Here is a 124,631-nt window from a genome sequence, read left to right as displayed (position 1 = left end):
CTACTTTAAGGATGGCTGTCCTCTTTTTTTAAGAGCTGTCAAAGAACAGTTCTCCATTGGAAGGCATCGTCTATTGGGAGGGCTAGCCAGTCCGGATCCAGGCTAAATAACCTCAAGAAGAGAGAAGAGGCACCTTCACATTGCCCAGCAACCCTGAGCCCTTGGGTAGCAGGCACACCCAGGTTACAGTCTTTCCCGCAATGTCAAATTATAGCCATTTCTAAATTTACAACTATACATATAAATTAGCATATGCAAATAAATGTTACATGTTATGCTCTCTTTTTTTTAGCAACGGCCACCCCATTGGAAGACCTATCTAGCCATATATTGGTTTGTAAATTGAGCCTAATGGTTGCCTAAAGTTTGCTTTCTGGTGTGTTACATTCCCCTTAAAGTAACCAGAATTATAACAAGCGCAAACTATGCCTGTCTTATCCAGTACCGCCAGAGGTTAAAGGCCTTTTATTTTTGTTGCAAATGCTTTCAGACTTTGCCTCTTCCTCAAGCAGCTTTCCGTTTCCACCTGGCCTTTGCTTATAGCAGCGTCGCTCCAATGTTTTGAAGTGGGATCGACTTGTACACTTCCAGAACTCCTCAGAGCCCACTTGTAAAACTAACACCATCTTTTGAGTTCTGCTTTCCCCCCATTGCAACAGAAAATTCAAGACTACCAAATCGGCAGTTAACACTCCAGAAGTTTGCACCCCTCCCCCATTTTTTAATATCTATATTGCTCTCTCTATTCCCAATGCCCAGGCTGCGAGTGTCCCCCTGCCATCTCTGTGCTCACATACTTACTCAGCAGTAACCTTAGGAGTAAGAGAGCATTGACAATCCATCCAGCCAGGTGTACTACTTATACTCCACCAAACTTCTTAGAGGTATACACATCACGTTGCAAGAAAGTTGATTCCAAGTGAACATCAGGAAGAGCTTTTGGGCAGTAAGAGTTGTTTGACAGTGGACCGGTCTCCCTCAGGAGGTTGTGGACTCTCCCTTCCTTGGAGGATTTTAAGCAGAGGTTGGGTGGCCATCTGTCATGGATGCTTTAGCTGTGATTCTAGCATTGCAGGAAGTTGGACTAGGTGGCCCTCCTCAGTGTCCCTTCCAACTATACAAGTCTATGATTCTATCCCCAGAGGTAAACAAATGATTCTTTAAAACATGTTCTTTTTTAGACAGGGATGGGTGACCTGTGGCCCGAAAGATATTGTTGGAGCACAGCTTCCACCATCCCCGACCTTTGAGTACACAAGCTGGTGCCGATAGGCTCAGCAGCCAATCAACTTCTGGAGAGTCAGAGACTCCCCATTGCTGCTTTGAGAGCCCTTCAGGAAGAGAGGCAGCTCTCCTCTATCCACTTACCTTTTTCGCTCTTTGCCAGAGAAGTTCTGTAGCGCATCTCACAGGAAAGCCAGCAAGGGGTAAAAAAAAGACTTGTTCTCCTTGCCTCTCTTGTGTGAAAACAATCCTGTTACAATCGAGTCATGTTTATAGTCCAAAGCCAATTCAACAGGAGACCAAGTCAGGTAGGATTCAAGGCAGAGTAATATTTTTAAAAAGAGCAATAATAATAATAATAAAAAGCTACGAAGGAGAACAACAGAATTCTTAATCAGGAGAACCTTCTAGCCTTGTCTTTCCATGGATCTCCTTCCAACTCAACTGCCCTCTAATCAGCCCAGCCTTGCATGCCCCACCCTCCAGCCTCTTGGCTTTCCTGGCTAGATAATTAACTGGATCACCTGTCTCTGAGTCAAAGGCTCAGTTAACTCTTTGCAATGCCTTTCTGCCATTGAGAAATGTGGCTCGTGCAAACAGGGCTGTCAGCTGGGGTGGCCAGTTTTGAAGGGCTAGCCTAGACCTAAACTGGGTTAACAGGCATCCCCTCTCCCAGGGAATTGTAGTTCCCAACGGGAAGGTCCGTGGTGTAGTGGTCTGGAGTTGCAGTGGGTCGACCACCCTTTACTGTTTCTACAGCTGGGGTCCTCTCTCCAGCATCCTAGACCTGCCCAATTAGCATGAAACGGGAGCTGTTTCAGTCTCTGTATCCTCCAAAGCTAAAGCCAAGGGAAACTGCTTTGCACAACTGTGTATAATAGGCAAATTTGAGTATAAAAATGTGTGTAGCAGGATAAATTGACATTGATGGGTTTTTGTTGTTGTTGTTCAGTCGTGTCTGACTCTTCGTGACCCCATGGACCAGAGCACGCCAGGCACACCTATCCTTCACTGCCTCTCGCAGTTTGGCCAAACTCATGTTAGTAGCTTCGAGAACACTGTCCAACCATCTCATCCTCTGTCGTCCCCTTCTCCTTGTGCCCTCCATCTTTCCCAACATCAGGGTCTTTTCTAGGGAGTCTTCTCTTCTCATGAGGTGGCCAAAGTACTGGAGCCTCAACTTCAGGATCTGTCCTTCTAGTGAGCACTCAGGGCCGATTTCCTTGAGAATGGATAGGTTTGATCTTCTTGCAGTCCATGAGACTCTCAAGAGTCTCCTCCAGCACCATAATTCAAAATGATGGGTTTTTATGAGGGCTTAAAAAAAAAAAAGATTTGCAAACCAAAGTGGAAATGTGAGAATTTAGGATTGGGAAAGTGATAAATTAAAACCGTCATGCAGGGCTGGGCAATATATCAATATATTGTCCTAAACTGGTTTGAAATCCACATCATGATATCAGTTTCATAATTTTTGACCTGGCAATATATCACAAATCGTGATGGTGGTGATGATGTGTGTGTGCTGTGCAAAAATCTGAATGTGGGGGGAAGCTGTGAAGCCAGCCAGTGCTTCTCTCAGTTCCTGCAGACCCTGTTAACTCTGCTGGCTCAGTTCTCCCCTGCCTCATGCAGGGGGCAGCGAATTACAAGAGCAGGCGCCGGCAAAAATCACGATGCAGGGGAAAACATGAAGCTAGCTAATGTCTCTGCATAGCTCTGTTCTTCTTTCAAACATTGTGATGTATCGGTATATTGTGATGTTTACCTGGCGATACATCACAATGTTGAAAACTAGATATTGCCCGGCCCTACCGTCAAGATTCACCCACCCCTAAGTCCCACACATGCCTACTTATAAGCAAGCCCCAATAAGTTCGGTGGGACTTACTCCCAGGAAAGTGTGTATATGCTTGCAGACATAGGCACATGTTGCCCCCTGAAATGGAAAGTTGCTTCTCATGCCAGGGACAGCCTCAAATATTTTGCCGCCTGAGGCAGAGCAGCAGAGTATCTCAATCTGAATCAACCAACACTCAGTTTTCCCCAGTTTGGTTCTGAACTTGCAACTCAGCCAAACCCAGAGTTATGTTTAGGGAAGTTTTTAATGTTTAATGCTGTATTGTGTTTTTAATATTCAATTGGGAGCCGCCCAGAGTGGCTGGGGAAACCTAGCCAGATGGGCGGGGTATAAATATTATTATTATTATTAGCTATTGATGTCACATTATTAGCCAATAGGACTTCTCCAGTCAGAAGTCAAGGGAATAAACAACTACCTGACATTCAGAAAACACCTAAAGGCAGCCCTGTTTAGGGAAGTTTTTAATTTGTGACTCTGTATTGTATTTTGATATTTGTTGGAGGCCGCCCAGAGTGGCTGGGGAGACCCGGCCAGATGGGCGGGGTATAAATAATAAATTATTATTATTATTATTATTATTATTATTATTATTATTATTATTATTATCAAATATTTGCAGAACGCTTCCCCCTGCCGCCCTGAACTTTCACAAGAAAGAAAAGTATGTGTGTTTGGATGACAGTGATGGTGTACAAACTACGTCTACCTCCAGTTTACAAGTGCTTTCACCTAAAGCAGGCATGCCCAACCTTCGGCCCTCCAGATGCTTTGGACTACAATTCCCATCATCCCTGACCACTGGTGCTGTTAGCTAGGGATCATGGGAGTTGTAGGCCAAAACATCTGGAGGGCCGCAGGTTGGGCATGCCTGACCTAAAGTCTGGTTACAATGAATAAGGCTTTGACCCAATGCTTCAACTCTTCCATTAGCATGATAACATATGCAAGATGGCCAGAAGGAAAAAAAAAAAAAAAACTTCTGAAAACTGTGCTTTATTTCAAACCATTTAATTAGGTGTTCACTGAGTGTATAAAAAGCTTAGAAATGCTGCTTAGATTTTGGACCTAATGTCAGTTTAATATGAAAGTTTTCATTGTGAACTTGGATAAGGTTGGAATTTTACCTTCAAAAACACAGAAAACGTTTCACATCTTTTAGCAAACTAAAATGGGAAGTTCAACATTCTCTGTGTGATTGTCTACCATTTTATTCAAAATGTTATATCTCAACAACGACTGTACAGAGTCAGTGTTTACGTAATCACTATCTGCTAAGGTCTTCAGTGCTGATAGAAAGAAGTGTACTAGACACAGTTTAGAAAACTACAAATAAGAAAGTTGTTCTAAGTTGCTTGCCTATTTGGCTACATGATGCTAAATCATTAGTCTTAGTCAGATTTTCATATGTGTATGAAACATTTCTCAGGTGGGATTCCATCACTACCAGCCAATTCAGGTTGCACAGTTAGAACTTATTTGGTGCTCTTGGGCATCAAACTCACTCCCTAACCCACCCAAAATAGGACTTTTTGCAATAAGGAATGTGATGGGGAAATTCACTAGGGATAACATTTGCTTGATTCAGTGTCGTCTAACCACCCCACACACAAATCAGAATGAATGTGCAATAAATAGCCAACAATGTCTGATCTCCCTGCAAACTTTGTGCAAACAAATAAGGATAAATGCCCAATGAAAAGGTCGTCTGGAAGTGACCTGGGCTGTATCCAGTGAATAAACAGAAGAGGCCTCCACTAGTGCAATGGGACTGCATCTTCCTTTCCCTCCCACAACCTCAAACCCCCCCCCCCCCCCGGCACCCTCAAATCTGCTTCAAAGGTTCTGGAGACAAGAAAGAAATAAAGAAAGAAAGAACGAAAGAAAGAAAGAAAGAAAGAAAGAAAGAAAGAAAGAAAGAAAGAAAGAAAGCTGCCAATGGAGGGTTTCCTTCCATGGCTGATAGCAAGCACAAAGAGGAGCAAATTTTTGGCAGGATTGTTGCAGAAAAGATAAGGATGTTAAAGACAATAAAATAGGTGTATATGGCATCACATGAATTGAAACATACTATACATTATTTAGCCTACCCCCGCACCCTTTTACACGGATCCATGTACAGACTGTGTTATATTTGACCTGATTTTGATTTTTCATGCTTGCCGGTGCTGAATCCAGGGTTTTGGTTTGTGGCCCTCTCAAGTTGCATTCTGTGTTGCAAAACTAATGTTATCGTTACTAGTTAATACACAAGCACATGTCATTTACAGCGTGCTCTCAGTCCATCTGGCAAAGACATGCACTGTGCACAAATGATTACAGTGGTACCTCGGGTTACAGGTGCTTCAGGTTACAGACTCCACTAACCCAGAAATCTCAGGTTCAGAACTTTGCTTCAGGATGAGAACAGAAATTGCACGGTGGCGGTGCGGCGGCAGTAGTAGGCACCATTAGCTAAAGTGGTACCTCAGTTTAAGAACAGTTTCAGGTTAAGAACGGAACTCGGGAACGAATTAAGTTCTTAACCCGAGGTACCGCTGTATTTCTCAGGATCAATGGGGGTAATGCCCCCTAACTGGTGCGATGGCACTAGACTTGATCAAACATTAGCAAGGACAACTGAAGGCAGTAAGCATCACCTGTGAGAATATAATCATATCCATATTCTTAATTCTACCAGTACTATGAACTTCAAAAGAGGTGTGAAATTGGCTGGTTGAAAGCTGCATCTGGTTTAGTCATTCATATATATATATATATATATATATATATACACACAAAACCAGAAGTTTCAGATTTGAGGAGGACTTCTTTACCATTCTAAAGAAGCCCGTTATAATCACACACACACATCTTTTACAGTTACAGGTGGGTAGCCGTGTTGGTCTGCCATAGTCAAAACAAAATCGAAAATTCTTTCTAGTAGCACCTTAGAGACCAACTGAGTTTGTTCCTGGTATGAGCTTTCGTGTGCATGCACACTGTGTATCTGAAGAAGTGTGCATGCACACGAAAGCTCATACCAGGAACAAACTCAGTTGGTCTCTAAGGTGCTACTAGAAAGAATTTTCGATTTTGTTTTGACATCTTTTACAGCAAGGCTTATTTCAGTTTTCTAGAGTCCATCTTGGAGTACATCAAAAACTATCATTGGTCAAGGTACACTGTTCAAATCAAACTTTTTAAAAAATGAGCCTGTGTACCTTGATGACTAACAGCTCTGCAGTACCACTTCAACATCTGCAAATAGCTATTGCCTCTACACAGCCAGCATTTAGGGATTGCGTATGCATTCAGACAGATGCATCTCTAGGAGTCTTTCTTCAAGGACCGGATGCTCTCGTGTCCATCTGCATGGCAGATGAGGACAATATCAGGATGCACACGGGGTGTTTCTTGCACAGTCAAAGGTGTGACTCATCTACACAGGGTTTCCTGCGCCTTTGATTTTTCAGGAACTCTCCATCTGGTATGAAGAAGATGCTCCAATGCAGGCATGCTCCGAGTTGTGAGGGTGGCAATTAATATAAGCTAGGAGAAGTCACCGCAAAATCAGAGCTTTGAAGTTCAGGCTTCTGGTTCACCCCTCCAGCTCTTGTTATGCTTCTCAGTAAGTCCTGATTTCTTGTTGCACCACCTTCAAGAGGATCTGAAGCTTCAGTGTAAGAGAATCTGTAATAGTAAGAGGTTAGATGTATAAGGGCAAGAGTATTTCATGTTCTGGTGTTTCTAAAGTACGAATTATGTGTCTTCCAAAACTGCAAAAATTTATGTGGAAACAGAATGGGATGGAATTAGGGTTACAAAAGAAGAAGAAGCAAAAATGGCACAAATTAAATATGGGCAGATATGAACACCTTCCTCAGCCCCCTATCTGCAACATGTGGATACTACAGTACCGGTAATACTGACTTATCTTAAGAAAAAACAAAATTAAAAATTAAAAAATTCCTTCCAGTAGCACAATTTTTTTATTTTTTTATTTTGTTTTGACTATGGCAGACCAACATGGCTACCTACCTGTAACTGGAACTTATTTTAAGAAGTTATTGTAAGGATTACAAGGACATAATACATGTAACTCTCAGAAGTACTTTATGGATGCTAATCATCATTATTAATATAATATAATTATAATATAATTAATATAATTATAATTATATTAATTATATTATAATTATATTATATTAATAATTATTAATATAATTAATATAATTATTTGATTGCTCAAAACAGGGCTATGTGGAAATGCCCCCATAATATTGGACGGTAAGTTCGCAATTTCATTTCTCCCTCTCTAGAAGTCGCCATAGGGCTTGTAGCTTGAGTCTCAATTGCTTGGACAGGGTGCTCCTCTTTGTTTTTCCTCATCCCTCTCCCAAGTATGCCTGGCGTGCTCTGGTCCATGGGGTCACGAAGAGTCGGACACGACTGAACGACTGAACAACAACACTCCCAAGTAACATTTCCCTTTGGGCTTCTTTTAATTCCCCTTTGATCAAAGGAACTCAAAATATTGATTTCATTGTAAAAAACAAAAACAAAAAAACCCCCAAAAGTAGAGCATTTTCTAGGTAATTTGAGAAAGCTCAAAGATATAATTAATGAAGCTGCAAATTAAACACACCAGGGCAGCCATGCCTTCCCCACTGACATTTTTTTAAAGCATTGGATTTTCCCATTCCATAATAAGCAACTGGAAACACAACGGGAGCTGTTAGGGGTACCCCATAATACTCATTTCGCATTTGTAAGGACACATCTTTCAGTGTGTCAGTACCCACACATTGGAACTCCCTGCCGATTGACATTTTTTGTTTAGACAAGACCCAGATATAGAATGCTGATGTGTGTTTTCATCTGCTTTTAGCTTATCGTTGTTTTAAATTATTTTTGAATGTTTTAAATATCTGTTCGTAACTGTTTTTACTGATCGTTTTATTCTTTCCTGTATGCTGCTTTGCGGGTTCCTCCCCGACACAAACAACCAAGAAGCATCGATAACCAGTCAATAATAAATCTCCCCCTGACTCCTGAGGGAATACAGCCCTCGACAGCCGGATCAAGCTCTGGCTATGCAGCGATCTTTAAAGAATACCGGTACTGAATATGATCATTCAAAATTACCCAGCAGATTCTACTCACAGAATGTGGCGCCGCAACACTTTGGCATTGGCCTGTTGACGAGCAAATAGTAAACGGGAAACCCACTTAAAACCATGGCACAGCCAATGCTGATATTTACTGGGTCCGAGTAGAAAGACATCGCCACAGTGAAAAGGCATATGATTGTAAAGGAAACAGGAACGAAGAGAGGAACCTGGATAGGGAAAAAGAGTTCCAAAAGTGGAGTTAACTTTTTACAAGTGGGCCCTGAAAGGCTGAGGAAGTTTGCAGGTGGATCTCACTTCAAAACATTTGAGAAGCTAAAGGACTGGAGGAAAATGAAAGCTCCTAGAGAAAGACGCATATATACCTGGAGGTATTTGAAACGCAAATAAAAGGCCTTTGACCCATGACAAAGGACTGAATGTAATTGTTAGAACTCTAATTAAAATGTGTCTTTGGGTGGGTGGAGGGAAATCTAACACACCGAATGAGAGCTTTCCCTACACACTGTGTGGTTCAAGCCCTGAGTTCGACAGGGATATATCCTTGAGATAAAATAAGGCAATTGGGAGTTTAAGTTTACAATTCCTCTCCTCTGCCATGCACATCCTCGGATCCCACATAAGGATTCTTATTATTTCCAGATGGGCACAGGAGCTGCATGTACTTAATCTGTGCACCCAAGTCTTGAGAAGAAAAGCTCCATATGGTAAGGTTACCAGACGTCCCCGTTTCCCGGGGACAGTCCCCGGATTTACAAATCAGTCCCCTGACAAAATCCATCTATTTAGCAGGAAGTTGAAAAGTGTCCCCGGATTCACTGAGAAAAAAATCTGGTAACCTTACATATGAATGAGACACGCAAGCATTCTTTTGCTTTAAAAGATGTGGAAATAAGGATTCTGGCTTATGTCCACAAGGCGGCAGTAGATGTACATATTATAAGCACTGGTCTTCTTGAATTTAATTTGTATTGTTTCTTCTTGGTATTCTTTTCCTTTCAAGTTTTGTGAGCGGCTAAAAAACAACAGCAAAGCATTACCCCCGCATTTCCGAAGTGCTTTTGGTAGTGGCTATGAAGACATACCAAGAGCATGTTATTCCTGAATATGGAAAATAAGGTAGCCGGGTGAAGAAAGGAATCCTGGGCTCTTGCGCCTTTAATAGTGATGTAGAAGATGGAACTTCAGCTGGTGTGAATTCTCTTCTTGCAAGCGACACCTGCTGACATTTCTTTTTCTATACAGCTATTAAAGGTACAGGAGTCCTGTTCTCTTTTCGCATCTGGCCACCCAAAGAATGATCATGAAAAGCCAACCTGGAACACCTTGGAAGAAGGGTGAATATTTCTTCTCTAAGCAAACAAGCAATTCATGTTTGATGTTTATTTGTATCCCACCACCATTCCTTCAAGGAACACAGGGCAGCATACATAGCATACATCTCCTCCCTAGGGGCGGAGGAGAAATTCAGTTCGGTATGCATTTAAAGCAGAATATCTCAAATTCACACTTTCTCCGAACAATGTGTACAAAAATGGACATATTGGGGGGAGTGTGCGCATTAAATGAAGACAATGGGGGAAATGACATACAAAAATCCATTATATTATGGGAAATAGCTTGCAACAATGTGCATCTAAAAATGGGCTTCTTAGGAGAAAATTGCCCTAAAATGCTAAGGATTTTCATGAGGCTTTGTTGTTGATTTTTTAATGCAAATTACTGCAGAACATAGAAAACTAAATTTAATAATGGATGAATGAGAAACCGGGAGACGCAAAATTGGCAGATCCTTCCATCCCTACTCTGGCCCACCATTTGATCCTCACTACAACCCCCAGCCAGGCTGAGAGGGAGTGTGCCTGGCTTGAGATCACAAGATGCTGTAAACAGCTCAGAGACGCCCTATGATGCTCTAAACTGCTCAGAGGTTTCTTTGAAATACGGAGCGCTATATGAATTCATAGCTGTCAACTTTCCCATTTTTTTGCAGGAAATTCCCTTATTCCAGTGCCGTTTCCCACTGCAAAAAAAAAAATGGGAAAGTTGACAGCTATGGCCATTTCCCAATGCAAAAAAAAGGAAGGTTGACAGCTCTGATATGAATTACCTTTTAAAATGTCTGAGTGGGGGGCTGAACATAGGTCTTCAGGGCCCTAGTCCAACACCCTTAACCACTTAACACTGTTTCTGATCAGTTGGTGGGTGTTATATTTGTTAGGCATACTCTGAGGTGGAATCTGAACCACTTGGCTCACAGCTCCAGCTCTTAACTACCAGTACTTACTCTTACTTATTAGCACAGACAGAGAGATGGGTCTAAGTACATACCTGGTCTAAAATAAAGAGCAACAGAGGGAGAATCGTGGGAGAAAACAGGCTAGCAAGCCCTTACCTTGAATGGGCTTGTTATCTCAGGATGACGGCAGCGGTGAACTATCAGCCCAAGGGTGGCTAATCCTATGAAGAGCCACCGGGAGAAGCTGAAGAAGTTCAGCAGGTGGTAGATATCTCCCACACAGATCATGGCTGTGACCAAAGGGAACTGAGGGGGTGTAAAAGCAGGTGAAATGGATTTAGTAAACCACCATCTCAGATTTAACACACAGACGTAGCTGAAAACCTAGAACATGGATGGGGAACTTGTGGCCTTTCAGATGTTGCTGGACTGCAAGTTTTTTGTATACACTCCCATTTTCTGCGCACCCAGTGTGCTTCCACTCCTGGTTTGGGAAGCAGTGTGCACAAAATGTTAGCCAGAATCCATATCCTGTAGTTTCTTAGGAAATACTGTGCCCTGCCCCCGAAAACCAGCTTCAATCTGAATTGAGAAAAAGAATGACCTAGCTGCATTTTAAGCCAGCAATGTGTACACAGCCTTTTAGAGTAGGCCCATTGAGACTGACAGTTCTTAAAGTACTTGTGGCTATCTTAAACATTTCGGTGGGTCTACTCTAAGAATGACTAGGATGGAGTCAACCCATATTCTTACCATCAACATGACTGCTGGTAGGGGTGTATGTCTTTGAATATGGATCATGGAGAAGAGGGGGGGCCATTGCCCTTCTCTTGAAGCCACAAACAAGGTCCTAGAAGGAGAAAATAAATAAGCAGTGAAAGGGAACCTCTAGTAGAGATGCTCAGTGCTGGGGTTCTCTTCCTCAGTTTCATGCTTTGGCTCTCCAGATGTTATTGGACTACAACTCCCATCAGCCCCAGCCAGAACAGCAAATGGTCGGGAGTGGGAGCTATAGTCCAGTACCAACTGGAGGGTCACATGTCCCCCAGCCCTGATATGTAGCATGTAGTTCACCCCTCAACAATATTTTTAAAAAGAGGTCACTGACCTTGAAAATGTAAAGATTCCTCCATTCATGGTCCCAAAGCAAGACAAAGAAACTAGGATAGGCACCATTGAGATAACACTCCGGCAAGCTTTATGCGCAAAGCTCTGGAAGAAAAGGAATGTTTGTGTTCAGAAATGTGAGGTTTATAATTACTGGTGAAGTAAAACCACTGAGTGGCCTTCAGTGAAAGCAGGGGTGATATGCTACAGAGCTCTGTTTCATTCTGGTTTCTTATTTACTTGTTCTCCATACCTCCCAAATCCCTGATTTTCTTGTCTTATTCGTTTTACAGAAGGCTTAGAGACATTATTACAAGGCCCTATCAGCACTATGGGTTTCCCAAACTTGGGTCTCCAGCTCCCATCATAGCAGTGGTCAGGGATGATGGAAATTGTAGTCCCAAAACAGCTGGCGACATACATTTAAAGCATTGTTGTGCCACTTTAAATAGTCATGGCTTTCCCCAAAGAGTCCTGGGAACTGTAGTTTGTAAAGGGCAATGAAAGTTGATGGGAGACCCTAATTCCATTCACAGAGCTATAATTCCCAGAGCTCCCTGGGAAGAGGGGTTGACTCTTAAATCTCTCAGAGAACTGTAGATCTGTGAGGGGACTTGCATCAGCACCACCAATAGGCAAGGCTGCTGGGAGCTGAAGCCCAACAACATCTGGAGGGCCACAGATTCCCTTCTCCCAGTTTATGAAGGACTGAACTAGGGATGGGTGAATCTGTCCATTTCAGTTTCTCAAATTTTCAGTCTTATTCAGCTCTCCACATTTACACATTTCTTTGAGAATTCTTTTATAGAAATATATATAGAAGTCCTCCTGGAAATTCACCAGCATTTTAATGCAAATTTATCCAAATAGATGTGTTCCTTGCAGTTTTGCCTAATATATACATTTCTGCAAAGCAATTCCCCCTAAAATAATGCCTGTTTGTATGTTGGGCTGTTAATGCTGTGAGCTGCTCCATCATAGTCTCAGGTTGTCTATATGTGTAAATAAACTCTATATCATAAAGACACCACAGTCTCTGCTGACCCTCAATCCAAGGAAACTGAACCCTGGAACCCCCGGAATCTCACACTGCTCAGAGACTGGGGTGGCACACATACAATGGTTTGCTCTTCTGAGACTTCTCGATGACCAAACAACTCCTCATTCTGCAGAGGCTGAATTTAATTGCCACTCTTATATTCCAGTCCTCTCCCCTCCATCTTCTGAAAACTGAACTCTCTTGGGGAAGAAGGGGAATTAATCTGATATTAACTACAACATTGGCTTTCGACTCACCACAGCTACTGCCTGGGAAGCCAGAACATCTGCTGCTGTCAGCACCGTGTAATAGGAAACATTAGTAAGCATATAACCCACAATCACAGTGATCACAGACACAATCACTGCCAGAGGGATATTTCTACAAACAAAATGGGGGGGTGGAGAGAGAAAAGGATCGTCAGTACAACTGTTCCCATGTAAATGCAAAATTTCATTGTATTGTTATTATATATATGGAGCCTGAAGCTAGTGCCTTGTTAGCCTATGTAATAACCCACCCCTGTTCAAAACAGCTTTGATTTCTGCCCTGAGAAAAACATTAAGCAGGGTCAAATACAGATATTTTTTACTGGTCTTATGACTCACCGCTCTGGCTTCACTAGTTCTTCTCGCACAAAACTAGTTTGAAACCTGCAAAGTGGGAGGGAAAGGAACAGATTTCAGTGGCCCTGACAGTTTATAAGTGAATATCTTTAAAATGTATGTCACCTATGCATACCATCCTGAATAGGCAAACATCCCTGCATAAAAAGCCAAAGGGAGCTTGTCCAAAGCGAGGGTCTGAGTATTGAAAGCATCCTGGAAATTTTCTGTATGGCCTAAAGAAAACCATACAGTTAGAAAGCAAAGTATGATAAAAATAGGCACGTTCTTAAGATAGTTAGATGAGCATGTAAACGGGCTTCATTTTACCATATACATCTTTGTGATGTGGTTCAGGAATAGAGCATATACTTTGGATGCAGAAAAGTCTCCAAGTTCAACCCATGCCATTTCCACTTTAAAAGATCAGTTAGGATGTAATACAGGGCGCAGGAAACATTCTGCCTGAGCTCTTAGCAGACTTCCTTAGGGATGACATCCTGCAAAGCAGGTGCCACAAATGGAAAGGCCCTGTTTCTTAAAGCCACCCACCCAACTTCAGGCTTTGACCACTGTTGTCACTGAAGTGTGTGGGGAGGCAGCCCTCAGGGCAGAATATAAGGAGGCTGTAATATTTTCTAGGGGCAAGTCCTTGTATTTTGAACAATGAGAATAATGCCTTACCTTGAGCTAAAAGTATCATTCCTGGGACGATGATGAGAGTGAGAGCTACCAACTTGACGATGGACAAGAAGGTCAGAAGCCTGGCACTCCAGCTGACACTCCAAGAGTTCAGGATTAGGACAATGTCTGGATTGGAGAGGGTAAAAAAGGCATTTGATCTGCACGCTGGGACTATCTAGTTCAGCCGATGAATTCAGAATATGAAATTAATAATAAGACTCCCATTGATTTGACTGAATCGCATCCCAAGGAAATAAATGGGGCACAGTTCCTGCTTCGTACTTACAGTAACCAAGAAGAGCAACAAGTTTCACAGCCAGAAGTGGAGCACCACAGGGTGCAAAAAAAGGGTCCAGGATGTAGCGTCCAAACGCCAGTGCTACAACTGCACTGTTGGCTGGCCTGGAAGGGAAAAGTGGCTTATGCATTCTGTGACAAGACCTCAAGAAAACTCTTGTTTTTTTTTCATTGCAAAAATGCCACATTCCTGCTAAGTCAAGGAAACTGGGCAGTTGGCTTCTTTAAACTGTTTTCCGTGTCCCCTGGAAATCGCTCAGGAGGGAATATGTCCCTAGGGCTGAATATGTCCCCTGGCGTAGCTCATTTGGGCTGCTATTCCTGATGGGCCAAGCTGACACAACTCAGAGAAAGGCAGGACACAAACTTCAGCTAGTTATGAACAGCTGCCATTCACCCAGAAATATTAGGCAGCCATTTGCCTGGACTGCCTTTAATGCCTGCTTCTTACATGCGCAGTTTCTCTCACTGACATTTAAAGGCATAGATTATATACACAACTGTGCCACATGGTTCGGAGCATTCCGACCTCACCTTTAAGTTTATAGAGCAGGTTGCAGATGGAAAAGCTTACCTTATAGCAAAGTATTCTGCCCATAGGAACAAGAACCCTGGCAGAGGGCCCAGGGTCTCCAAGATATAGATGTAATGGGCTCCAGACTTTGTGATCCGGGTGCCAAGTTCAGCATAACACAGAGCACCTGGAAGCGTTCAGGTAGGAAAGAGCGTAAGCAAACCACCCTAAAGAGTTTTCCTTCACTTCACACATTGACGGGATATTGGTATCCTGTGATGTTGTGTCCATGATAGGACCGTTGTGAAAATCCTCACTTAAAGTCACCCAGATTGCAAAGCCTTCTGTAGTGGATAAGGATACTAGGCTTTAAGCAGGGGGTTCAAGTCCCTGCTTCATTTGTGACCATTAATGTTAAAAATCCAGCAAATGGCAATGGAAGGCAAACAAACAAACAAACCCCAGACTGTGACCATTCTGCAAATGTATGCAGAATGACTCTTCACTACTGCATTAATTAGATATGACTAGGGAGCAAGCTCCTTTGAACTCCTTTTATTCAGAACTTACTTCTGAATAAAAGCAGGGTTCAGGGGCACTTGAAGTGAAACCTCAGAACGACAGCTCTCTCTGATAATCTTCTACTGATACAGAGATATCGTAGGAACACAGGAAGTGGTCTTAAGCTGAGTCATACCATTGGCCCATCTCAGGGCTAGATTAACCATTAAGCAAAATAAGTCTGTGCTTAGGGCAACAAGGGAAGGGGGCAACACAGAAATCTTCTATTTAACACCAACCTTTCCATTCCCCTGCCCTTGTTGTCACTCCTGCACATGCATATACTTGACCACTGGTCTGATGAAGTAGGCCCTAGTCTTTTAAAATGTGTTGAAGCGTGTTATTGGGTGGCTTTTGTTCTTATTTTGATTGTGTATTTTGCGTTTTTATATTGTGATTTTATCTTGTGAACTGCTCTGAGACCTGCAGGTGTAGGGCAGTATATAAATTATAAAATAATAATAATAATAATAATAATAATAATAATAATAATAATAAATAGTTGCAGTTACAGGTGGGTAGCCGTGTTGGTCTGCCATAGTCAAAACAAAATCGAAAATTCTTTCTAGTAGCACCTTAGAGACCAACTGAGTTTGTTCCTGGTATGAGCTTTCGTGTGCATGCACACTTCTTCAGATACACTGAAACAGTTTCAGTGTATCTGAAGAACTGTTTCAGTGTATCTGAAGAAGTGTGCATGCACACGAAAGCTCATACCAGGAACAAACTCAGTTGGTCTCTAAGGTGCTACTAGAAAGAATTTTCGATTTTGTTTTGAATAAATAGTTGGCAAAGGCAATCATAACAACCCGTTCGTCTTCAAGGTGCCACAAGATTCTTTGGCATTTTTGCTCCCTGGTACATCTGCTAAGGATTGCAGCCTTCAGAGTGTCAGAGAGCTACTGAAACTAGGGAAACCAGAATGACCCATATTCAGCATGAAGTGTCTGTGCAACCATTTCACCCACCCATGGAAATTATGACATTAGGAATGATCCATATTGACAAACTGAACTTGAACCTGGAGGCTGTGAATAATCCATGACGACTCCATATGTGCACCCACAATGGAACCATATGGTCAAAAAACAGCTTTCTTAGATTTTAGCCTGGGTTATTTTTATCCCAAACTTCAGCTGGCAAACTTTCATGTTTTGAGGCCATTCAGATAGAATCACAACCCCCCGCATTTATCCTTGGAGAACACTTCCATTGAAAGTTGATTTTATTAAAAAAAAAAAAAAAACACACACAGGGCAATTCTATACATGTCTATTGAAAAGTAAGCCCCATTGAGACCCTGGAAATTAAGTACCGTATATACCCGAATATAAGCCGACCCGAATATAAACCGAGGCACCTAATTTTCCCACAAAAACCTGGGAAAGCTTATTGACTTGAGTATAAGCCGGTTCACCTTTGCCACTGTGGAGGAGGAACGAGGAGCCCGAAAGCAGCCCTTTGGGCTGCTCCTTCCTCTTCCTCCTTTGCCAAGTTTGCATTTATGCGAGCAGTTCAGGAATGGATCAAGCTGCCTGGGGAGAGTAAAGAACCACTGTTCTTGTACGCTTCTTAAGGAATGGTTGGCTGGGGAGAGCGGGCGGCGGTGGCACAAGCGGAGAGAAAGGGCTTCTTTCTCGCTGCCCCCACCGCCCGCCTCACTCAAGTATAAGCCGAAGGCAGCTTTTTCAGCACAAAAAATGTGCTGAAAAACTAGGCTTATACTCAAGTATATACAGTATATGATTGTAGCCTTCGCTTCCAATCTCTTGTGGGGCAGGTGGGAGGAGGGCTCCATTTTGGCTCTCATGGTTTACTCTCAGTTCTCTTTGATGAAAAGGTGCTGTTAAAAAGCCACTGGGTAAGGTGTTTTTGTTTGTTTGTTTGTTTGTTTTTGCAAAACATCAGCATGACTAGCAATCTATCTACTCTTTTTTTTGTGTGGGGGCAATTTTCCACACAGGTTGTGTGTGATGCCGTGGTTAGTGTGTTGGACTAGAACCGGCTTTACCAGAAGCTTGCTGGGTGACTTGGTGCAATCACTCTCCGTCTCAGGTCAAACTACCTCGCAGAATCGTTGTGAGGATCAAATGGGCAGGATAAGAACCATATGCATATGTTATTTGGGAAGGTTTGGGTGAAAATGTAAAATAAAGATGTTATGTTCCCTTTTGTAGAAAAGGGGCCACGGCTGTGTACAAATAATATATTTAAAGCACATCAACCCAATCCCCTCCCCACAAAAATCCTCGGAACTGTTGTTTATCCCCTCACAAAACGATAGTTCCCATGATTTTTTTGGGGGGGGGGAGAAGCCATGTGATTTAAATATGCTTTAAACGTGTGGTATGTACAGAGGCACACGTTCTGAAGAGAGAGGTCCTGTGTTCAATCCTTGGCATCTTCAGTTAAGAAAGGATGAGGTGGCAGATACTAGGGACATTTGAGCTGACTGGTGTGGTTATGTAATTAAAAGATCCCACAGAAACCACATCGCTCTGTAGCAGGAATGGGGGACCCGTGGCCCTCCAGGTGTTGTGGCACTAAAACTCCTCTCAGCGCAGCCAGCATGGCCAAAGGTCCAGAGCTGATGGGAGTTGTCATCAGTCAATAGGTGGAGAATCACAGGTTCCCTTGCTGTGTAAGTATCACATGGGTTCTGGGACCTGCAGGGGGAGAGGGTACATGCCCCTCTTAGACTTCCCAGATGGGATAGTTACGCTGAAATACATAAGATTCATAGAATGGAAGGGACCACGAGGGTCATCTAGTTCAACCCCCTGCAATGCTGGAATCTTTTGCCCAACATGGGGCTCGAACCCACGACCGTGAGATGAAGAGTCTCATGCTCTACCGACTGAGCTATCCAGGATGTGTGAGCCTGAGATACAAGAGCCTGTTAGGAAGGCTGCTGTTTGGGAATCTTATGGGTCAAGGCCTTCTGAGTTTCATTATGCAATGGGGGGGTGCCTCTTTCACATGGTTCTTCTGATAAGATCCTAATTCAGATTAGTTACACATTAACTCCATGTGGCTTTGTGAGTGTAGCTCAAGTTCAAGGCAGAAACAAAGGCTCGTAGCATCGCAGGTGCAATGGAAGTGTCACAGGACCAGGGGCTGTTCAGTTACATCAGGTGCCCGAGTACATCTCAGAAAACAAATATGGCAGGATTGGAGTGTGTACAGAAAAGGGCACAGCTCAGGGGCAGAGCAATTGCCCTGCCAACAGAAGGTCCCAGGTTCAGCCCCTGGCAGCTCCAGGTAGGGTTGGGAGAGACCCCTGCCTGAATTCCTGGAGAGCTGCTGCCAGTCAGTGTGGACAATAGTGAGCTGGATGGACTAGTGGTCTCGCTCAGTATGAGGCAGCTTCTTATGTTATTGTCTCTCCTTCTTTAACCATGAGTCAGGATGCAACTGAGCAACGAAAGTGGATTCTGTGGGCAAGAGACTGGTACTGATGAACTGGAACAGAGCTTCCCAAACTTGGGTCTGTGGGCTGTTTTTGAACTACAACTCCCATCATCCCTGACCACTGTTTTTGCTAGCTAGGGATGATGGGAGTTGTAGTTCAAAAACAGTCCAGAGACCCAAGTTTGGGAAACACTGAACTGAAAGAATAAAGATATGGTCCTCTTTAATCAATGAGCTGATGACAAGACAACACTCGCAACATATGAACGAATTGCTTACAGATGCAGACCTTCTTTGGACAAATAATATTGACATTTGGAACGAGCTTATACTGCATATAGTATTTTACTGATAATCATATATGTATTATGACAATATTATTATTATTTATATTACATATACAGTGGAACCTCGGCTCCCGAACGCCTTGGGAGCGGAACGTTCTGGCATCCGAACGAACGAAAACCGGAAGTAATTGTTCCGGTTTTCGAACATTCTTTGGAAACCGAACACCCGGCGTGGATTCTGATTGGCTGCAGGAAGCTGCTGCAGCCAATCACAAGCCATGCCTTGGTTCCCGAACTGTTTCAGGAATCGAACAGACTCCCGGAACGGATTAAGTTCAGGAACCAAGGTTCCACTGTATAATAAAGTATGGAAATGTTACTGATTATATATAACGTACAATACTATGTTGTTGTTCAGTCGTTCAGTCGTGTCCGACTCTTCGTGACCCCATGGACCAGAGCACGCCAGGCACACCTATCCTTCACTGCCTCTCGCAGTTTGGCCAAACTCATGCTAGTCGCTTTGAGAACACTGTCCAACCATCTCATCCTTTGTCACCCCCTTCTCCTTGTGCCCTCCATCTTTCCTAACATCAGGGTCTTTTCTAGGGAGTCTTCTCTTCTCATGAGGTGGCCAAAGTACTGGAGCTTCAAAGTACTATACTATATCCTTTTATCCTTTGTGCACTTTCTCTCTCTTTTTCTTTTGCTCCTTTATTTTTTATAATGGAAATTCATATATACAGTATATGAATTTAACGAATTGGTAGCTGCAATAATGAAATCCGTATTGGCCCAGGATCCAGAACTGAGACAGCATTCTGACTCATGGTTGCAGAATGCTGTCTCAGTACTGGATCCTGGGCCAATACGGATTTCATTACTGCAGCTACCAATTCGTTAAATGATGGGGTGAAACACAGTCCCAATAGGGTTTCTCATCCTCCGAGAGCTGAAAACGGAGAGGAAAGGAACTCACCACGCACCAAACATAGAGAGGATCCCACAGGCAAACCAGACGACTAAGGAGAGGCCCACGTTGCCAGAGTTCTTCAGCACCCCTTGGGGAGAGATGAATATTCCGCTGCCTACCATGCTCCCTATGAGGAGCGAGAAAGCTCTCAAGAGGGTGATCTTCTTCCTCAGAAAGACAGCCTCCTCGTTCTTCTCCGATTTCCCCATGGCCTGTGTGGTCCTCTGGAAGAGCCTTCAGGTGTCAAAGGTTTGTGGTGCGTAGGTGTGACTTGAATCACCGTAGAGGTTCTTCCTGATCCCTCAAATCAGCCTGTCTTTAAAAAGAAAGAAGAGCATTTTCAAAGAGACCCTTAGAGGTTGGGACGGGATGTAAGCACACAGCTCTCAAACCTATATTTGCATTAATGTGGGAGCACAGCGCCACTTTCAGGGGGATTATCTGCCACGGAGGATGCTTAACCCTTTCCCCAACACAGTTCTAAAAAAATGTGTGGATTATGAGCCTCCCTAGTTCGGTATTGTCTACATTAACTGGCAGCATACTGTATCTGTGCTTGGTTTGCCAGTTGCATAGTCACTGACAGGAAAATGCTCCAGAAGGTCATAACCACAGCCCGAAAGATTATCAGTCATCCTCTCCCATCTTTGGACGAACTATATAGCTCCCGTTGTCTCAAAATAAGCAAACAACATTTTACAGGATTCATCTCATCCTGGATATAGTCTGTTTGCATGGTTGCCTTCGGGCAAGAGATACAGAACAATTAAATCAAGAACGAATAGACTAAAAAACAGTTTTTATCCAAGAGCTATTTTAAATGCTGTAACCAAATGATATGATCTTTGGGGAGTCGTGATGGATGGTATGTATGTCTTATGTGTGGTTGTAAATGTATAAATGCTTATATGTGGCTGTAAATGTGGGATGGCATTCAATTTTGTTGTACTACGTATGATGACAATAAAGTATCTATATCTATCTATCTATCTATCTATCTATCTATCTATCTATCTATCTATCTATCTAGCATCTCTCAGGTGTGAGACTGTCCTAGCCCTTCCCCTCCAGTTATCCATCTTTCTTCCTCACCTGGAAACAAATTGTATCCTCCGGGTGTTTTAAACACAAGTGTTCCTTCCCCGCCTGCCCCATTTCCCTTTAAACATGTGTTTAAACACATGCATATGCTTTTTAAATTATTGCACATTAAGCACTGCAAACATTTTTATGGTGCTTTGCACCAGGTGGCTGGGGAGACCATTGCACACATAAAGTATTTGTTTCTAGCTTTTTGCTGGTTGAAATGTTACAGCTCACATCTTGTGTGTGCCAATTCTTTTTTAAAAACAAAAACAAAACAAAAAACACCAAGACATTAACACATTTAAATGCAATATTTATACATCAAATTATCAGCCAGTAATTCATTCTCATTATGTACCACTATGAATAGGAAAGGACACAGCCAATACATCCATTCATCAAAGCTGAATGGATGTCACAGTTAATAAGAAGTATTGCTTCCTCTTACAGTCTCTCTGTATATAGAACACCGGAAAGTAATAAAGGAAGCCCATTTATCTTTCTTTTTTTTTAAAGTTGATTTTCTGCTCCCCTTCATTTATAATGAAGTAACTTGTAAGATTAGGCATGATAGCTGTAGTCAATAAATTGATGAGTGCCATTCTGGAGACACAGTCCAGCCCATAGAAATCAGCTCTGTGCTGGGTTAGGACTCAAGTTTCCTAATGCTTGCAACTGTTGCAGCAATAAAACAAAATGAAATAATCATGGCATTGTAGAGTTGGGAGGGACCCCAGGAGTCATCTAGTCCAACCCCCTGGAAGTAGAAAATAATAATTGATACTACCGTATTAACCCCTCAATGCTCATTGCTATTTTCATGATCTAATCGTACTCGTAATAGGAGGAAGGAGCTTGGTTCCCTGAGACAAGAGGAAGACCCTTCTGACTCCAGCTCTATATGGGCTCTGATATAGGGTCGCTATATTGCAAGAAGTAAAAATCCAGACACAAAAGGAAAGTTGTTGAGTTTTGTTGTTGACACTAATTCCGTCATTGTGTAGATCCCGGGGCCTCTTGGCAGAGGGCACTCCCAGACTATCCTAACTGTGTGCTCCTCAATCTGTGGATCGATCGTGCCCTTTGGCCCAGACAGCAAAATGACTCGGACTGGCCCTGGTTAGTCTCGACATCACTCATCCAAAAATGTTTGGAAATCAGTAAGTAATCCAAAGAGTTTTCCTGGGTCACACAACATGGTAAGCGGAACTATGGTTCGCCAAGACTGTAGGCTATGAATGCTAAGGAATCGTTTGGTGTTGTGCGAAACAGCCTTGTGTCTTAGGGGAAAATATTACCTCTCCTCAAGTCACAGCACGGTCCACTGGGAAGGTAAAGCATCTTGGCTTTGAAGCTGAGTTGCTCTACGTAACAGATTAAAGTGCAAGTATGTTAATCCTCGCAGCTGCTCTCTGCATGTGTTTGGAATAAAGGAAATATTTACAAAGCTCGTTTTTGTTTCCTACACTGTGTTGATTGTTGACTCAAATCTCTTTCATTCTACAAAATTGCCCTTTTTGTTGAAGAGTCAGAGGGAATTTTAAAGGGCAAAAAAAAAGTGGTATGAAGAAATCTTACACTACACATCATTCCCGTTTCTGAGCATTTTACAGAACAAAAAAAGGGGGTGCTATCCATCTTTATGCAGTGGATCCTGAAGGTGGATAGGACAAAAACAGAGAGTGTACCAAACTCAAACAGCAAATTATTTTTATTTTTATTAATAATAATAATAATAATAATAATAATAATATGTTGCCACAATCCAGCCAAAATGATGCAATTGATGTTAATGGCAGACCCTCCAGGGACAGTCCCAGATTTACAAAGCTGTCCTGGTTTCTGATTTGATCCTGGAACGTCCCACTTTTCCTTAAAGGTAAAGGTACCCCTGACTGTTAGGTCCAGTCACGGACGACTCTGGGGTTGCGGTGCTCATCTCACTCTATAGGCCGAGGGAGCCGGCGTTTGTCCACACACAGTTTTTCTGGGTCATGTGGCCAACATGACTAAGCCACTTCTGGTGAAAAAGAGCAGCGCACGGAAACGTCGTTTACCTTCCCGCCAGAGCGATACCTATTTATCTACTTGCACTTTGAGGTGCTTTCAAACTGCTAGGTTGGTAGGAGCTGGGACTGAGCAACGGGAGCTCACCCCATCGCGGGGATTTGAACTGCCAACCTTCCAATCAGCAAGCCCTAGGCTCTGTGGTTTAGACCACAGCACCACCACCCGCGTCCCTACCACTTTTCCTTAGGATGTCTCTATTTTCATCAGAGAAATGTTGGATGGTATAGAGTTATGCGACCCCTGAGCCAAGGAGATAAGTAACTATATAACCTTTAGAAAACATCTAAAGACAGCCACGTATAGTGGCTGGGGCAACCCTGTCAGATGAACGGTATATAATTAGAATTATATTATTATTAAATAGGGCATCCCTATTTTCATTTCATTTTCATCCCTATTTCATTTTGTTGTTGTTCAGTCGTGTCCGGTCACGAAGAGTCGGACACGACTGAATGACCACAAAATTTTCATTGAAGAAATGTTGGAGGGTATGCAATGGGAAAAGGGACGCGGGTGGCACTCCTGCCCACCTAGCAGTTCGAAAGCACATCAAAGTGCAAGTAGATAAATAGGTACCGCTCCAGCGGGAAGGTAAATGGCATTTCCGTGCGCTGCTCTGGTTCACCAGAAGCGGCTTAGTCATGCTGGCCACATGACCTGGAAGCTGTATGCCGGCTCCCTCGACCAGTAACGCTAGATGAGTGCTGCAACCCCAGAGTCGGACATGACTGGACCTAATGGTCAGGGGTCCCTTTACCTTTACCTTTATGCAATGGGAAAGATTAAGCACAGGCTTTACTAGAAGTTATATCCAACATGGCGCAAAGGGTGATCAGCTCATGCAATGGGACTCCCCCTATGCTGCCCCCCAAACCTGATCCGAAAGGACCCCCTAGCCCCCTGGAGCACATTTTGAGATTGTGGGGGGGGAGCTATAGTGGAGAAGGAGGAGACATTCCATTGCCCAAGCAGAAGTCTGAAGCATAAGCAAAAAGGCAGAATTTGATAGAACTCTAGGTCACTGACATAAACAGAACCGAAAATATGTCAGTTTTGACCTCTGTGAGCAGAGCCATTAAATACACACGCAGTCACAGGCAGGGCCAGCTCCAGGTGAGGAGGGGCCCTCAGGAAAGGAAACTGCTGTTAATAGCTGCAAAAACAAATATCTGCAATAAAAATACAGGTCTGGGTAGGCTTGCCGAGACCAAACAGGTTTTAGCAGGCATCGAAAGGCAGTTCAACAAAGGCATCTGCCTGATATCAATAGGCAGGGAGTTCCAGAGAATTGGTAGTGTAGCACTGAAATGTCTATTTCTCACAAGTATGTGGCACTTGTGAAATAAATGCTATTTTTCTAGAAAAAGAGGTGTCGGAACTCACCATGAACCCCTCCCTTGTTTTCTTATAATGGCAATGGCGCCCATCTGAGAGGTTCCAGAACAGAGTTCCAGTGAGTTCTGGCTGGAAAAAAGCCATGTGAAAAAGTGCCCGTTCCACAGATATTGTGATCTGATATCTGTCAGTCATGTGAAAGAGGCTTCTATTGGTTCGTTGACACCTCACGAACATCTACTATTTGTGTCAAACACTTGCCAAACATGGCAACAGCCAGGAGCAATGGTATGTACTTAAAAAAACTGTGACACAAATCTGCATAAAGTTTAAATAGTGTGCTTTATGTGAATTTTAGGTGGCTTTCAGAGGGACGGGAGTGAGGGACTTTGGCTCTCCGCTGTATCTGGATTGGGCCTCCACAAATCAAGATGGCAGGTGGCTGGAGTCTTACCAGCGCTGTGCTTTGCAGCAGACCCAGCTGGCTGTGAAAAGCTTTGAGAAAGTTCTTTGTTGTTGCTTTTTAAGGGGAGAGGAAAAGGCAAGAGATCTATGTCCCAGTGCAAAAGACATAGTATGGCTTGAGCCCCTCAAAGCACCCCAAAGTTAAAGGAGCCCCATAATAAAGCGTTGATGCAGCAGGATTGGGCCCATGGTATGATACTAAAAATATATCCTCCTTTAAACCAAATGCGTGTTGGTGAAAATAGGCAGAACACTAAGTTGCAGTTGACCCTTCTTTAAACTTAGCAAGGAACCGAAGTGGGGGGGGGGGGAACCTCTCCTAGAAAAGCAAGTGAGGAATCCAAGAGCTTTAGGCACCGCAGATAAGTCGGATTCCAGAGCTGTTGAACGGTAAGAGTAGCTGAGAACAGACGCGCTAACAATAATTGAGCAGCTCAGTTGGTAGAGCATGAGATCTCAAGGTTGGGCGTTCAAGTCCCACGTTGGGCAAAAAGATTCCTGCATTTGCAGGGGGTTGGACTAGATGATCCTTGTGGTCCCTGCCAACTCTACAGTTCTGTGACTAGCTAGATAGTGTAGTGGTTTCTATGTTTGGGGTTACCTTGAAGATTATCCGGAGTTTCTCAGTTCAGATTGTAATTAATGGTGGACAAGTGTTCCTTAAAGACAAAGAAAGCCTCTCAGGAAACATACTGGGAGGTCTAGAAAAGAGAGTGACCACTGGGATGCCTCATATAAGTACAGAAGAAAGGCCATAACTCAGTGGTAGAGCATCTGCCTTGCATGCATTTGGAATATTGTGTAGAGCTCTGGTCTCCTCGCTTCAAAAAGGGGTTGGGAAAGGTTCAGAAAAGGGCAACCAAAATGATCAAGGGGATATGCTGCCATGCCCCAACTCTCCTTTGGGAGAGGGGTTGCAATGAGAATATTTTGCCCACAGCACCAGTCTCCCAACAGCAGGAGTAACCAACAGGGTGCCTTCCAGATGTGGTTGAACCCAACCCCCCATCCATTCCAGCCAACACATGACCAATGGTCAGGCATGGTGTGAGTTCTAGTCCAACAACATCTAGAGGGCCCCCACATTGGCTACCCCTGCCATACAGGGTTTCTACCAGCATTATGGAGCCAGAAGGCTCAAAGAGGTTATTAAAGCTCTGAACTGTGGCAACCTGCTCCCTCTTTCTAGGAACAAAACAGCCTAACCCAAGGTACTGTGGAATCCCAAGGTCCTGGGCTTTCATACTCCAAATATCTGACAGTCACTCCTTGAAGTTTGCAGAAGTCTGCAAAACTTGGGCATTCTGCTAGCTTAGCACTTGGGCATTCTGCTAGCTTAGCACCGTCACTTCTTCAATAAGCTACAGGCAGATGTTCCAGAAGAGCTGTCCCTTTCCCTGATGAACCTCATGACCTTCCTCTTTGTTGGTGACCTGGTGAGGGTGGGGAGCGAGTTCTTTTCACTCGCAAGGACAAGCCCCGGGGTCAAAACGAGAGACTTTGCCCCATCGCACAAACTGTTTTTTTAGCTGGATCGGAGAAAACAAAAATAAAGCCGAAGCGTTCCCCCTGCAGGGTTCCAAAGTTTGAGCAGGCAACAGCTTTCCCAGAAATTCTTGTCCCTTTAACCATTTCAGCTCTAGTGATAGGACGCAGGAGCCCTCGGGGCTCAGGATGGGGATGAATTCGAGGCGGTTCACATTGAAAGGCAAATCTACCTAATCCGCACCGAAACACAAAGACCCTTTGAAATTTGCACTTCTCTGAATTTTGTGGGAAGGTGCCATTCGTGAATTCTGGATGGGCAGGATTGCCCCCCCCCCCCCGCGGCTGCGCCCATGCTTCCCTGGACTCCGCAAGGGCAGCCCTTAAAACACCCCTCTGTGGTTGTTTTGGGGAGCTGTGATCCCCCTGAGCTCCCAGGGATGAGCAAGCAGGTCACGTACCTGCCATTCACAATGGGGTTGTTTGTTGCGGAAAACACAAGTGTGTGAAAGCAATTGCTGGGTGTGGAGTTCCTCTAAAAGGCAGTCATGGGAGCACCCTGCCAGCCATATTCAAGGCCAAGTTTGTATAGCATTTGCAAACACTATTTTGCAGTCTCCATTTGAACCCTACCATCTAGACAAGCAAGCTCTGCGCACTTCACCAGCTGTCTACCTTTCCCTTTAAAGTGCATTTCTTTACCAGGGGCGGGGCAGTTATTGGGTTGTTGTTTTTTTATTTTGATTATATATTTTGTGGTTTTACAATTTGATTTTGTTCTGTGAACTGCCCTTAGACCTCTGGGTATAGGGCGGTATACAAATACAATAAACAAACAAATAAATAAATAAATGAGTAAATAAATAAAATTTATTATCCCGATTTCAGCATAGATAAGCACTTGTGCTCATTTTTAACATTTGTTCTATTAACTCTCTCATTCCTGGATTGTGAAAGATGTGGAAATACTGAAATACTGATCAACCATAGCATTTGGTGCCATTATTACATGAGACTCCTCAAACAAAGGGACAAGTCACCATTTAAATATATTAATTAATTAATTAATTATCAACTTGATAACGGATAATAACTCGACTTACTTTGTCTTCTTGACCTTGCTTCGTTTTAAATACTGTATTTCATTCGCTTGATTTCTCGCTTGCACTGGAATGTTCTGTCTGCAGCGACTTTCATGAAGTCTTCACCAAACAACAGCTCAACGGCTTTTGCTTTTCCCACATCTGTAAAGCAAATGAGAAATCTATATTGACTAAAAGCAATGCTTCTTAACAACAACAAAACTCTTCAGCTTCCTTATACAGCATTCGCAGTGTTTTGAGAGGATGTCTTTTTAACTAAGCAAAATTCCATACATTCTGAACTCATGCATGTTTACTCAAAAGTAAAGACTCCACTGAGTACGGAGAGGCTTAATTACAAGTGTACATTCATAACATCGCTTGTGAAAATGTGTGCTGATGAAGGACTTTCCTGGCTAGGGTTGCCAACTGACCAGGAGGGAGGAAAGTAGTTTGCTCCTCAGCTTCCCCCCCCCCAATTCCAAATTTAATAATAAGGCAATTAAATGCATGTTGTCAAACCTGTTCTGTTGGGGTTTTTTTTTTTTTACAGCAGCTTGATTTTCAGAAATCAGCATGTGGAGCTCTTTGTGGTATAAATATAAACATTTATCCCGCTGTAAATTAAAGGCGGAGGAGCAGGAGCCAGTGAGGAAAAGTTGGCAACCCTTGCCCTGGCCTCTTTCCAGCTCTCTATCAACTCCAGCATAGTGGATCCCCTGAACTGCTTTGGACCTGAAGGTATTTATTCAGTAATCTCAGAGATATTTTAAACCACTCACATATTGTTGCAGACCCAGCTCCAAGGTAGGTGTCTGTGATTAACATCCAGTGCAGAGGCACTAACTCACTTGGCTCAGTCCCTTAATTCTCCCTCGGAGCAAAACTCCTCCTCTGAAGAGATCGCTACTGGGTGCCTTTCTGCTGTTGGTCTCTCAGCTCAGCTGCTATTCATTCTTTAGTTTTTATATAAAAAGCCGTAAGCACAAATTGTGTTTGAGGGAACACGTTTTCTTTTGCAACCCTCTGAAAAGTTATGTAACAATTATTATCATTATTTTTTATTTATTTCAGCACCTCCCTGACTGTTGTTATGCGATGCCCAGCTTTGGTCAGCTTGCTGCCTTTTCTCTTCACCAAAGGCATGGCCTCAAATCAGAAAACCTTAAACCAGCAGAAGTAGCAATGATGCATTTTCGATTTGTGGATAAGGCAATTTAGGCACACTGAGCATGTGCAAAGATGCATTTCCATTTCCAAGGGGCTGAAAGGCTTTTTGCAAAGTCCTTTCATTTATTCAGTTTTTATTAAAAGCAGTTTCTATAACAATTGTGGTTTTTTTTAAAAGGACATCCTACTTCAAATATCATGCTTGCCACAATGAATTCATATGCCTACAAGAGGTGTGATGTCCATTCGCATAAATTACCTTCACTGGTGAAATTTACAAAGCAAAGCCCTATAAATGGCGGTTAAAATGTGACAGCTAAATACAGCCTCCATATTCAGAGGCAGTCTATCTCTGATTGCCATGTTCTGGGAACACAGGAAAATAAGAAAAGCCTGCCAGATCAGGCCAACATCTCATCTAGTCCAGCATCCTGTTTTCACAATGGCCCACCAGATGCCTGTGGGAAACCAGGGAGCAGGATTTGATCACAAGAGAACCCTTCCTTCCCCTCCTGTGGTTTCTAGCAACTGGTATTCAGAAGTATTGTTGCCTCTGATCCATGGAGGTAGAGCTAGTAGCCACTGGCAGCCTCATCCTCCCTGAGTTCCATAGTTTAACTATGCACTGTTACACTGTCTCTAACTGCGTCCATGTTGTATTATTCAGAGCAATGGGAAGAGAAACCCCAAAGAAAGCAAGAGGGAAAACAACCTCCACTTACCTGACACCACCAGGTTACAACGAAAGCACCAGTCCCCCCCCCCACACTTCGTTTTTTAAACTAATGAAGTTCTTTGTCCCCGCTGTTTCCAAGAAAACTATCGCTTTTCTGCCCTGCACTGCGGAGCATTCATCCTTCAGAGAACTTCACAAACATTAACGAACGGAGCTTTGTGAAGGATAGATAAATACTATTTTCTCGTTTGATTGATAGGTGATGAAATTGAGGCAAAGAGCCATGAAATTAGTTAGCGACATGCAGCGGCACTGCCAGCTACATGGGTCTAGAATAATTCTCCTCTAGCACCTACCATTTGCCTCTGCTGTCGGCTTGTTTACAATGACTTAACTTTTTCCCCCTGCCTCAATCTCATCTCAAAAGAAAGCTACGATCTCTTTAGTTTTCTGAAGAAAATACCTAGAAAACTGAAGACCAGATCAGTATGAGGGCTGTATTCATTCGTCACCAAAGGTCAGCTATTGTGAATGGCACATGTGAGGTTCCATTTGGGACACCGAATGGAGAGTCTCGGCAGGCTAAATACGGCCCACAGGCTGGAGGGTTTCCAGCCCTGGCTTCGGAAGTGGCTGAGCTGAAAGTCGGTTGCTTGTCAAATTAATGCCCATTTGATTGCTCTCCTCAGCTATGTCTGGCCCTGCCTTGCTGGATTCTGCAATGATTATGGCTCTTAGTACCTGTCGCTTTGACTTCTTAGGACAGCATCTACAGCAATGTTCTTTTCTCTCACTGTGCATGCTTTTATTTGTGAGGAATAGCTCGTGTAAGGTGCACCGTTTTGATATATTTGCTTAGGCCAGTGGCAGAGCCGTCTTTAGCAAAATCCACACAGTGCTCCCTTTTCGGGGGGGAGCAACTCAAAGTTCTTGAGCTTTTTTGGGGAAGGGGGAATCGCTCACCTGTAACAACTGCACAGTGGGGGAAACTGCTTTTGTTTGATGCTACGGAATAACAGAGCGGGGGGGGGGAGGCAGGGTCTTCCACTGCATTGCTTTTCACTGCCACCGATTGAGAGGGACCGGTATGCATTTGGCGCCCCCCAGCGTTTGGCGCCCGGGTACACGGCACCCCTTGCACCCCCGGGTAAAGATGGCCCTGTGCTTTGAACTCCCCTGAGATCTACGGATGATGGGTTGTACACAGACACCAAACTTTAATTAGTTTTTATTAAAGGCTTCCTTGTGTAACAAACAAAAACATAAAAGTTACATATGGTGTCTCCACTTTCAATTCATAGAGCCTTTTCCACAATTCATTTACATTCTGTATGAGACACTGTTGTTACATGCATTATGTGACTGGGGGATAGGAGAGAGGGGGGATTTCATGGTGGAATTCTTGCTGCAGGATTTACCAGTATACATGTATGCCATGGCTATTTCTTGCTACGCACAATTTTGTACGTTTCTGTTGTATGTCTTTTTAAAAAATAAATAAATTGAAAAGCAGCCTCTGAGGCTGCATTGGAAAGGAAAAGAGCAGGAAGTGAGGTCCAGCTTAACCCCTTCCTCTTCTACCATTTGTTTGTGTGTGTTCCCACCACCCAACAGTTTTTCTCTTTGTGAGGGAAAAAGATACAGAGAACCCTGTAACTGTTCCTTGCATGGGGGAAAGCAGCTGGGGGGGGGGGCTGATTTTAAGCAAACAAATGGCAGAAAGGGCAATGGTTTTTTTGTTTTTAAAAAACCTTTCTCCCTCCCCATGGTAGCCTAATAGGCTGCTGTTCAGTTTTTTTAAATGGGGGGTAAGACACACATAACTCTTCAATATGTAGTTGGACTCAATTCCTTTTTTGTTATTATTTGGAGCAGAAGAACCTGACAGATTTATAATTTGCCAATAAACTCTCTGGGGGAAGTCCAGATTCTTTACCAAAAGGCAAACAAAGTTTCAGGCCTTTGGGACATGGACCGAGAAGAGGGGAGGGGAAAATCAATAACACATCTATTTGGAGTATTTGTGTGCAAATGTGAAAGGTCTTTTCAGTTAAATTTTGTTTAAAGAATGCAAGAGTTATCTTTCCCATTCTGGAAACAACCTTCCCCCAGATAACTAGATCGTGACTTTTTTTTTTAAAACCTTTCTATTTAGATTTCAACTCTGGCCTCTTCTCAAATCCTTCACCCCGAGGGTTATAAAATCTGCAAAGCAGAAACATCTTATATAATACTGAACAGCATGAAATGAACTGAAAACACTTCAATGTTTGTTCTATAATCTTGTTTCTGGTATTGGAGGTGGTATGGCTCTGAATATCAGTTGTCGAAAGCACAACTGTATTGGCCTACGTTGCGGATATCGATATTGCAAAGTTTGAAGCAACTGGAAGCATAAGAACTGACTTCTTTTGGAAGAAACCATTTGTTTGGGCCCATAAAAATATTATTCGGACTTTTACTTGCAGAACTCTTTGAAAACAGAACATAAGCATCAAAGATAAAACCAAAATGTATTGTGCTGTCCAGCACAGGCTTGACATCTTAGAAAATATGAAATAATCCAAACAGACCTATAAGCAAAGGTCTCTTTCTCTCCTTATCTACATCCATTTCTCTAGAGATGTTTTCCTTGAAAGCTATGTTTACGTTTTCTGTTCCCTGTAGCGAGGAAGACTTAAAAACACTACAGCTTTCAAGATGGCGAGTTTGCAACTCAGTACCTTTGTCACATGATCTAAGGTTCACTCTCAGCACAGAGTAGGGAAACAATAAACAGCTAATCATTACTGTTAACTAGTTACACCTCAGAGTCCTTTAGAGACCTACTGTGAAAAAACTGCAGTGTTAGCAATACACATTTAGCCATTTTCCACTTTAAACCTTCATTAAGACACATGCATTTTCATTTCAGTGTCAATTAAGCCAATTATACTCAACAGCCTGATCTGCTTCTTGTGGGCTTCCCATAGGCATCTGGTTTACTGCTGTGGGAACAAAATGCTGCCCTTTGGTCTGATCCAGCAGGACTCTTTTTACGTTCTTAACAATATTCTTCCCGTTTCCTTGCCTGGAAAAAAAAATCATTATTTGATTAACCAGATTTGTTTCTGTCTCTGATTCACATGGTCTGAAGTGTTTGTGATATTAAGAAATCTGATACAGACAAAGACAGAAGGTAAAGGAGGAAAGTAATTGAGGGATAATCAGTCTAATTCATGCATGAAGGGGTTAATACAATAGAGTAAACTATCCTGCCAGGCTTAACTATGTCACTTCCCTTACCTTGGGAGGAAATATGTAATCCCTCCAATCTACTTGAGAAGTTCCAGCTCAACTAGGAGTATAGCATCTAGATCAAGGGAAGTAATAGTACCACAGTATTCCGCTCTGGTCAGACCTCACTACTGTGTCCAGTTCTGGGCACCACAGTTCAAGAAGGATACTGACAAGCTGGAACGTGTCCAGAGGAGGGCAACCAAAATGGGCAAAGGCCTGGAAATGATGCCTTATGAGGAACGGTTTAGGGAGCTGGGTATGTTTAGCCTGGAGAAGAGAAGGTTAAGGGGGTGATACGATAGCCATGTTCAAATATATAAAAGGATGTCATATAGAGGAGGGAGAAAGGTTGTTTTCTGCTGCTCCAGAGAAGCGGACACGGAGCAATGGATTCAAACTACAAGAAAGAAGATTCCACCTAAACATTAGGAAGAACTTCCTGACAGTAAGAGCTGTTCGACAGTGGAATTTGCTGCCAAGGAGTGTGGTGGAGTCTCCTTCTTTGGAGGTCTTTAAGCGGAGGCTTGACAGCCATCTGTCAGGAATGCTTTGATGGTGTTTCCTGCTTGGCAGGGGGTTGGACTGGATGGCCCTTGTGGTCTCTTTCAGCTCTATGATTCTATGAACTGCATGGCTCTTGCCAGCAACTCTTGAGCTCCTCTACCAATAATCTAGGAACTAAGTTAAGTTTCACTACCTGTGCAACTTTTTTGCTGAATGCTATATGGCAAACCACATGAATATGACCTTTGGAGAGTTTGTAAGTAAGCCATTTTTAACTTACCAAACATGTGGTCTTGGAACTTGGAAGGGCGTTTTTAAAGGTATAGCGGCCTTTATTTCCATGCTTTGCTTTGCTACATTTTGCTGGGGTTTTCTCACCTAAGAATACTTGCCCCAAATTTGGATCTTGGTATCTGTAAATTCTCTTTCCTTTTTTAATACTGGCCCAAGACAGGGAGATAAGAAGCTGCCTTTTACTGAGTCCATCCAGCTCAGTATTGTCTACCTATGCTGACTGCTGGTATTTTTCCTGAGTTTCAGACAGGGTACCTGGAGATACTGGGGATTGAACCTGGGATCATCAGCACGCCAAGCAGATGCTCTGCTACCAGGTTACAGCCCTTTCCCTGTCTGAGGCAGAACAAATGCATTTCCCACACCCAAAGGCATGGTGCCCAAAGTGTTTGTACATACCACCTTACATCAGCAATGATGCTCACATGCTGCGGTATATGCCTAACGGCTCTTTATGCACCTGTCTGGAACCTTTTGCATGTTTATTTGTCTATCTTTCAAAGTATTATTTGTGTATATTTGTTTATATTTTAAAAATTGCATACCACTGTGTCATAGCGAAGAGGTTTACAGAAATAAATCTTTAAAACCTTACAATAAAACCCATTATAAATAAACAAAAGCAGACATCAGTTAGCCATTGTGGTTAATTAACCATTGTAGAAGGCTGTATTCTGAATTGCCTGCATTCACCTGGTTGGCATAGGAGGCAACAAGAAGGTTTTTTATGATCATAGAATCGTGGCATTGGAAGGGACCCCCGTCATCAAGTCCAACTCCCTGCAATGCAGGAATATTTTGATATTTTGTCTTTTTCTGCTTGATATAAAGTTCATAATATAACAGTAATTATAGTGTTATTTTGGCACCTGAATCAGAGCATTTTGCAAGCACCTCTCTGACTCTCTGGCAGTAAAAACAGGAGTGGTTGCTTACCTTCGTTTCAGTATGTCTATTCTAAGTACAACTAATTTTCACCATGTGATAACAACAAATTGAAAAGCTAATGCTTTTCCACCGTTTTCATGTCACCCAGAGTCAGCTACTTGATGTGACCATCTCACTCTGCCTAATGATAGCGGCGGCCCGTTTAACTCCAGTCGTTTAAAAGGTCTATGAACGCGGCCCTATTAGACTTGATGGGTTTTTTTGTTTTATTGTCTTGCTTTGTACATAAGGCCTGCATTTTATCACTGAGGCAATGGATGAGACAGACATTTTGTCTGCCTTTGCCGCGTTTCAGGAGTCGACTTTGGGAGAGTAAACACTCTCTTGGCAACTAGAACACTGTGTCCCATTTCTCTGAGGGGCTTAGACATCCATATTCCCAGCAGGCCCCTCTCCCTCTCTGTATTTATTTTGGGACTCCTTCTCCGCCTCTGGACTTCGAGCCTTCCTTGTTGCTTTTTTGTTTGTTATCATCACCGACAGATGCCCTTAGAGCAAACAAAAAGGGAAGGGATGTAAGTAGAGGAGCACACGGCGTGGGCATGAAACCTGCATGATATGCAGACGGTGGAATTTGCTGCCACAGGAGGCCACTGATGCTAATTGGGTTTAATAAAGGATTAAATTGCTTGAGGACCAATAACCCCATTAGCGGCTACGCATGCTAAGAGAAAAGTCCTCGCATTGCGTGCCGCAGGAACTAATATGATCTCCGGGAGGGCAGCCGATAAACATCCCCTTCCTTTCTCCATCACTTAGCACAATAGGACAGGTCAGCTTTGCAAAATCCCACTCCTTTGGAGTGAATAATATTTTCCGACATACGGAGAAAACACTGTTTGCTGCTTCCCCACCTCTCCAGAGCCTCCCCTTGCCAGTCATCACTGCAATAATCATTGAATAGGTAGGGTTACCTTGCTACCCTCTCACAATTTTTTACAGACTGTTCAAACTCATGGCGGGAGGCAGGGAGTTTTGTTAATTTCATCATAAAATCAACAAAGACTATCAAATATACTGGGCAGTGACTTTCAGGACACACAGAGCTGCCCACTTTATCAGATGTATGAAGGGATCACTTAAGTATGTATTTGTAGACCCTCCAAGTGTCCCTATTTTCCAGGGACATCCCTCATTTAGAGAAGTTCTCCCGGTTTCTGATTTGACCTGATTTGATTGGAGAAATGTTGGAGGGTATGGAGTTATTCGACTGGCGAGCCGTCTGAAGGCAATCCTGTATAGGGAAGTTTTTTTTTTAATGTTTACTGTTTTATTATGTTTTTATATATGTTGGAATCCGCCCAGAGTGGCTGGGGCAACCCAGTTAGATGTGTGGAGTATAAATAGTAAAATTATCATTATGGAATGGGCCATCCCTATTTTCATCGGAGAAATGTTGGAGGGCATGTATTTACCAGGACGCTTCGGACCATAGGGCGCACCTCGTTTTTAGAGGAGGAAACAAGGGGAAAAATATTTTTCTGGTTTTCCTCCTCTAAAACCCATGGTTTTTTTTGAGAATCAGCTCAAAGTTTTACAGCTTTTTTTGCAAAGGATCAGTTCAGATTTGTGCAGCTTTTGCAAAGGGGGAAAAGCATTGCTTACAAAACAGTAAGCACCAGTACAGACCAGTAAGCACCAGTAGAAGCCAGTACGCACCAGCAAGTAATAGGAAGCAAGAGGAAAGCAAACCAGTACAAACCAGTAAGCACCAGTACAAACCAGTACAGACCAGTAAGCACCAGTACAAACCAGTACGCACCAGCAAGCAATAGGAAGCAAGAGGAACACAAACCAGTACAAACCAGTACAGACCAGTAAGCACCAGTACAAACCAGTATGCACCAGCAAGCAAGAGGAAGCAAGAGGAACGCAAACCAGTACAAACCAGTAAGCACCAGTACAAACCAGTACAGACCAGTAAGCACCAGTACAAACCAGTACGCACCAGCAAGCAATAGGAAGCAAGAGGAACACGAACCAGTATAAACCAGTAAGCACCAGTACAAACCAGTACAGACCAGTAAGCACCAGTAGAAACCAGTACGCACCAGCAAGCAATAGGAAGCAAGAGGAACACAAACCAGTATAAACCAGTAAGCACCAGTACAAACCAGTACAGACCAGTAAGCACCAGTACAAACCAGTACGCACCAGCAAGCAATAGGAAGCAAGAGGAACACAAACCAGTACAAACCAGTAAGCACCAGTACAGACCAGTAAGCACCAGTACAAACCAGTATGCACCAGCAAGCAATAGGAAGCAAGAGGAACACAAACCAGTACAAACCAGTAAGCACCAGTACAAACCAGTACAGACCAGTAAGCACCAGTACAAACCAGTACGCACCAGCAAGCAATAGGAAGCAAGAGGAACACAAACCAGTACAAACCAGTAAGCACCAGTACAAACCAGTACAGACCAGTAAGCACCAGTACAAACCAGTACGCACCAGCAAGCAATAGGAAGCAAGAGGAACACAAACCAGTACAAACCAGTAAGCACCAGTACAAACCAGTACAGACCAGTAAGCACCAGTACAAACCAGTACGCACCAGCAAGCAATAGGAAGCAAGAGGAAAGCGAACCAGTACAAACCAGTAAGCACCAGTACAAACCAGTACAGACCAGTAAGCACCAGTACAAACCAGTACAGACCAGTAAGCACCAGCAGGTAATAGGAAGCAAGAGGAAAGTAAACCAGTACAAACCAGTAAGCACCAGTACAAACCAGTACAGACCAGTAAGCACCAGCAAGTAATACAAAGCAAGAGGAAAGCAAACCAGTACAAACCAGTAAGCACCAGTAGGTAATAGGAAGCAAGAAGAAAGCAAACCAGTAAGCATCAGCAAGTAATAGAAAGCAAGAGGAAAAGTAACAGCCCCAAATGGCTGAAAAACTCAATTTCCCAGGATCCTCAATTTCCCAGGATCCTACTCTGCAAGGGGCCTGGGCGGGGCAGGAAGGGAGCTAGCTCCCTTATCTCCCTCCCCATCTCCTGCAATCAGCTGTTGAGCGGGTTCTTTTCAACACTCTCTTTCCCTCTTGTTAGCCTTTAGCTCTTTCTAAAACAGAAAAAGCAGGATATGCCTTTCCTCCCTGGGCAATTTGGCTCCAGGGACCACACATTCGCTCCATAAGACGCACAGACATTTCCCCTTGCTAAAAAGGAGGAGGAAAAAAGTGCGTCTTATGGAGCAAAAAATACGGTATGTATTGTTGGCATCCATCTTCCTCAAGATACAATGGAGTGCGCTTCCAGGGGTGAAGTCGAACCACAGTGTTAGCAGCACTGAAGTGATTTCCTGGGTGCACAAGCCTGGGCAGTGAGTATGGAGGTCCTGGGCTGCCCAGATAAAAAGACCCACCTCTCAGCCTTGTTGATGTGGTCCAAAGGAAAGCAGAACAATGTGTTTGACACCAGCTTAGCTGCAGGAGTTGCCAGCAGGAGGCCTACAAGGCCCCATCCAACCATCTTAGGGACTCCGCTCTGGATTTGTGTAGGGTTTACTCCTTAGCCTTCTCCCCAAGATATCCTGGAAGGCATCTCCTAGATGGGCCCCCTTCCCAGGTTGACAAGCCCCATCTGCCCCTCGCTTCCCTCTGCAGCACATGCGGAAACCACTTTTTTGGCCATTGGGCCCACCATTGGTTGACATTTCTTCCTTAAAAAGCTCACATCATCCACCAGACATGGAGACAATATCCATGGTTAGGACTGGAGCTTGTACACACTGTGAAACCGAGTGGAGCACATCATGATCAAAAACAAACTGTTTGTGTGAAAAGCCGGGAATTGGACTTGCACCACGCCACGTATCACTAGCTGTGGACAAAGCCCTGCAGCAGACTTCCGTTTTTTGGGGATTTGGGCCCCCATTTCCCCTCCCACCTGATATTTTTGTTTAAATATTTGTTTACTTCATGCTCCTGTTATTCCAAAGTCTTCCCAGACAAACTGTACTCTGCCTGCTAAGCAAAGAGAGAGCGAGAGACTGGCTGAGAGGAGAACTGAGCCGCGACACAGGGGTCCGGAAAGGAACTCAAGTTGTGCTTCATACGGGGACTTCCTGTGGTTCAGCGGGGATACCGAATAAGGCATGGGAGTTTGCAGGAGAAGCAAAGCACCGGGGGAGGTGAAGGAGGCCGTTTTCCTCAGGAGGAAGATCACCCTCACCCGCGTCATTGCCTTGGGGGTAGGCACCATGGTGGGAAGCGGAATCTTCATCTCCCCCAAAGGAGTCTTGCAAAACTCAGGCAACGTGGGGGTCTCCTTACTGGTGTGGCTGGCTTGTGGGATCCTATCACTGTTTGGTGAGTTGTTTGGCTGCTTGGTGGTTTAATTTTCTTTTTCAGCCTGAGGTTATCATAAAGGGGGAAAGCCTCCTCTCCCACCCCAGCATGTGGCAATTGCGGTATAACAACTCAGGGTGTGTCCTCATGGGGATGATGGAATCTCAAATGGGCTTCTGTGGAGGACAGTGGGAGAATCATTCATATGAATATGAATATTTATATATATTCCAATATTAAATTCAGTTCTCCACATTTCCACATCTATTTGTGATTTTTTAATTTTTTTAAAGAGTCCTCATGAAAATTCATCAGCATTTTAGTGTGAATTTTCCTTAATATACACAATTCTGTATGCAATGTTGCGCAATGCACTTTTTTGGGGCAAAGCATATTTTATTATGTATCTTTCCCCTAATACAATGCGCTTTTGTATGCTATCTTCACAAATATATCCATTTTTGTGCACACTTGACCCTAGCATAGGCATATGCAAACTCGGCCCTCCACATGTTTTGGGACTACAATTCCCATCACTCCTGACCACTGGTCCTGCTAGATAGGGATTGTGGGAGTTTTATTCCCAAAACATCTGGAGGGCTGAGTTTGCCTATGCCTGTACTGGTCCAGGTTAGACTACTGCAATGTGTTGTGTGTGGGGCTGCCTTTGAAGATGATTCAGAAACTACAACTAGTGCAAAATGCAGAAGCTCAATTGTTAACTGGCTCAAGACGGCATGAACATATAACACCAGATCTGGCCTGACCAAAAAGGCTGCCAATTTGTACTGGGGTTCAACTCAAAGTGCTGGTTTTGACCTTGAAAGCTTTATATGGCTTGGGACCTATAAAGGACCACCTGTCCACATAGGAACCAAACCCTGAGATCATCATCTGAGGCTCTTCTCTGAGTCACAAGAAGAGAACAAGCTTCTTCTGAAGTAGTTCCCCATCTGTGCAACTCTCTCCCACGGAAGGCCCGACTGGTATGAATGAACTTTGTCGACATTTTGGTACCAAGCAAAGATGTTGATTTTCCCGGGCATTTGGGTGTGTTTACGTTGATTATATTTTTAATATTTTTATGTATTTTCTACTGTATTTTATTCTTACAATTGGTTTGGAACTGTCTGTTGTGGGAAGGGATTCAGAAATTCTGCAAACTAACTACACCCCAGTTACTCACTAGAACTCTTTTACTGGGTTTGCCTTTTCGTATTAATTTTTTCATTCTCATTATATTTTTGTGGGGGTTGGTTAGTTATATTTTATAATCGTTACACTGCTTTTATATTGCTAAGAAACGTGGTTTTTTTGTATTTTAACAGAAAAGTGGGCTAGAAATTTATTGGAGAGAGGCCCATCTGCAGAGGCAGATTTAGGGGAGTGCGAATGGTTCAGTCTTACTGCATGCAGAACCTCGGGGGGGGGGGCTGCAACAAAGCGTGAAAAGTGGGGGGTGCTCAATATTGGTGTTGTCCAGGACGCCACTGAAATTTGAGACTCTGAAGTCCTCCACTGCCATCTGGGGTGGTTTGAATCCCAATTTGGCCATGCAGCCCACTGGGTGACAGTGGGACATTCATCATCTATCAACCCAACCTACATCCCAGGATTATTGTGAAGATAAAATGTGGGAGCTCCTTTGAATGAGAACCGGACAAAAGAATGCATATTACTACTACTACTACTACCACTGCTACTACTGATGATGATGATGATTACACATCTCAGTTCTAAATATCCTTCCATTGGTACCAGTCCAACTTATTTTAGTGCAACTGAATTTCATATCAATGTACGTAGAATATTCATCAGATAAGGGTGATGATGATGACGATGATGATGATGATGATGATGATGATACGAAATGCACACAGGGTTTACATTTTAAATGTTTTCTTTCTAGGAGCCCTGTCCTATGCAGATCTTGGAACATGCATCACCAAGTCCGGCGGTCATTACATTTACCTGCTAGAGACACTTGGGCCACTGCCCGCTTTTCTAAGATTATGGGCGGAATTTGTTATGATCCGGTAAGGGCTTCCCATTGTTGTGCGAGAAGGGGGAGGTTCTCCGGAGAGATGGAGGGGTTTTACTGGGAGTTTTGTGTCTCTTTAAATCTCTCAACAGGGGCACTGTTCCAGCTGTGTTTTTAAAAGCAGCCAGCTGGTGGATGCAGCACCACTGAGATCTAACAAATGGCTGCAGAGACATTGAGAGGGAGGGGAGAGGGAAAGGAATCTAAGAAAGAGATGGAGTGCGGGGGGGGGGGGGGAGAGAGAATGAATGAAATAATAATAGAGAAAGCCCTATGGGAGAATAAAAGCAACACGCGCATGCACACATGCATAGCCTTTCTTTCAGTCATGACATGAGATAGATGAATATTTTCTACCAATAAGAAGACCACCACTGTACTTTTTTTGCAGCAGCCACAACAAAAGGTCTTGTTCTATAGAAATCAGTTTGATATATGATCTGCCCCTCCACCAATACCAGATAGCTACTAGATAAACAGAGCCTTCTGCCACAGAACATCTGGGAGCCGCTTTCCCTGAGGAGAGGGATCTCACCGCTTGCAGCACTAGGAAAGAGCAATGCAAACACATGGGCCCACCACCCTATTTCAGTGCAAATACAAGAACACACACACACACACACACACACACACACACACCACTCATCGACCACCCCACCAAGGTCAGGCCCATCCGTTCAAAGCTTGTTCCCTTTTGTGTTTGTTTTGCGTGTGTTGTCACAAATGCTGCCGAATTTAGAGGAGAAAGTGGGGTTGGGAGCAGGGGAAATCATTCCACCTCACGCCAGAGGGGGAGTTGATGGAGCATATTGTAAAAGACTGGCCAACGGCCATCAAAAGGCTTTGAAATTAATCCTAGCGGGATGTTGGTGAGGCTCTGATAGCCACACATTTTGCTCCATCCCGTGCATTTCCCCTGTCTACCCAGGACTTTTATGAAGAACCGAGCTCCACAATGAATACTTTGGGCCAAATGTAGAACAGAGAAATGAAACCCAACCCCCCAACCACTCGGAGTAGGGCTTCATTTCCTGTCACTTTTCAGAGCAGTGCAAAATCCACTGTCAGGATTGGGGGCAGCACACCATCAACAAAAGCAACAAGTATATTTCCCCCCCCTTATGGGGGGCAGCAGCGCCAGGGCACTTCTTTCATCAGCCTCGTCAGCCTTTTGCTTTTCCATAATACCATGGGGGCATCTCGGGCATATTGAGGAAAAACCTGGGTTCTTATTTTGGCGGTTGGGCCACCATTCTCTCCCCTGGTCTCCAAAGCAACATTAGTTCAACAGTTCAAATGACATGGTGGTGGGCTATTGAAAGAAAATGGTTTTGGTCTATGGTTTGCCCTGAAATCAGAATCCCTAACACTGGCTTGCTTCCATTTGGGGTCCTGGCCTGAGGGCAATCTGTGGCCTGTCTGATTTGGATAAGATTGCAGTTTTTTTGTTTGCTGCAGTTTAGAAATGGAAGACTGTAATTGCCTGCCCTTGCACTTGGCAGCATAGTTGTCAACTTTTCCCTTTTTAAAGGGAAATTCCCTTATTCTGAATAGGATTCCTCGCAAGAAAAGGGAAAAGTTGACAGCTATGCTTGGCAGAAAGAGAGTCTCACAGCTTCTCATTCGGATCCTGGAATTGTAGAGTTGGAGAGGGACCAATGGTCATTTAGTCCAACCTCCTGCAATGCAGGAACCACAGCGAAACAATCCCTGACCAGACGGCTATCCAACCTCTGTTTTAAAACCTTCAATGAAGGAGAGTCCACCACATTCTGGGGTAGTCCTTTCCCCTATCAGACAACTCTTTAACATCAGAAAGTTTGTGAGAAAGTTCTTCCATGCTTCGGAAGAGTGTCCGAATGTCTTCATTTGTGGTTGTTTTAGAAGAGCAGACATCAACAGGAGCAGACAGAAAACATAGGTGAGAAGGAGACAAAGTTGCCAGAGAAAAGACCAAAATAAAATAAATGTTTTTGCCTTTGTTTCATTTCCCAGACCTGCAAATATGGCTGTAGTGTCCTTGGCATTTGGTCGGTACTTAATTGAGCCTTTCTTCGCCCCGTGTAATGTCCCTCCTTTGGCTGTGAAACTGATCACCACCACAGGAATCAGTGAGTACCAAAGAGAACTAAATATCTAAGGTTGCAAGTTAATCCTAAATGTACCTGCCAAATATCAATACATTTCTCACTGCCTCTTGTACACTTGCAGATACTTCCACAGCAAAATATCATAAATATGCTGAGAAAGTTCACAAATAAAGCAAATCTTCATAGCTCATAATACCTGTTGTTATTATGAGTCAAGAACCCTTCTCTAAATGCTTGTACTGATAAGGAGATATATATTTTTAATACCCCACTTTTGCATCTCCGCAATTGGCATTTATCAGGCCGTGCTGCTGAGGCCAGTACCAATAATAATAATAATACAGGTAATTTGATTGATTGTACCCTGCCCATCACTTGGCTGCCCCAGTGCTTCCAACACAATACAGTATTAAAAAACACAACGAAACATCAGACATTAAAACCTTGATTGCTTTAACCCAACAGTAGCCAACACAGTGCCCTCCAGATGCCACTGGACTCCCATCAGCCCCTGCCAGCATGGCCAATACTCAGCGGTGATGGGAGTTGTGGTGCCTTCTAGAAGTTTGAAAGACTACATCGGCTGGCTGCCCCCCCCCCACTTTAGTCTCTTACTTAGCCTGATTGAGAAACTGCCTTTACATTCCCAATAGCTGCATCTCAGTTCGCTTTTAGTAGTCCATATGTTGTTGGACTACAGATCCCATCATCCATTCCCATTAGCCATGCTGGCTAGGATGGCTGGGAATCTGGATCCAGAGCATTTGGAGGGCACCACATTTGCTACTCCTGCCCTATACTAAGAAAAGAGGTTCCCAATGCTGCATGATAACCATATGAGTTCTCAGTTCGTAATGCTAACCTTGTCTACTCAGAAGTCATGCCTACTGAATTTAGTGGGGCTTAAACTCAGGTAAGTGGGCTTAGGATGGCAGTCTTAGTTCTCACACTCCATCCATGAAATGCTGAGGTTTTTCTTCCTGGTGTCTTTAGAAAGTTTGCTAGATATATCCAAGGCAGTTTGTAAATGAACAGAAGCTGGTTTTCTTTTTGTTTGATGCTGTCAGCCAGTTGGCAAAGGAAAGGGCTTTTCAAAACCATGGTTAAAAGCTATTTAAAAGCCTGCTAGTTAAAAAGCAAAACAAAACACCACTCACTGGCAATATTTAGAAACAGCAGTGCTCTTGCATGTTTGAAAGCTTCACGCAAACAGTTGTAAACTCCTTCCTTATAGGGCTCCTCGGCCTTTAAGCTACATGACCAGCAGAAATACAGGTGCAGCTTTGCCAGTGTATTTTTTATTTTTTAAAAATATTGATAGGCTGCCGTCTCATTTTTTTTAAAAAACCAGAGCAGTTTAAAAACAAGAATACCCAAAACCGTACAGTAAAAACATTATATATATATTGTTAAAAACAGGCATTGATTAGCCATTGTGGAAAGATGTATTCTTAATTGCCTGCACAGATCTGGCAGAATATAAGAGTTTTCAGCAGGCATTTAAAAGTTGGCACAGAAGGCACCTGCTGCAGAGATCCGGCAACAGGGTTTTATTGACATTTCTGCCAGTCATGCTGGAGTCCTATCAGAAAGCCCCATCAAGCTTGTGGGTTTTTTCCCCCAAATGATCAGCACTTTTAGTAAGTAATCTTGCTGGAGAAGCAGTATTCCCATCTCCACGGGCTGTTATGACACAGAAGCATTTCTGGTTCTGTTTTTTAATGTCAGCAAGAAGTCAACAGTGGCTAGCTGTTCCAAAAGCACGAGTATCACAGTCGCAGCCATTCCTGGTACAGTTATGGTGATTTCTCACTCCTCCTTTTTCTTTCTTTCTTTTTTCTAAAAAATATTTATGCATTTTCCATTTTTCTATTCACACATCACATCTCTCCCCTCCTTTCCAGCCCTAGTCATAGTCCTCAACTGCTGGAGTGTGAGCTGGTCTGCCAACATACAGACATTCCTCACAGCCCTCAAGATGGTCACGGTTGGTCTGATCATCGTTCCTGGGATGATGGCTCTGGGAAATGGTAAGACTGGCCAGAACCCTCCTACGTGGCGTGAAATGAGAAAGGGGCACCAGAAGGAGCAGAAATCGGCAGTGACAAAGAAATAGGAAAGATGGGGGTGGTGAGAGAGACTTGCCAGGGGACAACAGTAGGTTTTATAACAGAATTCTGTGTGGTAGGGACACGGTTGGCGCTGTGGTCTAAACCACTGAGCCTCTTGGGCTTGCCTATCAGGAGGTCAGTGGTTCAAATCCCCACAACTGTGTGAGCTCCCATTGCTCTGTCTCAGCTTCTGCCAACCTAGCAGTTCAAAAGCAAACCAGTGCAAGTAGATAAATAGGTACCGCTGCGGCAGGAAGGGAAACAGCATTTCCATGCACTCTGGTTTCCATCACGGTGTTCCGCTGTGCCAGAAGTGGTTTAGTCATGACCCGGAAAGCTGTCTGTGGACAAACGCTAGCTCCCTCTGCCTGAAAAGCGAGATGAGCGCCGCAACCCCCATAGTCGCCTTTGACTGGACGACTAGCATGAATTTGGCCAAATTGCGGGAGGCAGTGAAAGATAGGCATGCCTGGCATGCTCTGGTCCATGGGGTCACGAAGAGTCGGACACGACTGAACGACTAAACAACAACAACAAACCATCCAGGGGTCCTTTACCTTTTTTTTGTGCGGGGTACTTTTCCAGACTCATAGAACTGTAGAGTTGGAAGGGACCAGAAGGGTCATCTAGTTCAACCCCCGGCAATGCAGGAATTTCCCCCAATGTGGGGCTCAAACCCACCACCCTGAGATTAAGAGTCTCATGCTCTACCAACTGAGCTATCCCACTTGAGCCCCAGGTAGCTTTTACGCATCCATGGTTCTACTGAGGGCCAAGCCCTACATGCAGCCTACAACATAAGCACTCTGCTCCCTTTCTCATCCCAGGATACAGAAGTGAGGGATCTCAGGCCTAGGTGGCAGAACAAACGTGGTCTTTCAGGCATCTCTAGAACGCCCCTGGGACTCTTCCTAGGCCAAGGGTGGGGAATTGTTTTAACTCTGCAAGCCAACTTTGACAGGTGGGGTAACCCACCTGCCTATTGAGCGACATTCCCTAGGCCTTGCCGCCTGCCCTTGGATGCTTGGGGTGCATCATTCAGACGGTGCCTCTAGCAGGCCTGGCTGGTTTGTTGTGTGCCTGTGCCTCTGGTTTATACTGTTGAAGAATGAGCATCACATCCATTTCTCCACTCCCCACAAGGGTAAGTAACCTTTAGGCTGAAAAAGGGCTCCCTGTTCATGTCAAGGTGTGAAGTTTTATGTGTGCAGAAACTGCCAGTAAAAGCTGGAATATGCTAGAACAGTGGTTTCCAACCATTGTGCTGTGGCACCCTGGGGTGGCTTGAATGATGGTCAGGGGTGCCGCAGACAACACTGGCCTCTGTCCTTCTTTCCTTCCCTCCCTCCTCTGATGCCGTCTCCTGTCTCTTCCTCCCATAGGCTTGCACAGCTGTTTGTTGCAGCAGCTCTGACCACAAACTCCCCAGGCAAATGGTATCCTTGGGGCTGGCCAGGGGGTGCGTTCCAGGCCCCTGTGGGGCAGTGTGAGGAGGCACCTCTCTTTGGGGTGGGGTGGTGCAGCTCAGAGACCAGGGGCAGCAGCTGCGGCTGCCCAGAGGAATCCCAAGGAGAGGAGGCTGAGGGAACACTGCAGAAGGGAGGGTGTTCGAAAAAGAGTGAGAGGCTGCCAGCTCTGCAGGCAAGGGGTGACATAACTGGGCTCCTGAGCCCCACAGGGGTGCTGCAGAAAGAATGTAGTTGGTCAAGGGAACTGTAGACTCAAAAAGGTTGAAAACCTCTCTGCTAGAACATCCTAGCGGGTTTTCAACTTTTTGAAGTGCTCGAAGCACAGCTGTTGTTTTTCATGCTGTGTGTCTTAGCTTAGTTCCAAGGCCATTCAGTGAGCAGTTTCTTTTTCTTCTTCTTCTTTTTCTTTTTCTTCTTCTTCTTTTGACTTCTATGCTTTACTTTCATTTTGCATTTTATATTCGTGTGGTGTAATTTTTCTGCTGAAACTGGTTTTGCTCTAAATGAGCTGAGCTTTGCCTTGCTAGGGAGCTAGCAACAAACTGCACGATTTATGCCTTAGTAAATCTCTCCTTAAAGAATTTTTTCCTGCTGTCTGTGTATTTTATTTTATTTTTTGAATCCATGCACCTGCCAAAGTTCTTCTACTCTGCTAATCAAACAGTGTCCGGGGGTGTTCCCAACAGTTCACCCACAGTAGCCAGTTGAAGCCCAAAGGCAGAGAAGATGCATGCATGGCATGTGTAGATACCTTGTGCACCATTTCTCCCCCACTACAGCTCCATGCTGGGGGAGTCTGCACCTGTTGAACTTTTGCATGTTTTGTACAAACAGAAGCAATGATACATGGCCTGATCCAGCCAGTTCTCCTTATGCTCTTATCTGGCTGGGCACAATGTATATACCTGTTCTCATTGTTTTTCAGGCCACTATGAAAATTTCCAGGACAGCTTTAACACAACAGAGCTGACACTCGACAAACTGCCTCTTGCTTTTTACTCTGGGATGTTTGCCTATGGAGGCTGGTGAGTCTTTTAAAATTGTAATAGAGCTTTCTATTGTTTGCTCAAATGGCAGAAAGAAAATGCAAATTAAGCAATAAATAAATAAATCTGTACTTTACTCCAGAGCTGGCACAATCCTGGATTGCATATACAGTAATATTTATCTATCTAGCCTGCACCAAATATCTGTTGTAGGGTTGGGATATAACTCACAATGTCATCTTCCTTTGTTCATGTCTTTTGTGAATCACTGAGCTGATCGTGCTTCACAGCTCATTCACTTTGGTAATTTTGATGCTCTTTTGTAAGATTCCATAGCTGTTTTCAAAAAGTCTGGTGTGCATTTTTATCTATCTAATTTTATTACAGACATACAATATATGTATACACGGAAAGGAGAATACTCTCACAAAGTCAAGCTAATATAGCAGGATTCGTTATTACTGGGGTCGGAGGGGGGAGGTTTTTTTTTTTTAATAAACACACATATGTTGACCTTGTGACTCTTGATTTCTTATTTCAGGTTCTATATAAGCTTTGTAACAGAGGAAATTGTAAATCCTAAACGGTGAGCAAACGGGGGTGGGGTTCCGTTCTTTTCCAGTGTATGAAACATGTGTTTCCAAAATAATTGAGAGCATCTGAGGGAGAAGCAGACCAACATGTTCAAATATATAAGAGGATGTCATATAGAGGAGGGAGAAAGGTTGTTTTTTAAAATATATATAATAAACTTAAGAGGTGGGAGCAAACACAAAAGGGAACTCCTACTCATTTGAATGGGGAAAGAATGAAGTTGGTTCTCATTAGAGAGTAGTAGTAGTAGTAGTAGTAGTAGTAGTAATAAGTAATAAGTAGTAGTAGTAGTAGTAGTGAGACACTCCCTGCATCTTCCAAACTAACCTCAAGGACAGAGTGACCCACAGTGCGTGAATCACAGTGGCTAAGTATCGCTATCTTGAAAAGGACACATTTTTACATGTTGTTGTTTAAACAAAATAAAAAAATTTTTAAAAATCCTTCCAGTAGCACCTTAGAGACCAACTAAGTTTGTTCTTGCTATGAGCTTTCAGATCTGAAGAAGTGTGCATGCACACGAAAGCTCATACCAAGAACAAACTTAGCTGGTCTCTAAGGTGCTACTGGAAGGAATTTTTTTATTTTTTATTTTGTTCTGGCTATGGCAGACCAACACGGCTTCCCAGCTGTAATTGTTGTTTAGTCGTGTCCGACTCTTCGTGACCCCATGGACCAGAGCACGCCAGGCACTCCTGTCTTCCACTAACATTTTTACATACAGATACGTAAAGAAATATAATGCAAGCAACACATAGCCCTCCAGCATACAATACGGGGTCAGGGAGGTCATCAGTCTCCCAAAAGTAGCCTGTTCTTTGAGAAGAGATAGGAGTATTCAAGTGTCCCTGTTTTCATCTCTGCACCTTTGGCAGGTCTTGTCATATTTGGCGATAGCTTGCAAGTTAGGAAATGTGGGGTGGGAAGAGAGAAGGCACCCTAAAATGTGGACCAAATAAAATGAGAGGCTGCTTTTCCTTTTCAGGAATATCCCACTCGCTGTAATAGTGTCCTTGGCCGTTGTTACAGGGTGTTACATCCTTACCAATGTGTCTTACTTCGCAGTCCTGACACCACATGAGATTCTCAACTCTGACGCAGTAGCTGTGGTGAGTGTGGCAATTTGCGTGCTCTCTGTATTTTTAGACCAGTATTACCAGGGGGGCAGAGGAGAAGGGAGATGGTCTAGAAGGCCTATTGGGCATAAATTTAAGTAACAGATTGTAAATTCCTAGGGCAGACATCTGTTTCCATGGGCAGCGAAGAGGAAACATACCGTATATACCCGAGTATAAGCCGACCCGAATATAAACCGAGGCACCTAATTTTCCTACAAAAACCTGGGAAAGCTTATTGACTCGAGTATAAGCCGGTTCACCTTTGCCGCTGTGGAGGAGGAGGAGGAACGAGCAGCCCGAAAGCAACCCTTTGGGCTGCTCCTTCCTGTTCCTCCTTTGCCAAGTTTGCATTTATGTGAGCAGTTCAGGAATGGAACAAGCTGCCTGGGGAGAGTAAAGAACCGCCGTTCTTGTACACTTCTTAAGGAATGGTTGACTGGGGAGAGCGGGTGGCGGCACGAGTGGAGAGAGGGCTTCTTTCTCGCCACCCCCACCGCCTGTCTCACTTGAGTATAAACCGAGGGCAGCTTTTTCAGCACAAAAAATGTGCTGAAAAACTAGGCTTATACTCAAGTATATATGGTACATGCTTTTCTAAACAACATTTGTTCAAGGAAGAATCTTTAAATTATGCACCTATAAATGAGCAAAACCAGGCAGAATACAGAGTACTCCTAGATTTTTGGTTCACTCCAGATCAATATACCTTTATTCAGCATAAAGCAGCAATTTATGTATTGTCCTTCAGCTGTTTGGACACAAATTTGGATAGGCCTTTTCGGCTGATGTGCTGACCTCTTCTAGTTTTGGCTCATTTTACAGGTGGCCTCTGCTGGCAGCAGGGCTATGGCAGCTTTCAAATGTTTTGCACCGTCTTGTGACATGCACAACTACCTTCCTGTTGGACAGAAGTTGTGTACTCAATGCAATGAGTGCCTGGCTCTCCGAGAACGACTTTTGTCACTTGAGGCCAAATACATATTTCTTTCTCCCACCCTGGGCTGGCCCAGTTTTTACTTTTTTATTTATTTGCTGATGTTGTTGACATCTGTCTGTCTCGGGAGACAATGGAGGAGTGCACCTTTGGGGGGTGAGGTCAAACCGTTGGAGGGTTAAAGCGCCGTCTGCGGCTGCAGAGACTGATATGGGAGAGACATGTTTTGTTGCAGCAGGGGCAGGTGAAGGCATCCAGTTGTGCTGCTGCAGAAGCACCATGGTGTGTGTTTTCTCTGTGCTCCTTCCAGCGGTCATTCCTCCTCTGGTCACTGCTGTGGATACACGACCTGTCTGTCTCCAGGCACTGCAGTCATCTGTAAGGGATTCCCAGTCAATATTCCACCTTTTCCATTTCAGGAGCTCAAGTGGCATAGATTGTTCTCCAGCTCCTTGTTTAACCCCCACAACAACCCTGTGAGGTAGATTAGGGTGAGAGGCAGCGACTGGCTCACAAAGCGAGCTTCATGGCTCGCTGGGAATTTGAACCGTAGTTTCCCAGGTCCTAGTCAGGACACTTTAACCACTACACTACACTGCCTTTGTTTACTGTATGACATAATAGAAAGTTCTACAGAACTCAAAGGTTTGTACCCTATGATATTGTGGTTCACCTTTTAAAGGTATTGCTCTAACGTGGATTTTTTTCTTCAGGGCCCAATATGGCTACTTTTACTTTTTAAAGGGGAAAACAACAGTCTGATAAAGCTCTCTTGGCTTTCTTCCAGAGTTTTGCTGATAAAGCTTTCAAGAGCATTTCCTCTGTGATTCCAGTACTTGTAGCTCTCTCGTGTTTTGGTGCTTTGAATGGAGGAATCTTTGCTGCTTCAAGGTAAGGGCTTGCCCATTTCAAAGCAAATATCCCTATTACACAGTAAACTGTTCACAGTTCCTTATCTTGTCAGTGTCTCCCTTCTACCAAAATGCTACTTTAGGGAATAATACAGAAAGCAGCCATTCCCCCCCCCCCCGAAAAAAATCTTCCTTTTGCACAGAAATTCCAGTTCTTATCCCCATTTCACAAGCCTATGTAGAAATAATTTCCAAATGCTGGGAAGTTGTGGCTAAAGAAACACAGCACAAACCTAGGCTATAAGAAAAATATTTTTTCCACACACCTTAGGGATAATGCCTATATAGTCAAGTGCATTGGTGTAAAGAGCACCTGCTCCCTAACTTGACATATTGAACTCAGCACAATTCACTTCAATAAAGACAGCCAATTTTTGTGAGCTGAAATTTCACAGAGAACTTTTTTAAAAAACCAGTCAATGGACTGAGTGGTGGAAGCTAGAGAACAACTTTGAATAACGCTTACATTTCAGTGATAGGAATATAAATAAAAACGAAGTCTTCTCCAAATTTACCAAGTGCAATGCTGCTGTTGTGGGGTTCTGTTTTCCTAGAGTATGTGCTATCCCTAACACTTTATGATTTCTAGGGGTGGGGAGAAATGTTTTCTTTTAATGAAAGGAGTGTTTAACAAACCTCCAGTAAGCATAGCAAAAAAAAAAGGAAGTGGAATTCAATGTATGATCAACTGGTTTTGTTCCACCAGTTTTTAGAAGACATTTGAAGGCCCTGTTTAGGGAAGCTTTTAATGTTTAATAAATTATTGTATTTTAATATTCTGTTGGAAGCCACCCAGAGTGGCTGGGGAAACCCAGCCAGATGGTCGGGGTACAAATAAATTATTATTATTATTATTATTATTATTATTATTATTATTATTATTATTATTTCCACAGGATGTTGTTTGCAGCTGCCCGGGAAGGACAGTGGCCAGCAATCTTTTCAATGATACACCTTGAAAGACACACTCCTCTTCCAGCCTTGATACTAATGGTAAGAGCTTCAAGGTTTGCTTTAGTGTGTGGTTGGACATAAAATGCAGTGGGGGGCAGGATTTTGCCCTTGGAAGGCTGCCGTTGTGTAATTTCTTAAACACGTGTTTCTTAAACGATAGGCAGTGTCAGGCAGTGCATGTACACAAACTCTATAAAGGTAGAATGTTCTCAGTTTCTCATGTTTGAAACAAATTGGCCATACCACATTAAGGCAACCTTGTTTTAGCCTCTTCATCTTTGGGCAGGTAAACGCTTTGTCGCATCCGTGTTGTACTTAAAGGATGCTTTTTAGCTACTGAAAGAAGACAGATGGATAAATGAATTGTCACTATATTTTAGATAAGAATGGCTGAGTTTAGTAGGGGTTGTTTTATATTGTTCTTAGGTGTTATACAGTGGTGCCCCGCTAGACGAAAATAATTCGTCCTGCGAAAATTTTCGTCTAGCGGGTTTTTCGTCTAGCGAAGCGGCAATGCAAGCCGCGTTTTCGCTAGACGAAAAAAAAGACAAAAATTTTTTGTCTTGCGAGGCAGCCCCATAGACCTTTTCGTCTTGCGGGGCTGCCTTCCGCTAGACGAATGCCTTCGTCTAGCGAGGCATTCGTCTAGCGGGGCACCACTGTATGTCTATTTTAGGTTGCCATATTTCAATGAGTAAAATTCCTGTTACCTACAAAGTTGTTGAGCTGTTTTTTTAGGAAACCACCCAAAATTGAAGAGCTTTTTTTGCAGAAGCCTGACCCCAAAATGCTGATTTTGAGCGTTTTGAGCTATTTCAGCTGCTTTTTCCATTCCATTGCTATACATCTGGGTTTTCCCTGACAAAATCCCCCCCGACGCCATTTTTACGACTGGAAAACCAGGACATGTCAGGAATTTTCCTGACATGTGGCAAGCCTAGTCTATTTGTATTTTTTTGTTTCATAAGACTGATTACCGGTAATACTTTTAAATGTGTTTGTGGGGGAGGGGGGTTATTGCGTTGTTGCTTTTGTTTTAACTAAAGAAACACTGCCAAGTTTGAGAAGCACTGCCTTAAGGTATCTGGGGTTTAGGGTTTTGTATATTAACACAAGACCCTTGAACCTGGGCTGGTAGCATGTGGGCAGCTGGTGTGGATGTTTCAACAGACATGTTACATGCTGTCGGCCATCTGCCCCCATCAGCAATTTTGTACTAGTTGGGAGTTTCAGGGCCAAGTCCACCATCAGGTCTCATCAACTGAAAACGTTCCCATAATTCTGCTCAGTAATAATGGACAAGTGTTGTACAGTAATTAGTCACAAGGAAAACCTAAAAGGAGCATGGAAAAGTGGTTTTGTGTTCTACTGACATATTTCCAACACTGCCATTTTTCTCCATCTGCAGTTGCCATTGATCTACTTGATGGTGTCCATTGGTGACCTCTATGGGCTGTTGAACTTCTATAGCTTTTCACGCTGGTTCTTCATAGGACTTGCCACCCTGGGGCTCATGATACATCGTTATCGGCATCCAGAACTGCCAAGACCCTTTAAGGTAAGAAGAGTAAAGATAGTGGCAGGGCCGTCTTAGGCAGATCAGCCGCCATGGCGCGGCGATCCCTCCGGCGCCCCCGAGGTGCCGCCTCTCCGCCTCTGGGGCCACCTCCTTCCCGCACTGGCCGCCCCTCGGGAGGGGGAGGTGGGCGAGCGGGGGATGAGGGCCGTGGTACTGGAGCGGCGCGGGGCTCTGTGCGCCCTAGCTGGGGCTCCCCGCGAGGGCAGCTGGCTCGCAGCCCGCCCAGGAGCAGCATGGGCTGCAGCAGCTGCGCCAGCGGCGCGTGAGCGCCTGCCCATGGGGGCAAGGGCAGGTTGGGGAGGGGGCGCACGGTATACCAGCGGGGACGCCCCTGGGGGGGCCGGCACCCTGGCACGCCACGCCAGTAGCCCCTATGGATAAGACGGCCCTGGATAGTGGATACAGGGAAGGGTAAATCTGTGCTTCTATCTTTTACCTATTATTATTCCAGACTTTTAGGAGACATCTGAAAGCAGCCCTGTTTAGGGAAGCTTTTAATGTTGAATAGATTATTGTATTTTAACATTCTGTTGGAAGCCGCCCAGAGTGGCTGGGGAAACCCAGCCAGATGGGCGGGGTACAAATAATAAATTATTATTATTATTATTACCTAGCTAAACAAAGACACAGGCACATAAGGGGGGGGGGGAATCCCAGAGCACAAAAATCCAAACATATTGGCCCAGCTCAGACATAATGCTCAAGTGGTTTGTTGCTGTCACCTTGTAAGATCTCAAATGTATACTGAAACCATGGTTTTATCTGCCAGACTAAGCCTTAACCTCAGGGAGGATTACCCAATACAGGACCCATTTTTCATCTTGTAAGCAGAGAGATGGGGAAACCGCCTTAACCACAATTTGCTTAATGAAGATGGGGTGCCCATGTTTTGATATCCATTTGCAGCTAATCTTTAACCACCTCTTATATGGTCGAGTGTAATGCTTAACCATGGTTAAGGAAAGCAAGTCACAATGAAGTATGTCTGAAGCCCTTATTTTATAAGCTGCTTAGGGGAATTTCATTGCTGGGCGGCCATATTCTGTAAATATTATGTTACATAAGCAGAAGCAAAGTGTGACCTTGCTCACAGGCTACTAACTGAACAAGAACGAAAGGGAATCAAGGATCCATTAGAAGCCAAAAATAGGAGAAGGGGAGAAAAATGCCCCCATAACACGCCAATATTTGGGAAGAAGCCATAAAGAAACCCTAAACCAGCTCCTTTTTCTGCACTTTATTAAAACTAGAGGATGGAGACATTGTTAAGAGCATTGTTGTTGTTGTTTTTAAGTCCTTTGTATAGGGATGAGTTACGGCCCTTTCCATCTCTCGGATTAAATATACTACTCTTCTCCATGTTCAAAACATGTTTCTTTTTTGCATTTATGCTTCATGCAGAACTTTATTTTCCGTTTTGACCCTTTTCCCCTTTAGGTGCCTTTGTTTTTCCCGCTAGTGTTCACAATAGCCTGTTTCTGCATCGTGGGGACATCCCTGTATTCAGATCCCGTGAACACCAGCATTGGCTGTGCTGTGACTCTGTCTGGCCTGCCCGTCTACTATCTGGTGGTGCAGAAGACTAGGATCCCGGGCTGCTTCACATCCATGTTCAGTAAGTATGGCATCAGCTATGGTAGCTCAAAACTGTGAAAGGCAAGCTTCAAAATTAGCATAATAAATGAGGCCCGATTTCACACGTGGTACACGATGACACTGTTTGTGGCTCACAAGCTGTCAAGAGGAGTTCTGCATCTCCAAAGAGTTGGGGGGCGAAGTTCCTTTTATAGACTATAGAGCTGCAAATGCAAACATCTGTGCAGCAGAAACTATGCTCAGTTTAGGATGGACAACAGTCGCATGTGAAACTTCTCCCTGAAATTAAGCTAGTACTCTGGTTATTATTTATTAAATTTTTATACCCCCTTTCAGCCAAAGATCACAAAGTGGCTTACCGTATAAAAACCACAAAATACACACCACGATAACAAACCGCCCTGAGATCTTTGGATGCAGGGTTGTATATAAATTTAATAAATAACGGTGATAATATCCACAGTCCTCCACAGTAAATCGGACCTGTTGCATTGGCTGTGGCTGACGACTTCCCCTTGTCACACATTGTTGTTGTTTAGTCGTGTCCGACTCTTTGTGACCCCATGGACCAAGTCACACATATAAGGACTCAAAAAGCGCTGTACTTACTATATGATGTTTTGGTAGTCATGAAGAATATAAATCAGTGCATGTATTAATACTGCTTAGAGCTCAACCACAGGAAAGGTTAAGCATATGTCTAGTTCCAATGAACCTGGTAGAGACTGGAGAAGAAATCTTCAAGAAGGTGTTCCTCAAGACTACTTCACAAATGTTAGCAAGCATATATACCTATCTGTATAGTGTATGGCTCTGACCTGTTAACTACCAAGAGGCATGCTAATAAGTTTAATTGCATGTAAACAGGAAGTGAAACCAGATAGCTTCTCTCACACTTCATAGGGAATAGCAGGTTCACAATGTGGACCACGATATGTCTGATGTGTGAAGCAGCCAGAGTTTTCTGTTTTCGTGGAAGAACACCAAATGATGCCTCTCCCAAACTAAACTTTTCCTCTGGTTTCCTTGTTGCATTTGTCCAGATTCCATGACAGTAAAATTGCAGATCCTGATGAAAGTGGTGCCGCAGGATGTCGTAACATACTGAAGGATGTGCATTCCAAGGACCTTCCAAATCTGTTCTTTGGGAGCTCCTCACACTCCAGCCATGAGGGATATGCCTCTAAGTCCACTTTTAAACAAGAAGGGAAGAAAACTGTGACAAGCCATTCTCTCCTTACCAGCAATTAGGCAGAGCATTTGGATATCAGAAATTTAAAGGGTGGTCTTGTTTTGGGCAAAAAGCATAACCCAGTTCTGCTTAGATCAGGAGTAGGAAGCCTCAAGTCTCTCTGTCAGACCTGAGGACTCTTTCTAGACCACATCTCTCATCAGCCTTGCTCTGTGCATCCTACCAGAGGGCTTTTGCCCTTGAACTATGGTCATGCCTCCTACTTGTCTGGATAGAGGTGTGAGTCTGTGGAAAAATCTCCGACTTTTGCATGGTTGGAATGTTAGGCCAGTATTCAATCTCAGTATATAGGCTACTAGAGCAGAAAAATTGGAACAGACCAATGGTAAATCTAGTGCAGGGGTTGTTAAACTGTGGTCCACAGACCACCAAGGGTCTGTGAGCTTTGTTCAGGTGGTCTGCAGTTGTTCTGTTAAAACAATGGAAAAGCATACAGCATCTAGCACAGTACATTGCACTTGCTACAATAGGCAGAAAAAATATCGTAAGTGGTCTGCCAAGACCCTCTGCCATTTTCAAGTGATCCACGGAGCAAAGAATTTGGGAATCGCCAACAGAGTGGATACCAGACTTTATAGTATATTAAAAGCTGGGGCCCGGCTGAGGAAGCTTGCATATCTGCATGTAAAAAACCAATGAAAATGGAAAATTCAGTATGATCTCACCTTGCTAGAGACATAGCAAAATTAACGTTGCTTAAGAACGGATTACTGGATTTTCAAGGTAATCCTTATACAGTGGATACTTTCCTGGTGTGGGTGGAACAGATAATGGGTTATTCATTTAAGGCCCTGGTTACCAGGAGAGTGACAGAAACACAGTATATTCAATAACAAGCGACTTCAATTGGTAGAGATGTTAAGGAGCCATTTTAAGATTAGCGGACTGTACTTAAAATACATTTAACCTTGCAGGAGCCAAGTCAGGTGGTAGCTTATCTACGGTAAGAGAGTTGTGGCCAAAATGACATTTGGTGGAGCTGCCTAATGCAACACTCACAGCATGTGAAACTAAAAAACACGCAATCATCACCACCTAGTCCCAAATACTTGCAATTTCACCAATGACTCAATGGTCACAGAAAGTGAGGAAGCTCCTCCTCCTGGATAAGCTCTCACATCAAATTAAACAATGAGTCTTACTCATCCTGAAGAATTCCTTCTAACGTGGAATGCTTTTCTAGCATACAGAAAACTAAAATAATAGGCTGCAATTCTAAGACCATGTAGCCGTGAGTCAAATTGAACTTAATGGAACTTACTTCTGAGTAGACGTGGTTAGGATTGCAGCCTAAAGCACAAACTACACCCTGCATTGATGAAATGAACCTTTGTTTTTATTAGACAAAGGCGCTTCATATCTGGGCTGCTCCTAAATTAATAGTACAGAGATATGGTACAGGAAAGTTTATATGTATTTTGGATTACAGGATTGTAATGATTTATATATTTGTTGTGTTAAATTTGTTATTATAATTGTAAATTGTTTTAGGAATGGAAATAAAACATTCTCACCGTGTGCTGTTTTCCAACTGTAAGGGGCGTGTCATATATTGCGTACAAAATATTTGTGCACCCTTAATCCTTGCCTCTCATCCTCAGTTTTTGGTGACAAAATACATGAGCCTATGGTGTATTTCCCAAATATTTTATTCCTGGAGCACACTAATTTATTCAGGATTTAAACTGGAGACAAATCACCTACTCTCAAGAATACACATTTTCTCTCTTGAGCTTCCAAAGTGATAGGCAGGCATCTTCTTTGTAAGTTCAAGATGCTCAGTTTATATTCCTTGCAGCCATCTCTGCTGATACAATGGCACACAGAGGAATGCGACCAATGCTGCTTGGAACTTCCCTGCTCCAGTGCAACAATCCACCAGACATTGCTTAAACTGTCTAGTAGTTCAGTTCTCAGGGTCCACTTTTCATGTACCCAGAATCATGCCTGCATACCACCCCAGACGACAGAAACCCTAGGGAGATTTCATAGTGAAACAGGAAGAGAACAGTAAGATCCATGGATGTTAAGCAGCTTGGATTTTTCCTGAATCTGTGGTATAGGTTGAGTAGCCTAATCCTTTTAATACCCCAATTATGGGTGCTCTCAGCACACATTGGCACTGTGTTTCTTGTTGAAATGTGTGCCAACCACATGGGGAAGCACCAGATAATTTCTCATTGTCACCACAGTATTTTCTGCCTAAAAACCTATATTGGAAACAACTCTATTCAGTTAATCCTGTGGATGCTGGATTCCCAGAACTAATCAGTTAGCAGAAGTTCCTTTCTAGGAGGCAGCGTTTTGCCATGTCACTTCATATGCCTAACTGAAGTGAGTACATAACAAACCCCTTTTTAAAAAAATAAAAAAGGATGTAGCATTCTGCTGTGAACTATGACTCTATAGCGTTAAAGTCAAAGACCAGACAAGCCTCTAGTCAGAAGCCAGATTCACATGAAAAGGAAACCAACAAGGTCCGTATATCCTAAGGCACATTTTCCCAACCAGATGGCCTTCAGTTGGACTACAGCTCCTATTAACCTTGCTGGCTGGGACGGAAAGTACTGTAGTCCAAATCATCTGGAAGCCGTGATGTTAGGAAAGGCTCTCCAAAGGGAGGTAGCTGGTTATAGGTGAAATTTGATAGTGCCAGTCTGCTGGCATTGGTTACCAGAAAGCACTGGCAGGGTGGGATAAAAACCTAAAGCTACAGGAAGTTTTTAACTGACAATTCCCTTATTGTGCGCAAACACACCACCAAAAGCATTGGCATTCAAATATTGAACTAGATCTTTTTCAAGGCGTTTGATCTCCAAATCCTTCCCCTTTTAGCAACATGTTTGGTTAGTTTATATACCACCAAACGTTCAGCCCATTTTCTAAAGTATTTTGAAATAAGTGAAGCTAGTATTGCTATTCTGGGAATACATTCTGAACTCAAGCTTTGCTCAAAAACCAAAAGTGTTAGAAAATCGGAAGTAGCAGTGTAATTAAGTTTGTTTTTTTCCATAAGACATTCTGTATCACATCCAATATTTACACTGAATGAGTGTGCTGAAATTAAACACTTGAATGCTGAAATCAAAAACATAAGCAATACAGATTTTAATTTCAGTATTTTTGAAGTACAGGAAGTGGAAACTATGGTCAAATACAAATTTAAACAAGCCACTTGTCCTTCCAAACAAGAAATCAATAATCTACTTATATAAACTTACAAATATTAAAGTAAAATTGAAACAAAATAAATACTGTACATACACTTTCCCTGCCTGCAGGCAAAAATGGGATGGGAAACACTGTTATAAATCGAAAAAATGCTCTTAAAGCTGCAGCATCCCATTTCCCAGCCAAAACACTCGACACAGTAGTGTGTTTTGTAAAAAGGAGCAGAGGACACACAACCCCCTATGCAGAAAGACAGCTATTCACAAACATTCAAAAAAAGTTAGAAATCAGACTGACAGTAGAAAAAGGGTGTGGGGGGGAGTCACATCAGCAAAAACACTACTACAAAACTAGTAAATATAGCCAAGACCTAACCCCTTTTTTTCAAATGCAATGAATATTTTAAAAATGCCAAAGCACAGGCAAAGTTAAAACTGTGATAATTCATATTAATATAATCTCTTAAAGTGATTTTTTCATTCCCTTCCCACAGCAAGAAACTATTATGGCTTAAAATTTATATTCAAAGTCCTTTTCTAGTTAGAAATGCAGCTTCAGCAGCAGGCTACATTTCCTAATCAGTGCTCATCTCATTCTCACCCAGTGTTGCATGATTCGTTCATTTTGTAGACAGATCTTTGCCTTTTTGGGGAAAAAAAAACAGATGTTGCAGCTCTGAACTCAGTTTAAACTACAAACGGTAAGGCCCTTAAATTCAGTTCATATTTACTACACAAAATAAAGTTGCCCTGGATTCACTTAGGCCCAAGGCCATGAACAGTTTTTTAATGGTCTGGAAGTATGAATGATGCAAGTAGTTCTTCTCCTCACAAAAAGATGACTTGAGATTTTGGTGGCACAGAAATTGTGGGCAAGGAGAGGCATTATGCAGGGGATTCTCTGGTCATTTATAGCATTGGGTCTCACTGGATTTCTTCCAAGCTACAGAGTAAGCAAAAGTGTCGAGTCATGACTCAAATCCTACGAAGTTTTTTTTTTTATAGTGACTACACATCCTGGCAAATGAAGGCAGTCTACGGCATGTTAAAAGCTTAGGCGAAGTAAAGTTTATTTGATCTGACCTTGACATTGTACTCTTCGGCTGAAGAACATTATGTAAGCATTTCAGATTGTGGCCAGAAAGGCAGCTCTTCCTGTTCTACCCCTCTGAGATGGTTTTGAAAATGATTGTATGTCATTGTTACTGATTGCATAGGTAAATCTTACCACAGAAGTCAACTGAGGCTAGTTTGTAGGCTGGCTTTATCAGTAAGTATTGGATAAAGTGAAATGTGGCTGGGGATGTTACTAAAAACCAGTATACCAATGCCCTTTTCGATTCTCTCTCGTTTGGGAAAAGCCCAAACATTTCATTTCACATATTCCTATCACCTTACGACTCCAAGGGAGAATAGGTCTTTTGCAATTCCACCCTACAGCTGAAGCTCTTGTTCCAGTTATTTAAAAGTATCTTCTCTTTGAAAATAAGGTTCACTAACCTTCTGCCAGATATGGCTTTAGCACTGCTTCCTATCCCTCAAGGAAGTGAAATGATGAAGTCAGGACTATAGCACCCAATTCAGACAACCTATTACACATAAAAGTGTGGTGCAGCAAGGGCTTCTATCAAGCAAGTTATTAACACACAAACAAGACTTTTCTCGATCAAGCCACCAAAATAATTATCGCTTCAGAGCAATTTATTTTGGTGCACACAATTGATGTACTCTACCTTCCTCAAAATTGATCTTAATGCCTAATCCAAAGCTTCATTTTGGTAAAAGTCTTACTAAAGTGGTAATGGGGGATATTTCCCCTCGATTTGTATTTGAAAGACAAAAGTCAGAAGAATCTAGCAAGTATTTCTCTTAGTCTATGAAAATAAGTTTTGCATGCTCTTGGACAATGGAAGTAAGTCGTGGGGGTGGTGGGGGTGAAGGAATGAGAAAAGTAACTGGAAACAGCCATTAAAAAACCATCTTCTCTTCTACCACCCACCATCACCCAGTAAGGCCATAGCTATATTTTAGTAATTAAGATATGTTTAGAGAAAGTAGATCAATTATAGGATCTGCTAGCTACTATGGATTCACTGGAATATTTTAAAGTAAGAACTGAAGAAATGTAAATGCTTTGAAATTCACTTTAGAATTGCTTTTTCCGCCTAAACCAAAGGACAAGTAATTTTACTTTAAGAGGGAATTGAGAACTTTTAAGTATTTCAACTTAAATGATCTGTAGCTCAGTTAAAAGATATATGGACTGCTGGGGGGAATTCATTTCTCTTACCAATACTGAAAAGTGTGTGATTTCAGATTAACCAGTAAATTTCCATGTTTCTAAAAGCTAGTATTAAATTCTCTTTCTGTAACTGACTGTTTATAATGCTGACAACATGCAGCTTATCCAGTTTGGTTTTAGTTACATAATATGGACACACAAGTGCTGAAAAAAAAGCTGTAATTCGACGAAGAAAGAAGAGTGAACGAACAAATGTGTGGTAACTTTCAAAATCTAGGACACACCACAATCCCATTATCCATTTACACTCCACAACTAACCATATTTACCCAAAGATTACAATGGGGCTTATTTCCAAGTAAGATTGCTACCTTGATTATTTTGACTACCATCCTGCATGTAGCTATGCGGTTAATTCCTTTTCAGTTAAATGGGAAGTGTTAGGAACTCTGTTAAGGACTGCAGCCTTGAAATGTTTCCACTGAGAATTTTGGCTAAGTCTTAGTAACTGCAGTACCCAAGAACGTCTGACTAATGTCTATTCTGATAGGTGACAAAGGTCATTATGTCTAGTTTAATACAGATACACACAGAGATGCAGCAAATACTGAATATATAAAATGGTTTAAGCACAGAAAAGTCCTATTTGGGGACTTTTAAGATATTTTATTTTTGATATAACCTGAAGGCTTGGAGTTTTTATTGAAGTTAACAGAAGTCAAGCAAACTGAGTAGCTTTGGCCATGCTTTAACTCTTTATCAACAGAAGAAGAAATCCAAAGCGGTATCCCTAGTATTCCCACTTTAGTACTGAATAGCCCTCTTACCAAAGGTAGTAGAACAGGTGCCTCCCCTTTTCCTCCAAAAACAGCTTAAATATTCAATTTATATTACAAAAATACAAATTTATCATCTAAGTTATTTACATGTATTTCAGAATTGGCATTTACTACTGGATATTTGCAAAGCATGACGCAAAATAGTCATTCTGATTTTTAGCAAGCTATGAAACTATTTACATATATACAAAAACTTAAGACCTTTCATTGGCTGGCATGTGTAGATAGCTGCAATACTCTGCTGCAATAGCCTTTCCTCGAAAAAAGCATTTTAAGTGTCTACACTTAAATCAGTAATAGCTGCAGTGCTACCCTTGGTTTACAGCTACCCATGCTTAGCATGAATCGTTCTCCATAATATGGAAACAATAGGCAGGAGGAGGGAAGCACACATGTGTGAAAAGAGCTCTTAGTAACGTTATGCCAATTTAACATCCAGAAACAATGGCAAAACATGAGAGGAGGAAGAGGGAGGAGCAAGAAGAGAAAGGTTAACTGGCAAAGAATACGTACTTTAGAAGTCAGTACAAAAGCCAGTCAAGAGCTTATATAAAGAGCGGAAATTAACATGTGATTCCATGTGCCTTAACTTAATGCATCACATCCATGTTTAAGACTATACCTGTTATCAATTGTTTGAATGCAGAGTAAATCATTCATGTGGCTCTGCACTGGAGACAGACAGACAGACAGACATTAAGGACAAACAAAAACCTTCACATTCTCAACATCTAAAATAAAAATCGTAATTCCCACAAAGAGTTTTCCAAATAATAGTTTTAAAATGAATTCAATAGTTGCAAAAAAAAATCTGTCAAATAAATTATTGATAACCACCTTCATCACACTCTTCTGTTTGTGAATTAGCTCAGATGCTACCAGAAACAACAAAATGATTGAGCCCTGAAGAAAGACCATCTCCCAAGTCCATAGTCTCTCTGAATATTCCCCTGTTTCCCAAATGGTTATTGCTGAGCAGGTGTGGCACAGTGAAAATGCAGCATTGAGTTTTTGTTCATTAGGCAGTGTTCTAATAAGGTACATGCATTCTGCTTCAAGCAGAGGAATAAAACAGAAGCTCCAGGCACTGTTCCCCCTCAGTACTGGTCCGTGCATAAAAAGGACAGCAGCAGCAGCAGCAGCAGCGGTAGCAGCTACTGCATCAAACAAAGAAGCGTGCATGGCCATTTCGGTTCAGCTTTAGAATCTTCCCTAGGCGCTGCTTGGCAGTTGCCATTCCTTTCTTTGGACGCTTTCCTGAAAAAGAAAGAATAAGCTGGTACTGCTAACCACCATTCACGCTTGTACTTCCATAGCTCAGTAAAATCAGCCCCATGTTGGCACAACTTGGGATTTCCTAGACAGGAATATGTGGCAACAGAAGCTTGTCAGGAACTAGCTATATTCTGTTCTGGCTCTTCCAGTATACTGACTACTACTCCAATTAGGTAGTTGTGTGATACCAATCACCTGAAGGGCAAATGTACAAATTTGAGGTTGCAATACTAACCACCACCAGTCCTTATTTATATAATGCATTCCATTGTATATGGAGTGTTCTGAACTATAGGCTTGTAAGGGATGTCATTATTATGTCATTGTTGTTGATGTTGTTGTGCATTTTGCGCCACACAAAATACTTAATAAAAACTAGAACACCACCTCTTACCCTATATTGCTGATAGGGTGTAGGGGTGTGTCGGTGGTGTGTGGGTGTGAGGCTAAAAAAAACCAAATGTGCACAACATAATCCCTCATGTGAAATATTATGGTAATTAACATCTAAAAAGGAACGACTGTGTGGACACTGCAGACTGGGTAGGAACCCATTTTCTGAATGGGCACATCGTTTAAACCATGCACTACAGCTTGTTTTGCAAAAAGCAATTGTCAGTGATTTCTGGCTAAGAGAATAAACACAGATGATTACACCACCTTTTGTTGCCTGATTGCTGATAGGGGGTGGATTTGATGCTGGCCGCTTAGTTGGATGAAGAGGTACAGACAACGATGTTTCACCGTATGGCCTGTCAGGACTGAGGCTGCCATCACTTAGCCTGCACTCCCCTTCCATCAAGCTCGAGTCCTGGATGCACTTGCCGTGGGGAAGGTTCAAAGCATTGTTTTGTAAATGGATCCTGTTTTCTGGAATTTTATAACTGATCTCAGAAGCACCTTCCTTCTTGAAGTATTTCTGAGCTTTACTTGTATCCTATGGAGGGAGAAAAACAGTTTGATTCTGGAATGCAACAAATACACTGCCAGAAATACAGTTTTTGTAACTTTAAACAGTTTGTTCTAGGAAGCCAATAACTACATTCTGAATGAACGGGAGACACCTGCACACATATGAAAACATCAACACTTATGTTCAGAATACAACAAAGAACTTAAATGTGGGTAGACTGCACCCATAGAAGAGGTGAACTTGACTACTTTTCCTTTCTTTGTGTAACCTACACCAATACAGCCTTGCATGCCACACTTCGGCATCTCTCCCCTTGCCACCCCACTTTTAGATATGTTAGCAGCCTTCGACATGGCCGACCACGAACTTTTGGACCACAGCCTTGCCGACGTGGGGATTCAGGCTGCGCTCTTTCCTTTCAGGTCGGGGACAGAGGGTGGCACTACGGGAGTTGCCATCGTGGCACCCCTTGGTGTGTGGAGTGCCGCAGGGCGCAATCCTCTCCCCAATGCTTTTAAACATTTTTATGTGCCCCCTTGCCCAGCTTGTCTGGAATTTTGGACTGGGTTGTCATCAATATGCTGATGACACCCAGCTTTATCTGTTGATGGACAGCCATCCTGACTTGGCCCCGGACACACTGACAAGATGCTTGGAAGCTGTGGCTGCATGGTGGCGTGGGAGCCGGTTGAAGTTAAATCCTTCGAAGACAGAGGTCCTCTGGCTGGATGTGATGACATGGGGTTGGGGGGGGCCAACTCCCATCTCTTGCGGGGGCTGAATTAGTGCCAGCGCCTTCCGTCAGAAGTTTGGGTGTAACCTTCGACGCCTCCCCCTCTATGGAGGCGCAGGTTGCAGCTACAGCAAAAGCGGCATTTTTCCACCTTAGCCGTGCTAAGCAGCTGGTCTCTTACCTTTCTTGCCCTGATCTAGTCACAGGGATCCATACGACGGTCACCTCCAGGCTTGATTATTGTAACTCACTCTACGCGGGGCTGCCCTTGAAGCTGACCCAGAAACTTCAGAGGGTGCAGAATGCCACTGCAAGGCTCTTTACAGGGGTCCTTGCTGTGGGACCACATTCATCCAGTGCTGTACCAGCTGCATTGGCTCCCGGTGGAGTACAAGGTCAGGTTTAAGGTGCTGGTTTTAACCTTTGAAGCCCTATATGGCCTAGGATCCTCATACTTACGGGAACGCCTCTCCTGGTATGCCTCGCAGAGGACCTTATGGTTTGCAAATAATAATACCTTGGAGGTCCCGGGCCTCAAGGAGGTTAAACTAGCCTCAACCAGGGCCAGGGCCTTTTCGGCTTTGGCCCCAGCCTGGTGGAATGCTCTATCACAGGAGACCAGGGCCCTGTGGGACTTGACATCCTTCCGCAGGGCCTGCAAGATGGAGCTGTTCCACCTGGCCTTTGGTCGAGCCCAGTTTGACCCCCTCTGTGGGACCCTGTAAGTTACCCTCTTTGGGCCCTTTTATCGGCTCATGTGGGACCAACATGTGGGACCAACATTCCGCAGGGCCCTGATGAATACTTGAGGTTCCCGACCCCTATGGTTGTATTCATGGGCAGTCATTTAATTTTACCCTGATTCTAATTTTAAGCTGTATTTTAATCAATTGTTTGATTGGTGTTTTTTAATGTATTTGATATTTGATGTTAGGCGCCCTGAGCCTGGTTTAGCCAGGGAGGGCGGGGTATAAATAAAAATTTACTTACTTACACTATCACTTAATTGTAAAAACATGCAACAAATACTTAAGTGTCCAAGTTATACAGCATCCTTCACCAAATAGTACATTCATGTTAGAGCAGAGGCACTTACTTGCAAGGGGAAATTAATAAAAGTTATATTCTGTAATCTGGAACCCCTCTGAATATTTAGTGTGAGCTTGAGGAACCCCCAACCTGTAACCCAAAGTAGGTCCACAAGGATGTTTTCCCTAGCCACAGCCACCTGCCCCAAACTGGATGTTATATGAAGTCAGGTGTGGGGCAGACTGCAAAGGAACAATGGGAAGCCTTAAAGTATGCTCCCAATTGCTCCTCTGCAAGTAAGAGTTTGCATTCGGGTGGAGCTCCTGGGTGGAGCTGACCCCTGCAGAAAGCGGGCTTGCAATTGGCCTTAAATTTTAATTCTTCCTTTGAAGTTGAATCACATAATGGTATAGGATGCCCAATGATTGGCACAGCATCCCCACCCACGTGTCAAAAGCAGTCTGCCAAGAGCAAATTGGCCAAATCCATTCCAACTCCTGATTTTATGTGTACAGTACACAGCAAACTGCTTTATTAGACACATAATATAATCTTACCTGAGATTTACTTTAGAAACTGCATGTAATTGTGTAGCAAATGTTGAAACGCCCACATCTTTTTCTTCTTTTATGTGCTTACCTGAACAGAAATGTGAAGTTCTTAGTATATTTTATATGTTATTCATTCTCTCCTACAGATTCCACATAGTGTACTACCAGAGTAACCAAGAGAAGTGCAACAAAACAAATTTACACTATTATGAGGCAAATTTCCTACTAGAATAATGCAGTAGCTTATTGTCTAGTCATAGGTCTGCAGTTTTCTTTGGGCAAGAGAATGCTAGCTAACACAGAACCCCACAGCCCAAACATGTTATACGATGGTCTAGCTCAGGGGTAGGCAACCTAAGGCCTGGGGGCCGGATGCGGCCCAATCGCCTTCTAAATCCGGCCCACGGACGGTCCGGGAATCAGCGTGTTTTTACATGAGTAGAATGTGTGCTTTTATTTAAAATGCATATCGGGTTATTTGTGGGGCATAGGAATTCGTTCATTCCCCCCCCCCCCAAAAAAAATAATAGTCCGGCCCACCACATGGTCTGAGGGATGGTGGACCGGCCCACAGCTGAAAAAGGTTGCTGACCCATGGTCTAGCTTGTACACAAAAGGTATTAAAAACTACTGGTAGCTAAATCTACAATGGAAACTAGATTAGCTCCAATCTGCAGTGGTGACTGTAAGGGCTCACAGTGAAAGATCACCAACATATCACACTTATCAGATCCTTGTAGCATTTCTGCCACTTGTACATGCTTTTCATACTTCAGACAGCATTAGATCTTCCTCAATACAAAACCAGAAAAACTTAAGCATTTGGATCAAAACTGTTTGCCTTTGCCATCTGCATCTCTTCGTAACCATAGATATAGAGATGGGTGGAAAAGCATCAAACAGATTATAGTTGAGACAACATCTGCTGTCACAGCTGTCAAGTTACTATGCTTTCTGGGTCGTGCTAAAAGCAAACATCTTGCTATCTCCCTAAAGTGGTGAAACAAGTTACTGGGGCAAAGTACTGGCAATTCTGACCAACTTCTATAAAGGAAACTCACATCACTGTTGATTCTTTTATATATAAAACAAACAATGCTATGATTTTCTTACCTCTGACAAAAGGCTATCATTTATTAAGTAAAATTAATTTAAGAAAACCAGAACCAGCAAATTAAAAAGCTCCTACTGAAATCATATTTTTATGCTTCCCCACCCCATTATTCTGCAGTTACATTTTGATTTTGCTACATTTGGTAATGGCTGTGTTTAGACACAGTACTAAGCTATGACTTATGGGTAAGCAAGTTGTCCTGTGTATAAGCTGTGCACTTTTGCACATAGACTGAACACTCTTCCCTTCTTGAAGCAGAGGAACAACCCAGATTAACATCATGTGTGAACCACCATGCCTCTTGGTTTCTCCCAAACAAATTCAATCAGGAAGCAAAGAACAAGACTTGGCTTCCAGTCATGGTTCACATGGAGAGAAACAAACTATAAGCACCAGTTTTGACACGACACAAAGTAAGCCATTACATGGTTTGTTTCTCTGCTTGACTAAAGCAGAAGTGAAATATGTGGGAGACCTCATGGCTTAGCATTACATCTGAATGTGGCCATTGTTTCAATTTCCTATTTTTAAAAATAGGAAATGTCATTCACAATCATTAAAATCTATATAAATTGTTGTATTTACGACGTTAAAGAACCCTACTGTGGTAGAATTAGTAAACACAGTGTTAACACACAGGTGTCTTTAATCCCATAAGCAGCCCCTGTAAGGTTTTTAGTTTTTTATACTCCTAATCTCATATCGAGTAATTTGAGAATACGAATGCTTAGAGTTTTATTACCTCTCTAGCTGGAAAAATAAATCCATCTGTTAATGCAAGAATGCATGCGTCACTGCATCTGTCGGTTACCTGCTGAAATCTCAGCACAATGCCCCCAATTATAAATTAATCAACTCAACCGCAACAGATTTCTTGTGTTAGTATCTTTAGCACTTAATATCAGAAAGAGAAACAAGAGCATTTGAAGCACATGCCTTCCAATTTCAAGTTGTAATGCAGAAATGTAGGCCTTGCATGTTTCCAGCAGTCTAGTCACTTGCTTTTACTAGAAACTGTCTGCAGACCTTTTTAGCCTGGCATGTGCACTAGTAGCTGAAGTCAGATGTATTTATTTTTTTCTACAGGCAGCACATGAGCCATCTGCTGTCTTAGAAAGCTAGAAAATCTAAATCTGAGCAAAAAAACCCCACTACAGATATTCCATTGATCTTGATTCCCTGAAGGGGACTGCAACTTTCAAGCTAATCCAGCCATGCAGCCTACTTTTGCAATCTATAGCTTAGGCATCTTTTAGTTTTGGGATAATATACATCTACAAGGCAACCTACCATATTCTGCTTTATGACTCTGGGAAGACAGCTTGTCTTTATGCCTACTTTTGGAATAGCTTCTGTGTTCCTGAAGAGAGCTTCTTCTATCAGTGCAGTCTGTGCTCTGCATATGACTCGGTAAACAAGTGGTATAGTGCAATCCTGCCATAGAAAGCATGCCCTGAATAGCTTCTTCCTCCGTACTGGTCGAGGTAGGACATTCCCTAAAAAAATAAGAGGAAAGAAGAAAGCTGTTTCACAGGACTAAAATGTTTCATTTTCCTATTTAACAGAAAGCAATGAATATAATTTGCTTCAAGCACCTCCATTAATTTTTTAATTGTTAACCACCAACCACCCTTTTTTTACTCACGTTTTAATTGTCATTTCTAGATGTCTAGATGGCTTCTGCATGGTTTGAAAGAGGTCATTTGTTATTTTAGATTCCTCTCTAAAATTTGAAGTTACTTCTTGTTTCTCATCACCTGAGCTTTCTGACTCCTCAAGAGAGAAATCTTTTTGCTGGTGGGAGGAAAACAAAACTTTCAACAGAGTGAATACCATTAACTTCCACACTAATTTCTACTTCATATTTTAATCTTTGTTAATTCTTAAGGTTAAAAGGTAAAGGTAAAGGTACCCCTGACTTTTAGGTCCAGTCGCGGACGACTTTGGGGTTGTGCGCTCATCTCGCTCTATAGGCCGAGGGAGCCAGCGTTTGTCCGCAGACAGCTTCCGGGTCATGTGGCCAGCATGACTAAGCCACTTCTGGTGAAACCAGAGCAGCACATGGAAACGCCGTTTACCTTCCCACTGGAGCGGTACCTATTTATCTACTTGCACTTTGTCGTGCTTTTGAACTGACAGGTGGGCAGGAGCTGGGACCGAGCAACGGGAGCTCACCCCATCACGGGGGTTCGAACCGCCGACCTTCTGATAGGCAAGCCCTAGACTGTGGTTTAACCCACAGCGCCACCTGGGTCCCTAATTCTTAAGGTTAGGGTGACTAAACATATATTCGTAGAGGAGATGTTGGGTTATGAGGATGGGATGTGATTCTATTTGGAAGCCATGTCTTAGGCAATAAAAGATTGCAAAAATGTATGCTTGGTGTACTTTAGATGCAGATCTATAAAATTTAAATAGAAAATGGGTTTGTAGCAGGGTCAGCCTAAAAAACAGCTTATATCTATACTAGCTGACCTTTCAGTTAACTCCCCCCGACCAATGCACAAACTGTTCTTGCCCATTTTTGTCATTAATACTATTCAGAGCCAGATGTCCTTTGAATTCTAATGTTTAATACTTCATTTAACCACTACCTGTGACACTCTTGTATTTACCTGGTTAGTGCAATCAGGCTCAGATTCTTCTGAATCAGAAATATCAGAGTATTCTGAGTTTCCATTCCTGAGTTCTGATTTCACACTTTCAAAGAACACTGGAGGAGAAAAACAGAGGGATTTTAGATTTGCCATATATTAATTGGACATACTTCCCTATAGTTCCTGCTACCAACTGAGCCTTTCATCCTGTGGCTGTACATTGCTTTGAAGACAATGCAACTCTTAGTACACATATCCACACTCCAAAAAAATAATAATTTAATGCCCACTGGTAAGCAGTATAGGAATGAAAGTTTGTAATTTGTAAGTAATTTGTTACTTCCCGGTTCTTGGGAATTTAATTTCTGGCCTCAGAAAGCCACTGTAATTGTGAGTAAATAATATATATTCTATATATAGGGAATTCTCGGTAGAAATTCCACTTTGATCAAATTGGACTTTTCTCCTGTGATCGTGGACAGTCACAATAATTTATTTTTATAAGGATAACATACTGCTTGAAGTCATTATACTAAGGTCCCCAACAGATCCAGCTCATGAGTCATAGATGAACACAGCCATGTCTGAATTTAACGAACACCCATAACCCACCTTTAGCCTTTTTAAAATATTGGCTGCATCTGGAAGTGACACTAAACCATGGCATAGTGCTGTGTAAAACAGCTTGGCCTTCTCCTGAGCTTGTGTGTTCCTCCCATGTGGCCAAGATGAGGATTCCAGATGCTTTTATTTGGGGGTTTTAAGCAGCCAAAGCTCTGCTTCAATCTGAACCAGGGAATGGACTTCAAGACTAAGGTCAGTTTCAAAAACAAGTCAGATTCAACTCATGGTTTTTGAAGCTGACTTGTTTAAACTAAGCATAGTGAGTGTTAGCCATGAACGCTGGTTCAGAAGAAAGAGGAAGGTCTGGTTTAACTAAAATCAAAAGTAAAAACTTCCATAATCCTCCTTCCAGTCATGCAGGAAAAGGAGAAAATGGGGACAGCACACAAGTCTGAGCAGAGGAAGGCTCAATCACATAGTGCTAAGATATGATTTATCATTATGTCTAAATGCAGCAATTGTCAGTGGAAGCTTAACTACCCTGATGAATGATGCCACATTGATCAGCAGTACAAAGCAACAATGAAGGACAGTACAGATACAATTCCCTGGATTTCTAGTTCAAGGAAAATATACTTACTGTTCAGTGGTTTCTGAGCATCTACACTGCCATCTGCCTCCTGGGAGATCTGTTCTTCTGCCTTAACTGTTATTTCCTTCTCTGACTTTGCTCTCTCATCCTCATCTTCACTGTCTGCGGTGTAAAGACTTCGATCTCTAAAAGGTTGCCTCTCATCTCTGTAATAAAATAACCTGTTACCAAACCAAAAAAAAATCCATTGGGGCCTTGCCCCATCTTTTTAGAAGTAATAGCCAATTTTCACTGCTTCCTAGAACATTTACAGTACCATTTCACATCTACTGAAGAATTTTTCCAAGTCCGTGCAGAATTGTTGGCTGTTATTCTCTTTAACAGAAGGTTTAAATCATTTTCAATTATTTGAAACAGGAGTGGAAAACCTCAGGCCAGGAAGGCAAGCTTGACCTTCCAAGCCTCTCAAGTTGGCCCTCAAGACTCTCTGCAGGTCATGCCTTCACCAAAGGCCACATTACCACCACCCTGCTTTGCACAATCCTTCAATGTGTTCTTGAAGTAGGATAATGCCTCTTGCATGCTTGGGGGGGGGGTGCATGCTGCTGAAGGGATATGTGGGGGATGAAGAGATGTGGGGTGCAGAAACATCTGACTTTTGCATTGGTGGAATGTATCCTACTGTACAAATGTAAGAGTCACACTCATTGCTTTGCTCACATTTGCCTATGACCTAGACCAGGGGTCAGCAAACTTTTTCAGCAGGGAACCGGTCCACTGTCCCTCAGACCATGTGGTGGGCCAGACTATATTTTGAAAAAAAAATGAACGAATTCCTATGGCCCACAAATAACCCAGAGATGCCTTTTAAATAAAAGGACACATTCTATTCATGTAAAAACACGCTGATTCCCGAACCGTCCGCGGGCTGCATTTAGAAGGCGATTGGGCTGCATCTGGCCCCCGGGCCTTAGTTTGGGGACCCCTGACCTAGACCACCGCTGGCATATGGTCTCCAGAATGTTTTCCCATGAATGAGTAATGCCCTTAGTCTGAAAAAGGTTCTCCACCCCAAGTGTCAGAGACTGGCTGGACGAAGAGGAGTGGTGGGAGAAAGCAGCTGGGGAACCCCCAAGAGAAACCCCAGAGAAGAAAGGCTCAGAGTCAGGGGACTGGTGATGGGACCCTGAGGAGAAGTCAGAGGGAGAAGAATGGAATGAAGTACTGAATGCTGAAGGGTCAGCAGGGTTTAGTGAGCAGGAAGAGCATGTGACAGGGAGCTGTTCAGACTGCGAGGCTGAAACATAGGAGCGGGGTCAAGAGACTATAGAAGAATCCAGGGGGGTCTCCCTCTCCTGCTGCGACCAGCTCTCCCCAACCACCCCGTCTCCAAGAATGTGCTGAATAATGAGGAGAGAGGAACAGAGGCCAGAATTGTGCAGATGCAGCTTGAGACTGCTTGGGAAACATCTGGGGGAGGGGGACCTTCAGTCCTGGCAACTGCTCTATAGGGGCAAGACCTGCTGGTAAGTGTTGTTGAGTTGTATGCCTTTTCCTTGGATAAAGAGTTAACTTCACTGACAACTGAGACTGCATCTTCATGCTGACCTGCATCTGACTCCAGATCTGACACCAGATTTAAAACCATCTATATTAGCAGGACTGGAGCTCAGTGGGGCCCACCACTGATGCCTGAAGTTTTTCTGAGTCAGAGCTCCAGCAGCACAAGATAGCTGGGCCCACAATGCCACAAATGGTGCTTCCTGAGGGCACTGGGAGAAATTAAGGTGGAGGTGACATAGAGCCATCTGGCACCGTTTCAAATGCTGCTGCCCCACCGCACAAGTTAAGCCCATTATGGCAGCACTCTACCCAGAACTGCCTCAAGTTGGAGCCAGTCCTGCAAAATGTTCCCCTTTGTTCCTCCAAACATTTAATTCCTATGTTTGGTTACAGATGTTTCTTGCTATATCCCTTTTTCAGCCCAGATCTGTCAATTAACTACAAGCTGGATTTTCAAAATTGCCTAAAGTAAACTGCATGTAGCAAGCTACATGCTGATGTTTTTTATACCTAATTATTCTTCCATTTGACAGCAAAAGCCGTAAATCATTGTCCTTCGTTCTCCATTCAGGAACAGTAGAAGATGGCTGAAGAGGCTTGTTAAACCTTCCATTCAGTTTACCATTTGCTGTGTCCTAAAGCAAGGGGACAAAAGATTTCACCCATAGTTAATGGTACTTTAATAAGCTATTTCTCTTTGTAATCCACATCAGCGGTGGTGCACTGCCAAACCACACTTAAAACACTGACAGCCAGCAAACGAAGAAATCCTGCATTATTAATAGCCGTTATGGTAGACAGAGAAGTCTGTTTCATGTGTACAATTGTCTTTCACGCACATGGCCCAAGTTGCAGCAACTCCTTCCTCCTGCACAACTCAATTTTCTCCCATTCTCTGGATTGTTTGTGCTTAGTGCACATATTCACTATTAACAAGTCTAAACTATTCTACTTTGCAAGTATGGACGGATGGTACTTCTTCAGAAATAATTTAAGACACAAGGCAGCCATAGTAACTTTACAGATGAATTTTTATAATGTATCAGCACATATATTATTGAGTCCACAGAGCTGTATTGCTAACAGGAAGATACTCAGACCATAGAAATATAACAGGTAGAGAGGACTCTGTATGATGTCATTTCTTCTTCTCTCCTGAACAGGAAGGAACACTTAGTAATTCCTCTCTCTCTCTCTGACCAGCAATGGATGCAGACATGCCTCTGCTTCCTCCAGCTTCAGCACATGCCTGAAGCAGGTTATACTGTAAATATTAAGTATTTTGCCTGCATAGTTTTTAGTTCTGTTTTTGCTGTGAACCAATGCATGATTAAGTAAATTATATTTTTAAGCTTACTTTCCAGTCTGTTGCTTGATTCTTTTTTAAGTGGGTTAAGAAAGGGGAGCCAGCTTACTTCATAGCTGGACTTGTTCAAATCAAAGTTTTACAACCTAGCTCCTATGCTTTTAATTTTGCTGCCAGAGGTAGGATTTTAAAACACTGTTCAACCCACAAATGTGGGCACCTGGAGGGATAAATTGCAATTAATATATCCTCTCCTACCCATAAAAACCCATCCCACAAACTATACACTGGGAACAAGCAGAATTATATACTTAAGGTTCCAGAAGTGGGAGGTAATTGGGGATTTGGATGAGATGTTTTAAAAGAAAAGTGATACCAGTGGGAAAGACCACCATCACCGCAAAACCCTTCTAATTTTTCTTTTTAAAACAGCTCTGGTGCCAAATACTTTTTAGATCACAGGAGAGTATGTAGAGGCAACTTCCAAAATATGGCCTGTCCTGGATCTTTCTGGGTAAAATGGAGAAGCATTTGAAAGGTCTGCTTCCGGGCTCAGCATTATTTTACTGTAGCCATACTGTATATGTTTATTGCCACCCTACATCTATATTTGCTAATTCAAAATTCATCTATTCACATACACCCAAAATGGAAAAGTGCATTTTGAGGTACCTCCTCCCTACCTGTGCTGTCCAGTACAATATATATATATATGTGTGTGTGTGTGTGTGTGTGTGTGTGTGTGTGCCTGGGTAGTGCAACAACTCTATTTCTTCACCAAACCAGTGTATTCAGTGATGTGGAGCAGTGAGAATATTTTCATTGAACATTAACCAGTGATATGATTGTACCTCCTACAGTCTTTATTTTTAAAATGCAACAACTTTCCATTTTTAAGTGTGCCATCTGCCCTGCACATTAAATGTTCTAGTTGTGCTTTACTTCGCTCCAGTATGCAATACTGTACTTGCCTCTTCCCATGGGGACATCTCTAGTCTTTTGAGAACTTCTCTTGTGTGGAGCTCCAAGATGTCCAAATTAGATGGAGTTTTGATGGCATGGTCCCGTAGCTTCCTTGCTTTTCGTCTGGAATGATGGGTGGAGGCTGATTCATTTGATGATCGCGAAACTTGGCACACACCAATAATTCCCTGAGTTTTAACTGGTTTGCTGTTCTCCTCCTTTAAATAAAAGAAAGTTATTTAGAGCAGCCTATATTGACAATTCCACACAATTTAAAGTGAAAGGTTTCACTTTCAAGTAGCAGTATAAGACTTTCAACTAGATTATTCCATCCTCTTCCTGTATTGTCTATTACAACAGCACCCTAATGGACTCTGTCCATTACTGAAATATAAGAGAATGTTATGCTCCAGCTAAAGATTTGATTTAAATTTCACTCTAAACTGCCTTTATAATTCCGCCATAATGTGATCACTTAAACTTTGAATTCTAAGATAGGAGCATAGGGTGGGTTATACTTGATAAGTATCTTATAATCATAAGCACCTAAACAGTTTGCCAACCATGAGGAATAAAAGTTTGGAAGTGATTATTTCAGCAAACTAGCACTTATTTTTGAAGAAAGAGGAGCACAACTAAAGGAGAGTATCTCCAAAAGTTGAAAGTAATCATATGCGATTATCCAAATTTTGCAATCATATTCAATGTATTTTATTCTTACCTCTACAGAACGAATTACTTTAGATAGTTCTTTAATTAGCTGTCCAGGCCTTATATTGTCTGGAATTTCAAAGACATGTTCTGTTACAAGCTGTGAAGTAAAACAGAAAAATAAGCAGTTAAGTTCCCCCAAATACAAATCAGCAGCATATTTATATACAGAATTTTTACGAAGCTGTATTGCATTTTAAAGACCTTTCTTTTAAAGAAAGAAAACCCACTAAAATTATGACTACACATTTCAGCTTACATCTTTTTTCATCCATAACTTTAAAGCAGTAAGTAAAGCTTTCACTCCTTGTACTAAGAAGGTTTGAGGGTAAAAACCATCCTCTTTCAGTTCTGGAAAGAAAGAAAAACACTGCACATTAGATTAATATAAATGCCAAATGAGTATTTACTATCCAATTTCTCTCTCAACCTTTAAACCTGTAAAAAGTTACCCATGCATTCAAAACTACAATGAAGAGCAAACTGTGGTCTATAGCATCGACACTTACAAAGTTCAAAAAGAGCCTCTTTAAAAAAAAACAACACTTTTATAAATTACTACAATATGTAAGGTCATTAATTAACAGTTACAGCATGCCACACAACTGCATATTCCTACAGTAATTGTTTTGTAATGATTGTTTAATTCATTAACTTCTAGGAAAGAAAAGGGTTTGAAAGCCATCATGGCCAACCCCTGCCCCAAAGGAGAATTTCCCCACACCCCAGTTTTTACAGGATTGCCCCACATAAACCAAACAGTGGTTTGCCAAACCACAAGCCAATGGATCTTCAGAGCAAATGGGTCTATGGGATTCAGTAACCAAGCTACACATGAAAAAATCTCATGGACTTTAGTCAGTCTCAGCCTCGGTAGAAAGTAACTTTCCAAACTTTGTTATCAGCAGGGGAGAATCTGAGCATGAAGTAAAACTAGAAACCTACTGAGGTGCATGTTCACTAAGCTCTCTTTAGACTTAGGGGCAGCCCTTTAGCTTCCAAAGGAAGGCCAATGAGCAGCACCTGAATTTTTTTCTTTAAACCAAACTGCCCCCAACAGATAAAAATATATTCAAAATAATCTGCCCAAAGGTCCTGTACCAGCCAGGAAACAAGAATCAGAGGAAGGGGAAGTTTCAGAGTTGGAGGAAGAGGCAGGCCAGGCAAGTGAAGGGCAGTGTGCCTCCCCACCCTCTCCTAGAACACTGTCTCCCAGAACCAGCAGAGGAATGAAGTGCAAAGAGCAGAGGAAGCTTCTATGTAGGTGTAGTCTCTGGCTATGGGAAAGCGTATCATGGGAAGGTACATAAAATGGTGGAGGGGGGAGTGATCGCCAGTTGCTGCAACTGCTCCATAGAAAGTGGAACTGGGAGTAGCTGCCTAGACACTAGACTGGTGTGTGTAGGTATCTGGAGCCATAGAAGCAACTGTGTTATCTTTGTCAATAAAGAGTGAACTCTCTGCTGTGTACATTCCTTTGAGTAGAAGCACCATTGACAGGGTAGTGGCTAAGTGAAATGATTTTTATATCAGATTAAAAAAGAAGACTTGGCTGCCTGGGTTAAGTGCTAAGGTGGTGGCCATGGACATTTCTTATACAGGTGCATACTCACAAAAGCATATCCTTCCCACATCGTATTAGCAGAACAGTTTTGGGGTTAGAGGCTTTATGTTCAGCCTCCTGTTGTGCAGTTGGCTAATAGTCTAGTTACTTGTCAGCTTCAGTTGCTTTCCTCAGTTTCTTGAACTTCTATTTGTTCCCATTTCAGCTATTTGAACTACATATACTTTATAAATGTGAGTCTTATTACTAAGGAAAAAGCTATTTTGGGGGAGACTGGCAGAGAACCTAAATGGAGGTGCATAGAGACTGACTAATAGAGACTAAGGGAAGCAGCCTACAAGTTAATAATTTGAGTGAGGTGACAACTGTAACTTTAGAGGGCTGTGCACGATTGTAGCCCTGAAACAAATGTATTTTCACTTCCATATAAATAACTGCAGTTGACACATATTTAAAGATACATAGGACACTCCAAAGATAAAGGTTCATATGCCTTCTTTGTCAAAGCCTTTGTACTCTGCTACACATGAATCATATGTGTATTGTTTACTACAAATGCTTTTAATCCATAAAGCTTCTGTCATATCAAAACTGAACAAAGTAGCTACACTTACATTTTCAAGTTATAAACTATGAGTAACTTATGTCTTGTTTGACTGATGTACATTAGACATGGGTCTTCCTGCAAATGGTAGAAAAAAGTCTAGCCTCACGTTCTTCTTAAAACATGAAATGAGTTACCTTTCAAAGTTTCCAGTAAGTTTTTGGCCACAAACCAACAGATGGCTTCAAAGAAAGGGAATTTGAAAAGATCTGGGGTTTTTAGCCTTTTCTCCATTTCATAACACCTAAATAAACAATTTAGAAGGATTATTTTGTGTGAATATTGATCACTGTTAACTGTGTTCACCTAAATTATATGGTGTGCAGCAAAATGAAGCAGTCCATGACAAACAAGATACAGCAAGATTTATAGTCAAGAGTAGTAAGATCAAATTTGACAAAATTGGGCAGAACTTTTCTAAGCTCTGGACTTATCTCTTTTGAAGCTCTGTTGCATATTGAGTTGTGACGTTAGACTTCATAATACTAATATATAAACCCAACTTTAAACAGACAGAATTCAAGCAACTTATGCCATTACGGTATGCTTAGAACAAAAAGTTTACTCTCAAGTAATGCAGGAATTAGAATTTATTTTCCAGTTCCTGAGTTTTGCTTGCCAAATTTCAGTTTGTTCTGATGTAATCTTCCATGTTATCTTGTTTAATTTCAAAGGCAAGTGGAACAGAACAAACTATTCATTTCTATCTGGAGATAATTCTTGCAATATTCAGTACACCCCTGGCAGAATAGCAGCATTGTCTCTTTTATAAGTGTCTTGCGCCATTTAATCTCATTTAATCAATTATGTATCAACTGAATGACAAAAATATTTTCAAGCTTATGGGAGAAGATACATAATAAAAAGAGAAAGCTCCAATACAAACCTGAGCTGCATGCCAATATTGAGGTTGTGCAAAAAGTTTCCTCCAAAAGCCATACAGTCCTGAGAAGTGAGCACAGCATGAATCCAACCTGAAATGACAGGTAAGCAGAACCTGAGTATCCCTGCTACAAAATATTTTGCATGCCCTACATTTTGGACTTCAACAAAACACAAGGTAGGACTGATACTTTGAAAACCTCCAAGATAATGTTTTGTAACAATATTGGCATCACTAATCACACTGGGTGAAAAATATCCACATCCTATCAATCTGTCTAAGTGTAGCAGTTTGGTGAAGAAAGCATGTGAAAATGGAGAATCCCAAAATCCAAGCTGGGAACAAACTGAAGTACCAGGATAAAAGTCGAAAGTGTTCATTTGATGTAATTCAATCTTGAAACGGAAGTCTATGACACACTGAATGGAAACACTGTCTAAAGAGTTTAACCCTAGTATCAGAAACCTCCTTATAGCTTGTATAATTGCAATTTATTATTTTTCTTGTGTTAGTTTCTTGCACGAAATTTAAAAACCGCCCCATGTGTAATCATTAAGTGGTACATGGAAGATAATATTCAATATATATGCTCAAAATAGGTCAGTTAATGCAGTCGGAAATTCTAAGAGAGCACAGAAGTGGAGGGATGGTCATTGCTTCTCTGGATTTTTTCTCTGCAGCCCTGGAGTCCATTATGTTCTCATAACACCATGACTAGACTTCTACAATACCATCTGTGCTGAGCTCTTGGCTGAAGAATGTGGTTCCCTCTTTCACAATAGGAAGGACATTTTACCAGTAATAAGATCTGCACTGTGTTTGGCAAGTTTTTCAGGCACACTTCAAGGTGGTGGTTGTAGCAACCTATAAATCCCTCATAAATGTGACCTTACATACTAAAATAATTGTCGCAAGTCAGGCATGACCATAAGTGACCTCATGGTACTGGAATCAATAAGGCAAGTTTGAAAAAGATATAATGAGATATTCTTGGTGACTATTTCACACTGCTCTCTCCCAGAGGATTTGCTAAATCCTAGTATCAGAGATATATTTTATTTTGTTGACTAGGGTTACATAGTCGTTGCCGTAACACACTGCACATTAAATTATTTTGCTTTAAAATGTTGCTTTTCAAATAGAACTACCTAAGGCATACTTAGTTTCCTAGTTAAAAAATCTTAGAAACCCCCTTTACATTCAAAGTAGACTCGTGTGAGAGAAAAAGAAGTTACTCACACTCAGAGGAGTCTAGACCTTGTATGTCTGTGTGAGTCACTGATCTGAACAGGCATCCTCACTTGAAGGAGAAATCCCAGAGCAGCGATTCATGCAGACACTCTTAACTATTCTAAGGACAAGTTGTTCCACTGTGTCATGAGAGATTTAATGTTTCAGCCACACCCATTCAAATTCAGGCACACAGCAGAGGCTGACTGGATGGAGACAAGTCCAGAACAGTGAATCTATCAGACACAGCAGGCAGCCTCTGAGTGGGAAATTTTTAATAATTTCTCAACTTCCTTATCCTAAATTGGGTCTATAATTGCTAAACACATTAGCACATTTTTAAAATTTGAATTTTACAGAGTCATCTGAACCCCAGCCACCAAACTCAACAGATATGAACATGATTATTCCTTGGGGAAAGCATTTTACCTGTGGGAACAAATAAAGTATGTCCTTGCTTCACTACACACTTGTAACACTTGTCAACTTTATCTCCAAAATACACTTCACTCTGGGTGACAGATGAACTCCAAGATTCGTAGATTGCCAAATTTTCATCAGTAGGTTTGATCAAGTAGAATATCTTTTCACCCTATACGTAAAAAATATTGAATGAGGTACAATTTGTCTCTGATACACAGTAAAACTGTGATAGTAGCAATTTAGGAGACGTAGAATGGATGGGATCAAGTAGGCTTTCCCAAACTGGTGGCCCCGAGAAGTTGTTGGACAGCAACTCCAATCAACCTTATTGTAGCCCTACATCATTTTGAGTGCATCAGGTTTGGCAAGTTGGAAATGGGGTATAGGAATGAAAATGCCTAGGTTCCTTTCCAACTGAACATGATAGGCCTAGAAATAATGTTCTGGGCATAGCAAAACAGACAACTCAATAGCATGAAGTTGGAAGAGATCAGTTTTTATTAGCTTTTCCAACTATCACAGCCATTAGTGTTCAGAATAACAATTTTAAAACTCTTAGGCCAATAGCCACAAAATGCCCAGTGTGGTTAAACTTAAAACCTTAATTGAACTAACAGTTTCAACAGTGTCATTCATAACCACCCTGAGACCTTTGGGTACAGGGCAATATGTAAATTCAATAAATAATAACAATAATAATGAGCAAACATGAGCCATTTAGCTCCTACCCAATCACTGTGCTGCTGCATTATGTTGCATGAAACTATCGTTTGGCTTAGTGTGTTGTCCAAACCTGGGCTCATGGTTTAGCTCTTCCAGACAAACTGTAAGACACAGGACAAACCTTGGTTACAGCTCACTGTTTGACTGGAAAGAATGCACACATTAAGCCAAACCACAACTCAACGCATTAAAGCGGCAAAATGACTGGGAAGGAGCAAAGCAGACACAATCTGATCTCACATTTCCTCATTTGGGCTAAGCTGTAGTTTGGTTTAGTGTTATGTTGGAACCAGGCTGGTGTATGCAAGAACCCTTCAATATTTTTTTTTAAAAAAACACCATTATGAATACTGTACATTGTATATTTAGAAGTCAGCAGTGTTTTCTTACCCAGAGAACATGATACCAGACAGAAGTTCCCCCAAAATCAATATGGAAATCTGTATAGCTATCTTGAACTCCCATTAAGCAGTACTTCTGAACAAAAGGCTTAGGAAAGACTGAATCATCTGGCCAGTAGTTTTCAACCCAAGAAAGTTTTCTGGCGATTTCAGGGACTTCCACTAATTCAGACATCCTTAAAAGAAGAAACACATACAATAATAGATAAGAACACAGTGAATGAATTTTAGTGAAAGCACACGGATGCAACCAGTGCCTATGACGTTATTATCTGCACCAATTAAGTATAGCACTCTACAGAAGTCAAAAGTGGCAGTGGCGGTTCATAAAACCAATTGATATGCTACCCTTAAAAGATCAAATGGCACTCATTCATTCCTTCAAACAAAGTTATTTTAGGGTAATTCCTGCTAAGTTTTAGATAAAGGTATCATAATCAAATTACTGTGACCTACTTCACATTAACACATTAAACCACAAGATAAAACAAATTGTGGCTTAATGTGAATGAGTGCATGCTGGTGTACACTGTTCAAAAGTTCCCAATACACTGCTACCATTGCACAGATGAAACAAGCCCAAATCTTACTAGACCCATTGCTCATTTCCTCCAAACTGCAGGTTTGGATGACACAAGAAGCTAGACTCAGGCTTGCTTCACCCACGGCATAGTAATAATAATATTTATTATTTGTACACCGCCCATCTGGCTGGATTTGCCCAGCCACTCTGGGCGGCTTCCAACAAAAATCAGATACAAAAATATCACACATTAAAAACTTCCCTGAAAAGGGCTGCCTTCAGGTATTTTCTGAATGTCAGGTAGTTGTTTATCTCCTTGACCTGTGATGGGAGGGTGTTCCACACGGCGGGCGCCACTACCGAGAAGGCCCTCTGCCTGGTTCCCTGTAGCTTTGCTTCTCACAGTGAGGGAACCGCCAGAAGGCCCTCGGCACTGGATCTCAGTGTCCGGGCTGAATGATGGGGGTGGAGACGCTCCTTCAGGTATACAGGACCGAGGCCGTTTAGGGCTTTAAAGGTCAGCACCAACACTTTGAATTGTGCTCGGAAAAGTACTGGGAGCCAATGTAGATCTCTCAGGACCGGTGTTATGTGGTCCCGGCGGCCACTCCCAGTCACCAGTCTAGCTGCCGCATTCTGGATTAATTGCAGTTCCCGGGTCACCTTCAAAGGTAGCCCCACATAGAGCGCATTGCAGTAGTCCAAGCGGGAGATAACCAGAGCATGCACCACTCTGGTGAGACAGTCCGCAGGCAGGTAGGGTCTCAGCCTGCGTACCAGATGGAGCTGGTAAACAGCTGCCCTGGACACAGAATTAACCTGCGCCTCCATGGACAGCTGTGAGTCCAAAATGACTCCCAGGCTGCGCACCTGGTCCTTCAGGGGCACAGTTACCCCATTCAGGACCAGGGAATCCTCCACACCTGGCCTCCTCCTGTCCCCCAAAAACAGTACTTCTGTCTTGTCAGGATTCAACCTCAATCTGTTATCCGCCATCCATCCTCCAACCGCCTCCAGGCACTCACACAGGACCTTCACGGCCTTCACTGGTTCTGATTTGAAAGAGAGGTAGAGCTGGTTATCATCCGCATACTGATGAATACCCAGCCCAAACCCCCTGATGATCTCAGCGGCTTCATATAGATATTAAAAAGCATGGGGGAGAGAACAGAACCCTGAGGCACCCCACAAGTGAGAGCCCAGGGGTCTGAACACTCATCCCCCACCACCACTTTCTGAACACGGCCCAGGAGGAAGGAGCGGAACCACTGTATAACAGTGCCTCCAGCTCCCAACCCCTCTAGCCGGTCCAGAAGGATGTTATGGTCAATGGTGTCAAAGGCCGCTGAGAGATCCAGCAGAACCAGGAAACAGCTCTCACCTTTGTCCCTAGCCCACCGGAGATCATCAACCAGCGCGACCAAGGCAGTTTCAGTCCCATGATGAGGCCTGAATCCTGATTGGAAGGGATCCAAATGGTCCGCTTCTTCCAGGCGTGCCTGGAGTTGTTCAGCAACCACCCGCTCAATCACCTTGCCCAAGAATGGTAGATTTGAGATTGGGCGATAGTTGGCCATATTGGCCGAGTCTAAAGATGTTTTTTTAAGAAGCGGTTTAATGACCGCCTCTTTCAGCGGGTCTGGGAATGCTCCCTCACAGAGGGAAGCATTCACCACCCCACGGAGCCCATTGCCCAGCCCCTCCCGGCTAGCTTTTATAAGCCAGGATGGGCAAGGATCAAGGAGACAGGTGGTTGGTTTCACTCGTCCAAGCAGCCTGTCCACATCCTCGGAGGTAACAGACTGAAATTGATTCCACGCAACTGGACTAGACAGGACTCTCCCGCCCTGGCCCTGCTCCCACGGTGGAGTCTACCTCTTTCCGAATCTGAATCTATAGCAGAAGCAGTAGTACCCTGGGGGATTTTTAGCAAGGTGGACCTTTATGCTAGTTCACATTCAACCACAGTTGTAAAGTATGGTTGAATATGACATGAGAAGCAGGCCAAATAGGGACTTCCGGTGTGAGCGCCATTCCGTGCAGTCAGGAGCTGTCTCGGCTCTGAGATAGCTCCGGTGTCTTCGGGGATTGGAGTGACCGCAACCGCGCTGCGGGCTCCGTTAAACCTCGGGAGGGGCGTCCCGAGGGCTTGGGTTCTAGCGGGCGCCAGATGTGCCATCCTGGCTCTCGAGCAACCCTTGTAAAAGGGAGGCTTGAGCGAGCCGGGCTCCGGTGCGGCGCTGAAGAGCCATCGCTAACCGAAGACACGAAGCAGCGGGCACTGCTGGATTTTGAGCGCTCCGCTTTTCCTCAATTTGGCCTTAAAATAAGGACTCTGTAAGTACGGAGCATAATTTGAACCTAAAAGATTGAAATTCGGCTTACAGAGAGAGATTTAAAATGAGGAAGTCCGTCTCTCTCTGACAGCGGCAAGATCAAAGTAACGTCAAAAGAGCTGGAGCCGCTTAAGACTTGCTTTAAAGTTTAGCGCTGATTTTAGAGATTGCTGAAACCCCGGTTTGGGGTAAGACTGAGACATTTTATTGCTTTTTTGTGGATTTACAATTCTGTTAACCCTCTGGCCAAGGAGTCTGGGTCAGGCTGGAAATGGCGAATACTGGGATGGACTGGATTGCGCAGTTGGAAAAGTACTGAGACCCCATCACTTCCTGTTTACCTAAATCCCACTGTGTCCTTGAAACTTAAAGAATGGAAGACTCAACATTATTCCAGCAAAGACTATTGTTAGAGCTTCAATCACTTCAGCAGAGAGTCATAGACAAGTTTTCCCAGATTGGAACTGTTTTAGCTGTTTTTTGAATCCATTGGATGGCAAAGATGGAAAAAATGAAGACTCAGAGGAAACTTTTGAAGAAGAGGACTGGCAAGCTGAAAAACAAGGAAAGCTCCCTAGGCGTGAGAGGCTGGGAGCCTACAGACTGGACAGAATAGAGAGTGCTAGGGGTGTGAGCCCTAGTGCTCAAGATCAACAATTATGGAAAATGCAATATGTTGCCGAGAACGAAGATGATGTTGCTAGTGTAACTATCTACCAAGAAGAAAGTTACAATCTGGAAAAGAAGAAGTTACAACGAAGAATATTAAGTTCAAAGCTGGACATGATGGAAATAACAGAATTATAAGAAGGAGCTGGAAAGGGTGGATTTGGGGGGGGAACTTGGGGAGGGAAAGGGAAAAGGCAAGGGTTGAGATGGACAGGAGGGGAGTGGGGTAAAGGATGAACTTGTAAAGGGGATATGGAAAAAAGGCTGACCACAGAACTCTGAAACCAGAGGGAAAACGGTGTATGAGAATTAGAAGAAATACTTAGGATTTTGTTAAGATGTGATTTATTAATAGGTGAAATTGGAATCAGTTGATATATAGGCTACAGTATTAGAAGTTAAGTTAAGAGAGGATATAAGAGGTTGAGTTATGGAATGTAATGTTTAGTTTGATAAAAATAAGATTTGAGATTTGAGGTTTATGGATGTAAGATTAAGATTAGGTGTGAGAAATAAGATTTTATAATGTTACAAAGTTACTAAAGAAGATTAGAAATGAACGCAGGAGAGAGGGTGTGAGGAAGTCCCAAATTAAGGATTATAAAGAGGATAAGGATGGATAAATATGTGTTTTGTTTGTGCGTATTTTGTTTTGTAGTTTTTTGTAGTGTTTGTATCTTGTGTATGTTTGTTATTAAAATCCAATAAATTCTTATTAAAAAAATAAAAAAGAGAAGCAGGCCAAATATATTTACTTTCATTTGCCAATATCCATATTGCCAAATGCCAGCCTTCAAGACTGATTTTTCTACTTAATGACAGCATGCCTTTAGGAAGCCAGGGAATTATATTGTAATCTACTTCCTGATACAGTCATACCTCGGGTTAAGAACACTGCGGGATGCGTACGTTCAGGTTACGCACTGCAACAACCTGGAAGTAACGGAACAGGTTACTTCCGGGTTCTCCGTGTCGCACATGCGCAGAAGCACGCAGTGATGTCACGCGCATGCACAGAAGCGCCAAATCATGTCGCGCACATGCGCAGACGCAGTGCTTCAGGATACGTACGTCACAGGTTACGAACAGGGCTCCGGAACGGATCCCGTTCATAACCAGAGGTACCACTGTATAGGATTTCAAAACAAAAGTGTAAAAACCATATACTCACTTTGTGTCTGAGAATTCAAGGCTGATCACATTTAATACTTTTGGTCTGTCAGGATTTGTGAAATACTTAACATAATTATGGAGCTTTATTTTACTGTCTGCTTGTCTTGCCACATCAATAACATCTATCACTTTATCACCACCTGTAAAAAAGAAAACATTGAATCTCTACATAAACAAGGATCACCAATAAACATCACTGAAAGTCACATCTAGGGATTTTGGCAAAATATTACTTTCTGTAACACTTCCCGTGTTCTTAAAAAGGAGTAGTTAGTAATCTAAAAAATAAGCAACAATTTATGTTATTAAAAACAAGAAATATTTTATTATACTGTAATGCTCTCTAAGGTAAAAGGAGTAACTGTGCAGCACTGAGGAAATTCTATATGGTCATAGAAACCTGAAGGTTATCCCTCACTACCCAACAAACCGATCAGTCTTACCAGCAACCTGGAACTACAGAGATGGTGTCAGAGATGGTGACAATGTAGACATCACACTTTTACTGTTGGAGTATGGTAATCTCACTAAATCTGATGAGTAGTCTAAATATAGAAGGTGTCATCTAATGCTATCTGTGCATGAGCAGAATGGGCCTCACTACACAAGGGGGCTTCCCATTTCTCATTTCCTATCTGAATCCCCCAAAACCTGCTCCTGACAACAGGGAATCCCTCTGGAACAATTTTTAAGAAGCAAGACAGAAGCAAAGAGAAACCTGCTTGCAGAAAACACTGGATCACACATTTAAAGGCTTTCATCTTTGAAATTGTAAAGTGTAGAGAACTCAGCTTCAACTAAATGTTCTCAAACCTTATCACAGTAAAGCTGCCAACAAAGAAATGTAATGTCTAAACTTCCAGGTGTGAATATTCATCCTTCCATGTTTTTACCCTGTTCTTCATAACAGACCATACCTACGTATCGTTCCACATCCAGAACAGAGAAAGTAGAGGGAGGAAGCCTGAGACCTAGGCCATCTAACTTAGGAACCATAATTGGAACATCAAACCCATGCTTCTCCAGGTATCTTTGTGTCAACTGGCTGCCATGCATTTTCAAAATGATGTCATCAGCACTACAAAAAACAACAATACTTTTTCACATTTGAAAACAAAATGACAGTGTTTAATCACACCTAATCCAGAAGAGCAACAAGTAATTTCAATGCAATTTCTGAAATTTAAGGCTTTCATTCTCCCTAACAGTATATAGATACTTAAGCTGGGTGTTTATAGTAGCTTCATTTACTACTACCATTGTAAATCAGCACTGCAACAACTGAAGTCAATAGAATTCTTGAAGTACTGGTATATCCAGCATCAGCTGGAAATCTGATTTGTTGCTCTCGTAGTTTAGCTTTGTTTGCATTATGTTGGAGCTATTAATTTGTTTGTTATTTAATAGTCCTGTTTTTATGGATTTTGTAATTCTTGTATACTACTTTTTTGCATATTTGCATATTTTTATTACTTTATTTGATTGTTCCCCATTCTGGGATTGAAAGCATTCAATGAAGGGCAGGTTATAAATACTGAGTCCCTTCAGAGAAAAGGGTAGGATATAAATAAATGTAATAATAATTTTAATTATAAATACTTCAAATTGTATGAATAATAGTAATAGTAATTAATATCACCATCACCACTAGATGTCTTAGCCAAAAAGACATTCAGCTGCCCATTATTTTTAGTGTGTTAAAAGTTTATGGCTTGAAGACAAAACTGCTGTTTTAAGGAGCCAGAAAAAATGACAAGACTTTCTGCACCTGCTCTTATATATGTTCTAATGCAACTTATCTTACCTTGGGAAGGAGCGAGCACGTAGCTGTTTAACAAATGTTCTTGTTCCAGCTTGTACTGGCTTGGAACCATCATCAAATTCTGTATAGTCATGTCTGTGCCAGTTCCTTCTATTCTTCACTAGATAGTAAGGATTAAAATATTAGCTTCTAAAATTAATTGCAACTACCACATATGTACCTGGTCCTTTCCTCAAGACATTTAAGAGAACTATCCAGTTTTCTCTTTTAAAAATCCCATAAGGAAAGATATGCTTAAACATGCATGGTTGGGTCCAAGGTCACATATGCACATCATACAACTGAAGTACTTGCTTTCTCCAGAAGCTAAGTTCTCAGCACTCTTAAACTACAGTTCACAAGATTCTTTAGGGGAAGCCATGTGCTTTAAATAGTGTGGATCAACCATGTTGAGTAGGAAGGTCTGAAAGGTGGTGGTGGTTTCCAACCATGCCTGGATGAATATGCTTCAAAGCATGTATTATTTTGAACATCTGAAAGAGTTTACTACTAATTGTATTTCTGAAATCTTGTGTCCACTGAAGCTACTGTTCTTTGTGGGTTTTTTAAAATAAAAAATAAACTTAATTCTGCACACTGAGCCGCTGACAGAGTATTAGTAATTTCATCTAGGCATTCTGAGCTCATTAAGCTTTCATTGTTTCAAAACCAATGGATCGTATTACTCCAACTAATCAAAAGAGCAGAAGGGTATTACTACAATATATGCTTGACTGTCATCCATCTCTCTCAACACAACTGCAAGTTGCAGTTTACTACTCAGAAGTAGTATGAAATCTGAAACTTAAATAAAGTTGGAAAACATGTCACACAGAAATTGAAGCATCCGCCACAGGCCAAACTACACAGTAATCAAACGGCTTGTGTCCTACCTACTTCAAGATAAAAAGGGATGCAAAGTCCTATGGGCCTGGCAACAAAGTTTATGCTTTGCCTGGATCACAGTCTACAGAGGATCAGTGCACACAGGATGGCCGATACAAAGAAACCACTTTCAATGGCTCTTTAAAAAAAATAAAATCTGGCTTCATACTCCATTTTATGTGGCAGCTCATCACAAAGACTTGGTACATTTTCTGTATAGCACTACAAATATTAAGAGCTTTGTAGTAGCCTGGATTATACATGAAAACAGCTTGCTGTAGCAAGGCAGCTGCCATAGGCAACCACTTAAAGGAGACTTCCATGTGGCAGTCGTTTTGTGTGTGCCTTGGGTGTGCATATTTCTGTGCGGAATGATGCATATCATTCTTTCCATGTGTACACACCTGTTTCTTCAAGCTCAGTGACCACTTTGGAAAGCAGCCAATGTTATCTGACAGTTATTAAGGTGGGCAGCTGCACTACAAAAGACACAAGACAAAGCCTCTGGTGTAACTGAACTTCTCTATAGAACAAATTGGTATGTGGATTAACAGGCTAGTATTACTTGCCAGTAGTTATAAATTGCATTAAAAAAAAGGGTAAAGATTACTGTAGTCAAAGTTTTCAATATTTACCGGTATTCTAACAAATATTAGGCTAGCTTCAATAAGAGAAATAAAAACAAAACCGCAATTCAGCAGTATCACACATATGAAAAGATTAAAACAAGAAATCTATTAGAGTCCAGTGTACCTTTGCAATAACTTTCAGAAAGGCAAACATTTCATTTATCCACAAGTTCAAGGTGGTATAATATATTATAAGCAACTATCCTAAAATTATTTATTAGCCCGAGCTATGAATTTTATACTGCACCTTCTAAAGGACACTTAAGAAAACACATTTTCAAACAGATAAACATTGTAACCTACTCTGAGAAGCAATGCTGAATATTGCTTTATGTTTAATGGGGGTTCAAATAATATTCAGGAATAAATCATAGATAAAGTCCATGAAGCATTAATTTCAGTTTGTTCCTATGCTTCATCTTCCAACTGTTAACCTCTCAAAGGGAATTATTTGAGGCTTAAACTGGGGAGGCGGTCCTAGGCACACACACCCAACTCCTCAACTTTCCCAGATTGAGAAGGAAGGCCAGAAGGTGACTTAAGCACATCTGCCTGCCTTAGAAGCTTCCCTGCAGCTTTCCAAATGCAATTCCTCAATGATATTTGAAAGCAGCTAACAGATTCTTTTGCATTACCATTAGTGACAAAAACTAAATTGAGATTCTTAGGACACTACACAACTACAGCTATTTGGGCAGATCAAAATACATGAAATCAGGATGATCTATTTATTCAGGATGAATCTATTTCTTATCACAAAGCAGGCTAGGACTTTCAGTCCTGAACATACGAGTTTCAGCCTGTATCCTCGTCAGGTACAATCAGATTGGCCTGGCAAGCACCCTCTAACACAGTGCCATAGAAAGTCCAGTGATCTGCTGATTGGTCTGCTTGTCCTTCTTGCATGGTAAAGGAATCCTCTGTTCTTTGTTGGGAGTGGCTATTTCCTACCAACCAAAATAGGTCCTATATGTGCATGCCAGAGAGCACCAAATCTTAACAGCCATCTGCTAAATGGCTCTAGTATTTGGGAGCCTATTTCAGGGCCTTGAAAGGGACACCAATCTCATCAGGAAGATTTGGGCGCCTATCTGAAGAAGTGTGCATGCACACGAAAGCTCATACCAAGAACAAACTTAGTTGGTCTCTAAGGTGCTACTGTAAATAATTTTTTATTTTGTTATGATCTAGTAAGGGTAAAGGGTAAAGGGACCCCTGACCATCAGGTCCAGTCGTGTCCGACTCTGGGGTTGCGGCGCTCATCTCGCTCTATAGGCCGAGGGAGCCGGCGTTTGTCCGCAGACAGCTTCCGGGTCATGTGGCCAGCATGACAAAGCCGCTTCTGGCTAACCAGAGCAGCGCACGGAAACGCCGTTTACCTTCCCGCTGGAGCGGTCCCTATTTATCTACTTGCACTTTGACGTGCTTTTGAACTGCTAGGTTGGCAGGAGCTGGGACAGAGCAACGGGAGCTCACCCCATCACTGGGATTCGAACTGCCAACCTTCCGATAAGCAAGCGGTTCAGTGGTTTAGACCGCAGCGCCACCCGTGTCCCTAATATTGGCTTAATGTCTTCCAAATAACAAGCCCCAACAAACATTCAGCAGTCAGCTGGGTGTTAGCATTTGGAAAGCGCTAAAGAGGGGAGCTTGCATGCACCCTTCCAACTCCATGATCTATGATGCATGTTTCCAAGTCAAGAAACCAGCTTTGCCAACACAGGAGATCAGGAGGACTCCACATGCTCACATACTCCTCCACTCCCCTTTCATGTTCAGAGCTAACCATGATGCAGCATTATGGCGACTTTCACAAACTAAAGGTAACTCAAATCACAGTTTGCAAAATTCTTAATCATAGTTGCAAACCACAGTTTGGAGCTAAAAGGTGTAAGAATACTGGTGCGTATGGAATTCTGCACCATGGCTAACCCATGTAATGCAAAACAAAACAATTTTTTTAAAAAAAAAAATCCTTCCAGTAGCACCTTAGAGCCCGACTAAGTTTGTTCTTGGTATGAGCTTTCGTGTGCATGCACACTTCTTCAGATTACCATGTAATGCAGTTTATTTGCACAGGTCAGGCTGCTATGCCAGCAGTCTTTTCTCAATAAAACAAATATGGTCACTGTCACACCTCCCTTCGTTATATCTGGACTGCAATGCATTCTAAAACACCCTTGAAAAGCACTCAAATTGCTCCCAATACAAAATGCAATCAGAATGCCTGAAAATTCTTTTTTTTTTTTTTAAGCATACAGTTGTACCATGGTTGTTGAATGGAATCCGTTCCGGAAGTCCATTCAACTTCCAAAAATGTTCGACAACCAAGACGCGGCTTCTGATTGGCTGCAAGAGCTTCAATTGGAAGCTGCAGAAGCCATGTCACACGTTCGGGTTCCAAAGAATGTTGGCAAACCGGAACACTCACTTCCAGGTTTGCTGTGTTTGGGAGCAAAAATGTTCGAGTTGCAAGGCATTTGAGATCCAAGGTACAACTGTATTACTCCAGTTTTGTTTAATCTGCGCTGGCTTTTGGTTTGCTTATATATAGTAGTTATATACAAAAGACCTAAATGATTTGCAACCAGGATTTCTGAAGTACCATCTCCACCCACACAAAACTGCACGTTATCTTACACATAGTTCCATGCCCTGTTGAGCTTCAGAAGTATAGTTACATGGGACATGGGGAATAATATTTTTGGCCATAGCACCTAAAGATGTGGAACTTCCTCCTTAGGGAACTCTCTCCTCAGTTGGCCTCCTCTTACGGTTTTTGGGCACTCTCCTTATTTCACCATGTATTTGGCCTATTCTAAGCTTCTTTCTGCCATGTGTAATGAATGGCTCTGCTCTTTTATCTGTGTTTTTCATACATGCAAGCCCCCAAAAGGGCCTTTTTAAGAACTGAAAGGTGAGGTTTAAATTATTATTTTAAACAACAACAACATGCATCACTGCTTAAATAATTACTTACTCAAGGAGGGTCCATGAAGAACTGCACAATTGGGACAGTGGTACAGATCAATGTCAACAGCATGGTGCTCTTCTACTCTGACACAACTAAAAGAAGAAGAAAAAAATATTCAGGAACTCTTAAGTTGCAACTGCACTTTTTAAGGAAAATTATCAGAAGTTACATATATAACCTTAGGACAAGTTACAAGTTCTTCTCATCACCAGCTGGGGTACAAAAGTTCAAGGAAAGGAAACACCAAAAGTTGCTGCCTCAGCTGCACCAGTGGAGGCAGCCTGCATCCTTTGTCTTGTCTTCTCTGCTGCAGCCTTAAGTAATGGCTGCAGGCAAGTGACAGATGAAATCCAGTTATGAAACACAGCAAACCATGTTATTTTATGTGGTGCTGCATGTTATTGTTATACACTTTTAAACATTAAGACAGACTTTCGGCGGGACTAAAGTCTGATGGAAAGGGTATAAATCTACTAAAGAAAGAACTTGAGCTTGTTCCCTCTTGAGCCTCCCAGAACCCAGTAAGTAAGGCAGAGAGTAAAAACCTTTTCTACCTTGCTTGTGGGGTAAGACCTGTCTCGCATGCTACCTCTGGAAGGTAAGGATTGTTGGGGGGGGGGGCTTCCACTATATGCGGTTTTGTGAATACACACCATCCCCACAATGTAAAGGTAAAAGTAAAGGTACCCCTGACCATTAGGTCCGGTCATGGGCAACTCTGGGGTTGTGCGCTCATCTCGCTCTATAGGCCGAGGGAGCCGGTGTTTGTCCGCAGACAGCTTCCAGGTCATGTGGCCAGCATGACTAGCTGCTTCTGGTGAACCAGATGCAAATTGCAAGTGACCTGTAGAGAACTTGTAAATATTTCACTTATCAAAGTGTAAGGGCATAAATTGAGAGGTAGGTAAATTATCATAAGGACTGGATAACAGAATCATGTGGCAAAGTTTTATTTGATAATGTTGCAGAAAATGCAGCCCGTTATTCAACAAATCTGAACACCACCATTAAATAGGTATATTGTATTCCATAGCAAGCCGTTTTTTTCCATTAGATTGTAAAACTGCAAACAAACAGTGCCTTTCTTTCTCTCTTTCCACTTTATGTTTTTATGTTGACAGTGAGTATTACTAGAGGTCAAAGCAAGAGTACATTAAGCCAAGTTTTAAAACAGAAGGAAATATGTAGTGTGTGTGTGTGTGTGTGTGTGTGTGTGTGTTAAAAAAAGCTTCCGACTTCTGCTGTAACTAAGAAGCAAAAAGTGTGACTGGATAGCTCCAATTAACTGAAGACATATCACACACTATTAGATAGTTTCCATATGCTAATTGGCAATATTATCTTAACCAAATTATTTAAGCAGATTAGTACTTCTCTCTGCCCATCCTCCCTCCCCAGTTCATCCTCCTTTAGTTAAAGTATACTCTTCTCAAAGTGGAAGGATAGCACAAGATAGAAACCCTCCTCCTTGTACCAAATAGCATAGGTGACTGCCACAAGCAGGCCTTGTGCCTGAAGGAAAGGAAATGGTAAAGTGCCTTCTTACTGGCTTGGCAACAACAGAACACCAATTAACTAATCTGTTGGTGGCAATGAAAGGAAGGAATCATTACACTTGGAGAGGATTCCAAGTTCTTTTCAGCTTAGGAGGCATTGTATGGAAATTACTAAAACTACTTCCCAGTAAAAGCACAGAAGTGCTCTTACTACCTTTCGCCTAGAAACTCACTACTGCAGGAGTTACATCTTTTCTATTTTCTGCTGCAAACCACCACAAATGGGTTGATGTGATCATTTCACAAGGGCAAAAACAATGAAATATGCTTAGCAGCACTTATAAAACAACTAACGAGCAATTAATTTCTGTCTCTGCCAAAGGTATGGTATATACAATGGAACCTCGGTTTTCGAACGTAATCCATTCCGGAAGACCGTTCGGCTTCCTAAACATTCGAAAGCTGAAAGCGGAAGCCTCAATACAATAGGGAAACTCAAAAAGGAAGCCGCAAGGCACATTCGGCTTCCGAAAATCGTTCAAAAACTGAAGCAGCTACTTCTGGGTTTTCGGCATTCGAAAGCCAAAACATGCGTCAACAGAGGCATTCGACATCCGAGGATCCACTGTAGTAACAAAAACCAGCAACATATGTTCACTTTCCTTCCACCATACTGCTTTTTTACACCTTCTTCCCTTACACAGCCCTCTCTCTAACCCAACTACCAGCATATTTTCTACTACCTTTTAGAGGAGGGGTGGGAAACCTGTGCATTATTTCACTCCAACTCCCATCAACCCCAGTCAGCATTACCAGAGGTCAGGGATGATGGAAGCTGTACTTCAGCATAATCTGGAGGACCACAGGTTCCCTGCCCTTGCTTTAGAGGTTCAGATTCCATGAGGAAAGAGGGTTAAGCCCCTGACAGTGGTGGAGAGAGCAAGGTGCTTTACCAGAAATACATATACACTCATTAATAAACCGAAGAATACAGTTCTGTATATAAATTAAGTGTTGTGTTTATGACCCACCTAGGCCAGAAGCAGTCCCAATCTTTGATATATTTATTTTTGTTCACAGAATGACATCCTTTCCCTTCCCCACTTCTCTATACAGCCTTAAAAGTGAATAAAACATGTAAAAAGAATGAAGTATATGAAGTGAGCTTAGCAACCTACTTGCAGTATGTCACCCAACAGCTTTAGATGAAAATAAATAGATTTTATACCACAATGTATTAAAAATTCATAACACTTTCTTACTCTAGTTGCCTTTTAAAAATAATGTAAAAGTGATTTCATGTAGAAGCTTTTTGCTTTAGTGGCAACATCAGCATTATACCCTGCTGAACAAGAATGAACTCAACATTTTCCGCAAGAATCACCAATTTAAAGGCCTACTTTACTTAATGCCAGACTAATGGAGATTAAATATTAATGCCATTCAAAGCAGTCATGACCTGGAAAACTAGCACTATCTATTTAGAACCACTGGTACCAGTATGAGGCAGACCTGAAGACATGAATTTTCTAAATAATGAAACATTAGTTTGGCATATTTTGATGTGAGCAGTCATAACTGATATTAATGTACTCAAATGAGTTAGTTTCAATTTATCCTGACTTATGCCTCATGTTTCCAGTTTCACCTCACTGTTTAATGTCCCCTGGTGGGAAGATGCACAAGCTGTGCTAACACTGATATAAAACATCTACTTTGACCATAAGGAAGATGCAAGTAGCAGTAAGCATGGAACAGTTACCGCAACCATGCAACATCTGAAAGCCACCAGGTAACAGAGCTTGCCTTCAAGCCAGGTTGTAGTTTCAGAGGTTCACTGCATTTGTAGGCATACAGCCTATAATAAAGAGATTTTTATCAGCCTGACTGATTTAAAATAAAATAAAAAAGTTTAAAAGCCAAGACAAATACAATAAATTTTAACCTCTTGAGATGTAAGCATTGAGGCATTCAATCAAGAAGTGCCTAAAATATATTAGTATGATAAATTATATTTCAATTTAATTAAATCTATTAAAACTACTATGCAAAAAGTTTTGATGCCATCTAATTTTCAATTTGTACATCAGTATTTTCACAGACAGGGAATTCTAAGATAGAAGTTACTATAATATTCCAGCTACAAGCGTGTAAAAGCTCTCTCAAATGGAGCCTTGGTATTTATATATGTTAGTTTATCAAAGAGAACCAAAAGAGGGGCATGAGCTTTAGAGAACTAGCCTCACTTCTGATGCATGAAGCATTAACTCCTTAGCTTCTCACGTGTGGCAGTGGAAAATAAAATATGGGGCAATGGGGCCAAACGGTCATGAGAATTACACCCATAATAAATCTATTTTAGTCTTTAAAATATCACAACAACTTGTTTTTGCTGCAAAAAAAAACCCGTCACTCGGTTATCACACCAGAATTTGTTGTTTATTAATAAAAACAAATAAAACTTCTCATTCATTCATTTCATCAAAAGTTCTGATAGACAGCATCTAAAAGTATTCTAGATGTCTAATGCTGAGACCGAGAACTCCCAGAAGTGCAAGCTGGATTTCGAAGGGGCAGAGGAACCAGAGACCAAATTGCAAACATGCGCTGGATTATGGAGAAAGCTAGAGAGTTCCAGAAAAACATCTACTTCTGCTTCATTAACTACGCAAAAGCATTTGACTGTGTCGACCACAGCAAACTATGGCAAGTTCTTAAAGAAATGGGAGTGCCTGATCACCTCATCTGTCTCCTGAGAAATCTCTATGTGGGACAAGAAGCTACAATTAGAACTGGATATGGAATAACTGATTGGTTCAAATTGGGAAAGGAGTATGACAAGGCTGTATATTGTCTCCCTGCTTATTTAACTTATATGCAGAATTCATCATGCGAAAGGCTGGACTGGATGAATCCCAAACCGGAATTAAGATTGCCAGAATAAATATCAACAACCTCAGATATGCTGATGACACAACCTTGATGGCAGAAAGTGAGGAGGAACTAAAGAACCTTTTAATGAGGGTGAAAGAGAAGAGCACAAAATATAGTCTGAAGCTCAACATCAAAAAAAAAAACTAAGATCATGGCCATGGGTCCCATCACCTCCTGGCAAATAGAAGGGGAAGAAATGGAGGCAGTGAGAGATTTTACTTTCTCGGGATCCATGATCACTGCAGATGGTGACAGCAGTCACGAAATTAGAAGACGCCTGCTTCTTGGGAGAAAAGCAATGACAAACCTATACAGCATCTTAAAAAGCAGAGACATCACCTTGCCGACAAACGTCCGTATAGTTAAAGCTATGGTTTTCCCAATAGTGATGTATGGAAGTGAGAGCTGGACCATAAAGAAGGCTGATCGCCGAAGAATTGATGCTTTTGAATTATGGTGCTGGAGGAGACTCTTGAGAGTCCCATGGACTGCAAAAAGATCAAACCTATCCATTCTGAAGGAAATCAGCCCTCAGTGCTCACTGGAAGGACAGATCCTGAAGCTGAGGCTCCAAGACTTTGGCCACCCCATGAGAAGAGAAGACTCCCTAGAAAAGACCCTGATGTTGGAAAAGATGGAGGGCACAAGGAGAAGGGGACGACAGAGGATGAGATGGTTGGACAGTGTTCTCGAAGCTACCAACATGAGTTTGACCAAACTGCGGGAGGCAGTGGAAGACAGGAGTGCCTGGTGTGCTCTGGTCCATGGAGTCACAAAGAGTTGGACATTACTAAACGACTAAACAACAACAATGCTGACTAATCTCATGAACATAGCCCAAGTATATCACAAGGTCAAGTCCTTTATACTTAAGATTTATTTAAAAAGTTAAAATTGGGAGGGAGACAAAGTAGGACAGCATTTTCCTCAATTTTTCAACAGAGGCTCACATTTTAAAATATGAACGGATTTAACCTACATAACAATTGGTAATTATTCATACTAGTTTTCTATATTAAAAACTATTTTCAAAATTTTGATGTGAAAAGATAATCTAAATGCTGGTCAACAATATATACACATCATAAGATTGTAAGACATGTTTTATATGTAATGCATTTCATTACTGCTGCATAAATTAGAGGACTCTATGAAGCATATTAAGTAACAATAAGGGCAATAATATAAGTAGTCAGAAAATATTAGAAATTATAAATGAAGACACTTTAACATAATCAGTGATACCAGCCAACTCTGTGAAGTCTAAATAGTGTGTTGTAATTTCCTAGCTTGCAGTCTCTGCAAATTAGAAGGAACCACACAGGACACCATTAATATGATTTCCATTACATCTATGTTTTCTTTGTAGATCAAATATAAAATATGTTAAACTGATTATTGCAGGGGGGGTGCTGGTTTCTGGATTCTAGTGGTTTCTACATTTAGTCTAAAACAGAGCTAGTTCTCAACGGAAGCCTGTAGGCCATGGCAATAAAGCAATAACTGTAAAATAACTGATAAGCCTCGAACTCAAGAGCAAGTCCTAATACTGCAAATTCCAGCAATGTCTGTCTCTTAAAGAGACTTTGTGCCACAAAATTGGGTTCACAGTAAATTCTGTAGATAAGGGAGGAGATTCAGAAAAGCCTTTTCAGTCCCCCTACTGGCCCCACTGCTGTACAATAATAATAACAATAATAATTTATTACTTATATACTGCCCATCTGACAGCTCTGCAGTGCTTTCCTATCCAGTAGTTTCTGGCACCACCCACTTCTGAAGGTAACTTACAGCCCCAGAAAAAGAGAAAACAAGGTATGTCCAATTAACAATGAGACTTGGGGATCCTAGACCCTGGCACCTCCAGCCAATTCCTAGCAATTTATGCAGAGCGTAAAGCCAGTGCTCCAGTCCTCAGCTCCTCCCTGAGAATAGAGCAGATTCCTAACTTTACCAACTCTTTGGTCTTAGATCTCCAATAGTACCATGAAACCCAAAGTGATCTAGGCATATGATGATTCCTGAATCCTGAGAATGGAAAACCCACAAAGACTCCACTAGTTCAACTGTGAAACTTCTTTAAGATCCAATAAAAATAATCAAAGCAAAAGTAGCCCAATGATCCCAAATTCTGATTACTTCTATTCTACTTACTAATGCTGTCCATCTAGTTACAAGTTGGCAGAGCTCGTGGCCAACTTCTCTGAGCAGTGCATAGGAAGATCTGGCCTGCCCCCCCCCCCAATAGTGGGAGGGACAAAGCTGCAATGACAGCCCAGTTTTTAAAAGCTCTCTCCCCAATCCTTGGAGGGAGTGAGTGACCTGTAGCTCAGGTATGTCTCATTTTCCAGGTAGACATCTTGGGGCTTTAAATACCTGGCAGGAGATACCTGAGATACATGACGTTTGGGCTTATTATAGGAAATGGTGGGAGCAAGAGATCAATGTCCTTTGTCACATCTACATTTCCTATGACCGCCATCAACACGCATACATGGGCAGTTTATCTGCAACTACAACACACTTTACTAATTAAACCATAGTTTTCACTACTGTTATTTATTTTCATTCCATTAATTAATCATTTCCTTTAAAATCTTAAACCGATCTAACAATTAAAACCATTTCATATAAAAATGCTTAACTACATTTTCCATAGTTTTGCATTCAGCATATTAAAGTTTCTGAAGAAGTTGAGTATACATGTGGGTCTGCTTAACTTGATAATTAGAAACAATTTCCACGCTAGTCACACATATAAGATTTTATCTAAACTGCACAATACGCTGCCAGATTTAGACAACAGATTTCTGCCAGGCTATGTTGACCACAAATGCTCAAAAAAGGATTCTAACACTTCCATATCATGATCCAATATTAATTCAAGAAAAATAATTCAATAAAAGAATGACTGCCACAAGACCATGTAAATAAAAAATGTGCCATATGTGAATATAGAAGGGAAGGGTTGGAAAATGCCACAGAGTCATACCATGCCACCAAGGATTCAATCCTGCTGACATTTCATTGTAATGTAATTACATCATGCAACACCAATGGCAGTCACCTGTACAATGTAACACTAACAACCTCAAGAATCAGCCTGGAAAGTACTAAACTGTCAAAAAAGTGATGTAGCTCCTCATTTTGCAGGCTACACTAAGGAATTTTATTTTGCAGCAGTAGTTGTGCTTATTTTTGTCCCCTAGAGGAGAAATGTAATGCATAACAAAGAGAATATATATCTCCTACATACAGCGAATGTGAGCCAAGGATGCTGCACTGGGCCATGACCATGCATTTGGAGATCTGAATCTCTTGCCTCTACATTCTGGTTTCATCAAAATGTAATACCAAATCACAGTTTGGCACTAAACCAGGGGTCGGCAACCTAAGGACTATGGGCCACAAGCGGCCCACGGGGGTTGTTTAACCGGCCCACAAGCCGCCCCTGAACAGAGCCACCCACTCGGTAAGTCCCCGCACGCTGCACTAAACCGGCACAGCGTGGCGCAGGGACTCGCTTCCACGTTGCCAGAAATCGCAGGCATGCACGTGATCCAGCCCACAGAGGGATCCCCGCTGGAGTGAATTGGCCCAGGCGAGGTAAACCTTTCCGACCCCTGCGCTAAACAAATCATCATAGAATGAGCCACAGACTTCCACGCTCCCTTCCTTCCATGCATACTGCATTTTTCTCCCCAACTTCCTGCTCCAAAGCATGGTTTGTTGATTTGAATGGAAGGGGAACCTATGTTTTGCCACAAACCATGGAGGCCATGAGGGAATGACAATGCAGAAGGAAGAGAAAACCAGAGGCTTCTTCAATTAGTGCCAAAATCATGGTATGCAGGTGTATGGCTAGGTATTTAAAAGACAGATTGTAAAACTATGAATTTTAACCGAACTATCTCCTTTTTGGACAATATGAACTTGAGCAGAACTAGCTAATTCACTTTTGAAACAAGGACTGTACAGTATTAAACAAATCAGTGCTACACAGGGATTTATTTATACCAATGATATATTTCTGTAACACTCTCCACAAAGCACTTTTACAAGATATTATCATGCTGAACATTTAGGCTATAATTTTTTCTTTTGCATTAGTACTATCAAGTATTTTCTGCAATCAAAAACCAAAGCTGAATTTCTCAAACATAATACTCCATAAGCATATATTAAACAACACATTAAATACCGTTAAAACAATGGGAAGGTTGGAAATTAGAGTGCCTTATCGTTTAAAATAATCCTGCTTTGCTGCCACAGAAACACTGCTCACATATGTTTTAATAACATAGCAAGTTTCTATAGTATATACATAGCTCCCCCTACCAATTCAACTATCCACAGTTGTAATTACAGTCATACCCTGGGTTGCGAACACCCCGTGTTACAGATGTTCGGGTTGCACACTCCGCAAACCCAGAAGTGAAACCCGGAGCGCGGACGCTTCTGCGCATGTCCACGCAGTCTGTGGATGCGCAGAAGCGTTCTGCACAGTTCGCGCATGCGCAGAAGCAAAAAAATCACACGGTCTCACGCATGCGCAAAAGCACCGCCCAGGTTGTGCACAGTTCAGGGTGCGAACAACACCCCGGAACAAATTACATGCGCAACCTGGGGTATGACTGTAATGTAACAGCCACTTCATGTTGCTTAACCTACACAAGGCAAGTATTTTCACCCACTTGGCAAGATACGGAACTGAAACTCACATCAGTTAAAGGCAAATGTGAAATGCAAATATGCAAGTACTGTACAGATCTATGATCCAAGACAACAAGACCGTAACTTATTTCCAGGTAATCTTTTAAAATACTATGCATTACTTGCTCTCCTGCACTTGCACATTTAAACTGAAACTGCACTGGTACCCTTTACTCTGGATTCAGTCCTATTTATTTACAGAACATAAGTAAACTTGGTTTTAATATGCCAGAACGTTTTTATTTAAAAAAAACAACAGAGTATTTGCTACCTTCTCTTGACATTTAAAAATTGTTTCCAGTGCTGATGTGGATGTACTGGACAACAATCAACAACGTGACAATCAACACAATGCTAATGTACATAATTAGAAATAGAAGTGTCATTACACCTCTATCTCTGTGAATCTGGCCTAGGATATTCACACTGTTCAAAATAGCTTCTAAGGCCGCAATACTAAGCACACTTACTTGGAAGTAAACACCTTCATACTTAGTGAAACTTACTTCAGAGTAATATGGCAATAATGTAGTTGCAAAACTGATAAGGCTTCATCCTTATCCGACATAACACTTTGCTAATGAAACTGCATTTAATTATTTTATTCCTTGGAAACTTTTTACATAAAACTGTCACAAAGTGACATGATTGCCTTGTAAATAGGCCTACAAGAATTACTAGCCTACTTTTTTCTACTAGTTCAGTGTTTTTCAACCACTGTTCCGCGGCACACTAGTGTGCCGCGAGATGTTGCCTGGTGTGCCGTGGGAAAAACGTCCCGGCCGTTGTTGTTGCCTTCCTTCAGCCAATCAGGGTCAGCCCGCGTTTGTACACAGAGCCGAAAACAGACACCCGCCTTGCCCCAGCAGCGCCGAGGCTACACTGCACTGCACGGCCCTGGACGCGGCAGCCGCGCCGGCCGCCTCAAAAGCACCTCCCTCCCTCCTTCGCCCTCCCGCCGGCCAATCATCAGCGCCCTCCGGCCTGCCGGAGTTCCCCGCCTCCTCAGCCGTCGGCGTGGCCCTGAAGGGGTCCTGCGCGCCATGCGCGCCTTGTCGCAAGTGGGGTTCCGAGGCCAATGTAGGCGCGCGCATCTTAGAAGCGGGAGGGGGGGTGGAAAGAGCGGGCCGCAAGCCGCCGCCACGGTTCGTCAGCCCGTCTCCGACTACAGCTCCCGGGGTGCACCGTGGCCAGACCTGCTCTGCCCCCTCCGCGGACAAAACACCGTCGCTTGGAAGAGCGGGGGGGGGGGGACTTCAAGTCCCAACAAGCAGCACGGCCAAGCGCGCGACCCGTGAATCGGCGTATTCTGGAAAAGCGGGCTGAAAACATTCCACCTTCCTTCCGCCACCTGTTCCCGCATAGCCTGCTGGGATTTGTAGTTCTGTGGGGGGGGGAAGAGATATTGTGCTGCTTCAGGAACAGGTGCGAGAAAAGACTTGCTGCGTTTCCAAGGCTTGCTTAATGCGGTGGTGTTTAATCAAGGGAAGCAGATCCGGCTTTAAAGTTCGCGCGGCTGGCGGCTGTGCCTTAAGTTCCCTTGTCCGCTGGGGAATGCCAGGAAAAGTGTCGCGTCTCCATGTTTTCCTGCCTACCAATCAACTGCCGCCCCCGCAAAAAAAAAAAAACCAACCAAACAAGCCAATCCTCGTGATATTTACTTAAAAGTTTACTTAAAAGTTTCCCGACTGCAATTCTAAATGCACTTACCTTGGCGCGAGTTCCATTGTAGGCAAGTACAGGATGGCACTGTGATGCTTGGTTTTTTGTTTTTGTTTTAAACTACCTAGGTTCGTTTTAAGCCCACCCCTTTAAAAAATAAATAAACCAAGAAGCTAGAAAACAAATGGATTTGTTTAATAGTGGTGCCCGCTCATCGGTTTCACGAAAACTGAAAAGTCCCTTTGCAGCCTGAGTTTCATTTGGATGAGAGAGCAGAGTACTGTACTGAAGATGTCTGGTGCTTTTGTAGTATTTTCTGTATTGGAGCCTAATAATAATAATAATAATAATAATAAATTCTATATTATTATTATTATTATTATTATTATGATGTATACGCCGCCCATCTGCCTGGGTTTTCCCAGCCACTCTGGGCGGTTCCCAACAAAATATTAAAAACATGCTAAAATGTCAAACATTAAAAACTTCCTTAAATAGGGCTGCCTTCAGATGTCTTCTAAAAGTCAGATACCGGTAGTTGTTTATTTCCTTGACATCTGATGGGAGAGCGTTCCACAGGGTGGAAGCCACTGCCGAGAAGGCCCTCTGCCTATATCATGTCAGGATGTCTCAGGAGCTTCTCCACTCATGTCTTTGTCACAAAAAGTCACTCAGGTACAAGACTAGAGTCCCTTAGACCTTACTTGGGGCTGGACTATATTTTGAAAAAAATATGAACAAATTCCTATGCCCCACAAATAACCCAGAGATGCATTTTAAATAAAAGGACAGGTTCCAATTCTGTAAAAACACGCTGATTCCTGGACCATCCGCGGGCAGCATTTAGAAGGTGATTGGGCCACATCCGGCCCCCGGGTCTTAGTTTGGGGACCCCTGCTCTTAAGTCCAAGATTATAAAATACTTTCTTTGTGTTTCTATTCAAGAGAATTACTTTATATATAGTCAATATAGGCACAAAGTTAATTTTTTTAACATTTTCTAATGGTGGTGTGCCTCGTGATTTTTTTCATGAAACAAGTGTGCCTTTGCCCAAAAAAGGTTGAAAAACACTGTACTAGTTTGCTAAGAGGCTAGTAGCCTGTATTTCCACATTCATTACAGGGGAGTGGAACCCTATTTTCCATGATAGCATAGAACAGAGGACTACTAACAGTGACTAGTTTTAAAAAATGCTTTTTACCAGGCAGACCAGCAGAGAAGGAATCGCTATTGGCCTGCTGCACAACTGGAAGATATGAACCCAGGAGAGACAGAAAAACTGCTCAGTGTCCTCAGTATTTTTCTACCACCACATGTGCAGTTAGATATACATGGAGCAGCAGTTGACTGTACACGTATGCAGATGTGAATGCGTATACATGGACACATGTTCCCAAAGAGCTGGCATGCAAAATTAGGTCCAAATAGCAAGACTGTATAAATTAGCCTCACAGCTACCAATCTACAAACAAGCCCTGCCGACCAGAGTCAGCCGGAGCCTTTTCATTAATCAAGTGACTGCCTGTCATTTTTACCAGTGCTGCCTCTTAGCCAGTACAGGGTAGGGAATAACCAATGTGACCACACTAAAGAATAAAAGAAACATCTTTCTCTTTTCTTGCCAGTAACTAAACCAGTAACTGCTACATGATTTTATCAGTGATCTGACACAAATGGAAAATTTCAAAATTATTTAAAGGGAAAAACCTAAAACTGTCATAGTATTGAGAAGACAGTGACTAGACCATTAGAGAGAGAGAAAACCTGCTGTTTGTCTTATAGTGGCACAAATGGGTAAACCCAAGGCTAATGGCATAGTATTTGGTTTCTGCAAGTTATACCCACTGCACAAGCACTAAGTATTTAGGATAGGTCAAACCAATACCTATGCTACAGTGGTTGGGAATCTCTGGCCTGTGGGCCAATACTGGCCCTTCAGAGGGTCCAGTCTGGCCTATATAGTACTTTGTCCAAAAACATGCCCACCGACCAATCAGCTTATATCACTCTGATGGGCTGATGATGTCAGTTGTTGGCCAATGGGAAGGTTGGGGTTTAATTCTGCACTGACCTGTATGCCTGTTCCGAGCAGCCAAACTAAGCAAAATTGGCTCATGTGGTGGTTAAATCCTGCTCAGTTTAGCCACATATTCCACTTCCCTTGCTGGCCAAAGCAGCAGGATTTAACCCCTGCTCATCCTCATTAAATCCTGGTCAGATCCCTACAAGAGCAAAGTACTTGCTTACTACTGGCAAGCCAAGTGATCCCCACACCTTATATTTGTGCAGCTGGTTCTTCCTGCTTAAGTGCAGAACCTTTTATTTGTCCCTACTGAAATTCATTTTGTAAGTTTGGGCTCAGTTCTCCAATCTGTTATGGTAATCTTGATCCTAATTCTGTCTTCTGCAGCATTAGCTGCATCCCCTCAATTCCTTCATCCAAGTCGTTTATATAGATGTTGAACAACAAAGGGCCCATGACAGAACCCTGTGGAACCACACTTGTCATTTTTCTCCAGGATGATGAGGAACCACCAGTGAGCACTTTTTGTGTTTGGTCACTCAAGCAGTTACCTGATCCAGCCAAATTTTACCAGCTTCTCTGCAAGAATACTGTCAGACTTTGTCAGAAACCTTACTGAAATCAAGATAGACTACAACCACAGCATTCCCTTTAGCATGCTGCTATGGTATCCACTTGAGCCACAGGTTCTAGCCATTATAAGCGCAGCAAATGCAAGAAGGTAATTTGGCTTAAATGAGACACCTGGTATATAGAATGGTGCATATTTAAGTTATTGTTATTCACCACTGTCACATTTTAAACAAGTCTAATTTTCTTCTGACTTGTAAAAAAAGTATTGTATGGGGCATCCCAGATGCAAAAGTATTATAGCCAAGTTATATAAAAGGTACTGTCCTTAACCTGGCATTAAAAGAGATAATTAACATGTTAAAGTTTAAAAACAGATTTAGACTCAGGAACTGGAGATGACTATAGTTAACTCTTTAAAGAACTTCAAGTAACTAACTATAGGACCAGTCACTCAGTAGCAATTCATCTGGTTTGTGCAACCAGCTAAAATTCTATAGGGCAGGGATGCCCAACAGGTTGATTGTGATCTACTGGCATATCCCCAGGAGGTTTTTGGCTCCCTTTCCTTAGTGGTGGTAAAATTCAGCCCCCTCGGCCCACCCTCCATTGTTGCACAATCTCCAGAACAGATGAAGTTTTCGCAGTGATGTGTTTCCTTAGTGATCTTTTGGTGAGCGACTTTCTCCCTTTCTCCCTAAAATAGCTCAACAACTTTGCCCTGAACCCCAAAAAAGGGATGTTCCTGCACCCCAAGTCAATAACTTTGACCTAAAAATAGGTACTTTCCTCCCTAAAAGAAGCTCAACAGCTTCAACCTGAACCCCCCCAAAAAGGGGTAGATCACTGCCAGTTTTTTATTCTGTGAGTAATTGCAGTCTCTTAGGAGTTGGCCGTCCCTGTTATAGGGCATGGCTACAAGCAGAAATCATGCCTCAGAGTTTAAAAGAAATCATATGAAAGCGCCAAACCTTATGTAAATTCCATACATGCAAAGTGGTATTCTAAAGAATACAGTACATATGGATTTCAAGAAGAATTTAAAATTCCACTCACCGGAAGCTCCTAAGAAAGGCTAAGGATTATAAGATGCCTTCTGATCTCTACTAGATGTATTGCATTATAAAAGACAGAATACAAAGGGGGCAAGCAAGTGGACAACTCATACAAAAGATTCAAAACAGTTCAGGATCTTGTAAGAACCACTAGAGCCAATGCTTTAAAAACATATTCACTGATCCAACAACATGAGCAAACAAGCTGAGGTGTCCAGCTCTCTGAAGTACAAAACATTAGAACACTAAAATCCAAAGCAAACTGAAATACTCCAGCTCCTTTCAAATTAGAAAAAAGTATAAGAAAATAGCAACTAAGCATATAATTCAACTACACATAGGACAGGTCTTGAGGCCAGAAACAGGACACAATGCTAACACTCTTGTAAATAAGCCCCAACTGGACTTACTTCTGAGTAAACTTTAAAGTATTGCACTGGAAAAGTGACAATTCAGGGTGCTATTTTAAAAATTAAGATAAATTATCAGGAAAGGGATCAAACAGCCAGCAATATTGTATCTATGACAGTCTAAATTTAGCAAAATTGTGATGTCTTGTTTATTATCTTCCTTGTGGGATACTGCCGGGTGCTTTTTGAAGGGAGCAATAGCAAATCTGTTTATAGTTCAGTTGCCAAGTAATTTGGATATCAGGAGCCAAGCCATGTGCAGAAGCAAAATTATTTGACAGCACAATACCTACTCAGAAGTAAGTTCAATGGGACTTACCTAGATAAACATTAAAGTAGAGACTAGATCTTTGTTTTCCCTCTTTTCCACAAGAAAGCATTTTCTTAGGAATAACTTATAAATTCAGAATGCTACCATATAATACACTTCTACATCCACCTTATCAAACCCATTTTTTCCTAATGCATTAGTTTGCTAATGCCCAACCCATTCCCCTGCCTTTTTGCCACTTTAAGCTCACCTAACTTTTAAAAGGGACGCGGGTGGCGCTGTGAGTTAATCCACAGAGCCTAGGGCTTGCCGATCAGAAGGTTGGCGGTTCAAATCCCCGCGATGGGGTGAGCTCCCGTTGCTCAGTCCCAGCTCCTGCCCACCTAGCAGTTCGAAAGCACATCAAAGTGCAAGTAGATAAATAGGTACCGCTCCGGCGGGGAAGGTAAACAGCATTTCCGTGCGCTGCTCTGGTTCACCAGACGCGGCTTTGTCATGCTGGCCACATGACCCGGAAGCTGTACGCCGGCTCTCTCGGCCAGTAACGCGAGATGAGGGCCGCAACCCCAAAGTCAGACATGACTGGACCTAATAGTCAGGGGTCCCTTTACTTTTACCTAACTTTTAAAAGCATGGATCAATATTTTGTAACAGATTTCAAAGTTGTTGTTTTTTTAAAAAAGTCACAACTTCAAATATCAGTTCAAATTCTCCTACTGTTTAATAGGACTTCTACAGATTATTCCAGCAATGTTCTCTGTAACAGCACCAAAAGACTGATTACATAATTATTTCACTACTGTAGGCTTAGGAATTTGGAAATAATTCAGAAAAAAATAAATGCTTTGTTCACCATACTGACAGAAATTTAGCAACAATAGAAGCTTATTTCCTTTTTTGGTTTTGCGGTTTTCTGAATTAAAACACTGATGCTTACATTTGCAGCAATGCACCAGGATATTGTCAGGCTCCTCCGTAAAACACTTAAATCTATAATAGCCCCACTGTCGCGAAACACACGGAATCTATTCAGAGACGAATACAGAACCACATGTGCACCTGCAATGGCAGGCAGGTGCACTTTGTAGATGGCGAACAAGCCTAGTTTCTAATGTGAACAATGTATCCGCAATCACCACCGCGCGTGCGGCTCGACCCTCGAGGCAGTTACAGACCTTCTCTCTGTATTATCTGTCTCCTTTAAAAACAGAGATTTAAAAAACAAACAAACCCGAGAGGGAGTATATGTCTCTCTGATCCGGGCACGCTCTAAAGCATGAACCATGTCCCTTTAAATTAGCTTCCCTTCGGAAGCCAGCAGAGGGAGATGAGGCTGTCTCGCCAGCTCCATCGTGACTCTGTTTTTGTTAAATGGGGGGTATTTAAATGTCCTGTTGTCAATCAAAGCGCACTTCCCTTCCGCAGCCGCGGCAGCAGCCGGGGAAGCTCGGACAAATATTCTCCCAGATCGATGCCCCTTGCTCCGAACTTCAGCCGCCATCCAGCCTCCGGCCAGCTGGGAGATCAAAGGGCGGCCGAAAGAGAGCCATTCGCGCCGCCGCGGCAGCCCCGAAACTTGCTCCTTTGTTTAAATGCCCATGGATACCCACCCAGCCACCCCACCTCCTCCCTTCGCAGCCGAGGGGAGGCTGCAGCTAGTGCCGCTGCGCCGGTGTGGCCTCCTCCTCGAAGCTCGCACTTTCCAAACATAATTGACCCAACCTCCCTGGGCAAAGGGGAAAGGAAAAAAACAAGGAAGGGGGGGGGGACACAACCCGGACACTCACGCGAGCGCAACGTCAGAAAAGCGTCCGCGAGACGCACGCAACTCTCTCGCCGGGGGAAGCACGAGCCCAGGAAGCGGACGGGACGGCGAGATGAACACGCATAAAAACGCACACGCACACACAGAGAAAAAGGCATCTCAGCCGCGACGCGCTTCGAACAATGCGAGTAATAATAAAAAGCAACTCAACTTTCCGGGAACCTCTCGTCCCGCCAAACTCCTCAGAAGAGCCCCTCAACCTCGGCCGGGGAGTCCCTTATATAACACTGTTTGGAGAAGGGGGTGGGGAGAGGAGGGAACCGAGGAGCGCCGGCGGCTGCTCAACGCCGCTTCCTGGTATGCCGAAAAGCCCCATTCACACATCTCTCCCACAGACACGCATCGCGGCGCGCACACACCGCCTCTCTCTCCCCGCCTCATTGTCCTTCTGTTTGTTTCGCCCCCCGGCCGCCCCCTTCCCTCACGGCCTTCAGGGTCTTCCCCCCCCTGAATAATGGACCCCCCCTCTCTCTCACACACTTCACTGTTTTGTTGTTGTTTTCCCGTGAGGAGACCCGTGAGGAGACCCGGGCCCCCTCCTCCTCCTCCTCCCTGCACCCTCGCGTGTTTTACCTGCCATGGAACCAGTCCTTGCATATGTCGCACTCGATCATGAAGCGGCTCACATCGTAAGGCTCCCGGCACACGCAGTACACGGGGGTCGCCGCCGTTGTTGTTGTTGTTGCTGCTGCCGTTGTTGCCGTAGCCGCCGCCGCCGCCGCCACCCCGGCCATCTTTAAAGAACTCGCTCGCTCGCTCACTCACTCTCTCGCCCGGCTGGCTGGCTGGCTGACTTGACTGACTGAGCCGCCCTGCTCTCCTCCTCCTCCTCCTCCCTCGCGAAACCTTCGCCTCCTCCCCCCACCCCGCCAGCCCCAACCAACAGCCGCCGCCGCCGCCAGCCCAGCCAGCCAGCAGCCAGCCAGTCAGTCGGCAGCACCAATAACAACAGCGCGCGTGCTAGGCTCCCGTATCTAGAGGGAGAGAGCGCGAGCGCGCGCGTTAGGCTCCCACATTGGGCGCGCGGCCGATACCCCTCCCTCCCTAGAGAGCGGACAAACGGCAAGGGCGCGCGGCGGAGAGGGACAGTCACGTAAGGTACATCGCCGAGCATGCGCCATAAAGAGGAGGAAATGAAGGGCGGACGGAGGCGACAGTAGGGGCGGGATGTGTGTGTGGAGAGCGGAACCGTCGGCAGGAAACAAGAAGGCATGGAACTCTCACGACGCGTCAAGTGCGCGCGCGCTCACAAAAGGGATAAAAGTTCTCCCTCGCCGGAAGCCCGCCCGCCCCGCCTCCCGGTCTCGCTCTGAATTGACAATGAGAGAGAGAGAGAGAAGCACGTGCCGCCACACATCCTTCTCTTCCCCTCACGCATACATCTCTCCTTCCCCCTCCCCTCTTTTTTGTAGGCGGGGCTCGAGAACAGCGGGCGGATGAGGTCACAGGCACACGTTGGCCCCGCCCCCTTTCACTCTCCCCCGCCCTCCCGGCACCGTCACGTGCTTGGGGAAGGAAGGTGCCGCGAGGACACTGTGGAGGTGTGTGTGGGGGTTTGTTTTTTTCTTTCTTCTCCCCCTCCCTTCTTCCTCGAACGCTAGTCGGCCGCGCGTCACGCTCGCTCACTCTTATGCAACCGAAGGAGAGCGGCGGAAGTCAGAACCTTACGGAAATGGCCGAAGTTGGCCCGAAGCGCTTGACTTTGTTTCTTCGGAGTCCGGGGCGGGGCTGAAAACGTGAAAGCAGCGGCAGCGACTTAACCTTGAACACCCACACGGGGCTGTGGCAAAGGCCAGGCGGGGAATAATTAAATGTGCGCGGAGTCCCGCTGCGTCCCTGTATGCGTGCGTGTTTATACGCACGTATGTATGGACGTGCACGTGCATTTATGGGCAGGGAAGGTAGCAGCGTTATAGGCGCGCTGCAGCCATCCTTCCATTAAAAACACCAGCATATTTTTATTGCACGGGGTTTTTAAAAAAGTTATTTATTAACATTTCCTCTGAATGGCCTCCTACAGCTTGCATATCGTTCTCCCGCGATGTGCCGGTTAACATATCGGTAGAGTTTTGCAGATGCTTCTGTGGAGGCGAGAGGACAGTTAGGCTATATTTAATATCTCTGCCGCAGACTCTAGATTTCAGGTTTTCACTGTGGGCACAGATCCAGATACACATCACTTGCAAATGTTCCCAAGTGACTGTTTGGGGTGGAAGGTTAAATGGGGATCTGCAGAAATGCAAACCTTGCAAATCATTCATGGTACAGTACTTTTTGGGATAATGACACTCCAGTATAACTTGCCTATACTTCTGAATAAGAGGCAATTGATAACCTCAGGGGCCACAGAGTTATATGAATATGGAGGCACAGTTAGGGCTGCAACCCTCGACACACCCAGGGAGCATGTCACGTAGGTTTCAGTTTGCTTTTGAGTCAATATTATGCACAAACTTCATGAACTGTTTCTAACAAGTAAATGTTGTGGGCCGGGCACAAGGTTCCCGCAGCCATTGAATGATTGCAATTAAACATGAACATTAATAGTAAAGAAAAGCTTATATGCTTTGCTGCAATTAATGCTGAAAACTTCAGGAAACTGAAAATGCACCAGAGACCTGGTTCAGTCTTGAAATCCGCTTGTTGATAAGAGTTACATAAAACAAGCTGGCACTGTTTGTGGGCCAAACAACACTGTCAACACTGGAGTTTTCTAGAGGCATCCACCTGCATGGTTTAGGTGTGAAGGGTAAGGTTAAAGAGACAGCACCTTTTGGTGTCATGCATAGCTGTCAACTTTTCCCTTTTCTTGCGAGGAATCCTATTCGGAATAAGGGAATTTCCCTTTAAAAAAGGGAACGGTTGACAGCTATGTTCATGTAACACACTTGATGACCTGCCATCCCTTGCCTGCCACCTTCACTTGCTAGCCCCAGCAGGGCGAACTGTCTGCCCACCATGCTACTATCTTCTGCAGGTGGGCCTTCATAGAATCATAGAATTGTAAAGTTGGAAGGGACCACGAGGATCATCTAGTCCAGCCTTTCTCAACCTTGGGTCCCCAGATGTTTTTGGCCTACAACTCCCATCATCCTTGACCACTGGTCCTGCTACCTAGGGATGATGGGAGTTGTAGGCCAAAAACATCTGGGGACCCAAGGTTGAGAAAGGCTATAATAGGCTACAATACAGGAATCTTTCACCCAACTTGGGCTCAAACTCACAACCCTGAGATTAAAAGCCTCATGCTCTACCAATTGAGTCTCATGCCTTTAAGAAGTGCATATACCTGGGGAGTGTAGCCTTCACAAACACTGACACACACCCCCCCCAAATTTCCTAAAGACCCAGTTCTTGCTTTTTGTTTTTAAAGGTGCAGATCATGTTCCCATCCCCAACTCAGAATGCAGAGGAAGAGCAAGGGGAATATGGAGTCTCATGGACACCAGTATGTTAAGTCCATGGCTCTGGAGAAAAGAGCTGATGTGATGAGGCCGCAGCTGTGGATGGCAGGGGACCCCATTTCCTATGTACATTTGAACTAGCTTCTTATTCGGTGAAATGGTGGCTCTTGCACTCCCAGTATTGTTTGGGCTCAGGGAAGAAAAAAGGATGATGCCTAACAGTGTGTGGCCTGACATTTTAGATGGTGACTGACAGCATGATGCTGCCTCTGAGACCTGTCCTCTCTTTGCAGCGTGACAAGTCCCAGCTGCAAGGAGCTCTCCATCTCATAAGCCAAACCTCGCTATTCAGCGAGGCCAGCTGCAATCTGCTCCATTTTATGGTAATTAAAAATAGCGTTGGGCACCTGGTCGGCTGCCAGTGCAGCTGCTGCAGATACACTAAGTTTGAATGCCTTGATGCCATACATGCACCCTCACCCTTCCCTTCATCTGGAATATGTGACAGAGCAAATGTCTTTGGCTGCCATTTACAAATGGTTCCCTTTTGAGTAATCTCAGGCTCTGGCATGAGTGAACTAGGGATTTGTCCTAAATAAGGGTGCATCTAAAGCGTAGGTTCAGCGCACAGTCCTTAATGTTTCTTTAGTACCAATGTTTACAGACAAGGTTTGCTTTGTTTCTTTATGAAGATCTGTAAGTCTCTTTTCACAGTCCTTTTTCAGGGCACACCCCTTACTTTGAGATGAAGTACTCGAGTTTGTTCCAGTCTAGCCAGGAGGGAATTGCTTTGGGGTTTGCATTTCTGCTGCTATAGTTTCCTGCTTTTCTGGATTTCACCTTTTGTGAGGCAATGTTGTTGTTTTGAAAGAGCCTGGTCCTGTGTACGTGTACTCAAAAGTGAATTCCACTAAATTCAGTGGGCCTTACCGCTTGCTGTGTGTACATAGGACTGGCACCTACCGTATGTATGGTCCTTCAGTCTTAGAATTTAGAACAAAACAAATGTGGTCTTCCCCACTGACACACTGTATTTTCTTCCTCATCTTGCTTCTGACTGCTTGGTAGCCCTTGCCTGATCCTTGTGTCCTCAGGTGACCGCCTTCATCATTGTCTTGCATGAGTCTTTGAGCAGCCAGCTTAAACGTAAAAACTAAAACTTTCCCCAATAAGGTAGGTCCACACCAACTTTAGCTTCAGTTATGTAACAGCATCGGACATAAACCGGGACCTGTTTCTTTCTTCTACTATATGTTTTGGAAAGTTGTTTGTCCCTTGGCTCTGAAATTGGACACTTCTTATGATACAGTAATAGGGTAACCAAATTTTGCATTGTGGTTCCTCAATTCAAGGAGTTGGTTTTTATCTATGTTGGGATACAATTGGATGCCATTTTGAATCAAGATTGTGAATTCAACCTTTCAAAGCACTGATTTTGCAGGGGCAGAGGGTTAGAACTCCTGAGCAATGCCAGATACAAGGCTGCTAATTAGTTATGGATATACCGGTATATGTTATGTATTTTGTGTTTTCATTTTGCATTGTTATGTTGTAAACTGCCCCATGATCTTTAGATAAAACGCAGTATATCAACTTAATAATTTATAAATTTAATTAATAATAATAAAATCTGATATTCCAAATGCATTGATTACTCATAGGAAACTCTTCCTGGCGGCAACTTATATTTGCAAGCTGGTATAGCTTTGCAAGAAAAATTCAAAATGCAACCCCTAATTATTAGGAGATGGCATCTGCTTCCTCAAACCTTCCCCTTCCAAGACTGCTGCCAAGGTCACACTGGGACATTGGCTCCTTCTCACACTTAAGCGTGAATATATTCCTGTGATCTGTTGCTGTGGCCAGTCTTTTAGTGTACCATGCTGTTTGCTTTGTATACAAAACCAGTAAACAAAGATATGTCACCTTCTCTGTCATAGTGTATCATAGGTACCACTTTCTCAAATACAAATCCATTATTCAAAGCATGCTACATAAAAGCCTCTTCCTTTACATACTACAGTCGTACCTCGGAAGTCGAACAGAATCCGTTCCGGAAGTCCATTCAACTTCTGAAATGTTTGACTTCCAAAGCGCAGCTTCTGATAATCAGAAGCCCCATCAGACGTTCGGCCGAGGTAAGACTGTACTGCATAGACCTATAGCTATTTAACAATATTTCTACACACACACACACACTCGCCTGAGCATATATTCATTTTATATATTCATCTGAGTAATACCAGGGTGGTTCAGAAAACCTTAATAACTGCTTTTGCAGCTTGATGTTTCTTAAAGCAGTTGCCCTCATTCTAGCTGCAACACTGCACGCCTAGAGAAGCATTCCTGGCTACACTGCAACCCTAGAGCTCCTTTTCCATAGAGACTGAACATCTCCAGGATGCATTGTAAAAAATTTCCTGTGTGGGCTGGCATTTGGCATTTAGCAAACAAGGATTAATGCCAGTGGGGTTGAGGGTTTCACACTGTATATTTTGTACACATTTAATTCATTGCCATGTGGCTCTTTTCTAGGTCTTAAACATATTGGCTAGTATCCAAAGATATGCACTCAGCTGGCATTTTTTGGCTTTACTTCCTTGAATGGCAGGAAAAACAACAACCCATGCTATATCTCAAGCTGCTTTACAGCACAATCCTAGGCATGTTTACTTAGAAGCAGGGGTGTGCAAACATTCCAGCTTCTTATTTTCCCAATCTTAAGTTCTCCACCTTTCCACATCAGTTTTGTGATTTTTGTTTTAAAGTTCTTGTGAAAATTCAGCAGCATTTTAGTGTGAACTTTTCCTAGAATAGTACGCACATTATTATGGCAAACAATTTTGCCCAATATACACATTTTTGGAAGGCACTTTATGTAATTGGTTTTTTAACGCTAGTTTCATTAACATATGAATGCTAACACACAATTTACCCCAGTATAAGCATTTTTGTGCACATTGCTTGGCTACAGATATTCAGAGAAGCGTGACTTCAGAGGGGTAGCTGTGTTATGATTGTTTGTATATTGTTTCGGAAAGGGCAAATTAGTTAGGTTCACCCATAAATGCAAATTGAATTTCTCTCCCACTCCTACTCGGAAGTATTGAGTTCAGCGTGGCTTACTCCCAAGTAAGTGTGTTTAGGATGGCAGCCTAACCTTGCTTAGACCCAAACTACACTTTGAAAAGGAATCATCTCCCACCACCCACATCACACAGGTAGACCATTGAAGCAGAGTGGTTGTAGTTGGGGAAATACAGGTACTAATGATATTTTGAACAGGGTGGTCATGTGTCTTACTTTGCAGAGGAAGAGCAGTAGCATTGCAAACACACCCAGAACACCTGGTCACTATGGTGAGATGCATTTCTATTTAAAACATGATTATTGAATCCCCGTGAGCTCCCATCAGGGGCGTAGCTAGGTAAATTGGTACCCGGGGGCAAAAAAAAATATTGTCAAACCCCCCCCCCCAGGCATGGGAAGGTCAGGTGATACCCGGTGCGAAAAATTTCTTGTCGACCCCCCCCCATTGATTCCCCCTCCCCCGCAAAAATGGTTTTACATTATTTCATATTTTCTTACAAAGGAATAATAACAAGTAATAATAATAATAATAATAATAAACTTATATTTATATCCCACCCTCCCCGGCCAAAGTCGGGCTCAGGGTGGCTAACATCAGATACATAACATTGGTATAAAATCAAACAATAATTAAATTACCTCCTAAAAACATCCCAAAGTCTAATTACCGGTAGATGGCTTTCCACGGGGTTAGGGTTGGGAACAGTAAGTGTTCTCTGAACTGAAATTTCAGCCTTCATGACATAGGAAAACAGCTAAGTGAACAGCTATTTTGGTGGAGGAGGGTCAAGATATTAACCAATATGCATGAAATTTCATATATAGCTATATAATCCCTAGTATAGTAAGATAAGACCTTTAGAGCAGGCATTTTTTTTTTAAAAAAAGTCACCCCCTCCATTATGGAACACTGGGCGGTCCGCGCCCCCCTTGCTACGCCCCTGGCTCCCATTGCTCGGTCCCAGCTCCTGCCCACCTAGCAGTTTGAAAGCACGTCAAAACTGCAAGTAGATAAATAGGTACCGCTCCGGCAGGGAGGTAAACGGCGTTTCCGTGTGCTGCTCTGGTTCGCCAGAAGCGGCTTAGTCATGCTAGCCACATGACCCGGAAGCTGTACGCCGGCTCCCTCAGCCAGTAACATGAGACGGGCGCCGCAACCCCAGAGTCGGACATGACTGGACCTAATGGTAAGGGCTCCCTTTACCTTTTTATATATAAATTAGCATATGCAAATCTGTGTCCCCTTTCTTCTTTGTTGCTGCTGCTGTTGAAGCTGCATGCCCTCTTATTTGGTGATGTGTAAGTGGATACCCTCATTTTCAACTCCATGATACGAAAGAGAAGCAGATAGATCATAGAATTGCAGAGTTAGAAGGGACCACGAGGGTCATCAACCCCCTGCAATGCAATAATCTTTTCGCCCAACATGGGGATCAAACTCACGGCCCTGAGATTAAGAGCCTCAAGATGGGGAGATACAAGTCAGTGATGTCAACACATCTCCCTGTAATGGGTAATTTTAGCTGCACTTTCAAAAGCCATTACCCAGAGGTTTCACAAGTGCAAGCAAATGATGGGCAGAAAACCCCAGTAAATTACAGAACGCAACCAAAAATAAACAATCTCATCATATCTATACAACCAGTTCTTGTTTTGACCTAAAATGCTTCATAAGGCCCCAATACCTTAAGGGACTGCCTCTCCCTTCATGAACCTACCTGGACCCGGCATTGATCATCCAATAATCATCTTGTGTCTTTCTAAAGGAAGTGTGGAAGGTGGCAACACTAGAACGGGTCTTTTCAGGAGTGGCTCATTGATTACGTATTGATTTTGCCAAAGAGATGTGCCTAGCATCACCATTATCAACGTTTAGGTGCCAGGCAAAGACATTCCTGGCTCTTAGTTGGGGTCATAGGTCATACCCTCCAACATTTCTCCAATGAAAATAGGGGCATCCTAAGGAAAAGCGGGACAATCAGAAACTGGGACAGCTTCTTTAAATTAGGGGTGTCCCTGGAAAATAGGGACACTTGGAGGGTCTGATAGCGTATGATGATACCCAAATCTGTGTTGGTGTCCATCTGTTTAAGTTATTGCAGAATGAGCACTTTTAGTCGGTTAACATTCTTTTATCTTTTTTATGCATTTTACATTTTATATCCTGTATACTTTTATCATTGTCGTTTTGAGACATTTTTGTAGTGACAAATAAATGCAGTGATGTAACAGTAATAATAATACCAGTCCAACATCGAATTGGAACTCAGATTGGAACTAACTCCGAACATCTTCAGAATGAGACATTACAGCCATTTGGGAAATTATTAGTAAATATGTCGGTGTTCTCAAATTCCATTTTTTTGTTCCAAAGCTGGAGGCTTCGCTGTGCCAAGAAGGGAAAGCAATGGATGAAAGGATTCTTTAGACTGCAGCAAAAAAGCCTTTCCAAAATTGGCCGTGCAGTCTTTACATCATAGAGAAAAATACTGACTCATGCTTGTCCACCCACACAACCCTTACGAAAATAAAAAGCCGAAGTGATTCAAGATTCACCCACACAACGTTGGAAGAAAGTATAAGCCTCACAGTCGTGCCCCCTTGCTGCACAAACAGCTAGCAAATACTCGGTGTACAGAAAGAAATTTTCTTCCCACACTCAGCCTCCACAGAGACATTCTTGAAAATACAATGATTTCATCTCATTTAGTGCAACGTTTTGATTACGCACGAGAAAATTAAATGGCGGGCAGGGGGAGAAAAGAAGTATCATTTTTACTAAAAGGAAGAAGAGGTCATATCTGTGAAAGAAACGGGAGGCCCAATTTGAAAACGTGAGAGTTAGAGCAAAACTTCCAAGTATCTTAATCTATGAGAGGCAGCATCGAAAACACACACCCACACCCAGACACACCCACACCCCTGCCAAATCCTGGGAATGGTAGTTTACCTCTCTCACAAAGCTACAATTCCCAGCATGCTTAGCAAACTGCAGTTCCCAGTTACAGGTAGGTAGCCGTGTTGGTCTGCCATAGTCAAAACAGAGCTTGAGAGGACCCTTCATCGCCTACAGACAGCCACCCAATCTCAAACAACTCACCCACAATAATACAACAACAGGACTCAACATGGACACTGGTACCAGAGCCTGCAATAAACCCACATGCCAACTTTGCTGCCACATAAACCCGGACAACACCATTACTGGCCCCAACAACATCAAACATACCATCTCAGGGCTATTTAATTGCTCATCTTCCAACATTGTGTATGCAATCAAATGCCAACAGTGCCCTTCAGCTCTCTATATTGGAAAAACAGGCCAAACCCTATGCCAAAGGATAAATGGACATAAATCTGATATCAGGAATCACAAGACAGAGAAACCAGTAGGAGAACACTTCAATCTCCTAGGACATTCTATAAAAGATCTCAAAGTAGCTGTCTTAATACAAAGGAATTTCAGAAATAGACTGGAAAGAGAAGTGGCTGAATTGCAACTAATCACCAAACTTAAAACCATGGAGAAACCTGGTCTGAACAAAGACATTGGATTCTTATCTCATTATTCATGACAAAGCTATCTTTAGCCATCTCACCCCTTGCCTTTCCCTGTAAGACCAATTGCAGTCGTTAAGAGTCGTTAAGAGTCGTCAACTGGTTTTCCACACCTATCAGCTGATCACCCATTCCCACCACCCTTCTGAGTAATACCCCTCCCCACTCCCTCACTATATTTAAGGATCTGGTAACTTTGTTTCAGTGTATCTGAAGAAGTGTGCATGCACATGAAAGCTCATACCAAGAACAAACTTAGTTGGTCTCTAAGGTGCCACTGGAAGGATTTTTTATTTTTATTTTGTGCAGTTCCCAGGATTTTCTAGGGAAGGAAAATGTGCTTTGAATGTATGGTGTGTATGCAGCAGAATACAGTGGTGCAAACCCAGAATGAAAAACCCCAAAATTATCACTGAAGCCTGGCAGAACATTTCTACCAAAGTAGGGGCGTGGGGCAGGGAGGAGGAATCAAAGTTGGGGGAACTGCCAAATTCAGAGTCCCGCCGGGCTTGTACTAGCAGGGCAAAAGATAGTGCCAGAGGTAGTCTTTTTCTGCTTTTCCACCTCACCTTCTAGACAAGTTGTTTTGGGTTTTCCTTTCAAGTCGTCTCAGCGGGAGGGAAAATAAGCATATGGGGCTGGTTGTATTATGTCTCCTGTTGTGGGTGGGGGCTACTGAGGGGAACAAGAGGACTTTATATTCAGCCAGTCCAAAAACTTTCCCAGATTGCCCTATTTTGCTGTCACGCAATGCAGCAGGGGCGAGGGATGTCCGGTGCCCACAACACAGAGGTTTGCGAATGTGGTTCGCATTATGCGGGCCGAGGAGGAGGAGGAAGAGGAGTTTGGACTTGATATCCCGCCTTTCACTCCCCTTAAGGAGTCTCAAAGTGGCTAATAATCTCCTTTCCCTTCCTCCCCCACAACAAACACTGTGAATTGAGTGAGGCTGAGAGACTTCCGAGAAGTGTGACTAGCCCAAGGTCACCCAGCAGCTGCATGTGGAAGAGTGGGGAAGCAAACCCGGTTCACCAGATTACAAGTCCACCGTTCTTAACCACTACACCACGCTGGGAGGAGCATTCTATCCTTTGGCCCCTGAAATGTGTCTCCAGGGACTGGTCCATTATTTTCACCCTACGCTGGTGCTTCCACACTGGGCCTTCCACCCCACACTGCTAAGAGAGTAAGCCGCAGCATTCCACCTGGCTACATCAGATGGAGAGGTGAGATCACAAGACTCCTCCATCAGCTTTGCTGGGAACCCGAGTGCCTTTTTGTTCCTCACTTTCCAGGTTTCCCCCCCCCCCATCTGCAGCCACGTGGCTGCCTTAAGGAGAGAAAGGAGATAGCAGAAAGTCCCCTTTGTTGGCTCAGCTGAGATTCCCTCCCCTCTTGCAACCGCCTTCTGCACCTCCATTACTTTATAACCTCATCCTGCAATATTATGTATGATCCCCCCCTTTCCCTTTTTTGTTGCATTACCTACATTGTAAACTACCAGTGCAAATGTGTCCGCGCGGGGTGAGGCGGGGGGGATAAGGAGGCCCTGAATGAGCCCCATCCCTTAGGCTACTCTTCCCAGTTTTACCTCAGGCATTCCCCTTGTAGCCTTCTCAGAACAGTAGCCAGGAAGCTACCCCGAAAGTTGAGGAGGTCAGGGGCCCTCTGCCTCACCCCTGTAACTCGAGCACTGAATGTTTGTGAACTTGCCAAGAACTGACAGGTGAATCCGTAAGGAAGCAGGGAAATAGCTACTTCCCTGCTCCCCTGTCCCCTCTCTGGCTGTAACATCCCATTAATTAACATTACCTTATCAAGTGTAGTGTGGGTTTTTTCTTATGGTAGCTCGATAGCCAGAATAAATCGTTTTCTGCTAATAATGGCAGGCGCTTACTGAAAGATTAATGCGTAAACTCTGCTGCACGTAAGTGGCTTGCCCTTACTTTTAGTGGCCCGGAAGTTGTGGCTAAGTAATTTGTGCTTGCAGCATGGCCACATTACGCAATTGTCAAATGCCAAAGGCTGCAGCAGCACTGCAGAACAACTCACCCATGGTACACACCCAATTTAATCCAGCTTTTAAAACAATGAAGCACTTTTAGTAAGAGCTAAATCGCATATGATTCTTGTGGAACACCTACATTTCTGGCTCCCCCCGCCCCCGCCTCCAACTGCTTCCATACATCGAGGATTGGATCCAATCCTACAGTGCAAGCCTAAATGCTGTCTACTCAGAAGTAAATCACATTGAATTTGATGGAGCTTACTCCCATATAAATGGAGTTAGGACTGTGGCTTTGTTGTTGTTGTTCAGTCATGTCCGACTCTTCGTGACCCCATGGACCAGAGCACGCCAGGCACCCCTATCCTCCACTGCCTCCCGCAGTTTGGCCAAATTCATGCTAGTCGCTTCGAGAACACTGTCCAACCAATAATGAAGTCCAAATGGGAACTGGGAGAGGGGGATGTTGCAGTATATAATGTGACCTGTTCCAAACTGCAGCCATGCCATTCTATTCCACCACCCAGGTGTGACCCATCTTGTTTCACCACCTGAGGCAAAACAGGAATGGCGACCTCCTGCCCTCCCTGCCGCTGAGCACCACTTTTGGCGCCGTCGCCACACCTTGACTCTCACCAAACTTGGCGGGAGCCAGGGCGCTCCTCAAAGTGTGGCCACTCACTCGGTTTCTCTTGCATTTAATAGGATTTAAGTGGCCCTTATGTTCTCAAGCTTACAGGCCAACAGGTGTACTGCAGCATCAGTTTTTTTTTTTAATCCTAGAGACCATTACTTGCTTCATCAAAGAGCAGATTTGTTTCCAAACGCCAGCAATTCCCCCTGGGCCTACAAATAACGGGGTGGAGTGGGCGAAGAGACACAACAGAGCAGAGAACAATGTAGGGAACTGCCAAAGATCCCCCTTTGTCAAAAGCATCTGCCAGGAAGCATTTTTATGGTCGGCATTCTTATTTGCCTCCGAAAATAAATTTCGACCGTAAGATATTTATTTATTTTAATATTGCCTTTCAAAGGTGCCCAAGTGGTTTTTACAAAAATGGAGAAGAAAATACAAGCAGAAATGTAAACACAGTAACAGAATTAAAACTGTGGCGCACCCCCCCCCCAAAAAAAAAAGCAATGCGAGAACGTTGAATGTCACATTAAAAGCAAATAAAAGCCAGGTAAAATATAAATGCTTTTGGTGCCTGCTGAGAAGTAATGAAGGATGGGGAATTCCATTTCAGGGCACTACACCACAGAAAAGGCCCTGTCCTGCATTACCGCCAACCAAACTTCTTTTGGTGGTAGGACAGACAATAACAACTTGGAATATGACACAATTTGTCCATGTGGTGCCTGTGCCCACTAAGCCTCTGAACCCTGCCTCATACCCTCTTGGTCATGACATGGAGCTGAAGGAGGAAGTTGGAAAAGTGACACTCTTTCCCACTTCCTCTTTCAACTCTATATACTTCCCATGGCTCAGATTAATACGGTATTACCTAAGTGACCGGACGGGGTGGCGTTCACGGCACTCTCTCAAAAAACCAAATATGCCCCTGTGCCTATAACGTTCAGCAGTCCCAAGAACATAATCTCAACATATTGGCAGATTGACAGGGAAGAGGCTGTCTTTCAGATATGCTGACCCAAAGCTTGTTAAGGCTTCTTGTTTGCCTTGGTACTTCTTCTACAAAGTGTCCCAAAATATTTGCAGTTTTATTTCGCAATCTAGAATTTCAGTTCTCTTTTTGGTTTTCATAATTAGCATGGGAAAATGCAACTGAAGCCCGAGGGCAGCATAGAGAGCAACCTCCCCCCCGCGCCAAAAAAAACAACCTAAGAGAAAAATGATTTGGGCTGTATTTTTTCTTTTTCTTTTAAAAAAGTTGATTAAAATGCAAAGAGTGTGCCTCGTGACTTTTGGTACAAGGGAAGCAGTTGCTTTTGTACTTGGAGACCTTGTCTTTCCTCCAAAGTATCGCATCTCAGCATCTTTCCAGAGAACTGTGAAACAGGGAATTCATTGCCCCAAATAATAATAATAATAATAATAATAATAATAATAATAATAATAATAATAATAAATTGTGCTGCACAGTGATTGGCAGGTTCCTTCTCTTATTGCCGTGGAAACCTAGACACCTCTATCAGACAAGAAGTTCAGGCAGACACTGGGCAAAGGTGCAAATTGCTTTGATAGACCAAGAGAAACAATAGCATCCCAGATCCAGAGGCAGACAATAGCTATTGTCATTTGTGTCAACAGCACATCCCAAATACAGGGAGGTGGGGGCAAATCAAGTCAAATGTTTTTATGACCGGCTGGGGCCCTTTCTAAAAACACAGCTGCTAAAAACAGCACATTCTCTCTCCTTGTTCCTTGCTAATATC

The 124,631-nt window shown here is 42.9% G+C and overlaps 3 protein-coding genes and 1 non-coding gene across 5 annotated transcripts; 1 reads left to right on the top strand and 3 right to left on the bottom strand.

Moving 5' to 3' along the window:
- Positions 1 to 6,272: 6,272 nt before the first annotated feature.
- On the bottom strand, positions 6,273 to 28,389 carry LOC117054215 (cystine/glutamate transporter-like). Of its 2 annotated transcripts, XM_033162796.1 has the most exons (14): positions 28,219 to 28,389; positions 27,458 to 27,598; positions 19,927 to 20,229; positions 14,742 to 14,868; positions 14,157 to 14,272; positions 13,871 to 13,996; positions 13,323 to 13,422; positions 13,190 to 13,234; positions 12,839 to 12,962; positions 11,544 to 11,647; positions 11,189 to 11,285; positions 10,592 to 10,741; positions 8,231 to 8,405; positions 6,273 to 6,757 (listed from the first exon to the last, which is right to left on the bottom strand). In XM_033162796.1, exons 3-14 carry the CDS (start codon positions 20,120 to 20,122, stop codon positions 6,693 to 6,695), a joined length of 1,425 nt encoding a protein of 474 aa, XP_033018687.1. In that variant the 5' UTR covers positions 20,123 to 20,229; positions 27,458 to 27,598; positions 28,219 to 28,389; the 3' UTR covers positions 6,273 to 6,692. The 2 variants fall into 2 exon arrangements, with proteins under 2 accessions (XP_033018687.1, XP_033018688.1); XM_033162797.1 differs by lacking the exons at positions 27,458 to 27,598; positions 28,219 to 28,389 and adding an exon at positions 22,298 to 22,312.
- TRNAK-CUU lies at positions 18,042 to 18,114 on the bottom strand. Its single transcript has one exon. It is a non-coding gene; the product is annotated as a tRNA-Lys (tRNA).
- Positions 28,390 to 38,170: 9,781 nt separating the features above from the next.
- On the top strand, positions 38,171 to 57,768 carry LOC117053956 (cystine/glutamate transporter-like). Its single transcript, XM_033162344.1, has 12 exons — positions 38,171 to 38,623; positions 40,512 to 40,638; positions 42,639 to 42,754; positions 44,638 to 44,763; positions 47,239 to 47,338; positions 47,841 to 47,885; positions 48,879 to 49,002; positions 50,733 to 50,836; positions 51,753 to 51,849; positions 53,219 to 53,368; positions 54,827 to 55,004; positions 56,029 to 57,768. Exons 1-12 carry the CDS (start codon positions 38,410 to 38,412, stop codon positions 56,091 to 56,093), a joined length of 1,446 nt encoding a protein of 481 aa, XP_033018235.1. The 5' UTR covers positions 38,171 to 38,409; the 3' UTR covers positions 56,094 to 57,768.
- A 4,497-nt stretch (positions 57,769 to 62,265) lies between these two features.
- On the bottom strand, positions 62,266 to 110,926 carry KDM7A (lysine demethylase 7A). Its single transcript, XM_033162346.1, is given in 21 exon segments — positions 62,266 to 63,745; positions 64,424 to 64,688; positions 64,691 to 64,700; positions 66,996 to 67,077; positions 69,394 to 69,599; positions 69,749 to 69,897; positions 70,719 to 70,816; positions 71,905 to 72,062; positions 73,930 to 74,054; positions 75,697 to 75,906; positions 76,410 to 76,499; positions 76,659 to 76,750; positions 78,705 to 78,811; positions 79,454 to 79,541; positions 81,110 to 81,272; positions 82,217 to 82,403; positions 86,927 to 87,068; positions 87,846 to 88,006; positions 88,733 to 88,850; positions 93,224 to 93,309; positions 110,751 to 110,926. Coding segments are annotated over 21 exon segments (2,793 nt in total). The 5' UTR covers positions 110,912 to 110,926; the 3' UTR covers positions 62,266 to 63,650.
- Between the last annotated feature and the right edge of the window lie 13,705 nt (positions 110,927 to 124,631).

This window comes from Lacerta agilis, chromosome 10 (assembly GCF_009819535.1).
Source record: "Lacerta agilis isolate rLacAgi1 chromosome 10, rLacAgi1.pri, whole genome shotgun sequence".
Classification (NCBI taxonomy): domain Eukaryota; kingdom Metazoa; phylum Chordata; class Lepidosauria; order Squamata; family Lacertidae; genus Lacerta; species Lacerta agilis.
Note: the sequence above shows the minus strand (reverse complement) of the source record. Positions and strands in the feature narration are given on the sequence as shown.

Bases quoted from the DNA above. Each gene is read 5' to 3' on its own strand.
- LOC117054215 (XM_033162796.1), bottom strand. From the start codon at position 20,122: ATGGGGAAATCGGAGAAGAACGAGGAGGCTGTCTTTCTGAGGAAGAAG. The intron at 12,963-13,189 runs GTGAGTCATAAG...TTTTGTTTGTAG, and splicing joins GAACTAGTGAAGCCAGAGCG to AAATATCCCTCTGGCAGTGA. The intron at 6,758-8,230 runs GTGAGTAGAATC...TTACTATTACAG, and splicing joins GTGTTGCGGCGCCACATTCT to ATTCTCTTACACTGAAGCTT.
- LOC117053956 (XM_033162344.1), top strand. From the start codon at position 38,410: ATGGGAGTTTGCAGGAGAAGCAAAGCACCGGGGGAGGTGAAGGAGGCC. The intron at 38,624-40,511 runs GTGAGTTGTTTG...TTTTCTTTCTAG, and splicing joins TGGGATCCTATCACTGTTTG to GAGCCCTGTCCTATGCAGAT. The intron at 55,005-56,028 runs GTAAGTATGGCA...GCATTTGTCCAG, and splicing joins CTGCTTCACATCCATGTTCA to ATTCCATGACAGTAAAATTG.